Source organism: Nuphar pumila, chromosome 13 (assembly GCF_984573655.1).
Source record: "Nuphar pumila chromosome 13, dmNupPumi1.hap1.1, whole genome shotgun sequence".
NCBI classification, from domain to species: Eukaryota; Viridiplantae; Streptophyta; class Magnoliopsida; order Nymphaeales; family Nymphaeaceae; genus Nuphar; species Nuphar pumila.
Window position 1 is genome coordinate 45,761,728 of NC_143261.1, and position 144,179 is coordinate 45,905,906.

The 144,179-nt window shown below is 38.4% G+C and overlaps 5 protein-coding genes across 12 annotated transcripts in view; all 5 read left to right on the forward strand.

Moving 5' to 3' along the window:
- The first annotated feature begins 41,880 nt into the window (after positions 1-41,880).
- LOC149818280 (uncharacterized) lies at positions 41,881-55,727 on the forward strand. 4 transcript variants are annotated; one of them, XM_089984835.1, is made up of 4 exons: positions 41,881-45,081; positions 45,620-45,809; positions 46,023-46,101; positions 55,410-55,727. In XM_089984835.1, the coding sequence occupies exons 1-3, from the start codon at positions 42,818-42,820 to the stop codon at positions 46,092-46,094; spliced, it is 2,526 nt and encodes an 841-aa protein (XP_089840961.1). In that variant the 5' UTR covers positions 41,881-42,817; the 3' UTR covers positions 46,095-46,101; positions 55,410-55,727. The 4 variants fall into 4 exon arrangements, with proteins under 4 accessions (XP_089840961.1, XP_089840959.1, XP_089840958.1 ...); XM_089984833.1 differs by having other exon boundaries at positions 41,947-45,081; positions 45,620-45,835; XM_089984832.1 differs by lacking the exon at positions 55,410-55,727 and adding an exon at positions 51,623-51,804 and having other exon boundaries at positions 41,947-45,081; positions 45,620-45,835.
- Positions 55,728-67,731: 12,004 nt separating this feature from the next.
- LOC149818281 (protein GAMETE CELL DEFECTIVE 1, mitochondrial-like) lies at positions 67,732-83,842 on the forward strand. Of its 3 annotated transcripts, XR_016427018.1 has the most exons (5): positions 67,732-68,689; positions 79,876-80,065; positions 80,477-80,738; positions 82,019-82,092; positions 83,359-83,842. XR_016427018.1 is itself a non-coding variant. In XM_089984186.1 (4 exons), the coding sequence occupies exons 1-3, from the start codon at positions 67,947-67,949 to the stop codon at positions 80,693-80,695; spliced, it is 1,152 nt and encodes a 383-aa protein (XP_089840312.1). In that variant the 5' UTR covers positions 67,732-67,946; the 3' UTR covers positions 80,696-80,738; positions 83,359-83,842. The 3 variants fall into 3 exon arrangements, 2 of the variants coding, with proteins under 2 accessions (XP_089840312.1, XP_089840313.1); XM_089984186.1 differs by lacking the exon at positions 82,019-82,092; XM_089984187.1 differs by lacking the exon at positions 83,359-83,842 and having other exon boundaries at positions 82,019-82,210.
- A 12,221-nt stretch (positions 83,843-96,063) lies between these two features.
- On the forward strand, positions 96,064-98,479 carry LOC149818282 (aspartyl protease family protein At5g10770-like). The gene is made up of 2 exons (XM_089986141.1): positions 96,064-96,282; positions 97,005-98,479. The coding sequence occupies exons 1-2, from the start codon at positions 96,186-96,188 to the stop codon at positions 98,267-98,269; spliced, it is 1,362 nt and encodes a 453-aa protein (XP_089842267.1). The 5' UTR covers positions 96,064-96,185; the 3' UTR covers positions 98,270-98,479.
- Positions 98,480-101,194: 2,715 nt separating this feature from the next.
- On the forward strand, positions 101,195-103,188 carry LOC149818283 (uncharacterized). 2 transcript variants are annotated; one of them, XR_016427446.1, is made up of 2 exons: positions 101,195-102,335; positions 102,894-103,188. XR_016427446.1 is itself a non-coding variant. In XM_089986142.1 (2 exons), the coding sequence occupies exon 1, from the start codon at positions 101,242-101,244 to the stop codon at positions 102,265-102,267; it is 1,026 nt and encodes a 341-aa protein (XP_089842268.1). In that variant the 5' UTR covers positions 101,195-101,241; the 3' UTR covers positions 102,268-102,274; positions 102,894-103,188. The 2 variants fall into 2 exon arrangements, 1 of the variants encoding a protein (XP_089842268.1); XM_089986142.1 differs by having other exon boundaries at positions 101,195-102,274.
- Positions 103,189-139,163: 35,975 nt separating this feature from the next.
- Positions 139,164-144,179, forward strand: part of LOC149818284 (uncharacterized) — a 7,510-nt gene continuing 2,494 nt past the window's right edge. The window contains exons 1-4 of one of the 2 annotated variants that reach the window (XM_089984255.1): positions 139,164-139,388; positions 139,993-140,461; positions 141,141-142,347; positions 143,705-144,179. The exon at positions 143,705-144,179 is cut by the window's right edge and continues 2,494 nt beyond it. In XM_089984255.1, the coding sequence (XP_089840381.1) occupies positions 140,301-140,461; positions 141,141-142,347; positions 143,705-144,179 (1,843 nt within the window). In that variant the 5' untranslated portion in view covers positions 139,164-139,388; positions 139,993-140,300. Of the gene's footprint in view, positions 139,389-139,419; positions 139,589-139,992; positions 140,462-141,140; positions 142,348-143,704 lie in introns of those variants that run through there. The other variant, XM_089984256.1, reaches the window with a different exon arrangement.

Sequence of the window (144,179 nt, forward strand, 5' to 3'; positions counted from 1 at the left end):
GATTTCAAGGCCATAGTCTTGCTATTGGGGGCAATTTGGTCATTTGACCTAAATTTCGAAATCCCTAACCCTAATTTCATATATTTTTAATCATGTCATAGCATATTTGGTTTGAGTTTATTCCATTCAAATTTCAAAACTTGCATTTTATCAAAATATCTTTCTAAAAACCCTAATTTCAAGGCCATAGTCTTGTTATGAGGGGTATTTTGGTCATTTTGACCCCAATTTCGAAATTCCATATTTTCTCTTTCATATTTATTCAATTTTATTTCATGCTTTATCATTTTTATTTAAGGAATTCATGGCAAAAAGGCTTATATCTAGCAAAATCCAACAATTTCCTGATATTGTTGGATAAATCTAGAAAAGCCAACATATCATCACTAACAAAGTTTTCTAGTTTTGCAGGTACATTGAAGACTTTATTTTTCATGTATTTAAATTTCAATAGTGATGTAATTTGTAATTAAACTTTGGAATAAGAATTTACATTTCCTGCTTAGCTTAGGTTGCATTGCATATAGTTTATTTTTTTAAATAATGTTAATGTGTGATGAATGATGATTCATGCATATTCAAACTCACTATGGTCTACACGAATGGCACATGCACTAGCTTCTATGAAGTTTATAAACTTGGTGGAATTTGTATTTATGGCCATAGTCAGAATACGAATGATACTTAGATTTATGATCTTCACATTAGCCACATTCAGCCTACACTCGTAGGCTAACTTCAAAATGCACTGCATTTCTCAAAAATACAAAAAAGTATTTCTCAATTCCTCAAATCCATATTCATTCATTTCATGCATTTGTCAACTCCAATTCAAAATCCAAGTCAAGGAAATTGAATTCCTCAAAATCTCCTAAGTCTTATAGCTAAATCGATTTTCCCAAAAGCATTGAATTTCAAAGAATATTTCAAGTATTTCCCAAGTTCCAAATTCAAATTTTCTAAGTTAGAATTTCAATTTCCAAGTTTGAATTCAGAGAAACCAAGTCTCTCAGAATCGATTTTCACCAAATGTCAAGGATTTCTCAAAATCGATTTTTATTTCTCTCAGAAGTATATTTCAAATCCCAATTCACGATTTCTCATGTGATATCATTTCCAAGATTTACATTTTCTAAATATTTCAATCATTCAAAGCAAACATCATGTTTTCAAAATGTGCATTTTCTGAAAATTCATAGCACATGCCTGATTCTATGTGCATTTAGAAATTAGAATATGATTTAGACAAGTTGAATAGAGTATAACATAAGATTGATCCTTGGTTCAATTACCCTTGTTAAAGGTGGCAGGAACGGTTGAACCTCGTACCGACAGGCGAGTCCCATTCTACGGAATTTTCCCGCATTTTAAAACGGAGGCGAGTTATTTTCAAAAACTTTTCAAAGGTCAGTTTGACTCGCAAAAAGTAAAAATTTTGCGATGATAACACACATACGTTTAGCAATAATGGTCTATTATATTTCAAAGGATCCAGCAGCTCGCTGGTCATGTATTTCAAAAGATCCAGTTCTCGCTCATCATGTGTTTCAAAATTTAGTATTATTTACTGGTCGGGATTTTCAAAATCCAGTATTTTTCACTGGTTGGGATTTCAAAAATCCAATATTTTTCACTGGTCAGGATTTCAAAAATCCAGTATTTTTCACTGGTCAGGATTTCAAAATTCAGTCTTCCATAACTGGTCGGGATTTCAAAATCCAGTGTTTTCACTGGTCGAGATTTCAAAATCCAGTATTTTTCACTGGCCAGGATTTCAAATCCGGTTTCTTATAACTGGTCGGGATTTCAAAATCCAGTCTTCCATAACTGGTCGGGATTTTCAAAATCCAGTTTCTTATAACTGGTCGGGATTTTCAAAATCCAGTTTCTCATAACTGGTCGGGATTATCAAAAATCCAGTTCTTATTGGTCGGGATTTCCAAAAATCTGACTTTCACGTCATGCATTTTAAAATTTAACTCAAGGTCCCATCAAAATGGATATCAAGTAGTTATTTCATAAGGGATTCTTGAACATTATGCCAATTTGATAAAAATATTTGTTGATTCAAATATTTTACTGTATAAAGAAGTCACCTCGTATTACCTCTAGTATTCTTTCCAAAAAGGTGAAACTCTTTGCGAAAAAGGATAAAATTCAAATCTTTTCTCTGTTGATCAACTAAGAGGATATAAGAAATATCCTTGGTATGATTAGCGAAAGAAATATTCAATGATGTTGAAAAGCCAGAAGTGAATTGATATTGATCATGGCTATGGCGCATGTTTAAAGACGACTTTTTGGCAATTAGGCAGTGTAAATATCCTGAGCGATAAAAAGAATCCACTCAATCCATAATTTCTCATTCATTTAAGTTGTAATCAAATATCCGCAAAAGGGGTCTCTCAATCATCATCGAGTTGAAGACTGGTGGATGAATTTAGACCCCCTGGGCCAAAGAAGATTTAGATCATCTCCAAGATGAAGGAGTTTGTGACGGATCCTTCCAGGGAAAGTTCAGATCACCATCAAGATGAAGGCGAATGTGACGAACCTCCCGACAAACCCTAAAAGACATTTGATTTCTGCTATCATCTAAAGATTTTAACCAATGAGCCAATATCATCAGTATAATTCCTGAGACAAAGAAGGATCGGAGCATCTCCAAGATGAAGGAGTTTGTGACGTACCCTTTCCCAGAAAAGAAAAGTTGGGACATCTCCAAAATGAAGGATGATGTAATAAACTCCTTGCCAAAAACCCGAGAAAGCTCAATGTCTCAAAAAGAGTGCCAGAAAGATCATCAAGAGAAAAGTCCCAGGACATCAAAATGCCAAAATTGCCAGAAATCACCTTTTTCTTATGCGAAATTCTTTCATCAATATCTTTTCACTGATTGCTTTTATGAAATTAAGAATGTCTCTTCTCTTCTCATATCAGAGAAATGGATAACTTCCTTGAAGAAACTCAATAGCATTAAAATTTGAATTCAACTCTGGAAACCAGAGAGTTAACCTCATTTGGATGGAATACTCTAGGGAATATCTTTTGCACACATGTGCACATTCTGAAGTATTTAAATCAACTTCAAATTTTATCTTATTGGCAAAACCTTCTAGTCATCCAAGAATGAAATAAATATTTAATATCTATTTTTTATGCAACCTAGCATTGAGTTATCTCATTTAGATAAGGTATTTCTTCCAGTCCCATCATGATAGGGATTTCGAAATCCAGTTTCTCATAACTGGTTGGGATTTTTAAAATCCAGTGTTTTCACTGGTCGGGATTTCAAAATCCAGTTTCTTATAACTGGTCGAGATTTCAAAGTCCAGTGTTTTCTCTGGTTGAAATTTTAAAAACCAAGTTTATACAACTGGTCGGGATTTCCAAAATCTAAATCTTCATAATATCCATCCAGAAAGAATTGTACTTGAGCTTCATCTCACAAGGCATTTTTCAAAAATGTCCCGTCAGAATCCTCATGTATTCCTTTCCCATTCAGGTAAGGGTAGAACCTGAAATTCATCTTGATATATCTTCGTCCCATCCAGGTTAGGGGCTAAACCTGAGTCGTTCCAAAAGCTGATCTTGTCTCACCCATGAAACTTTATCAAAATTTGCATTTTTCTCATCATCCTGGAGTCTTTGCCCAAAGTCCCATCAAGATTTCCTCATTCTTATTATTCAGTCATATCATTTTTCGAGGATTTTGTCTCTCCAAAACCATTCAGGATAAGGTTTTAAGCCTGAGAAATCATGTTTTTCAAAATAAAATTCTTCCACGACTAGTTCAGATCTGCTGACTGGGGCATTTTTCAAAATTTGGAGTGTTTTCTTTGCCACTAAGCTCAGTTTTCAACTGGCTTAGTAGCAAAGAGGGGCATCTGTGAACACCCCAAATTTTTTAAAATTTTGTAAAATTTTCCTCTTGGTCTCTGACCTCATCTTTCTGAATAAATTGAGTCATTTTTAATCCAAATTCCAGTTATTTCTCAGATTCACTAGAATCCAAATTCATGTTATATATCTAACTCAATTTCAGATCCGGATACAGTGCTAGAATTCCAATCTGAGCCTCGTTATCCAAATTTCAAAATAAAGTTTACAAAAATATCAAAATAATTTCTGAAAGGCCCAGACAATCCATTTGGATCCATTTACTTTGTGTTTCTCGATTCAAGGTTCAAACCCAATTTGAACTAATTTCGACCATTTTGATCTGTAATTGAGATCCAAATCCATATCCAAATCTGATTTTTATTCAAAACCTCAAATCAAGATCCTTTTCAAAATTCAATCTTTGTCCTAATTTTAAAGATTAATTCTTAAATTTGAAATGCAAGTCCATCATTTTGCAAAATTCTTTTGAAAATACCCTGGATCCAATTTATAATCTAATTCCAAAATACCAAAACGAATCCAGATCCAGTTCCAAAATCCAATTTTTATCTCCAATTCAAAAACAATTCTTGAATTTCAAACCCAAAATTCAATACTTTTGCAAAATTTCCCAAAATTCAATCTGGATCTGGGTTTTAACTCAATTTGGATTCAAAAATCAAATTGGATCATGGATCCAATTGAAATCAATTATTTTTAAAATCCTCCTTTTTATTTATAAACCTATTAAAATCATAAAAGAAAAAAATACATTTTTAAAGAAAGGTCGTTGCCTCAGCCCTAGACCCTCCAGAAAAAGGGGAAGAAAAGAAGGAGGAAATAAAAGAAGAAAAAAAGGAGGAAAAGAAGTAGAAAATGAGTAAGAAAAGAAGGAAAAAAAAGAATAAGAAGAGAAAGAAAGGAAGACATTCAACGATTGGTGGTCAGCAATCTCTCTCTCTCTCTCTCCTTCTTGCTTGGAGTTTACGAAATTTGAAGAAGTTTTCACTCCTTTCTTTCAGACCCCTTCAGCCAAGGTGAGCATTCTTCCTCTATTCCCTTAAATTTCCTATCACAACATGATTAATGGATTAGAATCTGAGTTTTCATCTTCCCATTTGCTGCATTTTAATCTTTGTTTAACATATTTTGATTGAGCCAAAAGAATTGAAGTGATTTGATCTTTTCAAATCAAATCCTTCTTTCAAATGGGCTACAACAAGTTAGATTTGTGCCTCAGCCATTTTTTGTTTTCTTTTAATGCATTTTCTATCTTAAATTTTCATCATTCATGCATTCATTCATGCATTCATTCATGTTTTAAGGCATTAGATCTCATGTTTTGAACATCTACGCATGTGCAGTTTGTTTCCATCATGTTCAGTTGCATTCTAGATTATACTTTGAATTCTGGTGTATTTTAGATCTATTGATTTGTATGTAATCAGAGCTCATTTCAATCTGAATTTTTTACTGCAACTTTATACATATGTCTTCATGCTCTCCACCAAAAATCAGATCATTCTGAGTTTGTTTAACCCACTTTAAAAATTGAGATTCAGAACCTGTTATTTTGCACCATCAAGTATTTAGCAGATTCAAGACCAACTTGCGGGAGTGATTTTTCCCTAACCAGAGATGATTTTTCCGATCCGTAAAAAGGGCTGTTTTTTAAATTGAATCTAGTTTGTCCATATTAAATTTCAGTGTTTTCTATAGTGTTTTCATACCTGTCTTGGATCGAAATCCACAACCCTGTCACCCTGTGTCATTTTAACAACTCAGATTTTGATTCATTTTGTCATAATTATATTTCCCTAATGGGAGATCATTTTTAAAGTCTGTGAAATGGGTTCTCTTTGTTTATGTGTCTGTTCATTCATGTAAATTTTCAGAATTTTTCATGGTCAATTGCTATTTTAGTTTGATTAAATACCAGAACCATGTATCCAGATTTTGTATATATTCTGATTTTGGCCCCATGTCATGATTGTTGTTGCCTACCTTCAACAAATCATCATTTGATTGGCAACATTCTTCAGCAAATCATTGTTGTAATTTTTTTGGGTCTTCAATGAGTCCCTACTACGATTTGTAGTATTTTCGGTACTCCAAAGAGCCCCACAACAATTTGTAGTGTTGTCCGATCTTTTAACTACGAGTTATAGTGTTTTTGGGTCTCCAACGACCCCTACAACGATTTGTAGTGTTGTTCGGTCTTTTAACTACGATTTATAGTGTTTTTGGGTCTCCAACGACCCCTACAACGATTTGTAATATTGTCCGGTCTTTTGACTACGATTTGTAGTATTTTTGGGTCTTCAACGAGACCCATAGCGATTTATAGTATTGTTGGACCTCACTATAGGAATTTGTAGTGTTTTTTGCAAAACTCTGCAGCGATTTGTAGTGTTGTTCAGTAACAAATCGCTATAACTCGTTATCCGAATTAGGACCAACTTGTCAGGGCCATATCTCCCTAACAAGAGATCGGATTTCAAATCCGTAAAAAGTGGTGTCTTTGTTATAAAGTCTAATTTATTTCTATAAATTTGCAGCGATTTCTATGGTCATTTAATGCTCCATTTGAATCTAAAACCAGATCCCTATCAGTTTGCCTTATTTGAGTGACATAGGTTTTAGTTCATTATGTAAGAGTCATATCTCCCCAATGGGAGATCATTTTCCAAATCCGTAAAAAGGGTTTTTTTCCTCTATGTGTCTAGTTTACATATGGAAAGTTTTATTACTTTCTATGCTCATTTGATATTTCAAACCTGTTGAAAACCGAGACTGGTTACAGAATTTTAAATTTTGTAACAGGTTCATTTCCTGTTTGGAAACAGTGACTTCTCAAAGTTGTCATTTTCAAACCAAATTTGATTTTTTAATTCTGTAAATTGGGTTGGTTTTTTTATTGAATTGAGCAACGTTTCCTTCAAATTTGGGAGAAATCAGGTCTGTTTAGCCTCTGTAACATCCAGTTTACTGAAACCTGACTGTTAAAATCCAATTTCCTATTTCTGAAATTAATGCTCTGATGTTTTGATCATAACTCTAGTTTCAGAAATGATTTTGATATTCTGTAAAAAGGAAATGCTTCCTTGCTGTGTTATGAATATATGTATTCATTTTGAGCTAAAAATGAGTTGTTTAAGGCTTTTATCTGCTTGTAATGCTCCAACAGCTTCATCTGCAAAATCCTGATTCTGCAAAATATTGTATTATCTAGATAAAAGAATCCAAACTCAGGTTTTCCTCAGATGATTGCTTAGCATTTTCAATTCTACAACATTCATCAAATTGTTAAGCATCTGCATATCATTTTAGAAATTTCTAAGATCATTGACCATTCATTCATTGCATCTTTCAAAACTGACTTTATGAAAAAGCATTGTTTTGCTAAAAAGAAGTTAAAATGGGCATTTTTTCACTTTTAAATTCAAATTTTCAAACATAACTTCTGTATTTCATAAATTAAAAATAAATTTTATCAAGTTTGAATGCCTTAACTTCATTTCAAACAAACTTTGGAGTTTATTTGCCTTTATCTCAATCATTTTCAACATATTTTCATGAAAATCTCAATTTCAAGGTTAAATTCACTTTGAATTCAAGCTTTAAAATATATTTATATATTTTAAAACCCCGATTTCGAAAATTCTAAACTCCAAACCACCATTTTCAAATGCTTTTATGAAATCATGCATCATATATGTTTATTTTATTTAATTTTCTTTATCTCTGAGGCATAAAAGGCCAATTTTGGATATATTCTTCAATTTTTCAATAATTAAAGAAAAATCCATAAAAGCCTACACTTATTTCTAACAAGTTTGCTCATTTTGCAGGATTTTCTGTTTTGTCATTTCTTTTTAATTGTTGTATCAATTCAATGGTTGTAATAAATCAATTAATGAGAAGTTTACTTTATGCTTAGCTTAGAATGATAGAGCATGTAGTTTAACTTTCCATTTTCATAATCAATATGTTACATTTCTATTTTTATTTTCAATAACACTATGGTGAAACACGAATGGCACAAGCATCATTCTAATAAAAGGTGATTAAATCCTAAGTTGACGATTTGCATTTATGGCCATAGTCAAAATGTGAACAAAACTTAGGGTTTTCATCTTTTATGGAATAACATTAGATCCACACTGGATCTCTTTAAAAAATCATTATGTTTTCTAAATATTTTCTTCCTTTACCAGAGTTTAATTTAAAATTAATTCAAAACATATATCAATGGCCATAGTAAGGATATATTGAGAGTCAATTTTCTTTTAAACTCTATAAAGGCACCAAATGTATTTTATTCTTCAAATGAATTTAAATACGATTATTATATAATACATTTTATGGCCATAGTCAGAAATGTATTATATCTTCAATCTTATTTCAATTCACTTAAAGAATGAAATATGCTTTTCAAAACCCAATTTCAAATTCCTTTCAATGCATTCATCATTTAAGATAGAATTGCATCTTTATCTTTTAAATTATTCAAGTTATTTTTGAATTTCTAAGTGAATTTTAAAATAATTTTTCAAAAATAGTTTTCATTTTAAAGTTATCCTTTTCTAATTTCATTTCCAATTTCACGCAATTTCAATTCCTTATTTTCAAATTAATTCTCTCCATTTAATTACATTTTCAATTTCAAACTTCACTTCTTCAATTCTTCAATTTTAAGTTTAAAGTTCAATCTTTTGACTTCTAAATTCAATTCTAACTTCTGATTTTCAAATTCAACTTTAAATTTTCAATTCAATTTCAGAATCCGATTTCCAGATCTTCGATTTCAATGCTCTTAAGTTCATTTCAAATTCTTGAATTTCAAAATCGTCATCTGATTTGTGACATCCTTCAGTAAATCGCTATTGCGATTTACCGTATCTTTTCATAAATCATTGAGCAATTTACAATGACTTTTAGCAAATCATCATGCAATTTACGGTGTTGTGATTTATCGCGTCTTTCAGAAAATCACTATTGTGATTTACAGTATTCTTCAATAAATTTTAAATCAATTTCTGAACTTTCGGGCCATTTTCTAAAGGATGTTTTCAAAATTCATTCCCAAAATCACTTGGGAAATCTCAAATTTTTTTAAGCATTTCTAAAAATATGCATTCTTTTCAAGTTCAAAATCATAGCACAAGCCTGATTCAATGTGCATCTAGGACTTAGAGTAATTACTTAGATAAGTTTGGGCAAAGCAAAGGCATGAACTTGATCCTTGGTTCGATTACCCCTGGTAAAGGCGACAGAAACGGTTGAACCTCGTACCGACGAGCGAATCCTGTCTCTTCATTTTCCCGCAAAATTTCAAAACAGAGGCGAGTAAATTTTAAAAATCTTTTTCCAAATGTCAAGTTAGACCTTGCAAGGAATTTTCTCTTTTTCCCTTAAAAAGGCAGAAGAGGAAAATTTTTACAATGATCACAACCACTCACCCCTTGGTCTACCTCCCTAGTTAAGGGCTTAGGTTGCTTGGGAAGAGCCATAATAAAGAGACCTTGAGCCTTCTCGAGCCTTGCACAAAAAACAAGTGTGCAAGCATTGTTTTTGTCAAAAGCTAATAACTCCACCAACAGTTCAATTGACTTTGGACTGGTCAACATGAATTCAAATGAGGTCCAAGATGGACCACACTAAAGTGGCGCCACCTAGGACCCCTCTCATGAAGACGAATCAAGATCTGGATCCAAAGGCTTCTGTCTCTGGAGGCTCTGCATCATTCCCCTCTGGGTCGAAAGGCTTCGTCCTCGGAGCCTGTATCTGTTCAAGCGTCCCTCCATAATCCCTACAAAAGTTTAAAATATAATCAGCGTAGACACTGTTCAAGGCAAATAGAAGTGAAGTAAACATGGCAAGAGATTCAATATTGGAATGACAATAATATTTGATGCAATGCAATGCAATATGCTCTATAAAATGTAATTCAGACAAATACAAAGCAGAATAATGAAATTGAATCTCAAAAGCATCTACGACATTATATTTAATGACCTTACCTTGCATCAACGCTCTACAGATAATACCAAAATTTGGGTCAAAAACAGATATCAATTGACTATATAGCATGTGATTCAAAATTACAAATTTTGCGCTATTGGTTTGAAAATCACATGATGAGTCACAAGCAACATAAAGTAACAACATACCAATTGTACTATCAGGATTTATCAAAGAGAAAAAATCAACATTATCCATTAAACCCTGGTGGTCATAAACAAGAATTGGGGGTTTTATGCCAACTAGACCTATTGTGTCATGACTAAAATGAGACTCTAAATTCAACTTCGCAGAAGGAGTTTCAACATCTAAGCGCTCATTGACACATATGTCTTGTTGATTCTTATCAATAAAATTCACTTTTTTGACCATTGACTTGACAATGAATATACTAATGAGACTTGTCAGAAGAATGTCGACAATCATGTCAGACGCAACGCGGGGGTAAACTGTAACATCCATTGATTCACCACGAGAGTTTTCAAAAATGTTGGGTTCACTGATAAGGATGTCCATGAACTCATCAAGGCTTGGATTGAGCTTTTCAATTTCGACATCAGCCTCACAAATGGAATTATGAATGACAAGTGTGAAGTCATCGGTGACATCTTGACCCGCAAATGCTTTGATGTCTTCATCAGCATCACCATAGAGTGGATTATCAAGGATGAAGTTATCCTCGAACCCGCTTAGACAACTTTCAGTATTCTCCATGAATAAAGGATTGTCAGAAATGATGTGAGACAACTCTTCATGATCTTCTATGTCAGAAAGTGAAGAAAGGTCGGACAATTCATCAGACTCTCTAACAAGGATGGGTCTTTCACTCAACTTTTCAAAGACTAAATCAGAAATGAACGCACTCATTGAAACTTTCTCAAATACAGGTGAGGGTTCAATCATGGATTCCTCATTAACTTCAATAATAGGATCACTACCGACTTCGAGAAAAGGATCCGCTAGGGAATCCTTTGCGACAACATGAGATATCAATAAATCTTGAGGTTCATGCCCGACGATGAACACACTGGGTCCCTTGATTTGAGATGCAGCGATCTTAAGGGACTCATGAGGTGAAATGGGGGTAACATCATGAGATGGAGGAACCATAACATGAATGGTGGTTTGGACCACAGATGATGAAGTGGAAGACAAAGGAGGCAAATCTTTTGAAGGAAGCAACTTGATTTTTCTACCCTCAAAAGTGAAGGAATAGACATTAGACTTACCATGATGTATGACATTTCGGTCATAATGCCAAGGTCTTCCGAGAATAAGATGGCTCGCATTCATAGGGAGCACATCGCACCAGACTTGATCGAAGTAGGTATTTCCAATAGAAAACTTGACCAAGCATTGTCGGTCGACACGAACATTGATGCTCTTTTGGAGCCAAGACATCTGATACGGATGAGGATGAGTCTTATAACTCAAACCTAACTTGGTCATGGCTTCAATCGAAATCATGTTCTCACAACAACCAGAATCTATGATGAATTTGCATACTTTCCCATTGATGGTACAAGCAGACTCAAATATGTGAGTTCTTAGCCATCAATCATTTGTTTCTTGTCTCGGGGCTAAACAAACTTGCCTAGAAATGAGTGCTTCGCCTCTATCAGGCAACAACACATCATCTTCCACAAACTCTTCTTTAATATCTCCCTCAAAATCTTCAGGTTCTTTATCATAAACAGGATTGGACTCTGGATTGAATATTGAATCATCCTCAATTGGTGATCCTTCGATGAAGAGGGCCTTGCCACGACACTCTGTGGACTTATGACCGGGTTTCCCACAAGTATAGCACTTGATGAAATTATTGGAACTAGAAGTTCGAGCTTGGGTTCCTACCTCAGCATTCTGACTCGTGACCCTAGATGGGTTATTCGCATTGGGGTGTCGGTAGGGTGGATCAACTTTTCTACTTGAGACTACTGGGGCCCGCATTGGGGGTCTAGTAGTCTGACTAGATTTCGCCAAGGTCTTTCGTTGAGTAGACCTTTCCCATTGACGCACTTTTTGATGAGCCTCGGACACAGTCCAACACTCAACGAAGTTAAGCATATCTTGTAATTGAAATCTCAGACCTCTAATATATTTCGATACTAACTGTTCTTCGCTTTCACGAATGTCATTCCGAGCAATGAGATCATGAAAATCTTTGGTGTATTGGTCCACCAAACGGGTTCCTTGTTTCAGACTTTGATATTTCTGATAAAGTTCTCGGTGATAGTTCAATGGTAAGAATTGAGCACGGAGTTTCTGCTCCATGTGCTCCCAACACTCAATCGGGGCACGAGCCTGATGTCTGTGTGTTTGCTTGAGTTGTCGCCACTAGGCTGCAGCTCGACCCTTTAATTTGAGGGATATCAATCCCACACGACGATCTTCAGGTACCTCCTTAAATTCAAGGATTTCACGAACTTCGCTAATCCAATCTAGAAATTCTTTGGGAGTTCCAGTTTCTTTAAATTCTGAAATATCAAAACGTAAGCCCGAATCCCAATGGGATCTCTGCAGCTGTAGGTTATCTCTTCTCTCTGGACTTCGTCAATGTGACTCAAACTAATCATCAGAATCATATAATTGAGTTTCATGATTTCCTTGAGAACTGTGTAAACTCCTCTCATCACGCCGATCGTTAAATCTAACAATTCCGGCCATCAGACGAGTTAAATCTTCAACTTGGTGATTAGCCTCAGCGAGTTGTCTTTGCAAATCACGCACCTCATATCGGTGGTCACGATCATCGTTTCTCCTATTAAAATTATTTTGACCTCGACCGCCCATTCGACCAGCCATGGTGAATGGTACCTAAAAAAATTTATTTTTTTGGACTCATACCAAAATGATGCAATGCTACAGTGGACTCGGTACACACCGATCCACGATCCAAGATCCAAACAGATCCAAACACACGCGGAAGCTGAAATGATGCAGAGTCCGAATAGAACTCTGCAAAACTGATTTTAGGGATCTTTGCACTCTGTTTCGACAGAGGAGATCCAAAAAAAAGTTGTGCGTGATTCACACAGCTTTTCAAAGAATCCAAAAATACCAGATTCGGAGCAGGAACGACCGATCCACGGACTCGACACCGGGACTGCTAAACAAGTCCAACACAGATTATCGAAATTCAGGGGGTAGACTATTTGAAGGGAATTTTGACCCTTCAAACGTTGAAGTTTGGACAAACTCAAAACTGACAAAATGAAGGTCAGATCCAGACCTTTTCAGAACACTAAAGATCATAATTTTTGGAATTTTCTATAATCTTATACGAATTTTTGAATTTTGGAATGATATGTGTTATTGTTTCAGAAAATAAAATTCAAAGATTCGACAGTAGCAGCAAAGATCAATATTTTTGAAGCAACTAAGCAATGATTCAATCAAAACCAAAAACATGAAAGTTGTAGGTCTAGAGTATGACTTTCCACAAAATTAAAAAAATTGAAATTTAATTCATGAAATCTCTAGATAATCAGAAAATACCAAACACTATTAATTTGGTTCTGAACCAAACTGGTGACAGTGGATGACTATCAGTTCGAGACTTTGACAGACAGATTCAGGGGTTCAAATAAACGAATCTCAGAAACCTTTAAACTATAAAGTTATAGAAAATTGTTTTATCTTTCCAGAAATCTAAAGAACATGAAAATCCGTTCAGTATTGAGTCTGATATGAATGTTTTATCAGAGACTTCTATGTTATCTCGTAACAACGTTTTGATCTTTTTGGTAGGGACCGAGTTCATTCACACACAACAATAATCTGAAAGAACTTAAGACCAAAGAAGACAAATTTTAACATAAAACTCCTCTAAGCATGTATTTGCAACTCTCTAATGATTCAATACAACTTAGCAATGATAAATCATGAACAATCACTAGCAGATGTGAATCAAAGTAGTAAAGGACAAGAACGAAGAACCAATGTTGATATCCGGGCTGAAATCGTTAATGGTCGCCATTGGAAAGCAACCGATGCCACAAGAGAACCACAAACAATAGAGATGGATGAACAACCACCACGAACAGACTCAGAATAGCTACCACAAATAGAACATCTTCACAAGAGCATCTTCCACGCAAAAATGAAGTTCGATTTTTCTTTCACACCAAGATAGCTTTCTTTCTAGCACCAACCACACCAAAACTTGATTTTTCCTCACTCTAGCACCAGCCACACCACCAATTCTGAAAATAAAGAAGACCCCTCACCCCTTGGTCTACCTCCCTAGTTAAGGGCTTAGGTTGCTTGGAAAGAGCCACAATAAAGAGACCTTGGGCCTTCCCAAGCCTTGCACAAAAAATGAGTGTGCAAGCATTGTTTTTGTCAAATGCTAATAACTCCACCAGCAGTCCAATTGACTTTGGACTGATCAACATGAATTCAAATGAGGTCCAAGATAGACCACACTAAAGTGGCACCACCTAGGACCCCTCTCATGAAGACGGATCAAGATCCGGATCCAAATAGGTTGCGGATTGGATCCTGCACCAACACCAAGAGAGAAGCGAATCTGCGAAAAAATAAAAACTACCCTTGAACCCCATACACCCTATAGTACCACAAAAAGATTCTACAGTGTACCAGAACTATCCGGATCCGTAGAATCCGGCTTCTAAAAGAAATAAAAAAAATTACATAAATTAACTATTGCTAAAACAAAGTCCAAAATACGATTCCTCAATAGAATCGAGACAATAAAAGGAGCACGATGAACATCGGCTAACTGAGAGATCCACAAGGACCAGAGACGTCCTGCAAGCGTGTGGATCGCCTTGGGTAGCGATGTTCGAAATGAGTTCGGATATTTAGATTTGGATCCAAATCCGCTTCTGTCTCTGGATGCTCTGCATCACTTAGACTGGCATAAGTATGGATTTCATTGAGAAGCTCTCTGTTTCTAAAAAGAAATAGGTCATTGTTGTGGTAGTGGATAGACTCACAAAGTTTGCTCACTTCATCGCCTTGCCTAGCACATATTCGGTTCAATTGGTGGCAAGATCATTTTTGCAAAATGTGTCAAAACTATATTGAATGCCAAAGACAATTGTATGTGATAGGGATCCAACCTTTCTTAGTAAATTTTGGAAAGAATACTTCACACTAATAGGGACTAAGATGTATTATAGCATGGTAAGTCATCCACAAACCGATGGGCAAACCGAGGTGGTCAATAAAGCTCTTAAGACATACTTAAGATGCTTTACAAGTGAGAAACAAGATGAATGTGTTGAGTTTCTACCTTGGGCCGAGTGGTATTATAGTACTTCCTTTAATTCTTCTAGGAGAATGACACCTTATGAGGCTTTGTATGGTCATATGCCACGTCAACCACTATTTTATGATGATGGATCGACAAAATCTCTCATAATTGAGAAGCAACTAAGCGAAAGAGATGACATATTAAGAATTTTAAAGAACATAGAGCACGCTCAAACTCAAATGAGACAAATCTACAACAAGCAAAGAAAGGATAGAGAATTTCAAGTTGAGGATTGGTTTTGGTTGAAGTGACTTACATATGGACAATTCTCTTTAAGTAAAGCTCCCATAACGATTCTTGAGGAGATTTCATTCATCATCTCCCTTCCATTCTCTCAAACAAGCAAATCGCAATCTACGCCAGAAGCCGAAAACATCAGCCAACTGATTGATCCTCAAACCATATCTGACACATCTAAGAGCATAGTTTGAGCTATTAATCGTCGATCTCTCAATTGTAACTGAGTGCATTCCCTTATTATTCCATTTCGATTCAGACTTTCAAAATTTCAGGCTCTGCACATACTATTGCAGGATTGAGCAATAGGAATTGTGGCTAAAATTGGAATGCTCTAGGCAAAGCGCAGATCGGATTGCTTTCCAGATATGCAAGGCTTGATTATCTTGCATAAACATCCAGTGTCTATGAGCAATCGCTCAACACACTGAAATAGGGCCTTCAGCTAAGTGCATAAGCAATTTACATTTCTTAAGTAAATTTAGATAAATGATTCACTACCGCAGACTATGTGATTTGATCTCAGGTATTACATGTATTGTAAGCACTGACTGCAATGGATGTCACAATTGAATGTGAGGCAAACTATGCATCATAGTGACTGAATGAGTGTCGGCTTCAAGTATTCTGCACTAAGCCTACTCGCACGCGCCTAGCGTACTCACTATAACGAGTATCATTGCATGTCATTCCATTTGTGCACCTGCGTGCCTATGTGTGTCGTGATCCCTTGCACGCCTGCATGCGCCATTGCCTTTGTGCGCCTGTGAGCGCCATTGCACCTGCGTGCATCGCGATTCTTTGAGCACTTGCATGAGCTACTTGCACTTGTGCATCTAAGTGCGCCACATTGCTAGACAAAAAAATTGTAACAATACAATGGTGTAGCCTCAGCGGTACGATCCATCCGAGCGCAGTGCAACACACGGGTCATCGGGTCTTTTCAAATCCAGATCCAACTCAAATGGGTCTAGGTCTATCTCAAATGGGGATAAGACCAATCTGAAAGTGTCCTCTCCTCCTAAAAAAAGTGCAGGAGGGGGGAGGTTAGAATGAGATAGAATCAGAATAAGCCAAATGGCAGGATGATAGAACTATTTGGTCCTCCCAAGCAGGGATGACCAAATAGGGTGTCACCCCATAGGTGGGACGATGGAACAATTTGGTTGTCCCAAGCAAGGATGGCCAAACAAGGAGTCGTCCCACATGTGGGACAGCCAGACCAGGCACCATCTCAAGATCAGACGGTTGTAGGGGTGGTCGTCCCTAGCAGTGGACAGGTGGGGGTGGGGGGTGTATGGTGAAATGACTAGGCTTGACTAGGCAGGACAACTAGGACATGAAAAATGTGGAATGATCAGACTAGGAGGTTGTCTCAAGGTGGGACGACTAGTCATAAGTTCATACCGAAGTGGATGTGTACAAGGCGAGCTGGATCGAGCCATCGAAAGCTAAGACAGGGTGTCCATCCCTATGTGGGATGACTAGGCATAGGACAAAAAAAGAAGGTCAGGATGGGGGCAACATGGGAGGTCAGGGTGGACAATACAACTCCAGAGGAGGAGGACACCTTAGTCATCCCAGGGATAGGACGACAACCTAGGTGTGTCATCCCAAGAGGTGCCATCCCAGACAAACCTCAGCCTAAAGGGAGACAAAAGAGGTAGAGACGACCCTACTTGTGTCATCCCCAAGCACAGGACAACACAAACAGAGTTGTCCAATATCTAGACAACACTAAAGTTGTGTCATCCTAGCCCATACTCTGGGATAGAAGAGACAGAATGGGGTGGAATGGCACTATCTATGTTATCCCATCCCTGGACAGGAACATAAACAGGGTGAGACAACATAACATGTGACATCCCATCCTTGGACAGGGTCATCTAAAACATGAAACGACAAAGCTGGTTATGTCATCCCGGCCACGAGAGATAGGGGTGACAACCTATTTTGTTGTCCAGGATAAGGAGAGAGGGGAGTATGGATGACAACAACCTGTGTCATCCCATGGTAAGAACCAATGGACTTTCTATGATTTTGGGCATTCTACAAATTTGGGTGTCTACATATGTCTTTTTTATTAATCCAAAATCATTGGATGTATGTTCTTGGTGTTTTTAATGAAAAATATAAAGTTTTGATGTATTTTATTAAAAACTGTAATTTATTCTGATCAGCCTTAAAAAAATTTGGTTCTCTAAAATGGTGAACCCATAAATCCTAAAAAAAAAAAGGATATTTAAGAAATATGTAAGCAATCACAAAAAAAAATTGGACTCAGGTGAGTCATTTGTTGGGAGATACGACCTCTGCAAGTCGACACTGATTTTTTGTCTTCACAAAAAATCTTTGTAGGCTACATATTTTTATAAAAATCATACCTCTCAAATTATTCTAGATTTGTGACTTAAATTTTTATGTATGTTGGTTTGTATATTAAAGAACACACAATAAAAATCTTGTAGGCTCTTTTTTATGGTTTGAAAATTAAAAATCACAGAAGTTTGGTCAAGAACTAACAGAAATAACCTATATCACAGAATTGTTAATTAATTGTGAAAAACAAATTTAAGACTGAGTTTTTGGGGACTTATGTTAGACATATCAAATCACTCATAGTAAAAATCCCAAAAATTATTTTGTTTTGTGTAATGCGACAATCAATCTTTGACATGTGTCACAGACCACCAATCTTCGCAATCCAGACCTTATCATCCATAAGACCAGACGACAAGCAAAGTATGTTGTTTGATTGGTATATGAGACAACAATGCTTGATTGTCATCCCAGATTGAAATGACAATACATTTTTTTATCCCATGTTGAGACAACAAAATATCATCGTTGTCTAGCTTTTCATTGTCTAAAAGCTCTGCCACTTGTCGCTTTTATCTCCATTTACCTGCCTAAACATTGGCTTGACATCGTTCGGCGAGACTCAAATAGTCTCGACTACCCAATTGTCTTAAACAGGCCCGACCTCGTTCGATGATACCCAAACAGTCTAGGCAACCCACTTGTCCCTAAACTGACCCAACCTCGTTTAACGATACTCAAACAATATTGACAACCTAATTGTTCAAAACACTGGCCCAACCTCATTTGGTGAGACCTAGACGGTCTCAACAACCTATTACCAACAATGGCTTGACCTCGTTCGATGAGACCCAAATGGTCTCAACAACCTAGTTACCTCTTTTGGCGAGACCTAAATGGTCTGAACAACCCAGTTGTCCTTACACTAGTCCAACCTTGTTTGACGAGAACCAAACAGTCTCAGCAATCTAGTCGTTCTTAAAACTGGCCTGACCTTATTTGTCGAGACCCAAAATGTTCTCGACAATCCAGTTTTCTTGAACTGGACCAACCTCGCTCGGCAAGATCACAACGGTCTTGGCAACCCAGTTGCCTAAAAAAACTGGTTGATCCCATTTGAGGGTGCTTATTTCTTTGTCATGAATCAAATCAAATTTGATTAATGACAAAGAGGGATATTTCTAGACACCCATTTTTTTACAAGGCCCGAATGCTAAACCCGCTTGAAAAATGGGCTCTTGGTTTCTATCATAAAGACCTCAAAGGGAGAAACATAAAAAATCTGGAAAGACCCCACTTTTTGTTGGGACAACAATCTAGTTTGTCGTTCTGCCTTGATACGGCAAGCCTGATTGTTGTCTTGGTTAGGGATGATGAACAAGATTGTCGTCCTACTCTGGGATGACACACTTGTTTATCGTCTTGTCCTATTTATCATTTTGCTCTAGGGCAATGTACATGTTCATCATCATGCCCTGGGATGACATACCTTTTTTGTTGTCCTGCTCTGAGATAATGTACCTGTTCGCCATCCTGCCATGGGATGGCATACTTTTTTTGTCGTCCTGCCATGGGATGACATACCTATTCATCGTCTTGTCATGGAATGACATACCTGTTTGCTATCCTGCTTTGGGACAACGTAGTTGTTCACCATCCTGCCCTAGAACAACATACTTGTTTGTTGTTCTACCCTATGACAACGTACATGTTCACCATTCTGCCTTGGGATGACATACCGGTCTGTCGTTCTGCCCTGTGACAACATGCCTGTCTATTGTCTAGCCATGGGACAACATCCAGGTTTTGTCATCCTGCCTGAAGCAACATTCATATTTGCCATCCCACTTTCGAACGATAATCACCATTGCCATCCATCCTGTCAAAAATAGGAATAAGCTTGAAAAGAGGTGTCCTAGTCAAACTCAACCTCTTTCTGCAAGTTTCCAAGCATGACTATTCATGGAAGAGCTTTATCCCCCATTTGGGATAAGCACTGAACCATTTGGATTGGATTTTAATCTAGAAAAGACTTGATCTGTATCCCATATGTGATTCCTATAAATAGGAGTTGAACCCTAGAGCTTGGAGGATATGAAAATTCCCTATCTAAGTTTTTGCCCTAGAGCGAACGAGTTTGAACCTTACCCTTACTTTTCCCCTCTTTTTCAAATTGTCGTGCCCTATGCGAAGGTGCTGCTGACGAAGAAAACCTAGCCATAGCAGAAAGGATAAACATACCCCAAAGTTCAAAAAAGGTAATTTTCATATCGATTTGTTTGTTTATTCATCTATTTTAATTTCTATATTTAATTTGTCTCGTGAGTGCTTATGCATGTTTAATTTCTATTGCATATCTTGTTTCACGAGGAATCATAATTTTGCTTCACGCTTCTCCTCCTGAAAAAACTGCCCCTGCTTTACCTTCTCATGGAGATGGACAGTTGAGGCTTGAAACAAGCATCTCACATCTTTTAAACGAATTTGAAAAGAGTTTTGTGAAATCCAGGTGAGTCCTAATTCCTTTACCAGAATTTTTTTGTTAATAGGATGACAAACCTTAGAGACGACAAACAGGAGGTGTAAACAACAAAATTTTTTGGGATGGTAAAGAATGCAGATGACAAAGATTGGATGATAAACCTGCGAATGGCAAACATTTTTTGTCGTAGAGACCAAAATCGCCTAAATCCTGAAAATTATATATGATGGGGGTGTTGGGTTCATTAGAATCCAAAACCTCCCTGCAATGTACTTCTAAACTACGAAGTATAAAAAAATATAGGGTTCCACCATGATCACCAAAAACTGTTAACAAAAATTTTGTGACAAAAGATAATATAGATTTCACAAAACCCTTTTCCAAAATCATTAAAGATGTGGGATGCCCGTTTCAAGCCTCGATAGTCCTTCTCCTTGAGAAGGTGAGGCAGAAGCATGTCTGATCTTCCTGGCTAGAAATCCATTATTGGGAGAAGTCTAAACCCTCAAGAAATAAAATATGCAATTCAAATCAAGCGAATGTGTAAGCACTTATATATTTAAATAAAAAAAGAATAAATAATCAAGTGGTTTTGAAAATTAGCTTTTTTCATACTCTGAGTTTGCTTGTCTTGAGATCCAAATGACAAGCTTTTCTTGGCCAATCCCCTCGGGGTGTATATGACGATTGAAAAATGACCTCTCTTTGGTCCAATAGGTCCTCCATGTAGATATGGTAGTTTAGGGACAGAGACGAGAGATGGGCAGAGTGATGGTAAGGTTGAGGGTTTGTTCTCTCTAAGTCCAGCACTTGGGCATGAAATTTTCAGATGATCAAACTTTAGGGGTCAACCCCTATTTATAAGAATTAAGGATGAGATTCAAATCAAGGGATTTATGGATTCAGATTAACCCAAATAGATATGTGCTTTTCTCAAAGGGGGGATAAAGCTCATCCATAGAGAGTTTTATACAAAAAACACACATAGGGAGTTAGGGTAAGATAAGGATACTTCTCTTGAGGCATATCCCTACATTTGGGGTATCAAACCACAAAGTGGTTTTGTTGTCCCAAGTTCGGATGACAAAACGGTTTGTCGTCTCGAGATAGGATGACCAAATGATTTGTCGTCCCAAGACCTGACATCAAAACGGTTTGTCATCCTAAAACCTGACAGCAAAATGGTTTTACCATCCCAAGATAGGACTGGATGACAAAGTGGTTTATTGTCCAAGACCGAATGATAAAATGGTTTTGCCATTCAAAGATTTGTCAAGTTTTGGGGAAAATTTTTTGTTTTAACTACTATTCTAAGATTATGCCTAACTTTTGCGGGTTTTCCTAAACTAGGGTAGAAAATGACTATTTTTTAAACTTTTGCCTTAAAACCTAAGAAAATGTTTTCCAAAATATTAGCATTTGGGCATCGTCAAAAATTGGGTGTCAATACCAACCTAAGGCCAGCCAATTGCAATCAATGATTTTTTTTTTTTCGGAGTGAGGGGTAGGGGCCAAGGGGCGTTCCTTGGCCTAGCCAAAAACAAAAAACTTACCCTTTCTAACATGAAAATGAACTTCTTTGATAGTCTCTAGTTAAAAATATTGTACTTTCTTTAGCTTTTGGCTAGGGCCCAGCTCTTTTGGAGCTTGGGCCATCGAGCTTTGAGCATGATCTAGCCCATTTAATAATGGGCTGGGTTTAGGCCCGGCTCTTAACGGGCTCAGGTTTGTAAAGAAACCCATGACCCAGCCCATTGGCCCAATGTTAGAGGGTCGCTCAACCTAAATCCATTTGCAAGTTATTTTTTAATTAAGTTAATAAATTAATTCTTATAAGATATAAGCACAATGAATTAAATAAAAAATTATAAAATCCAAATCACAAGATCATAACACCAACAACTTAACTTTCTAGTTTCTATACAATTAATGCACCTAATTAGTTAAATAGTTACTCAAAAGTTAACTAATTACCATGCACCCACGAAAGTATCTTTAGTTTTTATATTGTGAAGGTAATTAATTAGGTGGATCAAGCTCATCGGGTCTGCCTCGTAGCTCGTAGGCTGACCTGGGCCTGGACCATGTATATTGGTGGGCTGGGTATCGAACCAGTAACTAATGAGACCTAAAACCCTGACCCAAACCCAACCTATATTGGGCCGGATCAGCTTGGCCTGTCGAGCTGCTGGACCGGTTGCCTAAGCCCAGAGTCGGACCTGTAAAGCGGCCAATGAGGCATGGCCCCTGGGCCCAAAAAAAATTTAGGGGCCCATCTTTAAGGCCCGAGCTCCCCCATAAAATTTTTAGGGGCACATTTTATTGTTATTTTGATTCTTTAAAAAAAAAATCCGAGGCGCTGCCCCAAACTCCTACTGTTAATAGGGGGGCCATTTTTCCCCTCCGCCTCAGGCCCCATAAAACACAGGTACGGCTCTGAGTACGCCTACATGTGACTAGTGTTCTGAGGATTAATGTGAATTGGGCCAAAATTGATTTGATAAGATCATAAGAGACGATTCATCCCTTCAACTGTTTTTTTTATATTTTAATAATTGTTTAATTTTTAGTGACCTTTTTATATTTCTATACAAGTAGCAATGAGGGGCATTAGGAAGCCAAAAATTAGTTGCATTATAACATTCTAAAAATGACAAAGGGAAGTATTTTGGGTGGAATGCCATTTATTAAATTGTTTACCTTTTTTATAAGACATAGCCACATCATGCAATATATTGCAAAATGGCAAGCTGACTATTATGGATTTTATTGTCATTTACCAAACTAATTATGGTTTGAATGTAATTTAAGTAGAAAGAAAAATTAAGAAAGCTTCTTGCATGGGATTCTATTAGGACGAGAGAGAGAGATGTTACTGCACGCCACCTTATGTTTGGGACGCTGCAAGTTCAAATCCCAATTATAGGTTGTATAACTGGTGATGGTCTGCCTAACCCCAGCTTGCCTATCTGAAAAAAAAAAGACTAAAAAACTACTTAAATGGGGATCTAGGGAAGAGAGAGAGAGAGAGAGAGAGAGAGAGAGAGAGAGAGAGAGAGAGAGAGAGAATTTTAGATTTGATTAGGAGTATAACGGTCTGGTCTGCTCTGGTTTGGTTTGGGTCCGGGTGAAGTCAGGTCTTATCAGGCCTATTTTTTAATCGAATTTTAAAATTAGACCCAAACCCAGCCTATTTGATTCAAGACTGAGTATGGCCAAACTTGAAGACCCGTATGAGTTAATAGGCTTGGATGCATGCAAATTGGGTTGGGTCAAAGCGGTTTGGGTTTTAAGTAGACCAGTTCTTTAATTGGGTTTAACAATTAGACCCAAACTCGACCGAATTTGGCTCAGGTGTGGGTATGGTGAAACTCATATGGATTAATGGGTTCAAGAAAAATAATGTGTTGGTTCTAAATGTTTAATTTGATATATATTCGGGTTGGGTCTAAATAGTACTAAGATTATTGGCTTGTATAGTTTAATTGATTCAGGGATTAGGTTGATCTAAATGGGTTCATTTTAATGCAAGTAAGTTCTATACTAGTTCTTGGCTTCCTCCTCCTCATGATTGGATTAAGTTGAATATGTATAGGTTGGCTACACACTTCGTGATTTGCAAGGGCGGTTCAGTCAGACCTGCATTTGAAACATGTTATTTGGGCATGTTAAGCACATGGGTCGTTGATCAGTCAGATCTACATCAAATTAACAAGCTTTTGCTAGAGACATCTAGTTAGGACGTGGTTAGCTTGATCAATAATCACATAGAAGGTCGAGGTCTTACAGGATCAGTCTCCCAAGAGTTTTTGTTAGGGATGTCATTGGGTCAGGTTTGACCCGGACCAGACCCATACCAAACCCTATAGAGTCAGCGTAAGACCCGATTAGAATCCAGGTCGGACCCGAAAGGTCCGATTAATACATGGAACCGGGTATGGTTTGTGAAATTTTATACCAAGACTCAGGCCCGACCAAGTTCCAATTAAGATCTGTAATTTTCAATGTAAAAATGATAAAAAAATATTATTTTACTGGGTATGGTTTCTCTTATGGTGCGTCTGATTAGACCCGGGTCCGGACCCAATACTTGGTTTCACCTGGGCCCGAACCACACACCCCTAGTTATTGTCATTGTTATTCGGATTCCATCAGGTTTGTTTCCAAGTCATATAATTGCATGACCGAATCCGTTGCCCCATTGGCTGTTACAAATCATGAACCCGGATTGAGTTCCACTTATGTAAATACTATCTACATATTTCAAATAAACTGGTAGAGGTCGGCTTAACCCCAGCTTTCTCTTTCAAAAAAAAAAAAGTTCTATAAGTTTTTTTAAAAAAAAATTTATGTTAGAAAAGTTGTTATCATAAAGGGAGACCTATTGGATTGGATTGATGATAATTATGCTGAAATTTCTCCTAATCAGGTTATGATCGGTTTGGATGTCAGGTCCAAGACAGGTTTGAGTTTGAGTATACATTTTATATAACCGTTTGGGTCAAGTATCGGACATAAAACGCTTGTGGGTACGTATTGGTTTGCATTCATGTATAAATTACATACAACCATTAGTGTCCCGGGCCGATCATTCAGAATAGAACATGTCTAGTGCGGAGCTCTATTGAGTGGAAAATGCATCGAGCGTAGGAATGCACAGTATACATTTGCTTGATCGATGACGTGCGGTGGTAGCACGACATGCGATAGGCATCGGTATCGTCGTTAGTGCATCGTTGTGTGATGGTATAGACGTAGAGCGTTGTTCGGTAAGCAGCGCCAGCAGATCAAAGGATGTTGCCTTAGGAGATTTGGTTAAGGACCTCTCAACTTGCAAAAACATCTCACGCGTAGTGGTTGGATGCACAGAGGTACGTGTGGGTTAGAGCTAATTCCTCCAGGGATCGGAGCTAGGCGAGTAAATGCCTAGGCACCCACAAATGAGTTTGGGTGGTGCTTTTTGCTATGATGTTCAATCATCAATTGGTCTTCGGACTGGGGGGGCGCAAAGTCTTGTTCTTTCGATGGTGAGGTTTTGCTATATCGTGCGCATGGAGCTGCAATACGCTTTATGGCACGCAAGGCTAAGGCAAAGTTTGTGCCTCTTTTGAAAGTGATAACTGGTATGAGATGACTATGCATTAAGCGGCATAAACTACATGGGATGCGCATTTGGAAAGGTGCTTGATCAGCTTCCGCTAAGCAGCTTCACAAGGAGTAGTGTGCAGAGCCAATGAAAATGATTCAGCACATGGAAAGGTATTAGTACGTGGCCTTTGAACGTTAGGCTGGCCAACTTGACGCGTCGCAGGTTTGTGAAATATTTTATGCCCATGACAGAGCGATAGAAAGACTTGCGGTTGTAAGACCCGTAATTTTTCAGTATAATTTCTGAATAAAATTTATGAGGCAATTACCGGTAAAAATAACATTTCTTCTCAGAATGCGAAACGAATCAATTCCTGCGAGCCAGTTATACTTAAGATATTCGTCACTTTGCGAATATATGCTCAAACACTCTGGGAGTCATAACTTCCTACCTGGACGAAATCAAGAGATTTTCTCGAGCCAACTTTCTTAGTTACGTAAATACGAAGGGAATGACGTACTCAGAATTTTGCAGAAAAAAATCACCGAAAACCCAAAATTTTTGCGGGACCCACGAAAATGTTGGTGGGACCCACAAAAATATTTCTCAGAAAATGTTGGTGGGACCCACAAAAATATTTCATGAAATTTCCATGTAGGCCCCACACCAAAAGAACCTCTTGTCTTTATTTTAAAACAAGGGGTAGTTTAGTAAATAGGATAAGCCTTATCCTTTAAGAGGATAAGGTTTATCCTTTAGAAAGGCAAGGAAGACTTGCCTTCCTTGGCCTATAAATAGAGGAGCCCCCCTCCTTGAAAAATTGCCAACTTCTCTCTCTCCTCTTCTCTCTCCTAAACCTCCCCTACCTAGCCTAGCCCACCTGAGCCTGCCTGACCTGGTCTGAGCCTACCTGACCTGGTCCTAGCTCACCTGACTTGGTCTGAACCCACTTGACCTAGTCTAAACCCAGTTGACTTGACTTGAACCTGGTTTGGTTTAAAGTCAAAGTCAAAGTCCTTCTTGGTCCAGATTCCAGTTTGGATTTCTGAACCCAGACTTAGCCTACTTGGGCTGAGTTTGAACCTGCTGAACCCAGTTGACTTGGATCGAACCCAGTTTGGTTCAAACCACTTAGGTTGAGCAGCTTGAACAACTCTACCTCTTTCTTAACTAAGTCGACTTCATCTGACTTAGTCTGACCTCTCGAAGGAAGGTTCGAAGCAGAAGATGCAGTTCAGAGCCGTTCTTTGCAAATCAACAAGTAAGTTCGCTTCGTTGATCCATGTCTCTCAAGTATTTGTTTGTTTATATATAGCGTATACTCTCTCAAGTAGTATTTGATCCTAGTTCTTGGTTGAGCCATTTGGGACACTTCGGTGTTCAACCGCTTGCCTCGCAACTATCGTCGGATATATATGTTGAATATGCAGTATATGCATTCTTAAAAATGGTATCTTACCCTAGTTCTTAGTTGAGCCCTTCAGGACACTTCGGTGTTCACTCGTTCGCCTCGTAACTCTCATTTGATACAAATTTAGGTGTATATCGACTGAATACTGGCGACGAATCTTATATCGCACAAGCTTTATAATTTACCATTCGTTGTCGCGTCGTATGATGCCAAGGCTCTTGCTTTCTATAATTTCCGATTAGTGCACTTCCGATTATGCATTTACTTATACCGTCGTATTGAAAGACACCAAGGCTCCTGCTTTCTGCAAATATATATGTAGAATATTTCGTTCAGTTACACACCCTGAACAATATGTATATGTGTTTCCTTTACGCCGCCGTTATATAAAGCACAGGCTCCTGCTTATACTACATATATGGTGCGTAAATGAGCGTTCAAATGGAGATCAACTCCAAATCGCCAATGTGATTCTCTTACCGCTCCTCGTTCAAGATTTTGCTTGACGAATGAAGCCTCTATTGAAAAGGCTTCGCTTTTTGGCAAAATGCTCTTTACGTAAAGACTAAGTGAATTATGTATGGCCTCGCTATGGCCCAGGGTTCCCGTAACCTTGATGGATGCAAGGTACGCACAACGGTGTGCATCCATTTCCTGAGTTAAAGCGTTGTAATTTCCACCAAAGAGGGGAGATGCTGCTGAAATGGATAAAAGGAACGCACGCTTTCTCCGTCAAAGAGAGAAAGTGCTGCTGAAATTTCTGCACAAGCTATGAATAGCTCAGAAAGAACGTAGCAGGATACTCTGTCATATAGCAGAGTGCTACCCAGTTCATAAAATGCTTTCTACAACATAGAAAGGGTCGTCGCGCCACTGTCGATGGAGTAGGGGAGGTGTTGACGAAACGGTTGGTAGAAGAGCTGCCGAAACCAGTTGAACGGCATAATGATGTCCGTTGTTGGAACGATGCCAGAATGACTCGTCTCCCCAAATACCTGTAAGGGCACCTTGCTCGTAAGGGCCGCTGAGCCAGAGTAGAGGTTTCGCTTTGACTAGGTTTGGACTTGTTGCGTAAAAATACACCGAGCAGCCGGTATATTTAGATCGAGTCATATGCATACTCATTGAGAAGGGTTACACAACTAGACTCGTAAGGGCCGTAGAGCCAGAGTGCGTTGTCCACCTCAAAGAAGTGAGATGCTCGTGATGGACGTAGTGCCGAGAGCAGAGTCAAGCATGCGTATGAATAAAATGAAAAGACCCCACGGTTGATGATCGTGTTAGGGGCATACTGAACGGGGTCGGGTACATACTCCTCAACGGCTGCCCTATAGGCATGCATTAAGTAGCTTGTCAGACTCGCAGACCCCTTAAGAATTTCTCACCGAGAAAGACGGTGATGGCGCAGCCTTGAGTGACATATATTACACCTGAACCTGATAGAGTTCATTGATGGCCTCCATCACTCAGAGGTATGGAGGTCGTGGTTATCCTTAAATATCTAAGGATTGAACCCAACTACTGCAGTGGCAGGATGCATCCGAATATCTAGTAAGGATTTCTTTTGGTATGATGTACCGTCCTACTAGGGGGATGGAGCCAACAGGCCTCTGAGGTATCTAAAAATACATAGAATAATCAACCCCCAGATCGTCGCTTTGGTACTCAGATATACCTCCTTTAAGCCCAGAGGGAGGGGTTAATTATCGAAACAAAGCATTAGCTTAGGTTCAGCGATACTTGAATGTATGAGTGAATAAACGTTATTGAGTCAGTCCTGCATAACCTTTATAAAGGTGTCATGATCGGTATACGACTGGACCGACTAGGCAAAGACCCATGTTGTATATGCACGACTAAGTGAAGCTCGAGGAGTTGTCCTTAAATGCGTGGGATATGGATTTGTCAAGTATGAAGACTTGAGCGGATGTTCAACTCATAGCCATAAGGAGGCTCTTGCGATATACGCTAAGTCATGGAGACTTGAGCGTCGTCATTGCGAACTGCGACCCTGAGTGGTCACGCTTTTACTTGAGTTGAATGGATATGTGTTTGCTTGTTTACTAGACCATCAGTGATTCTGACCCTATTTTATGGGGATTTCAGGTGTTGGACCTATGTGGCGATATGCGAAGCAAGGCGGCATCAAGTTTCAGGGTTTCTCTAGACAGAGTTGTACTGCTTCCTTTTATTGAACCTATATTGTTTTTCCAAGCAGTGATGTTGTAATAAACATGTGGTTTTCGATAAAATGGAATACGTTGGTGGTCAATGAGTTGCTTCGCCACATACCTGTAAGGTGCTCTGGGTTTTCTAAAACTGATGACTCGTTATCGTCTGATTCCGCTGCTAAAATCTTTTCTAAGTTCCGCTGCAAAGAAAAAAAAAAGAAATTCATGAAAATTTTAACTTAGCTTTGTTTTGGAAATGTGCGGCGTTACAGAATTGGTATCAGAGCATGTATCTGAGAAACCTGGTTCAAGATCCGTCATGTTTGCGGTATCGCACTGTAAGTATAAATTTCTCACTTTTATTCTAATTTGGGTGCATCTTTGTATAGATGGCAACTCATGATTCTCGTGGTTATTGCTATCGGTGCAAATTCATGCACGATGAGTGGATATGCCCATATGAGGTCCAAGACTGCCAGTTTTGTGGTGAGGATGGGCATTCCGCCAACGAATACCAGAGAAGGTATACCGCCGATATGGGTCGGCGGGAATCAAAAGGTCTTAAGGATGAGACCTCGCGCGTCAGTGGACCGCATCACTCAAGTGTTGGGAGCAACAATACCCCAACGACTTCTGATGGATCACCAAGGCTGAGAGACTTCGATTTGAACTTCTCTGCGGAAGTCAATCGCTCGCCAAGCTACCACCCGGCTTCACATACGCCAAGCCTGAGTGATCCGAATGAAAGAGGGGATTCCTTTTATTCGCCGATCATAATTTCAGACTCCCTGAGTCTTGATACTGCCGACTGGGAGAGTGGACCGGCATCTCTCATCTATCCCTAGGATTCGCTTGAGAGTGCAAAAGTGCCGCCCAAGCCGACTCTTGTCGTGCATAAACCAAGGCAATGTGGTCACAAATGGACTTTTATGAGTTCATCTTCATCAAGGAAATCCAGATCTTAAGAGACTGGTGATGTTTTGGAGTCAATAGACTCATGTATATAGTTTCTCGTCGCCTAAGTCTGCCAGTGCGGCATGATGCTTGTGTTTAAGGCGATGCTTGTGTAGATGAATGTATATAAGTAAATAAAGTTTTTACTTCCGTATATACATCAAAAAAGTAAAAATAAGTGCTTGTGTGTGAATAGATAAATGGCTTCTACGATGAGGAGAACCATGCCGAGCGAGGAGTCTCATACGCAAGGATTTCTGCTGAAGACGCTCAATAACCTGGTTACAATCATCCGTGAAACAAGGCCAGAACCAGTTACACCTCGCAACGAGAACCTGGGAGGAATAACCTATGAGAAGTTCCTCAAACTTGACCTGCCAGTTTTCGTCGGTAGAGCTGATCCAGAGCTTGCAGAGAGTTGGATCGAAGAAACCGAACGTGCCTTCCTGGTACTGGGAGTACAAGAAGAGAAAAAGACCAACTTTGTCACATACAGGCTGAAAGACAATGCACGAAAGTGGTGGGATACCACTAAGATTATCCAGTTCTCACATGTCGAAGTCATCCCTTGGACTGACTTTCGGAGAACTTTCATGGATAACTACTTCCCGTTGCATTCCAGAAACAAAAAGAAAATGAAGTTTCTGGAACTGAAGCAGGGTGGTATGCGCCTTATCGACTATACGACTAAATTTCAAAACCTTGAAAGGTATTGCTCTCGGTTATTTGAGACCGACCAAGAAAGGGCTGACAAGTACATCAATGGGCTACGAGAAGGGCTACGGTCACGGGTTATAACCAGCATGCCCCAAACTTTCCAAACAGTTGTGGCAGCCGCTTTAAAAATACAAGTTGATTGGGAGCGGTCGAAAGCGATCATAACAAAGAGGCCCGTAGTTGATGGTGGAAACCGCAAGAGGACGTTCCCAAGTGATCAAGGTTCACGACAACCCTTTCAAAGAAGGAAGTTCCAAGGTGGGAACGCAACTTAACAAGTCGTAAGGTCAAGGCAGAACGTGGCTCCCAACAATCAACACTTCAACTCAAACTGCCCAAAGTGCCATGTGAACCACTATGGAAAGCCATGTCCGCGTGACACGGGTGGTTGCTTTTACTGTGGCAAAGTAGGCCACATTGCAAGACAGTGTAGAAAGAAGCTTGCAGATGAGCAAAAGAGGAATGTCGGATCTGCCGAACCCTCTCAACCAGTACCACAACGATCACAATTTCAACGACCTCCACCTAGAGTAGAACAAAGGCCTGTTGCAGGTCGTGTATACGTTGTAACGACTGAACAAGTAAAAAATGGTGACCTGATTGAAGGCACTGTACCTGTTAATGGACACGCAGCTTACGTCTTGTTTGATTGTGGTGCTACTCATACCTTTATCTCCGATGATTTCACTGAACAACTCCACGCTTCGGTGCAACCGGTTGATAAAATGATCGAAGTGTATAACCCGTTGGGTTCATGCACCAAATGTATCCAGTGTGTGAAGAACCTGGATATAGAGATAGTTAGGCAACACTTGCCTATTGATGTCATCCTAATCGATATGGTACAGTACGATGTCATTCTAGGAATGAATTGGTCGGCTCAGAACAATGTCAGGATTTTGTGCCGCGAGGGCAGTGTGACTCTATCTTGACCGAGATTGCCTAAGGTGGAATACTGGTTATCCAAACCTGTCCCACAGAAACGACTCATATCAGCACTTAAGGTGCAGAAATACCTTAGGAAGGGTTGTGTGGCCTTCGTGTTGAGTCTCTCGGTGGAAAATTCCAACGACCAACCCCTTGAGAGTTTGGAAGTGGTGCGGGAGTTTCCCGATGTGTTTCCTAAGGAATTGCCAGGACTTCCGTCACTTTGTGAGGTTGAATTTGGAATTCAATCCTTACCTGGAATAACGCTGATATCAAAGGCCCCCTATCGAATGGCACCAGCTGAACTCAGTGAGTTGAAATGTCAGTTGGAAGAATTGATGGAACAAGGGTTCATCCATCTGAGTGTATCACCGTGGGGAGCCCCAGTACTGTTTGTAAAGAAGAAGGATGGATCACTTCGGTTATGCATCGATTACCGGATGCTTAACCAGGCAATGATCAAGAACAAATACTCGTTGCCTCGGATTGAGGACTTATTCGATCAACTCAGAACAGGGAGAGTGTTCTCCAAGATCGACCTCTGGGTATCATCAGCTCAGAGTTAAAGAAGAGGATATACCTAAAACTGCCTTCAGAATGAGATATGGTCATTATGAGTTCGTAGTGATGCCTTTTGGACTCACTAATGCGCCTGCTGCCTTCATGGATCTGATGAATCGGATATTTAGACCATATTTGGATAGCTTTGTCATCGTCTTCATTGATGACATTCTCGTATATTCAGAGAATGAGGAACAACACAGGGAGCACTTAAGAATTGTCTTGCAAACCCTCCAGAATAACCAACTTTATGCCAAGTTTTCAAAATGTGAATTTTGGCTAGACAAAGTGATGTTCCTCGGCCACGTAATATCAAAAGATGGGATCGCAGTTGATCCTGCGAAGGTGGAAGCTGTGATAGACTGGAAGCAGCCAGAGAATATCACTGAGGTCCGTAGCTTCCTGGGACTTGTCGGATACTACCGGAAGTTCATACAAGACTTCTCCTGAATCACCGTACCCATGACGAAACTGTTAAAAAAGGGAGTCAAGTTCGAATGGAACGACCAGTGTAAGGAGTGCTTCGAAGTTCTCAAATAGAGGCTTACTACTGCCCCTGTCCTTACTCTACCTTCTAGTCAAGGAGGATTCGTAGCCTACACGGATGCCTCAGGAACGGGTCTGGGTTGCGTGTTGATGCAGCACGACAAAGTGATCGCCTATGCTTCGCGACAGTTAAGAATACATGAGAAAAACTATCCAACCCACGACCTAGAGCTTGCCGTAGTGGTGTTTGCGCTTAACATCTGGCGACACTACTTGTATGGAGAGAAATTTGAGGTCATGTTAGACCATAAAAGCCTAAAATACCTCTTTTCTCAAAAAGAACTCAATATGCGGCAACGACAATGGCTGGAATTCCTCAAAGACTATGAATTCACACTTTTCTATCACCCTGGAAAGGCGAATATTGTAGCAGATGCCCTTAGTCGCAAGAATGTTGGCACTCTCGCCAGCCTCGCGGGACAATGGAAGTTGATGGAGGATTTCGTCAACTGGAGGCCATTTTTGGCTGATCCGGACAAAATTTGATTATCATGCTTGACAATCCACATCGAGATCCTTGATTGAATTGTAGCCGAACAATTCAAGGACCCCCAGTACTTGGAATTAAAAGCTCGTGTCGAAAAGGATGACACCTTCTTCCATTTGAAAGAGAATGGAGGAATATGGATAGAAGAAAGGATATGGATTCCAAATAACCCTGAGCTAAGAGAGGAAGTACTCCGGAAAGCTCATAGTAGCAAGTACACTATCCACCCGGGAGGTACCAAAATGTTTCGAGACTTACAATGAAAGTACTGGTGGAGGGGTATGAAAAGAGACGTGGCTACATTTGTCTCCAAGTATTTGATCTGCCAGCAAGTCAAAATTGAGCATCAACGACCTGGTGAAAAAATGCAACGGATCGAGATTTCGGAATGGAAATGGGAAGGCATTTCGATGGATTTAATTATAGGGTTACCTCGATCCAAGAGACATCACGATTCAATATGGGTGATTGTGGACAGACTCACCAAGTCTGCTCACTTTCTGCCAATCAACACTCGATACTCAACCGAAAGATTGGCAGAAATTTATGTTCAGGAAATTGTCAGACTCCATGGAGTGCCGATATCGATCATATCTGATCGTGACCCAAAGTTCACCTCCCACTTCTGGGAGCAGCTGCAGAGAACCCTGGAGACGAAGCTCAAGTTCAGCACAGCATTTCATCCCCAAACATATGGGTAATCTGAGCGGACCATATAAACTCTTGAAGATATGCTAAGAGCTTGTATGCTGGAATGGAAAGGTGATTGAGACTCCCACCTAGCGTTGGCTGAATTTGCTTATAATAATAGCCACCACGCTAGCATTGGGATGGCACCATATGAAGCCTTATATGGACGACTCTGTCGATCACCAATCCATTGGGGTGAAGTGGGTGAGCGAACCTTGGACTTGCCCATTGTGTTGCAGCACTACACTGAGCAGGTCCACATGATCAGGAAGAAGCTATTAACTGCTCAGAGCCGACATAAGAGCTACGCAGATCAACGACGTAGGGAACTCACCTTTGCGGTTGGAGATAAAGTTTTTATCAAGGTTTCTCCAACCAAGAGTGTGTTTCGTTTTGGAAAAAAGGGGAAGCTCAACCTCAGATTCGTTGGTCCCTTCGAGGTTTTGAGCCGGATCGAAGAGACCGCCCACCGAGTAGCATTGTCACCGCAGTATGCACAGATACACAACGTATTCTATGTGTCAATGCTTAGGAAATACGTTCATGATCCTTCTCATGTCATCCAACATAAAGATATTGACATTCGAGAAGATATGACAGTGGAAGAAAGGCCAATGGAGATCATGGACCGACGCGTGCAAGTGCTAAGAACGAAGGTCATTTCACTTGTTAAAGTGAGATGACAATATCATGGAATCGAGGATTGCACTTGGGAGCCCGAATCTGATATGCGGGGTAAGTATCCTCAGCTATTCACTTTGTACTCTTAACTGAATTTCGTGGACGAAATTCCTTTAAGGGGGTAATGATGTAAGACCCGTAATTTTTTAGTATAATTTCTGAATAAAATTCACGAGGCAATTACCGGTAAAAATAGCATTTCTTCTCAAAATGCGAAATGAATCAATTCCTGTGAGCCAGTTATACTTAGGATATTCGTCACTTTGCGAATATATGCTCAAACACTCTGGGAGTCATAACTTCCTACCTGGACGAAATCAAGAGATTTCCCCGAGCCAACTTTCTTAGTTACGTCAATACGAAGGGAATAATGTACTCAGAATTTTTTAGAAAAAAAACCACCGAAAACCCAAAATTTTTGCGGGACCCATGAAAATGTTAGTGGGACCCACAAAAATATTTCTCAGAAAATATCTGGTGGGACCCACAAAAATATCTCATAGAATTTTCATGTGAGCCCCACACCAAAGGAATCTCTTGTCTTTATTTTAAAGCAAGTGGTAGTTTAGTAAATAGGCTAAGCCTTATCCTTTAAGAGGATAAGGCTTATTCTTTAGAAAGGCAAGGAAAGCTTGCCTTCCTTGGCCTATAAATAGAGGAGCCCCCCTCCTTGAAAAATCGCCAACTTCTCTCTCTCCTCTTCTCTCTTCTAAACCTCCCCTACCTAGCCTAGCCCACCTGAGCCTGCCTGACCTGGTCTGAGCCTGACTGACCTGGTCTGAGCCTGTCTGACCTGGTCCTAGCTCACCTAACTTGGTCTGTACCCACTTGACCTCATCCAAACCCAGTTGACTTGACTTGAACCTGGTTTGGTTTAAAGTCAAAGTCAAAGTCCTTCTTGGTCCAGATTCCAGTTTGGATTTCTGAACCCAGACTTAGCCTACTTGGGCTGAGTTCGAACCTGCTGAACCCAGTTGACTTAGATCGAACCCAGTTTGGTTCAAACCACTTAGGTTGAGCAGCTTGACCTACTCTACCTCTTTCTCAACTAAGTTGACTTCATCTGACTTAGTCTGACCTCTCGAAGGAAGGTTCGAAGCAGAAGACGCAGTTCAGAGCCGTTCTTTGCAAATCAACAAGTAAGTTCGCTTCGTTGATCCATCTCTCTCAAGTATTTGCTTGTTTATATATAGCGTATACTCTCTGAAGTAGTATCTGATCCTAGTTCTTGGTTGAGCCATTTGGGACACTTCGGTGTTCAACCGCTTACCTCGCAACTATCGTCGGATATATATGTTGAATACGCAGTATATGCGTTCTTAAAAATGGTATCTTACCCTAGTTCTTGGTTGAGCCCTTTAGGACACTTCGGTGTTCACTCGTTCGCCTCGTAACTCACGTTTGATACAAATTTAGGTATATATCGACTGGATACTGCCGACGCATCTTATATCGCACAAGCTTTGTAATTTACCATTCGTCGTCGCGTTGTATGATGCCAAGGCTCTTGCTTTCTGTAATTTCCGATTAGTGCACTTCCGATTATACATTTACTTATGCCGTCGTATTGAAAGACACCAAGGCTCCTGCTTTCTGCAAATATATATGTAGAATATTTCGTTCAGTTACACACCCTGAACAATATGTATATGCATTTCCTTTACGCCGTCGTTGTATAAAGCACAGGCTCTTGCTTATACTAGATATATGGTGCGTAAATGAGCGTTCAAATGGAGATCAACTCCAAATCGCTAATGTGATTCTCTTACTGCTCCTCGTTCAAGATTTTGCTTGACGAATGAATCCCCTATTGAAAAGGCTTCGCTTTTTGGCAAAATGCTCTTTACGTAAAGACTAAGTGAATTACGTATGGCCTGGTTATGGCCCAGGGTTCCCGTAACCTTGATGGATGCAAGGTACGCACAACGGTGTGCATCCATTTCCTGAGTTAAAGCATTGTAATTTCCATCAAAGAGGAGCGATGCCGTTGAAATGGATAAAAGGAACGCACGCTTTCTCCGTCAAAGAGAGAAAGTGCTGCTGAAATTTCTGCACAAGCTATGAATAGCTCAGAAAGAACGTAGCAGAATACTCTGTCATATAGCAGAGTGCTACCCAGTTCATGAAATGCTTTCTACAGCGTAGAAAGGGTCGTCGCACCACTGTCGATGGAGCAGGGGAGGTGTTGACGAAACGGTTGGCAGAAGAGCTGCCGAAACCAATTGAACGGCATAATGATGTTCGTTATTAGAACGATGCTAGAATGACTCGTCTCCCCAAATACCTGTAAGGGCACCTTGCTCGTAAGGGCCGCTGAGCCAGAGTAGAGGTTTCGCCTGGACTAGGTTTGGACTCGTTGCGTAAAAATACACCGAGCAGCCAATATATTTAGATCTAGTAATATGCATACTCATTGAGAACGGTTACACAACTAGACTCGTAAGGGCCGCAGAGCCAGAGTGCTTTGTCCACCTCAAAGAGGTGAGATGCTCGTGATGGTCGTAGTGCCGAGAGTAGAGTCAAGCATGCATATAAATAAAATGAAAAGACCCCGCGGTTGATGATTGTGTTAGGGGCATACTAAACGAGGTCGGGTACATACTCCTCAACAGCTGCCTTATAGGCATGCATTAAGTAGCTTGTCAGACTAGCAGACCCCTTAAGATTTTCTCACCGAGGAAGACGGTGATGGCGCAGCCTTGAGTGACATATATTACACCTGAACCTGATAGAGTTCATTGATGGCCTCTGTCACTCAGAGGTATGGACGTCGTGGCTATCCTTAAATATCTAAGGATTGAACCCAACTACTGTAGTGGCAGGATACATCCGAATATCTAGTAAGAATTTCTTCTGGTATGATGTACTGTTCTACTAGGGGGATGGGGCCAACAGACCTCTGAGGTATCTAAAAATACATAAAATAATCAACCCCCAGATCATCGCGTTGGTACTCAGATATACCTCTCTTAAGCCTAGGAGGAGGGGTTAATTATCGAAACAAAGCATTAGCTTAGGTTCAACGATACTTAAATGTATGAGTGGATAAACGTTATTGAGTCAGTCCTGCATAACCTTTATAAAGGTGTCATGATCGGTATACGACTGGACCGACTAGGCAAAGACCCATGTTGTATCTGCACGACTAAGTGAAGCTCGAGGATTTGTCCTTAGATGCGTGGGATACAGATGTGTCAAGTATGAAGACTTGAGCAGATGTTCAACTCATAGCCCTAAGGAGGCTCTTGCGATATACGCTAAGTCATGGAGACTTGAGCATCGTCATTGCGAACTGTGACCCTGAGTGGTCACGCTTTTACTTGAGTTGAATGGATATGTATTTGCTTGCTTACTAGACCATCAGTGGTTCTGACCCCGTTTTATGGGGATTTCAGGTGTTGGACCTACGTGGCGATATGCGGAGCAAGGCGGCATCGAGTTCCAGGGTTTCTCTAGACAGAGTTATACTGCTTCCTTTTATTGAACCTATACTGCTTTTCCAAGCAGTGATGTTGTAATAAACATGTGGTTTTCGATAAAATGGAACACATTGATGGTCAATGAGTTGCTTGGCTACATACCTGTAAGGTGCTCGAAGTTTTCTAAAACTGACGACTCGTTATCGTCTGATTTCGTTGCTAAAAGCTTTTCTAAGTTCCACTGCAAAGAAAAAAAATCATGAAAATTTTAACTTATCTTTGTTTTAGAAATTTGAGGCGTTACAGTGTGGTGGTAAGGAAGGACTGTCACGCCGTACTGATTTATTGAAAAAAGTATGCCCATGATAATTTGGTATCAGAGCAGAAAGATTGACGAAAACCTTATTCTTCATTGTGTGTGACGCTGAAGAGGACAACAATGATTTATCTTGTTTACGTAATTTTACGCTGCTGAAGTGTGGTTGATCGAGAACAGAAGCAAGATGTTGACAGAATGGTTTGAGACATCTTGTCGATGACAAGTAGAAGTGTAAGGTTGTTGTTCAATTGGCTAAGGAAACGCAGATAAGCCAAAGATTCATACCTGTTATACGTTAGGCTCACAGGTGAAGCGTGACGTTTGCCTTATGCATGCAGAGAATGTATGCTGGATTTTTCTAGATGAATTTGCACCTTTGGATATGGGAGACTCAATTAAACTTTTAGATTCTCTCCCACGATTATTAGTTAGCGAAATGCCTACGTTGAGCAGAATGCTTATTGTTTTGGTCATTTGAGTTGGCAGATTCTCAATGGATTGTGTGTGCAGAAAAAGTTGTTGTTTGTGGCTCGTTGGTTCCCGAAGGAATGTTTTGCTAACTCTAAGAGAGAGTTATAGCATGTTGGCTTCAGAAGGAGAGTTCCAGTGTTGGGCCAAAGGTCTCAATGTGAGGATGAGTGCCCAAAAAGACGATTTGAATGACCACTTTGGGTTGATACACAAGAAGGCATTCCCCACTTAAGGACTAGTTTGGATCGTTGGAAAATCGCAAGTTGGTGCTTAGGGCAATTGATATCCCTACGGCACACATTGGTAGTTGTCTTTCTCTACGAGGACCACGAAGGGCTTGAAATTGCTTTTGCCGGGGTTGGAAGGCACCCTAGCCATATGCATGAAGACGACAAATTTGTCGTGTGGAAAAGGATGACCCGTTTGTGTTTGAGACTGCACTGGGGTCTCACAAGCAGATAATGTTCGATGTTGATAAAGTAGATGACCGTTGTCTAAGTGATCAGAGATGCGTTAAAAGAATAGGACTTTACGTGTTAAAGGTTGCGACAATGGTGGATGTAATCCAGAACAAGTTGAGTAGGCTGGAAAAAAGAGAGTAAATCAAAGATAAGTACAAAGAAAAATTGGCATATCAGTGAAGACTGTGTTCTTACCTACACCAGCATTGTCGAGGATGACAATAGTTTTGGGTGAAGGAGAATGTCCCTAGCCGATCTTTCGAAATAAGACATATGCAGTGCTGAGCTCTACTGAGCGAAAAATGCATCGAGTGTAGGAACGCACGGTATGCGTTCGCTTGATCGGTGATGTGCGGTGGTAGCACAACATACGATAGGCATCAGTATCGTCATTAGTGTATTGTTGTGTGGCGGCACAGATGTGAAGCGTTGTTCGGTTAAGCAGTGTCAGTGGATCAGAGGATATTGCCCTTGGGGATTTGGTTAAGGACCTCTCAGCTTGCAAGAGCGTCCCACACGTAGTGGTTGGACGCATGTGGGTACGTGTGAGTTAGGGTTAATTCTCCCAAGGATCATATTAGGTGATTCCAACCGACTATGGTGACTCGAGGCTAGGTGAGTGAATGCCTAGATGCCGGTGAATGGGTTTAGTTGGTGTTCTTCGCTATGGTGTTCAATCATCAACTGGTCTTCGAACCGGGGGTGCAAGGTCTTGTTCCTTCGGTGGTGAGGTCTTGTTATGTTGTGTGCATGGAGCTGCTATACGCTTTATGACACACATGACTAAGGCAAAGTTTGTGCCTCTTTTGGAAGTGATAGTTGATATGAAACGGCTATGCACTAAGCGGCATGGACTACATGAGATGCGCATTTGGAAAGGCGCTTGATCAGTTTTCGCTAGGTAGCTGCGCACGGAATGGTGCGCAGGGCCAATGAAAATGATTCAGCACATGGAAATGTGTTGGTACGTGGCCTTTGGCCGTTAGACTGACCAACTTGACATGTTGCGGGTTTGTGAAGTATTTTATGCCCGTGAAAGAGTGATAGAAAGGCTTGCAGCGGGAAGGAAGGACCGTCGAGACGACTGTGATGTGTGGTCTCTCTCTCAACCATGAGCCAGCAGGCAACAGCCTCGTAGCTGCAGTCTGGCTGCCTTCTCTCGTGTTTCACTTTCATGGTAAAAAAAGTTTTTCTTTTTCAAAACTATCTTTCTAAAACAAAATTGTTTGCTTTCCTCGTATAGTTTACTTCAACATATTTGAAGTTTCCAATTCGTAGAGAGAAGTATTTCATTGTGTGCAAGGTGGGGACGAGAAGTTTTTCTCAAATAGTTTCTGTAGAATGAATCAAGTTTTTTTTGTCTTGTTTACAAGTTTGTTGGAATTGGTGGTTGAATTGATGTGCAATTCTTGTGAGTGTTTGAGAGTTAAATCCAAAAAAAGAAGGGAAAAAAAGTCACACGTCCTAGTATTATGGTCTGTTGATGCCTTGATGGCTAATGAGTAGTGAAATAGGAAACTGCTGAATTTGGTAGGTTTTCTCAACCACATGCTATCTAGAATCGATGAAAGAAATTTGTAAACGATAATTAACTTTTATAAAAATTGAAAATTTTCAAAACTTGAACTGCAAAATCACATTCACTACTTTAACAGAAAAAACTTGAAAATTTTCAAGAGGTTTTCATGGATTCTTCTCAGCAATGATACCTATTTGTCATGTTGAGATTAGTTGAATCATAATGGTCAGTAAACATTTCTTTGAATCATTAGCATCTTTTTATTATGAATACTTGTTCAATAAATATATGATATTGCATTTTAGATGTTAAAATTAGCTAAGCATGAATCATATTTAGCAAAACTTGTTTTTTATAGCCTTTATGATTGATTTAGGACGTTAGGTTATTTGATTTTTTTGGTAGAAAATCATAATATATAATTTTGTTATATATTTTTAATAAATTTAAAAGAAACATGACTCGTTTGAGTCACCGAGTCAACTCGTCCAGTCACTGAATTGACTCATCTGAGCCATTAAGTTGCAAACGGGCGATCCGATACTGAGTTTCGAGAAAGCCAACTCTATACTTAAGAATAGATTCTTTATAAAAGTTAGCTAAATTATAGATAATTTTTCATTTCCAGTAAAAAGTAAAAAGAACCAACCCAGCTTGATTCGGTACGAACTCTGAATCGATTTGAGAATAGATTCAAGTCCGAAACCGACATTGACAACATTGCATGTGGCATAGCCTATTGCTTGCAAAGCTAAATACTTCATTTATCTGTTCTCTACATATAGATGATGTAAAATATATCTATTACAACATAGGGATAGAGTATATAAACTGAGCCAAGCCAAACACTTATTGTTCACGTTGCCTTGTCGAGCCTCTTACCATCTTACTATGAGGTTAGCTTGTCGAGCCTACTAACGAGCAGATCCACTTGTTTCCCTGCTCTGGATCCACAACCCAAAAAAGAAAAGTCCAATGTCAAACGTGGCAGCCCAAATTCCATAAAAACTACCACCGATACGTATGAGGGTCTGTTCCTATTCCCTTTCTATAAGACCCACGACGTTGGAAGACACTTTTAACAAACATCCACATTTGCTGCTAGCCGTCCATCTCAAAAGTGGACGGTGGTGTGGTGGTAGGACCAAGCACCGCCAACAGAGTGAGACCATGACGGAAAAACAGGGAGCGGTGTGAGATTGAAAAAAGCAGTCTCCTGGAAAAAAAATGAAGACAAAGGGAAGCCCTAAGAAGGAAAAACAGGAAAAAACAGAAAAGGATGGATCTCGTTCCCACCTGCAGACCTGAATTTGTGATTATCTCATTGTTTGGACCACCGTGATAGAAATTTGGCAAAAAAAAGAGAGGGAAAATTGGAGAAAGGGAAATTAGGGCACAAAAATAATCCATCTCTCCACCATGAATCCTCCAAACCGATCTTCTTCTCCCTTCCGAGAAGGTACAGCCCTCTAAAGTCTAAAGAGAACCCCTCGATCGCTTCTCTCTCTCTCTCTCTCTCGTTGATCAATCGATTCGATCCGTCTATTGACAGATCTATCGATACGTGAACGATCCTTACTGCTAACAAGATCGGAAGACGAGGAAAAAACCCTAAAACTGTCGACGTCTTCTCTGGGACTCCTCTCTTCTGGATATTTGAAGGAAAAACTTCGGGATTGGTGTACGTTTTAGGTTTTTCGTTTTGCTTGTTTCCTTTCTCGATCGCGGTCTTGATCTTCGTCCGATTTGATTGAGGGATCGATGAATCTCTTTGGTGGATGGTCGTGATGATCTTAGCTCGAGGTTGGGGTTTTCTTTTCTTGGAGATGCATCACGCATAAGAGAAACTAGACTAAGGTTGGGGGTTAGGTTAGGGTTTCTTCTGGATGGGAGCTGGATTTGTTCTGATCGATTTTATCTATATCTTGTTGGAGATCTCGTGCACTTCGTCTTTGAATAGGGGGATTCATTAATCGGAAGTGTAAAATTAGGGTTTTGTGGAACAAAGGGGCCTTTTTCCTGCCCGCGATGCACCATTTGACGGTTTCTTAGGTCAAAGTTGCGATCTTCAAGAAGAGAGAAATTAAGGTTTGTTGTTGACCTGAATGTTTCAGACTCGCAAGGTGGGAATCTTTATCTGTGGTTTTCTGTACAAGAACTTGATTATGAATGCGTGCTAAAGGTTCTGATCGAAAGCGGAAAATGCATGCCAGGCGACGGAGCCCTGGAGATGGACCTAGGTCGAACCCTGCCGGAATGGGTTTGGCGGCCGGCCGAATCTCTCCGGAGAATTCGGCCCGTGGCCGGGGTTTCTACAACCAGGACTACAGGGGATTCAATCGTGGCTTTGGGAGGGGCTCAACGAAACCTTTGCCCCCGCCCCCACCACCGCCCCCTCCCCGAAGGGGTGATGTTCTAATGGAAGCGGGCAGGCTTGCTGCTGAGTACTTGGTTTCTCAGGGTCTGCTTCCAGCAAATTTGCTGCCCGGTAAGTGGGGCAGCGGAAATCTGAAAGGTTATGCTGGTGACTTTCAGGATTTTAGGGTGCAAGATAAGGAAAACCCGCTTCCGCAGCAGGAGGGCAGGACTTCAGCACTTGCTCGATTGGGAAGTGCTGTGCCCGATGCCAGTTTTCCTGCTAGAGAAGATGAAGTTTGGCAGAGGCGTATGGGGAATTCAGACACGCCGTTCTACGGTCCAAGGAGGTTCCCGGATGAGCATGCGGGGTCGAGAACGAGGAGAAGGCGGAGGGCAGCCTCATTTAGAGGTTATGGTTCTGAGTGGGGTAGGGAAAATGAAAGGTTTAATGGCCCAAGCTCGGAGAAGGGTATGGTGTTCCCTGAGATGTCTGAGAGCGAAGAGGATGTTCTCAGTTACCGCAGTGATAAACGGACAGATATGGATGCAGATGAGGCTCCAAAATCGGGTGATGTATCATTTCCAGCTCCAAGAAATGAAAATACTGGTGATTCAGATTTCGATCTGGAGAATTATGAATTCCCTGACACTTCGAAGAAAAACTCTTCTGGCAGTAGGAAAGATCAGTCTAGCAACACCGATGACATCAATGTGGAATCTGATCATGTGGAGGAAGCTAAACTGGAAGGCTCTGTCAATGGTAAGAATGATGATACTGTTCTGCATTTGGATGCAAGGCAAAGTGCAAGCTCTTACGAAGGCAAAAAGGAAAATGATTCAGAAGAGAAAGCTGCACAAGATTGTATGTTGGAGGATAACCAGGAGAGCTTGAGCAATGAAAAAATGTCCATTGGCGGTGATTTGATACAGTTTTGCAACTTAGCTAAAGTGCCCACTAAAACTCGTTCTTCTTTGAAACAGAGGCTCCCTTCACAAGCTGATCACGGCGCAGTTAGCTCTTCGGTTTCCAATTCAGAAAACAAGACTTCAAGTGATACCATCCCCAAAACAGATACCCAAGACCACACGGAATATAATTCCACGGACAGCCGTTTGGGTGACACGCAGCTCCAGGAAGTCGTGGATCCTGGAGTCACAGAGTCTGATGCTCCTGCAGTTCCCCCCATTGGAGGTGTGGATGCATTCTCTGAACCGCAACCAACATTTGATGTGGATCAGGAAAGAGGTACAAACGTAGAAGCCTTTTCAGATGGATCTTCTTTACACCAAGAAGAATCGGAAAAGTATCCTCCTGGGTTTGGTAACATGAACGATGAGCTGGTCTCTCAAGACCATAAGGAATCATTCTATGGAAGAAACTTGTCAATTATTCCCTTGGAAACTACTGAAGGTTTCACACATCATCGTGTTTTGGGAGCCAAGAGGCCGAGAGACTGGCCGTCACCGAGGAGTTCACAGCCTAATGAGTACTTCCACATCCAAAACTTAGGAGCTCAAGAATCAGGTTCAAATGACCAGTGCTTTTCGCCTGATGAGAAAATGGCTGAGGCGGTTGAGCCATCTCCCAAGTTCGATGGTGCGACAACAGCGCAGTTAAAAGGAACAGGGCTTGAGAACTCTATAGAACCTGTTTTGCCAGATACTGTTCATCTACCTCAGGAGGAGAAGCAGCTCCCACCATGTTCATTCCAAATGTTTGATATGAACTTCCCAGAAATTGATGAAAGATCACGAGAGTTTGATGCATCATTCCAATACTCTGTCGCAGAAGTTGAGGAGGAGGCGTCCCACCATGTTGGATCTCTTTTAAGAGATATTTCCAATGGTGTCCACAATCAGTCCTACCCATGCAACGACTTCTTTAATGAACCCCCACGAGATGACAAGTGGATTGGTTATGATGGCATGATGAATATCAATACTGTAGAAGCTGGAGTCTTTCATACTGCTTTATTAGAACTTTTCAACAGGTTGCCTTCAGTGCGGAAACTCTATCAAGCCAGGGACATGACCACAAGGTTCAACTGCCTCATTTGCCTTGGTTTAAATCCAGGGTGAGTTTAATCTTTGTCAGTTCAACATATTTTATACTTATTCAGGCGTATTTTCTAAAACCCTCATGGATTTATTTGTCCAGATCATAGCTATTGATTTCACCAAATTTTAAAGACCTTATTTTCCCTCACAATTTAGCTAGGGCCATGGTGTCGAGTTTTATCTTAGGCTTAAGTGAGCGTGAACATGAAGGTCTCAACCACCACTCAGGATGAACTGGTGAGGCTCAGCCTGAGGCTCTCCATATCTATGCCAGGTTGTGGTCCACCCTTTGGTTTGAACTATGAATCTTACTCGAGTCTTATATTCTGGCTAGTCTTCGAGCTGCGGCATTAAAAAGTATGGTTTTGTTTTTCTGTTGTCAGTCTTTTTTGCATTTTTTTTCTTGTGTTACCTGGGTACTAGTTGCAGCAATTGTTTTTGTGATCATACTATCATTGTCAATGTGGGAAGTAATAGTAAGTTCCTTTATTTCTAGTTGTTTCTCAGGTTGGACTTGTTGCTATTACTACTAACATATTCCTGCTATGCCCGTAGGACTCAAACCACATATTCAAGCTTGGAGGACCTTCTTGGCCACACAAGGATTACTGATGATCTTCCTAAGGTTCACAAGGGCTATGGTTCTGCCATTACTGATTTGCTTCAAATGGGTCCTGTGAATAATTCATCATCAGCAATAGCCATTAATGATCTTCACAATAGTGTATACCTTGGTTTTGACGAGGTAACACCCATGGAATTAGTAAAATTGTGCGTCATACTGTTTTACATGTTCTCCATTTCATTTTTTCAAGTTGGACATGTTCATTCTATATCATGGCTTAAATAAATTCCCATACTATTGGAAATAATTTTTCACCTTAGAGCTCTATTTTCCTATGAATATAATCACTTGAATTGATCTTAGTTGGTTCCTTCTTTTTTGTTTTTTCCTTAGGTGCTTCCTGGTTATGATGATCCGATCTACCTATCACTGGACGAAATTTCCATCGATATGCCAGAGATTTAACATGATGGTATGATGCCTATCATTCTTCTCTGTTTTGTGCTGATTAGTCTGGATGGTGGCTTCTGTTTTGACAGCCATTAGAGAAGTCTTGTATGGACACACTTTTGGAAATGATATTTACTTATTTAGTAAAATTGATCTACTGCATGTAGCTATGAGAGAGAGAGAGTAGTGTGACTATCAAATCCATGTTACTAGTAACCACGTGAATGTTTCAATACTGGAGGGTAATTGCTGATTTTTCCCTGCTTCAGTTATGATAATTCAGATAGATAACTTTTCATATATATATATATATATATATATATATATATATATATATATATATATATATATATATATATATATACAGTGGCAGAGCCAAAAGTTTTTCGTTGGGTGGGCAGACCTCGGGTCTCAGGGACAATGCCAAAAGTTCCCGGCGATGACTCCATCGTAGGTGGGCTTGCCGAAGGTGGGTCTGTTCAAGTCCTCGGCTGAAGGGAGGGCCGCCCTCTTCGAAGATGGGTGGTTGTCGATCTCCATGGCGAGGGGCTGACCACCGTCGTCGGCAGTCGATCTCTTCCGCTTGTTGCTGTTCTGGCCTCCCAGTCCTTCATCTAGACGCCGGAAATCGATGGTGCAGGCCATCGGTTTCAGAGAGAGATGGCCGTCTTCTCCTGTTCTATTTCGGCCTTGGCGGCAGAGGGAGAGAGACATATAGAGAGCGAAAGAGAGAGTCTAGGGCTGCATACAGGTCGGACTACAGTCCAGACCCGTGTGAATTTAGGTCTGAATCCGAACTAGAGGGAATCAATTCATTTACGGGCTAATTAAAGACTCTTTTAAGCTAATGTGTGTAAAAATATAAGGTAAAGTAACAGAATTATTGGATAATGTGCAAAAAACTATCACTGATATTATACTGACACTTGTTCGAATTTTTTTTTTTCGGTTTCTAATTCTGGGGTGGGCGACCGCCCACCCATGCCCACCCCTGGCTCCGCCGCTGTATATATATATATATATATATATATATATATATATATATATATATATATATATATATATATGAGAAGGGGGAATTGTGCTGCCACTTTTTTGTTGGGTCACATTAGGACCCTCAAAAAATTATAGTTTTAGGTGTTTAGATCTGAACTGTTAGATGTGTTTATCATTTCTTGTTTATTAAGAAGCAAGATTTGTTTCAAATTGATTTGATGTAAAAATGTGAATATTTTATTATCAAATTTTAGTACAATATCAACCATTGATTTTTTTACCTCCTTAAATTACACATTTAATCATAAAGATGCTTAATAAAAAACATGTTTTTTATTGAATAAACAATGATAAACACATCTAACGGTTCAGATCTAGCATAAAATACCTAAAACTATGATTTTTGGAGGGTCCTAATGGAAACTATATATATCATAGTCACTTGTATCATTAAAGGTAATTTCTCGGCGAGGGTATCTCTCGGAGAGATTTTCAAAAGTTGATAAATCTTTGAAATATCTCGGGAGTTTAAAATTTTGAAAAAAATATAAATAACCACAAAAAACTAAGAAAATAATAATTTTTGCATTATTTTTCTTCCAAAAATATAAAGAAGCATGTTTTAAAGGTTTTAAAATATAAAAGAAACAAAAAAATAGGAAATACAAACTTAAAATAAATAAAAGAGTTTTTCCCAAAAATATTGCGATAATATCACGATATTTTGAAAATATCACGAGATATTACCTTTAATATAGGCTACCTTAAAATATCGGTGTTTCTCGTGATATTTTCAAAATATCGCCGATATCGGTGACAGTGATATATATATATATATATAGGTGATTGGTTGGAGTAAATATCATGGTTGTTTAACTTTAATGCCTTTGAGATGCATGAAATTCATGCATAAGGATTGCTGGCATCGAGGAAGGAGATCTGTTTAGGAATGTGCATCACTTGATGAGCATGACTGGAAGTAATGATTCCTGTCACTTCAATCTGCAACATAAGTTCACCTTGGAGACAATTAGGTGCCTTAGATAAAAGCAGAAAGTTGGCAAATCAGCAACTCTGGGCATGAACTATCAGTATGATAGGAATTCACATGTAGGTGTTAAGAGCTTCTGATTAGTCTAAATGGTTGATTCCCATATGTTGGTTATATGCAATTCAACCTTGTTTGACACCCACCAACCAAAATTTGCATTTTCTAATATTAGAGAACATATTCTGATAAGTGATAACTTCTGGTAAGGTGGAAAGTTTGCCTAACTTGAATATTATGACCCTGCATTTAGTGTATCACGAAGGCTCAACCAGGATTGAATCCATTTATGACGCTACTTCTTTTCACCAACCTCTATCCATTGCTATTTGTTGCCCTGTTGGAACCAGAGTTTGCTAACTTTCATTTGGGAGCCATTAATTTCAATGGTAAGGTTGCTTTACTCCAAGGTGACTTCTTCTCCAAGCTAATCAGACATGCTAGAAGTCGACCTTCATTGGGGTAGAATTGTGATGGCTTTAGGTTTAACCTTTTTCAGCCAAATTTTTCAGTTCTTTTCTGGCTTCAAATAAAATTGACCAATTTCTAACCTTATTCATGTGAAAATGCTCATTGAAAAAGTTCTAGCTTTCCATGAGGAATGCATTACCAAAAAGAGTCTTGCTATGAAAAATTTCCATCAGCTTATTTTGCCGTGTGAAGCTATCTACTATGTTACTCAAAAGAGTGCTGTATGTGGATTTGAGAAGGCCTTCGTAGTGGTGGACTGCGATTCTTTTCTTCTAAACAGATAAGAAAAAGTTTGATCTGTTATGGAGAGAGTGCATTTGGATTCTGCTCAAGTCTGCCTCTATCGCTGTTTACATCAACCAAAAGGTCAAACTCCGACCTTTCCTTAACATGAAAAGGGATTGGAAGTAAAAAGGGGTTGATTTACACTATTTTGGTTCCATATTGTGGCAGGCTCTGTCTCATACTCATCAATGCAGAGGCAACTACTTCATACATGCATTGATGCGATGATTGAACAATGAGATACTCGAATTCCACCAGGGTTTGTCTGCCAGCTTACTCATCGAGGGAGATGAATAAAGGAAAAGGGAAAATGCTCCAATACTTAAACTGACCGTATCTTTTTGAAGGAATAAACTGACCGGCCGTATCATGCATCTTCAGTTTGCTCATTTTCTGCTTTAGCAAGACTTAGCTTTTGCCAGCTACTTGAAGTATCCAGACTGGCCGTATGCCTAAAAGGTAATCAGAAGCAACTCTGCATTGAGTTTTCCATGTGGATTTGTAGAGAAACAACATCTTGTCTGTTTTGAGCAAGGTTACAAATCTAGGAAGCAGAAACAGTGAACGATATGGGAAGCGGAAGCGAGGCATTTTAAAATTTATAGGAAGCAGGAAGCAAAGTATCAATTTGAACGCAAAATAGGAATAAAAAATTAAGCAATATGGTAACTGAATAGGAATCGAACATGAAGCAAATAAAAACTAAAATAAAATTGATTATTCTTATATTACATGATTTTTCAATAAATTTTTTTTTTGTTAAAATCTAACAACGTACGTGGGAAGTGAGTTGAAGCGTGAGAGGAAATACATGAAAAACATGAAAAGAAACGTGAGAAAAGCATATAGGAAGCATAGACCATGTGTGTGAGAAGTATAAAAGAAGTGTGGGGGAATCGAGATTCTCATAAAGTTTCGGAAGCGAGGAGTATCGTGCTTTCGAAGTGAGTTTCTGGGAAGTGTTCTTCACACCTACCTAATAAGCTTCCGGTAACTCTGGTTTTGAGAACCATGGCTGTGGGGTGTGTGTGGGGGTGGTGGTTTTTGTATGCCACTATGATTGCTTGAGATAATTCCTGCATTTATCGTTAGAAGACTGGAACCTGGTGTAAGCTGAAGTAATGGCTTCTCAGGAATGTTTCATTACCAGGGTTGTGTTCTCGTGGTCGCTCCTCTCCAACGCGATGCTTTTTAATAACCCCCTCTCTCTCTCATACACATGCACGTGCATGCACAGACTGAAGACTGCTACCCTTGTTTTTTATGAAAGGATGCTTAGCTTTCAGAAAAACGTCTATCTGGTTTTGGGGTTTTAAGATGATATATGGTTCCTCCTAAATTCTAATTGCAATAGCAAATGAATGTACATTCCCAGTCATTTTAAATTGAGCTGAGAAAAATGTTTCAAGATTTTGTTTGTGACATGGATGGCTAATCTATCTTCTAAGCCCCAACCAAAGCAAAATTTTCTAAATCATTTCTTCTAATAATTTCCAACTTTTATATAAGCTATTATTGTGAGGTTCTGAACTATATATATATATATATATATATATATATATATATATATATATCCCCTAAGCTCCGAGCCCTTTGAGCTTGTTTATGAAGTGTTGGTTGTTTTTCTACTCTTGTATGATCATCCCAAGAGGAAAGACAGGACTTTTATTGATGGGACCAAATTGTTGCATATGAAAAATTTTGCTGCTCCATCTCGTTTTCCACGGGTTTGATTATTTTATTTCACATTCTTTTTAGGAATCCAATGGTTACACCTAAGGGCTACCAATCTAGAGAAATGTCCTACACAATTTGACAGAATATGAGAGAGAGAGAGGGGGGGATAAAGTCACCATGTTGTCTTTTCATTCTTAAGAACCCAGAAGCTTCAAGTTCCAGGTCCTACAAAAAACAGTTCTGTTTTTTGTTTATCATTTTGAATGTAGAAATTAGAGTATCAAATATCTAGGTATAGCATTCCGAGATGCATCCTAATGACATTTATCCATGAGATATGTGCCCATATTAGAGAGGCGCGTGCTTTGCAGGATGGTCTGCTCATCAGCCTTGGCAACAAAGGTGATCGAAAGCAGTAGATGCTTTTGCACTAAGGTCATCTACAAGATAACCAAAGGGGCCAAAGCGATAATAGAAGCAGGTTTGAAACTTTGACATTGGGAAGCTGCATTCAAGATGCTGACCAGCTTGTCTGCAGCTCACGAGTGGTACAAAGGATCCCTGCATTTCGTGAACTTAGTCTGGTTGAATGTGACAACCAAGATCCAATCTTATCTCTAACTTTCACATATCAAAACTGTTGTGGGTGTCTTGAATTCTGGACCTGCTCCAATCCATGACTCAAGCAGAAATATTTTGGTAACCCCACTGTGGCAATTTTCAATGAGGTTTTTAATTTTTTCTTTTTTACCAGCTAGGGTTTTATGCCCTTAGTCATATATATAGCTACCTCCTTTGAGAGATGAGCATGAGAGTTCCGGGTGTATTGGGTATTAGAGCTTTGTATTTCGCCTCTGTATTTTCCTGTAATGGATTTTTGGTTCTCCTTTCCCCGTGAACTAAGGCTGAAGTACTCAATCATGTAAATCTCGTGTCTTCTCTTGTTTTCTTTCTTCTCTCTATCTTGTAGTTTGCTTTGTTTTCAGTTTCTGTTTGCATTACAGACTTGAAATTCTTATAGTTGAAGAAATAAACTTAGGACCCTCAAAAACTAAGTTCTTAACAGGCAGTGCTAGCTGAAGTGTCATATTAAGCAATTTTGGTGGAGGGATGCGTTTACAGAAGCCATTAAACGGCCTACTCTCTGGTGCTATGTTGCTATAATCTGTATAACACCATAATCTCTGTATACTGAGAAAAATATTTACCGGCTCATTTTTTGTATGCCATCCATGGAGGTTTTTGATACGCCCAGGATCAGTGATTCATGTGGTTATGGTTTTTTTCTTGTTGATCTGCTCACGTCTGACTTACTAATGAAATGAACTCGGGATAGAGAGTGCACATAACAATTGATTCTTTTTTATACTATTTCAATATTCAAAATTTGATGAACTTTTCTTTTAAAGGGAAACGAATTGGTTGGTTAATCTTGGTTGTAGTAATAGTATCACATATATGATATTTATAATTCTTTTCTTCATTTGAACTTGTGAATTTTAAGAAACTTTGTTATTCACATCATATCATCTAATGGTCACTTCAATTCTGGTTTCAACATAAACTTAAAAGCCCTCGATTCTAACTTCCACTCTTTGCACTGCTTTTTTATTTTGCTTTCAGCTTTGTCCACCTTGGGCCGACACCATGGGATCTAGCCATGTTCATTTTCTAGCTCGGTTCAATCTTAGTGGATTGGCAAGTGAATGATGGCTGGATGGACCTGGTGATCAGCTAGATCCAGCCCCTTTAGGCCCCACTTGGCTGGTTGTGTCATATTTACTTTACAAAAAATCTCATGATAAAAAAAAAAAATTGTTTTTGAGAAAAAACACTAGAGGACAATTTAAAAAAAAACATGATTGTACTATCCACATAATTTGGCACATTCATGCAAATATCTACTAATTTGCCAAAATTCTTTGCCTATCCAAAAAACACTGATTCTCAATTTTTTTTGATCATTTTACTATTCATAGGTGTTTTGCGCAAACCTGCAATATACACATCAGGATGATGCAAATCTTTTACCCAAAGTGGATTCACACTTTCACGATGAATACCAACGGATGTTTGGAGGTCAACTTATCTTTAGCACGCATTTTTCTTGTGATGTTAAATGTTGTGTAGATAATGTTTGGATTCACACTTTTACGACATTTATAACTTGTTTTAGTTGATGTTAGATGTTGCACAGATAATGTTTTAGTACTTACAGGTCTCTTTTTCATAAGGTCTTATTGCGAATGTCAGTGGGTACACACAAAATAACTTTAAATCTCTTTTTTTTTATGCCGATCTCATTATTTAATTCGAGTATGTCAATTAGTTTTTATTTATTGTGCATCTCTCCAAAGAGATCCACAACTTGTTTCAGCTGATGCTAGATGTTGCACAAATAATGTTTTAGTACTTGTAAGCTTCTTCTTCGTAAGGTTTTAGTATGAATGTCAGTAAGTATGCACAAAATAACTGTGAATCTCCTTTTTAGGCGGATCTCATTTTTTAATTCGAGTATGTCGGTCAATGTATATTTAATGTGCATATCTTCAAAGAGATTCACAGTTTGTTTCAGTTGATATTAGATATTGTGCATATAATGTTTTAGTACTTGTGAGTTTTTTCTTTATAAGATTTTAATGTGAATATATGTAGGTACGTGATCATGCATAAATTTTGTATTTTATTTATACTATTTTATGCATGATCTAGTGAAAAATTGTATTAAAAACTCATTCTTATTAGTGTTTTTGAGAAACCGCTTTGAAATTAAAAATATGATAAAATCACATATTTCAAGCTCTTTTCTGCGTTTTTCAGAGTTTTAATTAGTTTAGGATTTTTGTTATTTATAGTTTAATTAGTTTAGGAGTTTCAAATGGTAGTTTACTGTATTTAGAAGTGTGTTTTTCTAAAACATGTTTTTTTTCTAAAAGAGTGCTTATTTGAAATTTTTGAAAATTAATTGGCTTTTTAGAAAAATCGTGTGGCACTTTAATTTTAGAGTATAAAATAGATTTTTTAAGAAGGGAAGCATGTTTTTTCCTCTTGAGAAAACACAAGCCTCTTCTCCCTCTTTTCTTTTCTTCCTCCTCCTTCTCGTTCCTAATCGGTTCTCCCTCATTTTCTTCCTTTCTCTCCCGTTTTTGTCTTGCTTCTAACCTTTTTCTGGCATCGGTTCTTCTTACCTCATCTCGACGGAGGCACGTGCAACTCAAAGGTAAGACCACTTTCTTTTTCTCAACCCTTCTATCGAAAATAAATCGTGAGGTACATTTTTTCTCCCTTGTTTCTTCATAGTTTTTAGTTAGATTAGTGTTTCATTGCATAAAGCATAGTATATTCATTGCATATTAGTTACATTTAGATAGTTGTAGAGTAGCTCTTTTTTATGATCTTCATGATTTTTAACTAGTTTAGATTCAAATTTAATGTAGATTTAATTTACATTAGGTTTTTGGTTATCCGATATTTATTATATTAGTGAATTAGTTTTTTTTTATTAACTGATTTAGGGTTTTTGCGGTTTTTCTGAATGTTTTTAATGTGCGTTAAGTAGATCTTATTTTTCTTTGCTTAAATGCAGTCTTAGGTTAGTTTATTTACGGTTCCATGCATGCATTTGATCCTTCATTAATGTTAAATTAGTTTTTAGTTAGTTATTTGTTAGATTATGAAAAATCGATAGACAATAGATTAGTGTTTTCATTCTTTTTTGTTTATTTTAATTCAGCCGCATAAATTAGATTTAGTTTTTGTCATCTTCTATCAATTAGTTGATTATTTTGTTTAATTCCAAAAGTTTTTAATTCATTAATTAGATTAGATTAAAAAAAAATTAGTCGATTTGTTCTTTTCTTCAAGTATCAGTTTTATTTAATAAGTGTAATTGATATTAATGATTAAGCTGTAGATTAATTTCAATTTTTAATTTATTTAGTTAGCTTTAGTTTTGTTTAATTCATGTTAATTTTAATTAGTTGTTAATTTGATCATTTACTTAAATTAGATTTAGTTGAATTAGCATTAGCTGATTTTTATTTTTTATGTGCATCGATATTAATTAATTAGTTTAGATAATTTAATTTAGTTATTTACTAAGTCCAAAATTAAATTAGTTAGTGCAGATTTTTTTTGCTACGTTAGTTCAGCCAGATAGCTTAATTTCAATCTTGACTTTTAATTTTGTTTAGATTAGTGAATTAGAAAGACATTAATCGGTTCTTGTTCTATTCTTTTTAATTTATTATAGTTTAGATAATCGTTATATTCGTAGTCAATTTAAAGTGTTGTACAACATCTTTGTTGTTTGTTTGTTAGTGAGCATATCAAGTAAATTCTAATTCTTGTGAGTCGGTTGTAGTTTTCTTGTCTTCTAGTTAGTTCATTATTTTTATGTTAGTAAGTTAGCAAAGTATTATTTCATTGATTCTTGTTATTTTAGTTTGTATTTTTTTTATTAACATAGACCATATAGTTTAGTTAGTTTTGTTTTAGATTTTGTTAATGACTTAGTTAGATCCCGTGCAACAAGTTGTTAATTAGTTATTTTATATGCTTAGTCAATATGTTAGTTTTAATTCAATTCTTGATTTTCGGGTAGTGTATTTTCCTGATTTCTTAGTTAGATTAATATTAGTTGTTACAAATTAGTTTCTTGATTGTTAGTTAGTTAGTTTTGTTATTTTGTCATTTAGTACTTTAGTTTGTTACATGTTAGTTCATAATGGTTACATGTAGTTAATTTGTTATTAGTAGTTAGATTCTTGGTTTTGTGATTTTTCTTTGAATTAACAATGAATTTTTGTCTAGTTTGTATGTGTTTTGTTCTTGTTTTGTGTTTTTTTTTGCAGGAAAGCGGTTAAATATGCGTTGAGCCCTCGAACGAGCCCCAGAAGAGCCCTTTGAAGTTCCAAAAGGTTCCCTTAAAAGGCCCTTTGAGCCCCTCAGAGAGCCCTCAATAACAATAAAGAAGTAGTAGAAGATAAGAGAGATTAGAAGCTCAAGCACTGAAAACCTGTTTCTCTTTTCTTTTAGATTAGGATTATTTATTTCATTAATTTGAACTTGTAAAAGGCTTGTAACTATTTATTATTTGTTTAAGCCCTTCGCAGAGGGTTGCACTCTCAATTGATTAGTTAATTAATTATTATTATTTTTAAGGCAATAAAGAGTAGATTTGTGTGAAATACAAAGTTTTTTCTCATTTCCTGAGTTCGACCCGAACTTCACCCTAGTGTGAGCCGGTTTTTATTATTTGGTATCTGGCTTGCATAAACCGTTTTCATCAAAAATATCTTTTAAAAATCTATTTCATAAAACTTACACCAGTGCGCTCAAAATAATTGTGAATCTCTTTTTTGGGTGGATCTCACTGTTTAATTTGAGTATGTCAGTCATTCGTGTGATATTTGAGTGAATGTCTAGGGTATCGTGCAAATCTATGAAAGATTTTATTCCCTCTCACATCATCTCCCATGTCTCCCTCCATTCTTTTTTCTTGAATTTTTCACTTTGATCTGCAGGAAGACAACCCCATCATTGACATTATCCATGCCATGTTTGAGTACTTGGACAACATGAAAAAAGCGAAGGACTTGGTGTACATGGTCAATGGTATTGTATTCCTAAAGGACCAAGTGGAGAAATATGCCTCTACCCTTTTCCGTCCTATATGGGTTTGTGTTGGTTTTAAGAGAAAATTTTAGAAAGATGACATTTTTAAGCAACTCAGACATGTCATTGGTGGCAAATACCTCCTTGATGATGACTATATTGACAAGAAGAATGTTGCTAGGGTATGTTTTGACCTTGAGAACCCTCTGTTTCTCTCATTGTGAATTGCCGAAGAGTTGTCAAAGTTTTGCCAACATTTCACTGTGGGCAGAAGAGGGGGTCTCAACAATGATTTCAGGGAGGCCTACCCATAGAAACTGGCCTCCTTCACTCCTCAACTGCGATTCGAGAGGCAACAACCAACTTGGTAAGGGGGGTCATGGGGAGGAGGAGAATGAGAAAGAGGAGGAGGGTGAGGAAGACGACAACAACGACGAAGGTATCCCTATGGATGTAGATGAGCAGTCTTTGTCACCCCCACGCGTCGCTAGAAAAACATTATAGGTTTAGGAAGACTCGTTCCCAAACTACCTCTCCCGACCCCAGTTTGGGTTACAGTTGTCAGTAGTCAGCTCCCTCTACTCTGAAAAAATAAAAAATATTTTATAAAGTATCATTTTATGTTTCTTAGGTACATAAGTTTTTAATTTGTAAAGTTCATGTTTTTTAGTTATTTTAGTTTTAGTTTTTTTATGTGTTTGAATATGTATTGTAAAATTTAAATTGTTGTTCTACAAATTCAAAGATTGTCTTAATGAAAGGAAACCCTTAAGAAAGTGTTTCCATCCTGAATCCGAAAGTGATTCAATTGAATAGGAGATTAGCAACTAATAAATGTGTACATTAGGACATATGCATCTATTAGTCATATTTTTTTATATGAGGTTAGCAGAACCATTAGATTGTTCATAATCCACTCACTTGTTCATGGGAGATTAGCAACTATTAAATATGTAGCTAAGGAAATACACATCTATTAGTCTAAGATGTGATAATATTCAATAGGAGGTTAGCATTATTATGAATCCACACACTCCTTCATAAGATGTTAGCAACTATTAAATGCGTAGTTGAGGAGATATGCATCTATTAGTCCCGAATGTAATTGTTTTTGCATAGGAGGTTAACAGAATCGTTGAATTATTTTTATTTCACTCACTAGGTCATAAGTATTTAACAACAATTAAACATGTACTTGAGAAGATCTGCATCTATTAGTCTCGGATGTGATGGTATTTAATAGGTTAGCTCTCAAAATGAAACTTTCATTTTAATAGGAATCTGAACCCAAAATTTAAATAATAGATCCAAATTCAGAGTTGAATCCAAACTAGATTCGAAGAGGTTGTATATTGGATCCAGAAAAAATGAGAACAAAAGAAGCTATTTACATATACATAATGGATTCAGGTTGGATATTGATTTGGATCAACCCCAGATCCGACTTAAAATGTCATCCTAAATCCAAAAGTGATCTGATTAAATAGATCTGAATTTGACCTAAATCCGCATTCAAATTTTACATAAATAAACCATATAAAAAAAAAGTTAAACTTGGATCCAAATCTATATTAGGATTTTACTAAAAGAAACCATATTCTAAAAGAATCCACATTTGTGCTTCTTCTTTCTTTATGTGTTTGGCTAAAAAACCCTAATGCTAACTAGCATTGTTCTCCTCTTGTATCCTACGACCCTTCATAGGTGAGTATTCTTTTTTCAGGTGATGATGAGAGAACTTTATATGCACAAAGCATTAAGCCGGTTTTGCCTTTGCTTGGATAACCCTCACGGCCATTACTTGGCCCTACAACCATTACTTTGCTCAAAAAAATTCTGTGTAAAAGGTGAGTCCATATGTCATGTATTTCTTTATTTATTGAATTTTTTATTATTTGCACTTAGTTAATTCTTTATTTGTTGGTTCCTTTGATTATTTGGACTTCCACAAGATGTTCTTTGTTTTTTTTTCTTTTATGTTGAATGAATGTAATAGATTATAAATCATTTGGATGAAGGTGGTTATGTGAGATTTCAGAAGTAAGAGTGTGTGAGACATTTTTGCGGCTGGTGTTGGTAATTGATGATGGACTCTAAAAGGGTTAAAGTATACTACCATTTTGAGAACGCGCTCGTGTGGAAGTCTGTAATAATACCCAAAAATATTGGCTTTCAATATAGCTATTTTGAAGACAGAGAAAGTAAAAAATGATTTATACTCATTCTAGATGACAATGATGTGGATTTAATGTGTTTGGTGGTGATGTTTACTTAATTGTCTCAATCATAACAAATGAGTTGCCGAGACAATGAATGTCACTCTAGCAAACATCAATTATTTCTAGTTTTGAAATCGATGTTCAAGAAGCAGATCATGAACAAAATGTGCCCAGAGCAACAAAAAATTATCTATGGATTAGCCAGTGCTTCAGATGATCATGATATTCACCCACAAAATGTAGAGTTATCCCAGACAATGAAGAATACCACACTTGGGGGCAGTCATCATGAAAATGTTCAACTCTCTTAAAATGTTAGTGTTGTAGACAACATGGATGTAGAGAACATGCATGTTGCCCAAGATTTTAGTGATATAGAGCTGAGAAATGCCCATAATATGCACATTTTGTAGTCAATCACGGTTGTAGATAATCCTTTCAGGAGGGAGGAGAATGTGCAATTGTCTCAACATATTAGTGACATAGATGGGTGAAATTCTATGCAGAGGATGGAGAACATCCATAGTGCAAATTGTGATTCAATTGCAGATGCACAAAGTGTGAGATTTACTTGTTTTGAATCATGAGTTGGATTCTCAATTTATTAATGTTCTTCACATGGTTATTCAATATGATGAAAACAAAGATATATTGAGAGTTTATAAGCAAACGATGAGTTAAAACACTATGCTAAATAATATGGTTTGGGCATCTAAACAACCTCTTAATGGTCATTGTGATTCAAAAGACAGATGAAAATAACAACTATGTAGTCGAGGATGACAAAGACTCTAAAACAACAAAATTTAGTTGTAGATGATTATGCATTTGTAGTTCCAGAAGAAGATAACTCAACACTGGTAGTTGAAAAGTCCTGTCCATGATATGTTAAGGTATATGAGCAGTTATGCAGCACGAAACTTGATTCCTAACATTATTTTATGCATTTGTTTGCATAGGTTCTCCTTCACCAACTTCTCCTATAATGAAAAAGAGTTGAAAATCATAGAAGCAGAAGCATGCAAATTGTTTGAACGGTTGCAAACTAAACGAATCAACAACTGAGAAATTTTTCAATGATTAACAACACTCTAATAATGTAGACATTAATGTTGGTCAAAGGTTTAATGATGTGCATCATTGTCATGAATTTTTGAAAAATCATGTAGTCATAAATAAATACAAAACAAAATACGCAAGGAGCAACAACTAGAGAATGATTATTGTATGTACGAGGAATAATCAACAAAGTGAAAAGGATTGCACCAAGGTTCATGGATATTCTTTCTTTCAAGCAAAAACATATGTAAGGATCATACTTGTGTCGGTTCATCACATAACCTTCGAGCAGAGGACATCCCTTCCATGTGGATCTCAAGTTTCATTTGTGATTAGTCGCATGATAACCCGGACATAACTCCAAAATAAATTATTAATGACATCAATCATGAGAAAGGTATGAAGGTTACTTACAAACAGGCATGGCGTGGAAGGGAACATGCAGAGGTAACATTGTATAGTACATTTGAAGAATCTATCATGAAGCTTCTTACTTATTTGGATCACTTGATAAGAGTGAACCATGAAACTCTAGCGGCCATCGAGAGGGATAGACATGAAAGATTTAAGTACCTTTCTTTATCTTCTAGTCCATGCATTGATGGTTTTCTACAAGGGTGACCCCATGTTCTTATGGAAGACAGAACGTTCCTGAAAGAAAAATACATAGGAACATTATTATCTAGGATTGTTATAGATCCGTGTGGTGAGTTATTTTTATAGCCTTTGCAGTGGTAGATAAGGAGTCTAAAGATTCACGAGAATGGTTTCTGGAAGGTGTGAAGCAAGAACTCACCCCACTTCGATTCTTTTCATAAGAGAAAAAAGTTTATAATGATCTCAAATAAGCATCCAAGGTTGTTGTATATGTGGTAGGGTATGTGTCACATCGAATATTGCATGAAGCACCTGACAACCAATTTTGCATCAAAGTTTGGTTTGCCTATGACTACACTATGGTAGAGTGCAACATGAGCAACAACGAAAGAACAATGCATATACTTTCTTAAAAAGGCAAAAGAACAAGATCAAGCTACATATGATTGCATTATCATAAACATAAACCCAAAGTATTGTGCAAACTCATATTTTTTAGAAACAATATATGATTGCTTAACATCCATTGCAACAAAGTCCTTCAATGCATGGATTATATCCCTAGTGTAACAAGCCTCTGATTCCTATGATAGAAAATTTGACATTGTTTAAAAAATGAAAGGAGGTCGGGCAAAAAATGACAGACATTATTGTGCCTCATGTAAAAGAAAATGTAGATAAACTAAGAAAAGACACAAAACAAATATTTATCAATGTCATACATTGCCTTCATCATCGGTATAAGGCCCACGACCAAAATCACGGTTATAGTGTTGATCTTGAGAAGCACACATGCTCACGTCTTGAGTGACAGGTCAATAAGATTTCATCCGCGCATGCAATTGCATGCATCTAGTATGAGAAGAAGATGCTAGAATATTTTTGCGAGGAATACTATAAGATTGAAGCATATATAGTTATGTATAATATATTCTCATTCATGTCGATGACATATAATGTTCCACACATCCCTGTTGAACCTCTTCTTTCATTTCTTTTATTGAAAGTGACATGCAAACCAAGGCATCCTAAGGTCAAGAGAAGAAAGACAATACTAAAAGAAATTGTGCCATATAAGGGTAACATCTATGGTGAGGTTGGCCATAAAAGACAACATCATTATTAAAAGTATGTTGTACTATTGCGAGGAAGAAGAAAACATTATTCTATTTTCCTTGTTTTTATATAACAATGTAATTATGCATTTGACTTTATGTAATAAGTAAGATTTACCATGGAAGATATGACAAGAGCAGGGCAACATGAAACAAAGATGAAAGACACCCAAAAAGACCATATTTTAAATACATCAAAATTGGAATAAACAAGTTATGGTAAGTTGTACTTCATGGTAACACATTTAAATATGATAACAATGTTCATGCATTTGTACTAGTTCATAATAACAGGAAGAGGAAGATGAGCCAACAGTGGGGCCGGATGTGGATCCAAATTTATTTGTATTCCTCATTAACAAAGATTCTAAGTTGACGAGTGATATAAGAGCTGAATTTTCTTGTTTGTTTGTTTGTTACGATGTATTGATTTAGTTCAACCTTAATGGATATGTCAATGTTGTAGCATTTAAACCATTACATGAGTAAGTTGCGAGAATAGCATAAGTAGGACATAGCCTTGGGCAAACCTATGCCTAAGTGCAATTTCATCCCCACGTAATTTTTGGTATAATCTTACTATGCACTTACCCCCTTGCCACCACTTATTAATTCCAACTGTTTGCTCTTTGGATTGAACCACAACAAATGTTGCAATGAGACTGATACAATTTTGCTCGTGATTTCATGGAGAATATTAACTCGACCTACCCACAACATGAGTGTGACAAAGTTTATGCCTCATGTGTAGTTACAATTACATATTCAATACATACCATGCATCCATGTTTCAATGTTACATGTATTTCAACTGAGATAACAAACATTGGGTTCTTTATAAGATAGATATGAGGAAAAACTTTTTTAGGTTGTATTTATCTCCCGCATGCAACTCAAATGGACAAAGACATGAGAAATATGGTATGAACATTCAATGTAATCATCTTCCTTAATGGGTGTTTTCAAATACGCATATGCTTATGTAACTGTTTGTTGTTGTGCTTCTTTCAAGTCTGCTTTTGGGCATATCAGTTCTAATTTAATGTTTATAGTGATTGAAAAATAGATTTTGTTCAAAATGTTCATCCCTAAAACAATCAGTAAGTCATATCACAGACTTCATGTTCTTATTCAGGTAGTACCTGGGTATTTTCAGACGAATTTAAGTTTGTTACATATATGATTGCAGACTATTTGTGCTTAAATTCATGAGTTGCTTGAGCAAGAATAATAAGCTAAGTTTCACCCAAGTAGTGATGTTATTCAAGTCATAAAATATATTATAATTTACATTATTTATTTATTTTTGTTATTTACTTAATTGGTCTTCTAGGAACATATCACAACATTCTAAGACCATTGATCAAAGATTATGAGGTGATGGTTGCAACTGCAATATAAAGAGTAGAACAAGCAACAACTGTGAGGCAAAGGTAGAACAAAAACTAACTGTGTGGACAAGAGTAAGTGCATCAACACCGACTGGAAGTGGGAGTGGGAATTGACAACAAAATTTTGTTGATGTAAATGTAACAAAGTTGTATTTCATATGTACTGGTAAATTGAATTGTAACTTCTCATGTGTGCATAAGTGTGCAACCTTTTTGTATATGCACTTATTTATTTTGGAGCATGTATATACTTTTGATTGTTAATGCCGCATGATAATTCATTAAATTGGATAATTGGGTCGTTTTGAATTCACTTACTAGTTCATAATTATTTATCAATTATTAAACATGTAGCTAAGGAGATCTGCATCTAATAGTCTCGGATGTGATGACATTTAATAGGAGGTTAGCAGCTATTAAATGTATCCTTCTAAATTTACTTGTTCACACAAAGTCAACAACTATTAAACACGTATTTTAAGAGATGCATGTATATTAGTTTAAGATGTAATGGTATTTAATAGGAGGTCAGCGAATTCATTAGATCACTCTGAATTTACTCACTCATTCATAAGAGGTCAACAATTATTAAACACGTAACTTAGAGGATGCACATCTATTAGTCTCAAATGTTATGGTCTTTAATAGGAGGTTAGTGTATTCATTAGATCATTCTGAATTCACTCACTCGTTCATAAGTCAACACCTATTAAACGTGTAGTTGAGAAGATATGCATCTATTAATCTTGAATGTGATGATATTTAATAGGAGGTTAGTAGCTATTAAACTGATTATTCCGAATTCACTCACTTGTTCATGGGAGGTCAAAAACTATTAAATGCATAACTAAAGAGATATGCATCTATTAGTCATTGGATTGTTTTGAATTCACTCATTTGTTCATAGGAGGTCAAAATTAAACGTGTAACTAAAGAGATGCGCATCTATTAATCATTGCTTCATTCTTAATTTGTTCACTCACTCATAGGAGGTTAGCAACTAATAAACACATACACGATTTCACAGAATCAACTTACAAATCATCATTTATATATCTAACATTTACATATCTAGGTTTCTATATAGATTTACACACATTATGAATCAAATAACACCATGTCATTTATGGTGTGAGACTCTTGGAGATGTTGCAGTGCCAACAAGCATGTGCGAAGTTATTGGATCATTTGCTCATGTTGTTGGATGGGTTTTTTAAGCACATCTATGAGGTGCTTTTAGGTAGACAACATCTCTTCCTTATTTATGAGTACTTGTTCTTTCACCTTCAGAGTTGTTTGCAGCTCTCAATGCTCTGCTTTAGCCTCTCAGGTCTTTGTTTTAGCAACTGCCAACTTCACTTGCAAGTCAATTGATGCAGCTCTCAAGTTAGTCCTATATTATTTATCTCCTATAATGTAGCATGTTCAATCCAAATTTTATTTGAACATAACCACATTTTCAATGACTTTAGAAAGTGAATAGGACGAATTACCATTTCTCTCCATTGCTTCGTTGGAACCAAAACTGAACGATTGCTTGATAGTTTCTCTGTACCCGATGTGAACTCAATTTGTTCATTGTATTTGATCTCATTTCCACTATGGCTCCAATTCTCTAGTTTCTTCTTAAAAGCAATGGACAAATCCTTCAATTAGTCTTTTATGTTATAGCTACATGTCCAACTCACACAAGGAGAGGTGTTTTTGCCAGTTGCTCGGATTCGGTTGAGGCACTAAGCCCGTCAGATTTCTCTTTCGTGTTGGGTGCTTGTTGACCCTTTCGCAACTGTTGGACCACATGACTTGCGATTTGTCACACTTCCTTTTTGTAAATCCATATATCCTCGACGAGCTCTCTTGCAAGATCATGTAAGAGACTAAAGCAATATCTTATGTTCCTTTCTCATGCCATGCCATGTTTGTAGAATGCTTGTTGCTTACCCTTCTTGCGGCAAAATGTACTTTCTTCCACCTCCTTATCCACCTTCTCATCCTCTTCCACCTTCTCCTCAACTGACATTACCCACATTGCCATGTGTAAAAACATGCATTTCATCATGTTTTCATGGTCTCATGATGATAAGGTGCTCCCATATCCAAACTTGTTAATTTAATGAGTTGTCAACATACTTTGTCATAAAAGATTAATAAAAATTTAAGAACCACATAAATAAGATAGAAACCCCGTCATACCTACAACACCACCAACAGCCCAGTCATTTTTTTTTTTTTTTTGCATTTAGTCTTCAATTGGGAGAGACTTGCATAAAAGTGTGCAAGCCCAACTGCCCCACAAGCATAGTTATTGATTGTGTCCATATTAACTGAAAATATGATATACAATACATTAATCGTCTTGTGTTACTGCAATCGATAAACATGCAATTTTCCCATAAATAGAGCATGAATGCCCTTAACTCCATTTCTTCACTTACACCACATTAAATTGTTAGTTTCCTAATTGCGGCTGAACCCTTTTTCACACCTCTCTGAATGTCATATCTCTACCTCAACCACAATAGCTTGATCCTATCACCTTCAAGTGCATCATGTGCATCATCGTTTGTTTTCAACAACATTCGAAACAAATGTTGAAAATTATCAAACCTTGATGCATTGACAAGCTTCTTGTGACATTTTAATCCTGTTATGCATGCAACATCCTCAAGAAACATGGTGAGCTCAAATCCAGAGAATTGCATTGGTGGCATCTATAAGAGGCGGGGCAATCCTTCACAACTTAACTTTTTAAAATTGTCTAAAGTGCATGGCATCAAATCAAATCTTTTGATTCTTAGTTAGATTTTGATATCAATCGTGGACACCAGTCCAGTAGAACCGATGTACCAATGCTTATGGTTCCTCCCCAAGAACGCACTTCCTTAAACTAGAGGGCTAATTTTTCATTCTTCTAAACTTTTGTGCACTTGTGTGCATTAAATATTCCTCTTGTTGAACAGAGGTACCAACCAATGTTTTCTCAAGTTTAGGAGCACCATGGACTTCTCAAGTGACCCCCAACCATGTCTTTATCAGGAGCTCTATCATACACTTGTTCTTGTTCGGCTACTTCCCTCCTCTCATGTGGTTGTTCCATATTCCCCAATAGCTTAGAACCACAAGATGTGCCTTCACTTGCTGTCATATGGAGACGAGCATCAAGGTTCACATTCATTGAGTCTTCAACATTCAAATGCACCTTGTAGGCTTTAACCACTATCCCTCACTTCCTTAGAACCATCTCTTACGAGAGTCCGTTTCTTTATGCTTGATCTTCAAACTCTTGACATTTGTTTAGAGTAGCTATATTTTTTGTGCAGTAGATTAGACACCCATGCTTGTAGCCATGACATAACTGGCCTTTTCAATCCACTCAGTTAATTCCACACAAACATTGACATATGATGGATTTTAGCAATTTTGAGCTGTATAGGATTCATAACCTGTAAATGAAAAATATGTTTGCAATGCTTACTCGTTTGAATGTTCACTCACGAAGAATATTAAATATGAAAGCAACAAAATAACAAAAAAAATAATAACCTGACTTACATGTACATTAGATGGAGCAGCTGAGGTTTTGTTGAACTCTTCTTTCTGGCTTATACATTTCTAGCAAACATCTGAGCCTTTTTCTCATGATTTTTCAACCAACTAAGGTTAGAGCACTTGGGTCAAAGGGTGTTATTGAGGAATAAGCAAAGTAGGAAATAATGATTTAACATTTAATTAAAACAAAAATCGTTCAAAACAATATATGGACGATGTGCTTACCAGTCAAAAACCCATCGACGATGTGCTACTAGAGTACTGAAAAAGGAAAGAATGTCACACATGTTGGTGGCTCTGCTAGTAAGAGGAACAATAGAGATTGTGAAAATCAACACTGAGATTGAGACCACAAATCCACCACACAACACAACTATAAGCAATTGTGAAAGTTCGAATGTGAAATGTCTTTGTCTAAGGGTTAGTGTATATATAACATCACGTATGAGACAAATACATGTAGTTTTTTTAGACTAATAGATGTGCATCTCCTCATCTACGTGTTTAATAGTTGCTACCCTCTACTGAACAAGTGAGTAAATTCAGAATAATCCAATGAATTAACTAACCTCCTAAATTAACTAACCTCCTATTAAATATCATTATAACTTAAACTAATAGATGCACATCTCCTCATCTATACATTTAATAGTTACTAACATCTTATGAACGAGTGAATGAATTCAAAACGATCCAATGGCTACAACTGATACTCAAAGATACAAATCTCCTCAAGTACTTTGAAAAAAATGTGAATCTCTCATAAGAGATGCATACTAAAGATACACCGACATCCTATGGTATTCCTTGTAAAAGTGCAAATCCACTTTGGGCAAGATATTCACATATATCATCCTAGCGTGAATGTTGCAGGTTTGCACAAAACACCTCAAAAGGGTAAAATGGCTAAAAAAGAGTCAGGAATCAACATTTTTGGATAGACCGAGAATTTAGGCGAATTAGTAGGTATTTGCAACAAATTCCATGGATAGTACAATCATTTTCTGAAAAAAAAAATGTGATGAGCAATTTAAAAAACGGTGTTGGCATTTTCAAATACAAAGGGTTTTGTGACTGTTTTATAGAATTTGCCATTAGCATTTATCTCGATCTAGATGGGACCCTACCGAGGGATCAAGGTAGACCCACCTCCTTAGGGTATGGATAGGGATGCAAAATGGATTGGAATTCCCACCTGATTCTGAACTAGATCTGGCTCATATTGCTGGATCTAGAGATGATATACACCTGGATCCAGGCCAGATTTGGATCAAGTAGAGTTGGGTGTAGTGGGATTCGAATGACAACCAGGTAAATAGATATTGTCCAGCATTGGGTCAGAATAGGTCTAACTAAACCCAGCCCGTTTTACTTTGTTTCACATGAAAATGGATAGTACAGGACCTGTTCTTTAGTGGATCCAGTATGAGAGATGTCAAATCTTATCATGATCCGGAACTATACTATGAGATCTTCGGGAGCCGAATCCACTCTTTGGAATTCGGATCGATTATCGAATCAAACCCGATTGTGGCAGATGCATTACATCAGATCAGACGCTGATACCAGGTCCACGATCCGCGAACCCTTCCCTGTGCTTTCATTTCTTCTGAAGGTCCGTCTGGCCGGAAGCCCTTCCCTGTGCTCTCATTTCTTCTGAAGGTCCGTCTGTAGTAGGGTTTAAGCGAAGGTTTGCTCGGATAGAGAGAGAGAGTGTGTGTGTGAGAGAGAGAGAGGAGATTGTCTAGCAAATTTTGCAGAAAATGCTACTGAGATCCCTCGAGGACTAGCAAGAGGAAGAAGGAGAAGAAACAGAGAGGAAAGAAAAGAAGAAGAAGAAGAAGATGCAAAGCATCTATCATCGACTCCTATCGCTTCGCCGCGTCTCCTCCTCCCTCCTCAGACGGTTCCCTTCCATCCCCAAATCGTCCTCCCTATACCCCCTCAATCATGGTAGCCCGCCCTGCTTCGTCCCTACTCTTGTCGGTTCTAGAACCTTCGCGAAGCGATCGGGGCGCGGAGGAGACGAAGACGGCGACTCTTGGGATCGGAGGTGGAGGGATTTCGACGCCGGGAAGGGCGGCGGCGACGATGGCGACGCCGGTGGTTGGGACAACATCTCCTCTTGGTCTACCGGATTAACGGAGGAGGATTTCGAGGGCAAGGCCGTCGGCCGCCCGGTGATGCCTCATCCTCCTTCGTCCTCCTCCTCTTCGGATGCCACCGCCGCCCCCGTGGTGGACGGCGACGACTTTGCGGCGGAGATCGAGAGGGAGAACCGGCGGAGCAAGGAGTACCTGGACAGCTGGGAGGAGAGGATGAAGGAGATTAGGGTTCTGATGAAGCAGGTGAGGGAGCCCGGTGCGCGAGGGTCGTACCTCAAGGACTCGGAAAAGAGCGAGATGTACAGGCTGCACAAGGAGAACTCGGAGGTCTACACGGTGGAGCGCCTCGCTAAGGACTACCGGATCATGAGGCAGAGGGTGCACGCGATCCTGTGGCTCAAGGAGATCGAGGAGGAGGAGGAGAAGAAGCTGGGCCACCCCTTGGACGACTCCATCGAGCTTCTGCTCGACACCTGTCCCGAGTAAGACTTGCTGCTTTTTCCCTATGGCCTTGCATTTTATGGTGTGTCTTTAGCTTCTGCTCCTGAATCGTCCATCTTCAAAACGGATAGAGAGGGGGAAACGAAATTGCTATTTAGAATTGCTTTGATTCGGTGTTTGTTTATGCATAACTTTTAGATGTTCTTGTTGTACCATTAGATGCGTTTGTGCGTTGCAGAAGAAAACCAATTTGTTGGTCTTGTTCATCGTCTGCATTTTGTGTTGTCTCGCTTCTATAGGAAAATGGAAGACCATGGATTCAAAAGATGCAATTTTTTTTCCTTGGTCCTATTATGGTAGCTGGATAGATGGACTTGCAACAGGGGTTCTGGTGCTTCAATCCCACTGGTGGGCTACCCCCAAGATTGTCTAACAAATGCAACAAATGTAGAAACCCCCAACATTTTCCTGGAGGAGCTCATTTACATTTACAATGCATATGACGTTGGTGAAATCAAGTTCGTGGAAAGGGGTTTGATTTTTGTTCTTGCTTCTTTGTGTGGCGTCTCTTTTAAACTTGCTGGTGTAAAGACGCAATAGTGTTATGGACTTCTCATGGAGATCTATCATTTTGAGGACATATTTGTAATGGGCCTGGGATGTGTTTTTCCTCATAATTTTGCATGCTGAAACTACTTCACTAATCTGCATCACGTATGCAGTCAATTTGGTGACTGTCTAGAACTTGGCATTAAGCATTTTGGCTTTGCATATGGATCATTATGATCTACAAGCGCCCCCTGGTTTGAGGCTTTCAGGTATATCACTTCAAGAGTCACTTTGTTGCCAAATACGTTATTAAATAAGACATACAGCGATGTCGAATGGATTTTGTCAAAATTCTGTTATATGAATCCAGGAGTAGATTTGTCACCAGTCATGTGATTAAACAGGACTTCCATCCATTTGAAACAGATTTTGAATGCCTAAATTACTTTTTAGGCAGGTGGTTATCTATTCTCTCTAGGCTCTTGACTTTTCATATGATTGCAGATTTGGTCTCTTTGAGTGCATGTTTTGCAATGAGTGTGTTGTGTCATGTTAGTTATCTTGTGTTCCACATATTAGCCAGAGCCAGGTTCCTACTTTTGTCTAATGTTAGTGTCTTTGTATGTAACATTTATTTGTACACCAAATATTGGTCCTCATTTACAAATTTGTGATGACATCTCTTTCTTTTAACGACATTGGGCAGTCTACCTAATAGACTTTAGGTACAACCTAGAGTGAGCTAGTCTTAAGCCCTATTATCATCATCATTGTCAAGCCTTATCCCAACCGCATGAGGTTAGCTTTGTCAGTCTTTTCTCCATTGTTTCCTATTTAGAGCTACCAGCCTACCACTTTGTTCACCCTTAATTTTTGGTTGAACTATGCTTTCATTATTTTCCTTAACACACTTAGTGGTTAATATGTCCCTGAATTCGGGGCTAGTTAGCCTTTTGATTAGATGTTTGAGCGTATTGTTCTATGTTGAACTATGCTTTCACTATTTTCCCTAACACACTTAGTGGTTAATATGTCCCTGAATTCAGGGCTAGTTAGCCTTTTAATTAGATGTTTGAGCATATTGTTCTATGCTGGTTGTTTTTCAAAAGTTACTTGGATCGTGTGGTTGTGGATCTTCCAGAGTTAGCTTGTTTGGAAAGGTTGGCACATGTCTTTGCTAGGAAATGTTACATAGATTAAATGACATGATTGCCTACCTTTATATTTGGAGTATTAGGAAACCATACAGGGCAATGGGGGGACTATTATACTTGTGAAGGATTTCTTTTAGCGCTTGTTTGCAAGAGGGAAAGTAGACATTGCCCGTGAGAAAGTGGTTGAGATATGTTTCCTAAGAACCAAGAGTGGAGAACACTTCACAGTTATTTTTTCTTACCTGTGAAAATAACATGCCTTTTTTGGTCATTTTGCTTTGAGAAAACAAATCGCATGTTGCAAAGTACTGAAGAACTTTCTCATTTGAGAAAAAATGGTCTACTTTCTCATGTGATAAAGCGATTCAAAGGGCTTTGTGGCTTGCAAATATGCCCTTAGAGTAAGCCGTGCCATCCTCGCTCCTGGACCAAACTGGAAAGAGTATTTGGCTCAGGAAAGGATCGGTTTCATCGGGTTATAAATAAAAAGAAAGAAAGTAAGAATTGAAAAGATATTTGTTATGTCGGGGATGTTCTTCAACAGGTCATGGGAGCAGGAATTTAGATGTGCTAACATGATAATTGTAAAACCTGTAATTTTTAAGGATTATTAATAAATAAAGAACTTATTTTTTTTATCTCCAAATTAGAAATGTGTTTCTAGCTTTTGAATTTTATTTATTTATTTATTACATATTCATTTGTTCATTCAAGCCAATCAGGGTATAATTTGCATTTATAGAACTATTTTGGACTATAAATCACTATTTATATATATATATATTATATTTAAATATATTTTTGATAGAGTTTGTAAATTATGGGAGTGTATTTGTGTATTATTTGGCTCTTGGTAATGATTTGTAGGATAATTTGCTATTTTTGGCTAATCTTGTTATAATTGGCATTTTTTGAGTTTTTGGCATTTGCGATCGCACACGAAGGGTTCGTTGTATTGCTTGGGTAGCGGTCTTTGCGGACTTCGAAACTCCTCGGTCTTTTGAGTTTTGATTCATTGTTTTTCACATTATTAAGGTAAGATACCTTAATTGAACTTGTAGAGAGCATGTTTAGGCACTAATTGTGTAAGCATAATGTCGTTGCACTGAATATTTAAATGAATTGCAAATATAAGTTATGCTCACACACTTCACTTAGCTATGAATATCTAGGACTCTTGTGATTGTAATTCGGAGATCATGTTTGTCATGATTGTAGTTAGCGGAATATGGAGTGTGTTTGTTGCAGGTACACTTGTGTGTGGGTTTGAATGCTCGTGCACTTATGAATGTATAATATATACGCAATGTGCGCCTGTTATCGTCGCGAAATTTTTCCCCCGTCTTCCCTTCCTTGCGGAAGAGAAAAAGAGAGAAACGCTTTCGCGATTCAAACTTTGACCGGATTTTGGAAATTGCTTTTGAAATACTCGCCTCCGTTTTGAAAATTGCAGGAAAATCCATGGGATGGGGCTCGACCTGTCGGTACGAGGTTCGACCGTTCCTGCCGCCTTTAACAGGGGTAATCGAACCAAGGACCAAAATTGTGCTTGACTTAGTTAAATCATCAAAATCATGTTCTATCCTAAATGCACAGAGAATTCAGGCATGTGCTATGAGATTTTGGAAAATGCAAGTTGGAAAACATGATGTATGCTTAGAAAATATTTGGAGTTAAAAAGATTTTCTCAGGAAAAAGCTGAAAGTCAATTTCTCAGGAAACTCAGATGGAAAAGATTTGAAATCTCAGGAAAGTTCATAAAGACTTGGGAAAATTATGAATGGTTGGAAATCCTGGGAAAATGGAAGTGATTCTTGAGAAAAGATGAACCTTTTTGAAAAGGGAAACACTTCTTGGACTTTGAGAGTTTTCTTAGGAAAATGATGGAATATTTATAGGTAAATTCATTGGAGAAGGAAATTCAAAACTTGGGAAATTGAAATCCTAGGAATTTTTACCCTTGAAATACTTGGAAATCGATTTTGATCTTGGAGAAAGATTGGGAAACTCTTTTGAAGCTCTTAAGAAAATAACATTTTCCAGGGAAAACTGTGGAAAAACTTGTCTTGGAAAAACCAATTTTGAAAAATCCTTAGAATTTCTTGAGAAATCGATTTCTTGAGAATGAAGTTTTCTTGAGAAAATCTTGAGAAAATCAATGATTTTATGATGCAAATGACATAAGTGAATGAATGCACTTTGAAAAGATTTTCTAAGAGATTTGTTGGAAAAATGTGCATTAAGTCAAGATAAATCCTTCACATATTCTGACTGTGGCCATGAATATGTTCAGAATTTAGTTGATTTGATGCACATGATTTTGAAAACTTTGGAAATACGATGTGTATTTTAAGATAGCCTAAGAGTGTAGGCTCAATGTGACTAGTAGAAAGATGACGGATCTGGGTCTCGTCCATATTCCGACTAGGGCCGTAAATATGGATCCCACCGAGTCCGTCAACTCCCTAAGAGTTGGTGCACGTGCCATTCGTGAACATCCATAGTGCTTTTGAAATAAAATGCATGAATCATAGAAACAGGATATTGCATAAAATCAAACTATATGATATGCATCCTAGTCTAAGCAGGAAATTAAATCTCTTATTCCAAAATTTACATTATTACATCACTAAATAAAAGAAATAAAAGAAATTTGCAGACTTCAGCTCCTTCTTTGGAATGTCCCTGCCAAGCTTGAAATAAAGTTAGCTCAAATATGTGGGTTTTTCCAAGATTTTCCAATAATATTATGAAATTATTGGACTTAATTGGATATAAACCCTATTCTCATGCTTCCTTGATGTTTTGAAATGATGTAAATGCAGGGAATTCAGTGGAAAACAGTTTGAAATTCGGAATTGGGGTCAAAATGACCAAAATACCCCTAAAATTAAAGTTACACCTTTAAAATCAGGGTTTTTTGAAGGAAAACTTAGTAAAATTGGGATTTCGAAATTCAAATTGAATTCAATGATGATGAAATGCAATATGACATGCTTCTAAACACATTAGGACTGTAAAATCAGAATTTGACATTTTGAAATTTAACCAAAATAACGAATTTCGCTTGTTTTTCACTTGGATCCGGGTCCTGCGGGACCCTGTTTTGGTATTGTGGATAATCCGAACCTCAAATGGATTCCAAATTGCACCAAATTCGGTATGAAGCATCTACTTACTCTGATAAACAGCCTAGAATGCTAAAAATCACGAAATGATATGATTTAAATGCTACAATTCAAGGAAAGTCCTAAAATGATGGATTTTGCCTATGGATCCGAACCAAATGCAATGTTTAATATGATAACGCAAGATTTACACCATGGAAATTTCTGATATTTTGCAGACTGCTAAAAGACCCGAAATGAAACATTTTTGGTTTTTATAGCCTCGGGATTTGAGCCATGGTGAGTTCAATAACAGAGATTTAGTTCGGACAGAGGTAAAAATCACACTAATCTGATGAAAAATGCTAAAGAAATACAAAACGGCCATGGAAATTTATGAAATTAATCAGAGTTATGCACGACATCTACATGAACAACTTTCATGTTTATGACTTTGGCATTTGATCAACGGAAACACAGATAAAAATATAACTATTGCTGCCTAAACTAACAGAACAGACAAATGTAGCAAAACAGGGGGCTAACAAGAAAAATCCGAATCAGGGGTCAACACTGTTCTAAAAATTACAGGCTTTTAGATGCAAACAGAGGACATCTCGGACACCACTTTCACTTTTTACAGTTTCGGATTTGGAGCAACACACAAAGAGAAACCATAGCTATAAGTCGATCCAAGATCTTAAAGGCCCAAATTAGGCTCTGACACGTGTCCCGAATTCTTGGATTTTTCTCAGACATAAAAAAAATCATAAAAATCCGAAAAAATCATATTAAAAACTAGACATTCTCTCGAGTTCAAAACATCTTTCGGATCGAAAATCGGATCTCTCATGAGGGATATATCGATTTTACAAGTCGGAAAATGATTTTCAAAACGTATCCCGGGTAACAAAACCCGACTTGCCATTTTGAATGTTTACCGCAGTAAACAAATTCAAATGCCTCCGAATTTTTGGCAAAATTTCAGGGACACCTAAGGGCGCATTCCGTGATTTTTTTGGGATTTTTAATAAAAAACAAATGCATGAAATGACGTGTGGACTGACTGACAAAAACAGAGACCTACTGAAAATAAGCAGAATTGAAATAAAGGCTAAATTAATCCTAATTAATTCATGAAATATACTAAATGAATGAAATAAAATGCAAATTAAACCTAGCTAACTATATGAATGTTAAAAATCATCAAGGAAGCATAACAAAACATTTTTTATATATGTCGTTTTATGAGAATAGCTCAATCCATCTCTCGGATGAGCTCTTTCTTCAAACGACCCCCGATTCGAATTATGGAATCCAATCAATGGGAAAAGAAGTGCACCTTGCTTCGTTACGCAGCGTAGGAGCTCTTGAAAGGGGCAGCTATCACGAGCTTCCTTCGTCCTTCGCTTCGAGCTTCGGATGGTCCACCAAAATCGACCTCTGTTGGAATCGAATTGGCCACAACACGAGCTTTACTCCACCTTCTTCAATGCGCCAAAGGGGGCACGATTTCCAAGGTTCAAAATCAGATGTTAGGAAGGCTAGGTCGGATTTTGCAGATTCACAAGAGCTAAAAAAAAATGATCTCTTTTTCCTAGGCTGGGCGTGAACCCTTGTTTTTATAACTTTTCTGAAAAATTTTGAAATTCAAACAGGTTCAATCTGAGCCCTCCATGTGGCGCCATCTCAGGGGGTGCCATCTGAGGGGTTTGAAATTCGAATTTGTCTTCTGCAGGGAGCCCTCAGATGGCGCCACCTCAAAAGGCTATTTTGATTTTTTGAGAAAAATAAAAAATAGAAATTTTGTGGGTGAGACACCTCAGCAGGGGGAATTTGGAATTTTTCAAAAGTTTGCCTGATTCTCTCTGCAGGGAGCTCCTAGAAGGCGCCACCTCAGAGGGTGCTCTCTTGGAATTTGAAATTCAAACTCACCTTTTGTAGGGAGTCCTCAGGTGGCGCCACCTCATGGTGGGCTACCTTTATTAAAATAAAATAAAAAATAAAAATGGAGCCAAGTGGAGTCCTGGAATGGTGCCACCTCAAAAGGTGATCTGAGGTGTAAAGTTGGAACAGTAGGGGCATGCCATGTGGCGCCACCTCTGGGGAGTTCAAATGTTTGAAATTTTGCTTTTCTGCAGGAAAGGAGGGGCTGACATGTGGCATTTCCTCAGAGTGGCTCCTACGATGCCATGTGGCAGGAGAACATGAAGGGAGGAAGCAAAATGCGCCACCTCATGGGGGGGTTTTCTACTTTTTCTGGTGCAGGGAGGTCTGGACATGTGGCGGACAAGTGTCAGCTGTTTGGAGAGGCTTTCTCAAATGGCGCCACCTCAGGGGGAAGTTTGAAATTCAAATGGAGGTTGGCCCTGGAGGAATGGAGGATGGACATGTGGCGCCACCTCAGGGTGGCTCCTACAATGCCATGTGGCAAGAGGGAGGAAAAAGAGGGCAGTGACATGTGTCTCCTACTTTTCTGAAAAAAGTAGGGAGAGGACATGTGTCCTCTACTTTTTCTGAAGGAATGAGAAGGAGACATGTGTCACCTTCTTTTCCTGAAAGAAGTAGAAGATGACACGTGGCAGAGGGATGAGAAGGAGGGAAGGGACATGTGGCGCCCTCATAGGCCATCTGGAAAAATCAGAGCTCCGGATTTTCGCCACCTAATGCCTTGTTTGAATTTTAAATGGTTTGCTTTTTCTGAAGAAGGCCAGGAGTGACATGTGTCTCCTACTTTTCTGAAAGAGGTAGGGAGAAGACATGTGTCCTCTACTTTTTCTGAAAGAAGCAGAGAATGACACGTGGCAGAGGGGAGAGAAGGTGGGCCAAGCCATGTGGCGCCATCTCAGACAGGATGAAAAAGGTAGGAGTTCTTGATTTTCGCCACCTATGGGGATTTTTGAATATTTGAATTCTAGTTTTTCTGAGGAAAGCAGAAAATGACACATGGCATTTGCTTTTTCTGAGGAAATGAGAGCTTGCCATGTGTCCTCTACAGGAGACACTCCAGATGGCGCCACCTCAGAGGAGACAAGCCTACTTTTTCTGTAGGAATTTATGAGTGACACATGTCTCCTACTTTTTTGAGAAAAGTAGGGAGAGACATGTGTCAGGCTACTTTTCTAGAAGGAGGGAGAGGTTGACACGTGTCCCCTGCAGGAGACACACTTCAAGTGGCGCCACCTTAGAGGAGACAAACTCCACTTTTTCTAGACAGGACAACCTATGACACTTGGCATCTTCTGGTAGTCTTTGAAATGATACATGGCGCAGGATGGATAGGGTGACACATGGCAGATAAATGGGATGACATGTGGCGGCTTCTGAAGGTAGCCCCACACTGACACTTGGCATGGAAATGGGAGGAGAGAGAAATGACAAGTGGCACCAATCCAGGGGACAGGGCTCCTATATTTTTGGGTTTTTCTCAAAATTCAAATTTTTCAAAAGGAAAGCTTGTGTGACACCACCTCAGTGTGGGTCCCACATTGCTTCTTTATTGAAATAAAGATAAAACCACAAAACCTCTTTTGGAATTTTTATAAAATCTGGACTAATGGGCAAAACAGGAATTTTGGAAAGAGTTGGCCCTTGTAGGGCGATTTTGTAAAAGGAGGATATTTGAAATTGTAAAAAGGGGCAAAATCTGAGGTGAAGTGACTGAAATCCATATTGAAAACTATCCAGATGGTTTTCCTGAGGAAATATTTTGAAATTCAGAGTCCTGGGGGTAAAATGGGAAAAATTGATAATTTTGAAGACCCAGGGTTTTGAAATCAATTTTGAAAAGAGTTAAAATTCTAATCTGGATTGAAGATTTTGAAATCGAGAGTTCTGGACCTCGAAATGACATGCTGTGCCGTGCAGTGATTTGAAATGCTCATGCAATGATATGCAATGTCATGTCTTATGAAATGCAATCTTGAATCAAGACTTTGGAGATGTCTGTCTCCTGTCAGGAGTAAAATCTTGAACATCTGAGATAAAAATAGAGAAAATTTGAGAGTTGCAGATGAAATTTGGACTTTTGCAAGGTCCGAGCTCAGAAAATGACCATTTTGCCCTCCAGCGATTTCAGAGGCTGGATGATGATGTTTGGTGGAAATGTTGGGGAGGTGAGTGAAAATTTGGGGTGTTTACAGCGCCATCATACTTTGGTTTGCGCATACTATGTTGTTTTGTGTGTTTGTACGAATTTGATACATGGTGCACATGTAACTACTATGGATATGTATAAGTCGTGTGCGATGCATAATATGAATGTTATATATATTGTCTTGTCATATGATGAACTCATTTATTCTTGTATGGAAGAATGCATGCGAATGTTATAAATTGTTTTGAACTTGTATGTCTTGTTTGTTTGAGAAATATATGCGTATGATGTATGGTAGGATGGTCAATGAGATTTTGACCAACCCTTACACAATTATATCTAAGGTGATATATCGATTCATGTGGTGAAAAATGCATGACTTTTATTGTGTGTGCAAATCTCGAACTACGTAGGAGTTATTGTATGTTGATGTTTAGTTGCTTCGTATTATGAAATGTACATGTTCACGTATGCATGCATAGAACTCATGTTTTGTTTACGCATGCTTCGAGGTTCAATTTACGAAGTACAATGTTCTTTGTGACGATGATATGATGCGTATGATATGATTTAAATGCCACGTGAAATGAAATTATGAATGCATGCGATAAATGTTTAAGTTCAATAGTGAATTTTGGTTCTTGAAGCTTTATTGGTTAAATGTGTGATTTTATAATTTTAATGTCATATGAAGTGGTGCATGATGTAATGCTTTGATTGTATACATATGCTCGTATTGATGGCTATCGACCCTGAGAGTAGTCAATTGTATTGATGCATGTATCACAATAGTTTTCACTGGATAAGGTACCCGTTGAGGAACTGTTCTCAAAGGATTGTTTGTGAGGGTGTGCATGACTAGATCAGGTAATCCGACTAGAGCGGTAAGTCTCTGTGAGGAAGTGCATTGTTCAAGAGCGGGTAACCCGCGAAGACGGTATATTCCTGTGAGGAAGTGCATTGTCCAAGACCAGGCAGATCATCCGTCTAGGGCGGTAACTCCTTGTGAGGTTGTACATTTCCCAGACCAGGTGATCCAGTGTGGATTTTGTAAATCTTTATTATGAATAAATAAAATGTTATGATGAATTGTGATGATCTTCTGAGTTGATTGAGATAGCCAGTTATGAATCTATAGATGTGGCTTTTCTACTATAGCATGATTATATATTGAACTTAGATATGATAATCAGATTCTTATTGATTTTAAATCTTGATATGTGGTTATGATTGTGACGTTTATATTAGCGTATAGGTGAATGACACATCACTCCTACAAATGACTAGTTTTGACTTATTAAGTGAATGATACATCACGCCTGCATAGTTTCATTGCAAGTGATTGCATTATGATTGCATTATGAGTAAATATATCACACATATGTATCATGATTGATGTGTATCATGAATATCTAACTAAATTACTTATAAGGTATGTGTGTGCGTTTCACGTTGGAATGGTCAAATGTGATTTGACTTATTGTTTATAAGAATTATGAATGCATATGAAAATGATGCAATGATCTGAATGTCTTAGATGCATATATATATTTATGTGATGGCTCGTATGACTTGAATGCATATAAATATTGCTTTATTATGTGAGTTAAGGTTGAATAGAATATTAAGTGATGAAATGTTTTTAAATGCTTTATGTTTGAATGCTTGAAATGAATGACTCATAGGACGTCGTTCCCTTGTCTATCACTTGACGATGGATGAATAATATATCTTTACCTTTAAATGCTTGATATGTTTTCTTTAAGTTTAAGTTTGAGTTTGGGTTGTTTTACCAGACTTTAGCGAGTCTGACCCCGTTTTATGAGGGACAGGTAATGCAGGTAAAGTATGATGAGTAGTTGGAGCGAAGGGTTGGTTGAGCTGCATCCTCCGGGGTCCACTCTTACCTTGCGATCTTGGTATTCATGATCTTTTCGTTTTAAGTACTTGATCATGTAGAGACTGAAGTATTTTTTCATACTCTGATTTGAAATGAAATTAAAACTCTTCATATTTCAGTCTTATATTGTATGTGGTTTGAAATGTGTATATCCCGTACATTTTGATTTGATTGTTATCTTTAGTGTAACCGCGCCCAAAGTCTTAACCGTTTTTAAAAATCGTTTTTATATTATAAGATCTGATTTACTTATACTTATAAAAAAAAAATTGGTCTCGAAATTTCAATATTTGAACTATAATTATGATTAAAAATTTTGGGGCGTTACAATTATATTTGAACTTTTGAAGCCCATACATCTGCAAGATAGCTAATACATCATTCATTCTTTTTTTTCTTTTTTTTCTTTTTTTCTTGGCAGATTTTTCAACTCACATGATAAGGAGTTTCATGTGGCATCCCTCCCTTACAAGCCAGAGTTTAAGGTGATGCCAGAGGGCTGGGATGGCACCGCCAAAGATCCTGATGAGGTTCTGTATGAAATCTCAGTAAAGGAAGATGAAATTATTTATCAGGAGTTTGTGCGGCAAATGGAATTCAACAAGAAGAAAGTAAGATCACAAATCTCTGTCTTTTCTATTAATTTGAGTTTGTGCAGTCACAAGACAAATGGTGCTCATGTGAAAGTTTGTACTTGTTTTTTATCCTTTTTATCCTTATATAACATTTTCCTGGAAGAGCATATGTTTATTGTTTACCGTGTTAGTGGACATACAATCTCATGCAAGTTTATAATTGTTCTGATTAAAATGCAACTTATTATCAAGTTGAATGGTATGAACCCCTTTTACCCACAAAATGTGGGTGGAAAAAACTGAAACTTGCATGTGGATCTTTTACATTTTTGTGCATCCTATTTGCCTTTTTGTGATTTCTCCATGTGCTTTGTACATTTTAATTGAGATCTTCGTACATATATTTTGCAACCATTTTGTGAACATATATGCTGTTGATCTTCACAGGCTACTGGAGAGGTAAAGTGCCACAAGTATAGCAGAAGGCGACCATCAGAAGGATGGAACATCACAATTGAGAATATGGGTCCACGTGGAAAATGTGGAAGGAGTGGTGGCTGGAAATTTGTGAGCTTGCCTGATGGTTCAAGTCGTCCATTGAATGAAATGGAGAAAATGTATGTGAAAAGAGAGACTGTCCAGCGGCGGCGTAGAATACTCCCCTGATTATTTGTTGCTTCAAACCATGAACTTTGTGCTATATTTCATTGTAAGTGAAACAATGGGTAAATGGCACTCTTTTTCAAGCTTTATAATGGGAAAACTTGTTTCGACAAAGCATGTTTGTACCACATTCTATAAGGTTCTGCATTGTTATATTATGATTTTGCTTGGTCAATATTGCTGATCTCCCATGGCTAAGAAATATTAGTGGTTGCAACTTGCAGATTTAAGTCAGAGAAAATTGTAACCCGGCCATTTTATGAAATTCTTAGATACAATTATCACCTGGTGCAAACTGAAGCTGTGTTTAGTACTGTAGGTTGTAACAATGTCTATTTTGTGAAAATTAGGGTTAGCTTGTTTTGTTGTCTCAGTAGGGATGAATGGCATGTCTGTCTCCTTTAATGCAGAAAACTTAATATTGACATGCCTTCTCTAGTTCTCTGCTATTTTGTTTCCCTTGTGCTTCTCTTGTATACTCGTATTGTTATGTGTGAGAAAGAAAACTACCTGTTTCTTTTGCAAGTTCAGAACTTTCAATTCACTAAGTTATGTTCTAGTTAGAAGTTTCCCAAGTTTGGTGATGAAATCTAGAACTGTATGAAAATGGACCAGGTATTAGTTCCTTTTATAGTGTTCACTTTTGTTTTACTGTGAGACGTAAACCCAGGAACATTTAATCAGAATGTTGCAATTCCTGTCTGTTGGGTTGCTTTCTTTGGTTGAAACTAGGTGCCTCCAACATCTTCAGTAATTATTATTATGTTTTCTGATTGTCTTTTTTATACAATGTGTTTTCTGTTTTACAAATTAATGTTGTGAGCCTGCCTTTTGATATGAAATTTCACACCATGGGAAACTTTCTTAATGATATAAATCATCCTCCTTGCTCTTTCTCCCTATGCAGTTCATTTAATCCAGCTGTTGGATGCTACTTATTTGGATAATCCTATGTCGAGCTTACTTTCCTGCTTATTTAGATTTGGCATAAATGTCCTTGTTTACATATCTATAATAGGCCTTAAAGATTTCATGTTTTTGGCTCGAGTAATTCTTTGTGAGGTCCTGGGTCTTCCGTCTGATAAAGACAATGTTTGCACATTGATGTCTGCTAGAAAACTATTTTTGGCAGTTCTGATTTTCTAGGAGCTATGTATCATGGGTACTTCAAAATGCCAACATACCTTGTTGAAGCTGGTACTTCCCAATGCTGGGTGCTGGGCACACTATAAAATCTAAAATGGTTGCTTGTTTGTTGTATAAGTGTCATACATTCTGCAATTTTCTTTTTATTTCAGTGGTACTCTTATTTGTGGTATCTATCAGGTGTGCAAGTGGGTTGGTGCTGGATCAAATTTATGACCTGATCAAAGGTATTTCAAGCAGATATGATCCATAAGGTATTGTTTGTTTATAAATTGGTAAGATTTGGAACATGGCAGGTTTAATCAGATGCGGATTGGAATCAGATAAATAAAGGGTTGGACCATGTCTGACCTGATCTATTTCACGTGAAAACCAATATACTTAGTTTTGTGTGGATCCAGTATTAGAGGAGGTTAGATCATTTCCAGATCCAGAACATGGCAGGTTTAATCAGATGCGGATTGGAATCAGATAAAGAAAGGGTTGGACCATGTCTGACCTGATCTATTTCACATGAAAACCAATATACTTGGTTTTGTGTGGATCCAGTATTAGAGGAGGTTAGATCATTTCCAGATCCAAAATTCTACCATGTGTGCTGAGTGGGATTGGGATTTGAAATCTAATCTACTCGTTGAAAGTTGGATCCAGTGTTTGGTCAACCCTGACCTTATCCTTATGCAACATGTTTGCAGCCTAGTGTCTGTCTATTGTGTGCGTACATATGTGCAATATAGACAACCCTGCCGCACCCATGCACCCTTTTGTAAAACACTCGTGTTGTACCATCTGCACTGCATACCAGCATCTGTGCGAATGTGACAGTATAGGAACTGGGCATATGCTATTCGGACTCTTAGACCATGGAGTTGGAGAAACTCTCTTTCGTACAGAGATAACCATAGAAGTTAGTTACTTGCTTAGAGTATTCAACTGTCTTGCAGATGAAAATATTCTTTGATCATGTTGACTGCCACAATGCTATGAATATTCTTTATTTAGCTTTGTCAGTTGGTAACCTTGTGCTTGTGCTTAACTTGATGGATTTTAGAAAGGTTGGCTAAATTTTACGATTCCTAGACTTTGAATTCGCTTGATCTTTCATTTGGCTACCATTTTGTTGGCTTATTTAGCTCTAATCTCCTGGAACTTGGAAGCATGCATCTTCTCACACTTTTAAGCAACAGTTTCTTCATTTGTGTTCATGGAAGAGCCCATTTCCTCCCCCCCTTGTAATTTCTGTGCGCCTTTATTTTAGTTGTTTTCCACTTAAATTGTGTTTCTTTCATTTACTTCATTTTGTTGGTTTTGGACTAAGAGAGGTCCAAGCAATTTCCTCGGATTTGATATTGAATTGTGTGTTCAGTTTCCATCACATTTATATTTAATTTCGTCAACATTTGGTTTCCTTTCTGATATCTCACCATCTTGCGCATATCATCATGCACTACATATGAAGTTCATTATTGTTGCTTCTTGGATTCTCGTATGATTGATGTTCAGTCCCCACCTGATTACAGGTGGTTTTGTCACCGTGCTCCTATTGCTGTTATCCATGGCCTTGTGGAGGTGGTTGCGTGTGCATCAGGACAGATTAGCATTGCACCCATCCATTTGTCACTGTCATGCCGGCTGCTTTTCTTCCCGAAAGCTAGAGGGGCAATATAATTCTTCGAGCACCAAAAGTGCTGTTAGTGATTGACCATGTTGAACGGGCATTCTGACACTGGTTGCTTGCAGTCATTGATGTTATTTTTATTTTTTCTAATACAGCGTATACTTATCAGTGATTTGATTGCATCTTGCACTGGTAGATGCAGATGCTTTGTTTTGTCCCCTTATGGCTATGTGTGAGATCCTACTTTTCATGAGCTTTTTGGGCACACTGTGACCAACACTTCCCGTTATTCTAAAGACTGTCATGAGATCTCGCCTTCCTGTTTATAGTTGTATTCACCAGTTTTATCTCGTCTGTTTGATAAAATATTACTCATCAGTTCTCCACTTCTCCCTCTAGTATTTGTGATCATGTTTTTTTTTTAAGGCAAACTATTTGTGATCATTACCAACTGGTTTATTACACCTAAATCTGTGTGCGTGTGTGTTGCTTGGCAGGCATGGGATTGCAGAAACAAGATTTTTTTGTTTAAGATATAATGCTGCGAATTGGACCATTGGCCCGTCAGATTGTTGTGGCTAAGTCCTATTACATATGCTTCAGCGATATTTAGGTGGTTGGTATGTCGTTATTTGTTTTGTGGTTACATGTTACCTTATGGTTTAGCTTCTCTAGGGTAGTGTCACGGGCTTATTTTGAAGCACCGTCGTGGCACCTGATGATTCCAACCAGGTCAGCCTTTCGAGTCAAGGAAGCAACTCAAACACCCTGCACAAGGGTGCATAAGGTGTATAATCGCAACAGAGCGCACACAATCTCAAAGAGAGCAACAGAGAGAGATAGAGAGAAAGTAACTCGTATTCATAAGTTGCAAGATTACACAAAGAAAGTAAGAAGGGAGGAGGAACTTGTAACAATTGTTGTTTACGGAGGATCTTAGGCTAAAAGCCATTTATGTACACTATGAAGGATCAAAGAGGTATTTACATCAAGAAACAAAGGTGTCAACCTGGCGGGCTGAAATATTCTTCTCCGCCTAAACCAGCGTCGTCTTTGGCGCTATCTGTTGTTTATAGTTTTCAATGGCTTGTTAAAACTGGCGAATGTTTTTTGGTGTCTCTCAACTGGGCTCGCTCTCTGGTAGTCTTTTCCATTTCACGAGATACTTCACGTCTCCTAGATAGTTAACGTGATTCATGATGAATTCAATTTCTCTGGAAGTTGATGTTGCTGCTGATGTTGGAGCTCGTTGAGGAATGGGGGCCCGTTGAAGTAGACTACGGCTAAAATCCTCTTTAACTTCGTTGAAGGGCTTTAGATTACACACGTGAAAGACAGAGTGAATCTGAAAATTGATAGGAAGATCTAGCTTATATGCTAACTTGCCAATCCTCTGAATAACAGAAAGGGTCCATCATACTTCCGAATGAGTCATCGATGGTGTCCTTGAAAGATAGTTGTTCTCTCGGGGTATAATTTGACCAGCACTTTATCTCCGACTCGAAACTCGACGGCCTGACGGTCTTGATCTGCCCATTTCTTCATTCGTTTAGCAGCTTTGTGTAGAAATGCCTTTGCTAGTTTTGTTTGATCATGCCAGTTCTTGACAAAGTTATAAGCAAAGGGCGCCTTCCCTTGACCTTGGGCAACAATAGAGTGTGACGTTTGGGACTGTTGTCCTGTCATAATCTCTAATGGACTATGTCCCGACGATTCACTTTTTTGAAGATTATAGCAGAACTAAGCGATATTCAATAGATCCATCCAATTTTTCTGATTCGCACTTACAAAGTGTCTCATGTATTCTTCCAATATCTCATTAATATGTTCAGTCTGGTCGTCCGTCTGGGGGTGAAAACTAGTAGAAAAGTGCAATTCTAGTCCCAGCAACCGAAAGACTTATCTCCAAAATTTACCTATGAATCAGGCATCCCGATCACTGATAATACTCTTCGGAATGTCCCAATACTTCACAACGTGCTTCACAAAGAGTCGAGTTGTATCTTTAGCTGAACAATTGTTAGGGCTAGGCGCAAAGGTCGCATATTTTGATAATCTATCAACTACAACGAAAATAATACTGCATTCTTCAATTTTTGGCAAGCTGACAATAAAATCCATGGAAATGCTCTCCCAAGGTTGACTTGGGATGGGGAGAGGTTTCAATAGTCTCGCGGTCTTCTAATTCACAGCCTTATCTTGTTGACAGATCAAACAAGTGCGTACGTAGCCATCTACGTCATCACACATTTGGGGTCAATAATAAAGTTGTTCCATTAATGCAAAGGTCCTTTCTTGCCCTAGATGACTTGCCCAAGGAGAGTCATGGCATTCTTTCAATATCTTCCTACGCAAAGATCCCCATTGTGGCACTTATACTCGATTTTCGGTTGTCATCAGCAATCCTTCTTGTTTCCAAAATCATCTTTCCTTCTTTTACCAGATAGAGAAGATGTTGTGCCATGGGGTCTTCCCGCAAGCCCTCTCGAATTTTATCGAGGAGGTCGCTTTGAGGTCCAGTACCCTCATTTTTATCTTCAATCAAGGTCGTCAGACCGGCCTTTCTGCTCAATGCATCTGCCACTACGTTGGTCCTTCCGGGTTTGTATTTTAGAATCATATCAAATTCAGCTAAAAACTTTTGTCATCGAGCTTGTTTGGGGCTAAGCTTTTTCTGTGTTTGAAAATAGCTCATGGCAACATTGTCAGTGTAGACAACAAACGTCGACCCAAGGAGGTAATGCCTCTACGCACGTAAACAATGTATGATGGTGGTCATTTCTCTTTCGTGTACTGTGTACCGTTGTTCAGCTTTCGACTCTTGAAAGCTATAGGATGACCTTCTTGCATCAGTACACCCTCAATGGCAAAATTCGACGCATTTGTATATACTTCAAACATTTTTTCTTGGTTTGACAACTACAAAACTGGTTCTTTGACCATGACATCTTTAAGAGACTTGAATGCTCTTCGACATTCTTCTTGCCAATCCCAACTTCTGTCCTTCTTCAACAACTTTGTTAGAGGCGCTGCCATGGCTAAATATTTCTCAATGAACTGAAGGTAGTAGTTTGCTAAACCCAAAAAGGACCATAGCTCAGGGACCTTAGTTGGGATTCTTCAATCCTGAATCGCTCTTACCTTCTGACTATCCATCCTTAGACAACCTTTTTCAACCACATGACCCAAGAAACTTATCTCCTCTTGGCAGAACATGCACTTCTCTCTTTTTACATACAACTTATTGTCTTTTAGAATTTGAAACACCATACGCAGATGTCGAATATGTTTCTCCATGCTTTGGCTATAAACAACGATATCATCCAAATACATGACTGCAAAACAGTCCAGATAAGGGTAAAATATCTGGTCCATCAGTGTAGAGAAAGTCGTAGGTGCATTTGTTAGCCCAAACAACATCACCAAAAACTCGAAAGCACCATACCGTGTAACACATGTAGTCTTGGCCTCGTCTCCTTCCGCAATTCTGACCTGCCAGTATCCCGATCGCAGATCCAATTTTGAGAAGACTCGACCTTTTCCTAACTGGTCAAACAAATCGGCAATTAGGGGTAAGGGATATTTGTTCTTGACAGTCAGTTTATTGGGTGCCCTATAATTCACGCGCAGTCTCTTGGACCCATCATGCTTGGCCTGAAATAGTACGGGAGCTCCAAAAGGAGCCTTTGATGGTCGATAATACCAGCAACCAATATTTCATCCAGTTGTCTTCTAAGCTCTATCAGTTCGGGCGGGGCCATTCTGTATGGTACCATTGCGGACGGTCTTGCACCTGGCACCAATTTTATCTGATGATCTACTTCTCTTTGCGGCGGTAAGTTTCTCGACAACTCTTGGGGCATTATTTCTTGAAATTCTTCTAATATCGTAACAATAGATGACAGTATATCTTCAGGAGGTTTTTCCTCTGTTTCTTTCCACAGTGTCACTAAAAATGTTTGATCGCCTTGTTGGAGGCCCCTTTTTATTTGTAAAGCAAAAACTATACGGACTTTCGATGTTCCCAACGTCGAGGTAGGGATCATGCATAGGGACTCTTCACTCATAAAGTTGATAACATCCAGGTGGGGCATAGGCACGACCTTACTCGCCCGTAGGAACTGCATTCCCAAGATTACTTTGAAATCGTCCAACGGAGCAATAGAGAAGTCTGTTCTACCAGCCCATTGTCCGGCCCCAACTTGTACGTTCCTGGATACTCCCAAGATGGGTTGTGCAACCTAGTTCACGACTTTCATACAATTAGCTTTTCGATCCCATTGCAAGCCCAATCTCTGAGCTTCCTCTTGGGCCATGAAGTTATCTCTGGCTCCCGTATCCACCATCACATTAGTAGCCCTCTTATTGATAGTCACCGTCAAGTACATTAATTCTTTCTTTACCACAGGCACTGCAGAGGGAGGCCCCTCTAGTGCGTTTACCCTCTGTAAGGCCCCCATTTTGATATCTTCTTTTGCGGGTGTTTCTTCTATCTCGATAGCGTTGGCCACCCTTCGTCCCGCATTTTCTTGGTTTTGGTTGGGACAATCCTGCGCAAAGTGATTTCCGCTGCAGTACCAACATCGAAGGTTTGGATGTACCGATCTATTTCCCAAAAGCCCATCATGATGCGCTTGGGGTTGATTTCTTTGGTCTCGAAGAGGTGATACTGATTTTCCCCTTGGCTTCCTGCAGCGTTACTCCGATTATCTCTATGGAACGGCCTTGCTTGAGGTCCCCCATAATTAGGGAAATCAACTATTTGTTCAGCTATCGCCATTGCACTTACAAGATCCGTCAATTTCATACGAGTCAACTCCTGTTGAGCCTAAAACCTTAGGCCCATTTTAAAAAAATAAATGTGATCCATTTTTGACATGTCTTCTATATCGAGCATCACCGATGAAAACACCGCCACATATTCCTGTATGCTTTAGGGCCATCAGCTTGTCACAGGCAAGTTCCCCAGCGTTGTGTGGAAGGAAATATCCTCTCATTTTCTTTTTAAAGTCGGCCCACGATTCAATCATAACTCCTCCATGTTTCATGTTTTGGTATTGCGTCTGCCACCATACATTCACACCCTCAATCAAGTACCTAGTCGTCGTACGTATTCGATCAACATCAATATCAATCTCTGCTTGATCAAAAAATTGTTTCACATCCTACAACCAAATTTCCACGATCCGAGCATCTCTTTCACCTTTAAATTTTGTCGGCTCAACCGGTTTCAACTTAGAGCGATCACGCCGAAACATCATTGTGTTTCCCCCTTGTGGGTTATTTCCAAGATTTCCGACATTGGCCACACCACCATTCATGTTTCCTAATAGCCTTTCTAGGACTTTGTATCGTTCTCGGAGTTCCTGCATTTCCTCCTCCTGCATACCCAACCGATCTGATAACTCTTGGACTGTAGCCCTTAGATCTTCAATCTCAGCCCTTACATAGCCATCCAACTTTTCGAAGTCATCTTGTGCCCTTTCAACAGCATGGGCACAAACACAAATGTCACCTGTCAATTCTGTCATTCTTTTCTTGACTTTGGTCACCCATTTTTCTATAGAGCCCACCGTTTCTTCCAAGTGAGACATTTTTGTCGACTCCACGACAGATTTCTCTTTGTTCTGTCTTTTTCTCTTTATGGACTTTTCCAAGGAGTTCTCCCAACTCTGAGTCCATTATCGAACTCAACTCATGAGGGTTTCAACAAATACCCCTTTTTCCTTTCCCTCAGTTCTCGAGTAGGCTCTGGTACCAATTGTCATGAGCTTATTTGAAAGCACCATGCGGCACCTGGTGATTTCAACCAGGTCAGCCTTCCGAGTCAAGGAAGCAACTCAAACACCCCGCACAAGGATGTATAATCGCAACAAAGCGCACACAATCTCAAAGAGAGCAACAAAGAGATAGAGAGAAAGTAACTCATATTCATAAGCTGCAAGATTACATAAAGAGAGTAGGAAGGGAGAGAGACCCGTAATAATTGTTGTTCATGAGAGATCTTAGGTCAAAAGCCATTTATATACACTACGAAGGATCAAAGAGGTATTTATATCAAGAGACAAAGTTGTCAACCTGACGGGCTAAAACAGGTAGAGCCTACCAAGAAAATAGCATACTTAGCAGGTTCGATAAAGCAACATAATAATACTACATACTCCAAGCCAAGATATTTGTTTGTTATCGTGGTTATCCTGATTTTGGACGCGGGTGGGGGTGGGGTGTGTGCCCTCTCGATTCACTCAAGGGTGACTCCTAACGCGGAATGTGGACCCTTATTGATGTCCAACCGTCAGATACTGACCCCATACCAACCAAAATTGTAACGGCCCACATCTCTTTGGAGTAGCTTGCCGGTGACTCTTGTGGGGTCCTGGATAAAATTGGCCAATGTGGTATGATGGCTGAGAATGTGACGTACAAGATGAAATTATTATCACTAGTGATTCGAAAATAGTTAGAAAAAAACAACCAAAGTTGATGGGGGGTATGTCAAGCATGAGATTGTGTTGCTAGACTGCTGTCATTATGGAGAGGATAGAAAAAGAGATGCCATTATCAGCGAAAAAATAATTAAATAGAAGAAAGGAGTTAAGGTGATAGGATCGGTGAAAAAGGTTGATGGAAGGCTTCAAGGATGTCTTTCAAAGAGATTGAGACACAATTGGCATCTAAAGGAAGCCCTCCTTCCTAAAATAAGCTGAATGTATGGTCCTCAATAATTGAAATGGTCATGAGTTTTTTTTGGACAGAGAAAGCTGGGGTTAGACCGACCCCTACCAGTTATACAACCATATACCTTTGGGTTTTGAACCTGCAACGTCCCAACACAAGGAGACCTGCACTAACTTCAGAGAAATGGATTATGCCATTGGACAAGTATTTGTATTGTGTAGTCAAAGCAATGTCTTTGTAGTTTTATAAGGAAGCAACATGTACTACACATCATCTAGGTTCAAATCCCAAGCTTGGCAACTCCCTGGGGTTGAGGAGTAAGCCACCCTCGGAGTTTTACGCTGACAGGACAGTGACCTGCAGGCTGAGCCAGCAGGGCTAGGCCTTTGCGCCTGGGGGGTGGTTTCTCCGAGTAAAAAAAAAAAAAAAACACATGTAAACTACACATTATGCTCTTGAAGGAGGGGGATTTGGGAGTTCCGGTGTGTCATTTTCAAGCTTTTAAAATGGTAATGACGTTTGCACATGGCCCGTGCTTTTAACCACTTTAATGCATTCAAGCGTGTCTTCTTTTTTCTCATATTGACACAAATGGCTTCATTTTTTAAAATAACACATCTTGGAATACCATTGCTTACTCCAGTAGTTACGGACGCCCTCCCTAGTAGTTGCACCAAATTCCCATTTTTTAAATAACATATTTTAATTATTTTTGAAAAGTGGTCGTAGAATAATGTTACTTCACAGCATACCGTAAGATATCACAATGTTCTCCGAATGCTCACCACTTGAGTTCTGCTGAATATAGAGGTATTTTTGACAATTTTACCCTTTCACTGGAACATAAAAAAAAACGGTTTTCACATTCATTATCCTTTTTGCGAAACTCTTTTTCTTACAAAAGTCCAAATAAAAGCATAATTGAGATTCGCCTCGAGTTCTAAACAACATAATTCTGGATTCATAGTTATATGATGACGATAACACCCTTTGGATGAAATATGACAGTGGTTTTTGCTATCACAAACCAGCAAAACTCTACTTTTAGGAGATATGAGTTTCACATAAATGTAAAAAAAACAAAATCCTGTCTTTATACAGAACTATATAACCTGCATAACCGTGCAACAAATTATGAAACTTTGTTCTATGCAAAAAAACTACATTAACATGTATAGAAACAACAGAAACCTAAGAAACTCGTTCAAAAAATAACAAAACTCAATTCTTTGCAATCAAACTAAAAACTACTTGTAATATTTATAGTCAGGACTGAAATGTACATAAAACATGTATAAGAAGAACTTACTAGACAAACTTGGTTCTGTACAAAAAAATTTAAAAACTACTTATAACAATAGTTATGAACATGTATGAAAATGTACACACATACATAATAAGCACATAGTGATTGAAATGTTTATATTAATCAATAGTTTTTCATGATAACCAAGTGAGATGTGTCTCCCAAGTCTTCCGAGCCATCATGTGAGTGATCTTCCACCTCATAGTAGCTAGTCACCCAATTACTTCAGTTGAGCTTTGACCTTCTTCATCATAGATTTTAAATTTATATATATACTTTTTAAAACTTAATTTTTTTTTTTTAATTTAAAATTTGAAGAATATGACATGAATGCAAGATACTTAATAAATACAAATATATAAACTTAACCCTGATAATACACTGAAGTATTTTAAAACTTACATTGTCGGGGCTTTTGTACATTATTGTCACAAGGGGTATCATTGAAAATGACTCCAAAAGTATGTTGCCTTTAGGCTTATATGTACCTTGGTTGGACATCTAAGACTTTCATGGCTTCACCTCCATTATCCCAAGGCGCCTGAATATGTTGTTAAAATAGCTGTCATGCTTTGTATTGCTAGCTAGAAATTTGAGTTATAATTGTCCATATGGCGTCAGTGCTAATGAAATCGGTTCACATTCATAGTTGCCAAACTATTGGGCAGTTATAGTTGACTTGATTCTTTTTTCTCCAAAAAAATGGTCATTGCTTTTTTCTGATCGAATTTGGTAGCAAGTGTATAGCATGATACCTGTAACACCCCGATCTAGGACTTCAGGAGTCCGAGTTCGGTTGGTATTACTTCTCAGAGGGAAAGAGTACAAAGTTTACACAGAGAAAACGTGGCTAAAAAAAAATCATTTTATTTTCACAATCAACTTTTTCTTACAATGTTCATCATTCATAACAGAATAAAAATAATTACATTATATTCAATGACAAGGAAAATAAATCATACTAAATGCTCTGCTGAAGAAAGAGAAGTTGCTCACGATCTGATTGGTCTGATGTCTGGAACCTACAATTGTAATTAAACATGAGGGGGTGAGTCTACAACCCAATAAGAAATAATTATAAGCAAATAACAATTAAACTTACAAATATAGTGGACTCTAAGCCCCTAATCTTAGTTTAATTTTCGACATACCACACAGGTTTGTATATTTTAATTACCCCCCACTAACTCTTTCAAATACTCTCTTACAACGAACTATCACTAAGTCGGCTATACCGGTCATAGTCGTCTATGGGTATAGCAACTCCGTAGAACACCCCAATTCTACATGTTGGCTAGATAATGAACCATACACTTCCAGTGGTCCCCGAACCACCAGGCACTGCAGTGAACCACCACGGGGACCCTACCGGTAGCTAGCCGGAAGGTCAAGCTCTCAATCTCGGTATGGTTCATGCTACATCCTAACAATGATGGTTATCAACCATTCATGGTCCTCTAGAGTTTCAAACAGTGTGAGTGTAATCCTAAGTCATAACTAAGTTCACACATTGAACCACATTCACAAATTCGTAATGCACTCGTTCTCTCACGAGTGATGTTGTGACTGATCACACAAAACTCATTCTTAATCTCATGATGACTTTAGGACTCACACCTCTTTTACTTAGCATGCAATGATGTAGTGTCTCTACATCGTTAAATCACCGGCGACCCACTCTCCGTGGTGGCTGCACTCTAGCCGCGAACCAGGTAGCCCTTGTCACAGGTCGCCACTTACGAGATTTAAGGGGTCGTACATGCTTATATCAAAATATCCATTCATACCACATGAATGAACTAAATGAGACTCTAATCTAAACTTAGTCTCATCACAATGCATGATATTCAACGCTCATGTAAACATGCAATCACAATTCAATTTCTTTCTATCATGCATGACATATCACAATTAACATGTATATCAACACGAATATGTATATAAATCAACTCATAATGTCAAGCACGGAAGTTTCATGCATGTCATGGTCTCATTTTAAACTATCATGCTAATTACATAACATCTATAACATTATAAGTACATGCAACGTAAAAATGTTTATTTGTTTATAAGAATTGCTCATAATATCCCTTACCTCAAGTGCGAACATCGTACTTTCACCGAAACCAAGTTTCAAGATGCTCTAATAGTAGGATCTGGTCATTAAACCAACATAATTGAATTAATTCACAAAACCTCTTACAAAATTACGAAAACACCCCTCTCGAATTTACTCAAGAAATCTTGATTTCTGTATTATTAATTTGACTGAATTTTATAAACCAATGAATTTCTCTCTTCAATACAAATCCAATGCACCAAACCTCACTCGATTCTGAGTTAGGAGTGCGAAGATATGTCCATTTTACTGAAATGGATCTCGAGTATCCAATTGGATATTTTGGTCATTTCGGATTTCGAGACAACTTGAGACTATCTTATGATCCGATCTGAATCCAATTCTGATCTGGATCTAAACCCTGCCTGCTTGGATCTAGATCCAATACATATCCGGATCCAAAACTATTTGATTGGATCCAGAAAAGTCTGACTGGATCCAGGACAGTCTGTTGCATCCCGAATAGCTTGACTAGATTTAGAACAGGATCCATACCCTCTTACTGGATCCAAGACAGTCTGATCTAGACCCAGTTCTGAAATGGATCCAGGACTGATCCAATCAGATTCAGAACAGTCAGTCTGGATTCAGAACAGGTCCAAATCCAACTAGATCCAAGATGAGAACCCAAATCCAGTTAGATCGAACCGGTTTGGCCTGACTCGGGTTCGTCCAAACCGGTTCAGTTCAGACCCGATTCGGTCTGAATCGATTCCACTGAAACTGGTTTCATCCGAACCGGTTTGGTTTGAATCGGTTCGACTCGAACCGGTTCACCCAACCACAAAAATTATTTTATTATATATATATATATATATATATATATATATTTATTTTTTTTCCATCTCATCTTGGTTCGGTCTGGGTGCGACCCAGACCGACCTGGTTCGGTCTGGGTCGCACCTAGGCCGAACCGGCCCTATTTTTTTTTTTATAAAGGCTCGGTCTGGGCGCGACCCAGACCGGCGGGCTCGGTCTGGGTGGCACCCAGACCGACCCGGTCACCCCAGACTGACCCGGTCCCCCCCTGTTAAACCCTCACATGGGGGCGGAAAAAGGGCATCGCCCCCTTTCCGTCCCCCTTCTTCTTACAGAGAGGGGCCGGCCGCCGGAGCCGGCCCTTCTTTGTCTATTTCTTCGACAAGAGGGGTCGGCCACCGACATTGGCCGACCCCCTCCTCCTCTTTCTCTCTCTTTCTCTCTCAGAATCTTTTTTTTTTCTGCAACTCATCGGCAACAATAGCTGCCGACCCCCTTTTTGCTCGGAACAGAAAAGAACGAAGAAGAAGCTGGAGAAGGGGAGGAAGGCGCTCACCTTGCCGCTGTCATCGCCGTTGCCGGCAAGTGCCTCTCTCTCTCTCTCTTGAATCCTTGATCTCTCTCGATGCAGGGTGCGGGAGGAGGGCCTGCGTGAGGGTTTTTATAACCCTCACGCAAGGTGAGGGGCTGAGGATAAACCTCGCCCCCTCCCGCGGATTTCGGAGGTGAGGTTTATCCTCACCCCTTTCGAAACTTCCTTGTTTTTTTTTGTTTATCTCCTCTGGCGGCTTCCCCGGAGGGGGTTTTACAATACCTTTATTTTAGAAAGTAGGTTACTTTTATAGCCACACTGTGGGGGGAGCCCGGAGTATGAGATCCCTCTGGTGTGCTACAACATTTGGATCCCATCTATTGAAGTAGTTGAAATGCAGCTTGCAACTTGAAGACTTTGCTGGGAATTGCTTATAGTCAGTGAAAAATTAATACGGGAGGGAGGACGCATTTAAGAGCTGAGATGACTCAGTTACCAGGCACATGCTGAGGTAACCACAACCTGTTTGGACTCACCAAATGCATGCCAACCACTATGTGCTTTGGTGACGGTGATGGATTTTATTGTCTGGGGAACGAAACCCATCCACAACCATGGGAGATGAGCTTGTTCTCATGGGTTGTAGAAAGCTACTAATTAATCATAGTATCTTGTGACACTGTATCTGTTTTCTCTCTTTTATCTTGATCTTGTAAGGCATGCATGAGGTACATGAAACCGTCACAACCGAATGCATCTAACAAAAACTGAGTTTGGTATCGCTTAAACAATGTCATTGTTGAGAAAGTAAGATGGTTTTTGGAGTGATTGGTCTCTATTATTAACCAAACTCATGAGTAAATAACTGGAATTTTCTATCATGAGATGCCACAACCTAACAAAACCTCATTGTGGTTGGGTAGTTGATGCATATTGAAGTGGAGCATGCAAATGATGTGTTCGTGAAACATTACGTGAACCAAGCGGTCACGTAATCGCTAAGTAAGCCCATTTCTTGTTTCTCACCGATGGTTGTGAAAAAGGTATTATGGGACCTTGGGGTGACCCTGGCTGTGATTTTTTATGTGGCTCCCCAAATTATTCAATCATGGTCAAGCAGACGGCGGGCGGTGATGTAACATCCCATCACTCATTTGTCCCTGCTTGATAATTTACTTTTTAATATATACAATCCCACCGCAGTCTGATCAAGTAACCCCTTGCTCCTCAAATGTCTTCCCCTCTCTGTTTTTGACAGTTGCAGCTCTCTTTCTTTGGCCTATTTATAGGAAACAAGTGAAACCCCAAATCTGAGACTCTGCAGAGGGCGTCAAAATGGGTCTTGTCTTTTTGTTTGTCTTCTCGCTCGTGCTATCAGCAGCATCTCCTCTCAGAGATATGCCCAACAAAGACTGCTCCGCAGCAGTTAATGGTGACTCTCTCTCTCTCTCTCTCTCTCTTATATATATATATATATATATATATATATATATATATATATATATATATATATATATATATATATATATATATATATATATATATATATATATATATCTTAGTAAGCTCCTAAATGCCATCATTGCTTACGAGAAGTCATGCTTTGAGTTGGACTATATTCATCAAAAAAATATGATCTTTATTTCATCAAGTACTTTTAGCGTGGCATGAGATCATAATTTAACCTACTCATCTCTCTCTCTTTTATATATATATATATATATATATCCGCTCTGATATCTTTTATGATCATTTTAGCATAATTAGTGGTCTGAGTTTGAGTCGAGGAACAACGTCTTCTTTGTAGGTTTGGATTCAGCATAATTTACTTGGAATCAGTAGAATCATAAAACATGCAATTTGCAGGAAGTTCAAAGTGGAAAAGTTCCACGGTTCAACCAAAAAACAGGAATTTATGGAACATGCACTATTGTTCCTTTTTTTGTTTTGTTTTTTAACGATCTGCGTGAAGCTGCTACATTATACGTTCTTGGAGGAAACTTTTTCTTTTTTTGGTTTTTTTTTCTTCTTTGGGTTCTTGAATGAAACAGGAAACTTTTTCCCTTTCTTTTAAAAAAGAAAGATCCGTCCGTTCTAATCAAGACTGCTGCACAAACTGGGCAATCCTTCTTACCGTTTCCTCTTTCCTTGCAGATCTCCGGCAGTCGAACAGTTCCGGCATACACCTCCCTCTCCACCACATCAACGGCCCGTGCTCGCCGCTCAACCACCCGCCCGTCTCATTCGCCGACACGGTCCGCCACGACGAAGCCCGCGTCCGCTACCTGGTATCCAGGCTGAGCGGGGCCCACCAACAGAGCAGCTTCTCCCAACCAGACGCCTTCGGCTTGCCGCTGGAATCCGGCGGGAAGGTCGGCACCGGCAACTTCGTCGTGAGCGTCGGGCTGGGCAGTCCGGCCAAGGATTACGTCATGGTTGCCGACACGGGCAGCACCTTCACGTGGCTCCAGTGCAAGCCGTGCAGCCAGTACTGTCACACTCAGGCGGGCCCCATATTCGATCCCTCCGGGTCGTCTACATACGAATACGTATCTTGCTACGAAGTCGCATGCACAGGCCTGGACGAGGCCACACTCAACCCCTCGGGCTGCAACACTCAGCAGGACAAGTGCACGTACGAGGCCAGCTATGGCGATCGCTCTCTCTCCATAGGGTATCTGGGTAGGGACACGCTGACCATCGGTTCGAAGTCGCTCCAGCGGTTCCTATACGGCTGTGGCCAGCTGAACCAGGGCCTGTTTGGTCAAACTGCCGGGATCGTCGGTCTCAGCCGCGACTCGTATTCGCTCTTCAGACAGTTGGGCCATATATATGGAGACGTATTCTCGTACTGCCTGCCTTCACCCTCATCTACGGGTACCCTATCCTTCGGAGAGGGTACATACAATCCATCTGACTACCAATTCACTCCCATGTACTCTAATTCAAAGGATAAGGCGCTGTATTTTTTACGGTTGACCAGTATCACCGTATCCGGGAGGCCTCTTCCCATAGCTACGTCCGTGTATACGGGCACACCTACCTTGATCGATTCGGGTACGATCATCACACGCCTGCCTGACACCGTATATACGACACTGAAGGAGGCATTCATCAAGGAGACGGCCAAGTATCCGAGTGCGAGCCCGTATTCTTTGCTGGACACGTGTCTGAAGGCGAACGCCAAGGACGTGGAGGTGCCGGAGGTGGTGATGCAGTTCGAAGGTGGGTCCCAGTTGAGGCTGGAGGCGTGGAACGTGATCATGGATGTGGGGGATGGTGTCTCCTGCTTGGCCTTTGCTGGTACCTCCATGAGCAATGGGGTCGCCATAATTGGGAACCGCCAGCAGCAGAAGATGAGTGTTGTGTATGATGTCGCCAATTCCAGGATTGGCTTCGCTGGTGGAGGATGCAGCTAGACTATTACAATAGTGCAAATTGCAACCCCCTCTCTCTCTCTCTCTCTCTCTCTCTCTCTCTTCTCTATTGGTAAAAAAAAAATAGGAAAAAAAGATTATGCATGTGTGTAATAAATGATAGAAAAAAGTGTCAAAACGTATGTGGATCTATTTATGTACACCCCCATAACATGTCAAATAATTGGTGCCCCCTGTTACATTTATACCCAAGTTACTCGGTTTAACAGTTTGGACGGTACGTGTTCAAGTAGCCCCTGTTTTTAACATTACAATCTACTTACTTGCAGTTCTTTTCTTTTGGAGATGGGATCAAGTCAGAGTGTGCTCTGACCGACAGATCCCCTTTGATATCAAGATGAACGGCATCCAAACCCGTGCAAATAAGATGTTCCTCAATTGGATGGGCCTCATTTTTTTTTTTTTTTTTTTTATGGTTGTCGGTTGGATGGACCGACGGCATCTGGATGGTTTAAAATGAGCGGCTCACAATGAGCCTTATTCACGGTTTGATGGGTGTCCTTCATTTTTTTTAAGATGGACTGCAAGTGCCTCCTCTCTCATTCTATTCTTTATTTTTTCTGAGAAGTTAAAGACAGACCTCTATCATTTCATAAAAATAAATCTTTGTTTTTATTTTGGTTATATTTTTCTCAGAAAACAAAATATTTTAATTTATCGGGAGATTTTCCTGAGAATTAATGAATGAGATTTGTGACAATGATTTACTGTAAGGTGGTTTTGGTCGTACCACAAATTTATCATAACCTTGGTGATTTCTTTTAAATTCATATTTACAACTACAAGAGCTTTTCATCCACCACACTCGCTCGGGTGGGTGGGTGGCTCAAGCGGCAGCGAGCCTGGGCAGAAGTTGCTGAACCCCTGTTTCATATTTGGCTCCCACCAGTGTGCGGGTGCCTTTAACTGGTGGGATCTACGGGTTTCATAAGAAGGGCTTGGGTTTCAGTAACGCCGTTTGGGGTTTACCTCTCAGGGAGTAGTGGGTGTCAACGGGTCAGGTTTGGTTTGGACCCAGGTGGAAGCTGATCACTTGGATCAGATTTTTGGATATGGTATTGGGTTCAGAACTGGGTTTAATCGGGTCTAATATAAAAAAAACTATACACTGACCCGATAAAAACTACATGAACCACATCCAGACCGTACCCAATAAAATAATAATTTTTTTATCATTTTTATATTGAAAAATTGCAATTCTTAATAGGAACTCGGGTCGGATATAAAATTGTGAAAACTATACCTGGGTCCACGTATTAATCGGACCTTTGAGTCCAGACCTGCTTCTTATTTGTGACCATACTCGGACCCTATAGAGTTTGATCTGCACCCGTTGACACCCCTAGCAGGGAGGTAAGGTCCTATATGCTGCCACGACAGCAACCCTAAGTACGTAGGGGTGGCAATCGGGTCGGGTTGGCGGGTCAGCATATCTCAACATGAACCTGACCCATTTATTAAACGGGTCGGCTGTGGCAAACACGAACCCGGCCCATTTATTAAACGGGTAACTCGACACGACATGGTTAACCTGTTTAATAAATGGGTTGGCGGGTCGGGTTTAGGTTTTACATTGAAAAGTTTACGGGTTGGTGGGTTAGGTTTGGGTAAACGGGTTGACCCGACCCGCCTAACCCGTTTATTAATCGGGTTGGCGGGTTGACATACCCCTAACACAAACCTGACCCGTTTAATAAAATGGGTTAGCTGGGTCGACCCATTTACGACACGAACCCGTTTAAGCCAAACCTGAACCCGGCTAAGAAGCGGGTTGGCAGGTCGACCCATTTACGACACGAACCCGTTTAAGCCAAACCTGAACCCGGCTAAGAAGCGGGTTGGCATACCCCTAACACAAACCTGACCCGTTTAATAAAATGGGTTAGGCCGGTCGACCCATTTACGATACGAACCTGTTTAAGCCAAACCTGAACCCGGCTAAGAAGCGGGTTGGCGGGTCGTGTCAGAAATTGCCACCCCTATAAGTACGGCAGTCGTGTGGATAGTTTCTTCTTGTAAATATAAAAAAAAAAGTAACCCGTTTCTCAGCGAGGGTTCATCGTCATAAACAGCAAAAAAAAAACCTACCATCACCCACCAGATCTTTTTATAGCCGGTAACTTTTTGCATTACCGTAAAAACTATATACATGTCAGATTCTTACAATTCAAAAGCTGGTTCCTACTAAAAAAAATGTAAATCACATCCATGGGGTTAGTTCCACAAAAAAAAATAAAAATAAAAAATTTTTAAAGTTTGCTAAGTAATTGGAACATACAAATGATTGTAGCCACCTTTTAACATATGTATATATTGATGCCATTGTAGGCATATAACTATTGAGTATAAACAGCCCTTTTTTTCATATTTTTTAATTTTTTTTGTAGACCAGAACTTATGAACGGTGATATACACCTTTATTTTTCTAGAAAATGAGTTTTAAATCATGTGATGTAACATGTAACTTCTTCAAGGGCTTCAAAAATCAACTGCACATAATGTGCTAAAATTTCACAACTAAAAAAAAATCATATTTTTTTGGTGGAAATTATATGTTTTTAAGGTTTGATCCTTTGCAAACTAAACCATGTTGAGCACATACTATGTGGTCAGATTGAGTCAGCAATTTGATTCTGTTTAATTGGATTTGTTAAGTTAAAAACATAAGTTCATAACCGATGATAATCGGACGTGCATATGGTTTTGATTTTTTGCTACCAAATCCGACGGAGACCCGTTTACATGTAAAAGGATCAGATTTCGTATAAGCTTTTCACTATCCGAATCAGAATCAAAGTCCGGTTAGTCAACAACAGATTGGTCGGATCCGGTATTTGCTACATCCGACCCGAATCCGAACCGTTTACTATACACGAATACACCCGTATTGGCTCGTTCCGCGTTTGGGGTTTTAGGGTTTATTCCCCAAACAGGAGAAAGAGAAAGAGAAAGAGATGGTGAAGAAGGGCGAGCTCAAGGCCCTGATCCACGAGCACTCGATCTTCTTCGACCGGCTGGTGGAGCTCATCCCCGCCAGGTTCTACCTTCCTGCTCAGGAAGATGGCGAGAAGGTGTGGTTCAAGGGGCTCAGCAAGGACGCCAAGGCCTCCGCCAAGAAGGAGACGCGCGAGAACCTCAAGAAGGCCCGCCGGCACCGCCTCGACCCGGACAACGCCTCCTCCTCCTCCACCCTCGACCTCTTGAGGAAGTCCATTGCAAACGAGAAATCCGGCAGTGAGGGCACGGACGCTCCTCCTCCTCCTGGGATCATCGACGAGCGCAATCGAAGCGGATCAGTGACGTACGAGGAGCTCCGGCAGCGCCTGCACCGTCGAATCGAAGAGCTCCGAGGGAATCGGAGCACGAGAACACCCTCCTCCTCATCTTCATCCGGCGCTGCCAAAGAATCGAAGAATAAGAAGAAGAAGAAAGATTCAGGGAAAGGAGAACGGGAGGTGGATACTGGATCCGCAGAGAAGCAGACGAGGGAAGGCGCCGGCGCCGGAAAGAAGGCTGAGAAATCTGCGGGGGACTTTGCGTTCGGTCATGTGAAGATTGGCGGCCAAGAAGTTGAGAAGAAGAAGGGGAAGAAAAGGAAGGCTTCCAAGGCTCAGGAGCTGAAGAAGGCAAAAAGACTGAAGGCGGCGATCGATGACCCAGACAAAGGAAATGCTGTTTCTGCAAAGCATTCGTGGAACGCCGCTGCAAGCAGGGCGGCGGGCGTTAAGGTTCACGATGATCCGAAATTGCTGAAACAGAGCATCAAGAAGCAGAAGCAGAGGCAGCAGAAGAGTTCGCAGAAATGGAAGGAAAGAATGGAAATCACGGAGAAGAACAAGGCAGCGAAGCAACAGGCTCGATCGGAGAATATAGCACAGCGTGCTCACGACAAGAAAATGCACCGGATCGCTAAGAGAGAGAAGAAGCTCATGAGGCCGGGCTTCGAGGGCCGTAAGGATGGGTTTATTAACGAATCGTGAACGTAAGGTATATAAGGAAGCAAGAAGGAGCATCTTTTTTATTGGCATGGGCAACAGAATTCATTGAGGTACCACGAATTCTCTCAACTGCACATATTGCAGGATATAATTTTTAAAACTTACATGATAAGGTTTATCTGCGTATGTATGAAATGCAGATTGATATTTCTTGTTCGCATTCTCAAACTACTTTTTCATTGATGACTTTTTGCCCGAGTTATTTGTTAGTTAGATTTTGCTTATATTTTTGCTGTCTTATTTATGAATTTTAAATCTTGGAGGTTGAATATTTCATACTTTGTATTGAAGAACGAACGTGTGAATGCAAAAGCCCCTCAATTAGAGGAATTGCTATTATTCGATTTACTAGATTATCAATCACCTTTTATATGTTGGGCTTGTGGGATTACGAAAGCAGTGTCACATTGGCTCTCATGCATGGGAATGGAGATGAGCAATACTTTTTACTTTGGAAGAGAGAATAAATTATTCTAGAGCGTCAATATGTATTCTAGTGAACTAGTGAATAAATTTCATTTTCTTTGAAGAGAATGAAATATTCTACAGCCTCAAATGTACATTCTAGTGAATTAGTTAATGACAGAGTTTTGTTGTTTGAAATGCAGGTTTTTTGAATTGCAACCTGTCTATTTTGTGAGTTAAAGGCAAGAGTTTTATTCTTCGAGATACAGGTCTTTGAATTGCAACCTACAAGGTTTGTGAACAATATAGAAGTAGTGAAAGGACATTTTTCTTCTTTGTAATGCAGACTCTTTTAAATTATATTATCTGTTTTGTGAACAGCGTTTTAAGCAGTCTAACATCACAATACAATGTGTGGAGCTACTACCCTTTGTCTTGTGCTGTCCTTCCATCTCCAAGGTCGTCAATAAAAACTTGCTCCAGACCTGCATTTACTTACATCATTTTTTGCAATGGTTAGAATCTTGTTGGCTTCAATTGGAGGGCATCTGCTAGCCTCTCTTGCCACATACACTTTAATATCCGACCTTCACTATTTCTGCCATTATCCTTTTGATGTCTTTGTGATGATTGAGCTTATGCTGCAAGACAATGGTCAATTATGGAGTTCGTTGCTCATATATGGTGAGTGAAATGCATGAAAGGGTGTCAGAACTAATGATATTAAACTAGTCGGCCTTTGTGCACAAAACACCAAATTATCCGTGAAACTTGCTATTAGCATGAGGTCCAGATTCACACATGAGGGTCCAGATCCAAATCATGTCAGATCTAGATCACCCAACGTGCATCTTGTGTTCACGTCTAATGTGATTGTTGTGTTTCCTTAAATGCCCCTCATTAATCTTTTTTGTATTTTATGTAAATGAGGGTGTTTTAGTCATGATGTATCTTAATTGTAAAGTTAATATATAGTTACAAGATGTGTTCAACTCAAAACCCTATTGTCCTCTTCTCTCTTTACAGGGAATTCAGAAACCCTAAATCTAACATGGTATCAGAGCCATGATCCAGAGCAGGGGCTAGAAAATCTTGGTGAACTTCAAGATCCGACCTTTTCTTTTTCTAGGTAATAGTTGATTCTTCTAATCCTCTTTTTCTTCCCACTTTCTTTATTCTTTTTCAAATTTCTGCCCTCCTTTTCTTGCTATTTCTTTCTCAAATCTGTGTTTTTTCTTGTTTCCTCTTCCTTCCTCAAATATGATTTCTTTCCTCTTATTATTTCCTCTTAAATCAAATCTGTATCTGGGCAAATATCTATTTCTTGAAATCTTGGGTTGAAGTTTTTTTTAAATAGATTCTCGTGGAATCGTGCTTGGGCCATGATTTTGATCTTTCTTTCTATTTTATTCCTTCTTTGTCAAATTTGATTCATCAAGCCTGAGAATCAGATTGATGTCACCCTAGATCTCACATTTTCAGTTTGTGATAATCAGGAAAAATCAAGTTCAAAGTTGATATCGATATATTGGGTTGCTAAAATTTTATTCGTGGCAAATATCTTTGATTGTTGATCTCACGTTTTGTTTTGCAAAAAAAAATGTGACAGATTATTGTCTCCTATTGTTGCCGATTTTATGCAATCCCTTTTGTCGAGTGATATTGCCTCTTGTTGCTTATTGGCTGTCCTGATTTAATCTTCCTGTATCGTTCCTTAGTTCATCCCTCATGGATTCAAGTTCTTCTTTAGGATCCATCCTTGCCAGTTTCCTCGATCAATTGATTTATGAAAATTTAAATAATTTCAACTATCTTACCTGGAAAAGACAGTTTGTTCCTTTTATTAGGAGTCAGGATCTTACTGGTCACCTAGACGAATCAGTAGTTGTTCCACCTGAGTTTCTTATGCAGGAAGATAAAGATGGCAAAGGGACTGTCACCGCAACGAGGACCATTCATAATCCAGATTTCATCAATTGGATGAAGAAGGATCAAGCTTTAGTTGCCTATATTACTTCCACTTTATCGCAAGAGGTATTGGTGGGAATACCAGATGATTGCACTGCCATGGTGTTACATTGCAGTAGACTTACTCTCAAGTTTCAGAGGCCAAGATTATGTATCTGAAAAGAGAGTTCCAGATGTTGAAAATGAAGCATCCATGTCTATTATGGAGTATTTCAATAAAATCAAGTTCATCACAGATCAATTGGCATTAATTGCAAGGTTTTAAAACCCAGTGACTCGGGACTCGACTCGTTCTTTATTGACTCGTGACTCGGCAGGTCAACTCGGTGACTCAGATCGGGTTTTGTTAACTTTTGATTTTAAAAGAAAAACAATATATAAATTGTCATTTAAACATATAAAGGTTTGTAGAATGACTTAATTACTAGTTTAATTGATTAATAAGTAAAATAGCATCAAGTAAAACTATATCTAACTTATAATTACTCATCTAATAGCAAGAAATTGAACAACCAAGCAAAACAATAATTCAATGTTTCAATAGAAACAAGCTCTAAGAGTCTAAAGTAAAGTTAAGTTAAAAACTTACAAGTGTAAGAGTAAAAACTAAAGTAAAGATAACCATACTTGAGCAATCTGAAATGCATTTCAACAATCAACTTTTGCTTTTCAGTTTTCACTTCAATTTATACTCGTATTGTATCATATGTAATTTGCAAATTTAATGAGTAACAACAATTCTAATTTTTTTTGTACCAACTCTTAATATATTGAAAATTTAGAAATCATCACATGATAAGCTAAAGATGTTGAGTAAAGTTGTAAACCATTCAGCACAATCTAGTACAATTGTACAAGTAAGAAATATAAAGTATAAAGCATAAGGCCCGTGGCCATATAACACAATTACAAAGTTCATAAATATAAAGTTAATAATCATAACACAATGACAAAGTCTATCACCAAATTGATACCCAAAAAATCAAATTTCAAACATCTACAATTCATCCTCTTTTGCAAAATATGATATCTCAAGTCAAGAGTCAAATCTCAAATAGAGGCGAAGTGCTATTATTTGGAACTTCATTTGAATCAATTCGTGAGTTGGAAGTAGAAATTAATGGTTGAATCGATCCAGCGCTCGAGTTTTGTCAAGCCGAAAGTGCCCAGAACTCGCCCGAGTCCAGTATGACTCGTGACTCGGCCGAGTCAATGCCGAGTCGCAGCCGAGTCTTCACAAACCGAGTTTACCTTGCCGGGTTGACTCGCTGGAGGTTTGAGCCGAGCCGAGTCACCAAGTTGACTCGGCGAGTTTTAAAACCTTGATTAATTGGATGCCAAATATTTGAGAAAGACAAAATTCAGCAAGCTCTAGTTGGTTTGGGACCTGAGTTTCACGTGCTGTCCACTACTCAACAATATGCCGAGACCGTTTTTAATTTTGATGATCTTAAGGCCAAACTTCTTAGTTATAAGATGTCATTAAAGGGGATGTCAAATACAGCGTAGGCTGAAACAGACTCACATGATATATTGCTTATGAAATCCTTTTCAGGCCATAGACGTGGCAGAGGAAGAGGTTATAATCAGGAAGGATGGGGAATTCTTTCTACTCCTAATAATCCTTTAGGAGGAAGATGTAAAACCCACGTTAAAAAAAAAAATTATCGGACCCGGGTCGGGTCGGGTCCGGACCCGACCCGGGCCCATCATCATTAGGGTTTTAATAACCCGACACAAGAGGCCTTTCTCCTGTGTGTCGCACCCCACCGTGCCTTCGACCCTATTAGGGAAACCCATCGGGGTTTCCGCATTTGTCGCCCCTCCCCGAGCTCTTTAAGAGCGTTGCGGGAGGGGAGGATCGATGCCACGCCCCCCTTCTCGTTCCCTGCAGGCGACAGCCTCGCCGACAACCCCGACCGACGCCTCCTCCCCCCTCGCGCCCTCTTCCCTTGTCTGCCTGCTGACGACTCCTCCTGCTGGTCCGATCGCCGCCGCCGCTGCGACCACCGTCGGTGACCTCGAAGGTATGCCCTCTTCACCTCCCTTTTCACCTCCCTCTCCTCCTCCCTCTTCGCCCCTCTCTCTGTCACCTTGCCGAAAGGCACGACAGAGGGCCGATGGCCCCTGCCGTACCCTCCCTCTTCACCCTCTTCTTGAGGGTTCACCGGGAGGCCGACAGGCGGCGCACGACCCCTGCCGCACCTCCCACCTCCCCTGTACCCATCAAAGGCCCGACAGGAGGCCTACGGGGCCCCTGTTGTCCCCTTTTCTCTCTGGGGGTTCGCTGGAGTGCCGGCAGGGGACCAATGGCCCCTGCGACACCCTCCCATCTCCCCTGTGGGTGATCGTGCGACCGACGGGAGGTCGGTTGCCCGCTGTCACCCCCGTCCCGATCTCTCTCTCTCTCTCTCTCTCTCTGTCGGCAGGGGTTGGCCCCCTGCCGCCTCTCGGTTGTCGGCAAGGGATGGCCCCTGCCACCTTGTTGTTGTCGGCAGGGGGGCTGCCCCCCTGCCGTCTCGTGGCTGTCGGCAGGGGCTCAGCCCCTGCCGCTTCGTGGCTGTCGGTAGGGGCTCAACCCTTACCGCTTCATTGCTGTCGGCAGGGGTTGGCCCCTGCCGTCTCGTGGCTTTCGGCAGGGGCTCAGCCCCTGCCGTCTCGATTGTTGTCGACAGGGTCTCAGCCCCTGCCGCCTCGTTGCTGTCGACAGGGGTTGGCCCCCTGCCGTCTCGTTGATGTCGGCAGGGGCTGCCCCCTGCCATCGCGTTGCTGTCGGCAGGGGCTCGACCCTTGCCGCTTCGTTGCTGTCGGCAGGGGCTGACCCCCTGCCACCTCGCTGCTGTCGGAAGGGGCTGGCCCCCTGCCGCCTCGCTGTTTTCGACAAGGGCTCATCCTTTGTCGCCCCGCTGTCATCGGTAGGCAAGGGCTCGCCCCCTGTCGCTTTTCTGTTTTCGGCAAACAGGGGCACACGCCTGCTGCCTCTCTTTTTCGATCAACATGCCGAGGGAGATGCCCTTCCTGACTTTCTATTTCATCCACATGATAAATAATGTAGCGCTGAATACTCACACTTTTGCAGATTTACGCGACGGGCAACGGGTCCAGTTTGCGCTTCGCGGCCCGATCCTCGTATCATCTACACCCGTAGACGCACACAGTTGCACAACATTCCGAGGTAGGGTAAAGTCGCACAAAGGGCAATAAATGAACCTATTTAAGTTGAAATAATTAAGATGCCCATGCTAGATATGCTTAGAGTTATGTTGCTTCTGCATTTCGCATTATCTTGTTTGTATGCTCATGGGTCGAGGTACAATTTCATTCTTCGATCATTATTTTGCATAGTTGCTTATGAGTTTGAGGTGTGGTTTCGTACTTCGTGCAATACCTATGCCCTTGTTTGTTTGCATATATTTTTGCCTGCACGTTTCCTTTGAGTGAGGTACGACTTATGTATTACTTATGTATTACTTATGTGTTTGCCTATCTAAGTGGGCAATGTATGGTTTTGGTACCTCGTGTGTTACTTATGTGTTTTTCGCTCGATGTGCGGCATTGCAAGTCGAGAGTTGCTTGTTGTCATGTTATAATCTGCATATGCTCACACTTATGGTAAATATGTACTTACATAAATGTAGTCTTGTGCCTAACCTGATTTTAGTTGTTTTCAAAACACTAGAAGTTGCGCTTGTGCGTTATAGTTCTTTTAAAGAGGATTTCCTTCTGCCAACCCAGTGCTCTTCAAAATGCACAACTTTTGCAAAGTTAAGTTTTAAGTCCTGTCGGATTGCGAAGTCACATTTGGGCCCTTCCAGGTCCACACACTTGGGAGAAATATTTTATAACCCCGATTCGAGTTGCGACCCAATTCGAATAACCCCGATCAGGGGCATGAGCCTATGAATGAGTGGGGTTCTGTTGAAGGACCCATTCTTCATTTATCAATCTAGTGTCGCATGTCGATACTAAGATAAATTTTGGATGCAAGATTGATAGTGTTGTGCCTTGTGTGAATGACTTAATGTGGCATTGTGGCTTTTAAGGATGAATCGTGCCAAATGAGCACTCCTATATTCTTTGGATCGTTATGAAGTTGTGTGTTGGGTGTTCCTTTTGAGAAGCCTACGCATCTCCCTTTTTCAGTGTTGCGTACTTTTAGACATGCACGACATGTTAAGTACTTTGTTGATCGGACGAGAGATCCGAGACGACCTTGTATCATGAAATATGCAAAATATTGTTGAAATGAATTCAAGACTTATCTTGTCAAATTGTGTTGTGTTACTTCTTATGCAGATAATATCTGTTGGGGTTTCTTTGGTGAAACCATATCCCTTTTATCGTAGTCGTACTTTTGACAAGTACGTCTGTACTTTTTGACAAGTATGTCTTCTTACGTTGCGATGATTGGATGAGTAGGTTGTGGCAACCTTGATGAGTGCAAATAACAAAATGCAGAGATTACCTAAATAAGTGATGATTTTCGCCTTCACCGACAAGATACTCGAGTTGGGTCGAAAGACCAGAGTATGTAGAATGGGTCTTCAGTTAACTACCCCTGATGTACTCGTTTGAACCGCTGACTCCTGTTAGGAGAGAGGACGGGAAGGTACCAAAACTTCGATGGACAAGCCATTAATGGCAGTTACGAGCAAAAGACTCGGCTTCCTCAGTCATCGGAGTTAGGGGAAAGGGACTACCATAATTATCCTAAGTGGTAGCTCTCCATGTTAGCATTAAGAACCAAATGTTAATATATTTGTCCAAAACTCTTCAAAATGAGAGTGTTAACATTCACAAGTGCAAATGAAAGACCTAAAAAACATATAAATGGCCATACCCCTATGATATGAATTAGGGACTAAGCTCTTCTGGTAAGTCTTCAATGTCATCGTCTGAGAAATCCATATAAATAGGTTCTCCTTCATCCTCATTCTCTGACTCCTCATTATCTACACTTTCTTCCTCTACATCCTCGGTCATTTCTTTTGCTTTTCTTTTTCCTTCAATAAAAAATCATGTATTAAATATTTATTTTATCAAATTAAAAAAATACATTTATATTAATAGCAAGGTAAAAGGAATGTAGCTTTATCTCGATCTCTTTAAGACCTGTCTTGCCTAGAACCACTTTGTGAATCATGGGATAAAGTGACATTTTCGATAGGCAGGTTCAATGGCATTTATATCGAAGTTCGGATCCAGCCATGAATCTTCCAACCAATTGGGATCACTAGGCAACACTGGATCTTCCTTCTCTGCAATCCACTCATCGTCTGAGTCTATATGATCTAGACATATAGGGTCTTTGGTAGCCCTCCTCCTCATATTTCTCTCTCTTAATTTCATATGGTACATTACAAAAACCAATGCATTCATCTTCTTTTGTTCAAGTCTATTCCTTTGTTTTGAATGTACCTATAATTCCAAATCATTGGTAATCATTTATAAGATAATTACACTTATAAAAATGTATTTCAAACATAAAATACAAAGTCATAAACCAATGAGAAAGTACTCCAATTCCTTTCACAACCCGATACACTACAAGTCAAACTTAGAATTTGAATTGCAAAATTCATCAATTCAGGATTTTCTTGTCCAAATGAACTCCACCAATTAGCTGCATTCAAATAAAACAATAAAAAATTGATAAAAATATTAAGAATGTCACAATTAACAAAAACATAAAGAAAATATTAACAAATAACAAAATAATTGCTAACTTACCAGGACTTTTTAATTTTCTTGTTGTAACGACAGTCTCTCTACCAAACAACTATTTTGCCTTCTTAAATGCATCGATTTGTGTTGTAAGTTTCAACTGAACATTTGCATCAGAATCTAATTTTTTCGTACAATCATAAAAGTCACTCATAACTTCTCCATCCGGGTTGAAGTTGTCAGCATAATGAAAATGATGATTTAAATAATAGTCAGCTACATGCAAAGGCTATTGAAGTTATGAAGTTGCAAGTCCCATCGTCTATCAATGATATCCCAAATAGGTTTAGATTTTTTCTAACCTTGTCAAGGTTTAAAGCAATTTATTTCTTTGCTCAATCCATTGCCTCGTACAAAACTCCCATAGCAGGCTCATCTGCATCCACTAATCACAACACTTTCACGAGAGGCAGTGTAGCTTTAATTGCATATGATATGATAAGCCCAAAACTTATGATCATTAAGAACAATATAAGAAATGTTCTTAGCATCAGATTTCTTATAGTAATTAAATGATTTAAAATTTGAAGGCAAGAACATCGACTTCAACTCTTTCTTATAACATCCAATACTATGAAGCGTGAGATATATTGTGGCAAAACGAATGACGACTGAACGTAAAAGTTCTTTCTTATTTGTTAATTTTCTCGTCAAATTTAATACCCAGGCATGACTGTAGATATATCTTGTAATTTTTTTTCCTTTTCTACTGTATCTTTAAAAATTGATATCTTTGCAATATCTTCTAACATCAGATCCAAGCAATGCACCGCATATGATGTCCAGAAACATGTTTTTCCTGTTGTTAACAGATTCTCAGCTGCCACATAATTTGGTGCATTATCTGAAATAAATTGCACTACATTACTTTCACCAACTTCTTTAACAACTTACACAAATTTACAGTAGTTTTTTTCATGTCGCTGATGTCAACGGACTTCAAAAATACTGTCCCAGATGAGCTGTTTCTGTCCAACCATTTGCCATAATGCTGTAACCAACTTTTGGTCATTCCTTTTTTAACTCTTTTAAAATTTCATGAGTACAATTTACCTTGTCCTTCAAAATTTGCGTTTTGATCTTACGGTAAGAAGGCGGTTTGAGCCCTCACTCATAATTTGCAATAGCTTCTACCATTGTACCAAAATATGGACTGTTGCAAAGATTAAATGATAGGACATTTAAATAAAAAGTCTACCAATGACACAACATACATTTTTTCTCTCATCTCTTTTGAAAGCAGTGCTTATTGTAGTTTGTCGTGCATCTTTGTTCACAAAGAGGTCCATACCACCTATGCATGTTTTTGCAACACTACATGATCCACTTGTTTCTTTGTTCATATTATCGCCTGATGATGATTCAAAATGAATACTCTTCCCGATTTCCAACTTGTTTTGTTCTTCCTTTTGTTTCTTTTACTTCTGATCTCTTAGATGATTTTGAAAAAATCTTTTCATATCAGGTGGAACCGCTTCGCACATGCTTACACCATGTTTCATGCCAGCGTGATGTTTCAACCTATAGATGCCTCCTGTAGTCTCTTCATGACAATAATTGCAAATTACATATCCTACGAGTTTGAGATATTTAGTGGGATTTGAAACTTTAGCACCATAATCTCATCCTATATCTCTTCTCATTGTTCAACTGCAAACATTAGAAACCAAAATTCTCTTCAATTAAAATGATCTCTTGCCGCATTTGCAGAAAAAAATCAAAGCTAAAAAACATCTATTGAGAACTCTATGAAGAAATCAATATTAAAATCTGATAAGTGAAAATCAATATTAAAAGTATATCATGTCATTAATATTGTGATCTATGAAGAAAATTCAGGTCATCCGACAACACCTTGGGATGATTTTCATTCAAACAATAAATAACATCCAAATGTGATCTCAATGTCCAAACAAATATTTTAAATCTTAAAGACCATTTAGATTATCATGTATGAGGAAAGAGGATGCAGACATAGCACCATATAATTTAATGCAACAAAAAAGATTTAAAATATGATTCAGGCGGACATCACTAAAAAAGAGTATCAAGCATGAACCGTGCTGCAGGAAAAAGGAAACATACATCATAGAATATTAATAATACAGATTAAAAGAAATAAGCCGAAGTATGACTAAAGATTAATAAAGGAAATCACATGGAAAAAGTGAATCACATAGAAGTTTTTTGTTCAAATAGATTAGGAAAATCTCACTATATTTATACTTCTCACACCATCAATGATCATCATGAGACAGAAAGTTGAACAATACAGCAATCTAGTGTGTGCACATGCTAATAAAAACCATTCATTATAAATGAAATGCAAACGACACTCATTTCAACACTTCTATGCACAATTGCATAGACACAAACTTATTCATATTCCAATAATTTCAATACTTCCACATACAAATGATAAGACATAAAGAACGAATAGCAATCATGAAAAGTATCTTAACCGATAAAACAAGAGAAACATGAAAGAAAATTCAGCAAACAAGAAAGAGTATCCATATTTTCAAAGCATAGAAAAACTAGAACTCTAGATATCCCTCTACAAATTGAACTGACAAAATTCACCAAAACAGGGCCATCTTGAATAGAAAAACGAAAGGGAAATTTGAGAAAGACGACCAAAAATGCATCAACAACTAGAAGAAAAAAAAACTGAGATTATCCAAGAACAAAAAAGGAAACACGTAACCTGGATTATCCAAGAAAAAACGAAAGGGAAAAGAGGAATCTGAGAGAGAGAGAGAGAAAATGAAAGGGAAAAGAGCAAAACGATTGAGAGAGAGAGAGAGGGGGAAAGAGCATCAACGATTGAGAGAGAGGGGGGGGGGGGAAAGAGCACACCTGACCTCCAGGAGAGGGAGAGCGAGCGGGCGCAGCGGTGGCAGTGGTGGCGACGTGGGTGACGATGGCGAAGGAGCGTGAAGGTTCAACCGTGGCAGCAGACGCAGTGGTAGCGAAGCGTGAAGAGCGAGCGGGAGAGGAACAACGTGAATAGCGAGCAGGAGAGGAGAGGAAGAGCGAGCAGGCGAAGGAGAAGTGACAAGGGAAAACTGGCTTGAAAAGGGGAGTAAATGCCCTTTTTACTAGCCTAATTAGTTAAAACTGCTTGAAAAACCCTATTTTTTTTAGGCTTATATGCCTTGGCTTGAGGTGCGTCTCACCTCGAGGCGTGCGCCTCAAGGCGTATGAGGCGCACGCCTCGGGACTTTTGCGCTTTATATATGCGCCTCAAGGCATAAAGCCCCACGCCTTGAGGCAAGGCGTGCTTTTTGCGTCTTGAGGCACATTTTTAATAACACTGCTTAGAGGTTATAAGATATTTTGGACCATAAGCTTAGAGAATCAAAAGCTGACTCCTCGTTCTTGAGTGGTTGAATTGTTCTTTCCTAAACCTTTTCATATTACATTTTTAATCATCTTTATGTTGGAAGAAGAAATGACTAATGAAAATTAGGAGTTGTAATAATGACTTTTCAGACTGAGCAAATTTTACTGAATACTTTATCCCTAGAGATTTTAGTTTGAGAAGCAAAAGACTTTACTGCAAATTGAGAAATTTTCTTCTGATTGATGAAAATATGAAGTTCCATAGTATTTCAAAAAAAAATGGTGTGATATATGAATTAGCTTTTATTGCCTCAAATGTAAAACGTAACAAGCAGCCTATGTGGGTTTTTCTATATATAGTGCCATTAAGCCTGATTCACCTGGTCGAGCACCATGCTAGACCAATATACCTATCCTGATTGATTTGGGTGACAATCTATGCAGATGTGTCCAATTTATTGCATGCCAAACTGTAATAAGCCTTGTTGTCCAATTTATTGCATGTCCAATATCATGTTCTCTCAATAAAAAGAGAGTCTAGAATATTTAGTCTTCATCCTAATGTCTGTGAATGTTTTACGTGTATGAAGTTCTTGATTGCTGAGGAGTAAAGGGAATTAGTTGTCATGGAAATGTATCATGCAGTATCTTGCTTAAAAGTTTGGTGGGGTAAGTTATTAGCTGATGCTCCTTGAGTACCAAAAATGAAAGTTAAACATAAGAATTGTTTCACTCCTACAATATTCTGTGGGGCTCTTAATGTGGAGCTGGAAATAAACTAGAACTTCCCCACAAAGTGTTTTTACTGCAAATTGAGAAATTTTCTTCTGATTGATGAAAATATGAAGTTCCGTAATATTTAAAAAAAAGTTGGTGTGATATATGAGTAGCTTTTATTGCCTCAAATGTACGACATAACAAGCAGCCTATCTAGGTTTGGTCAACAATTGATTGGTATGCATTGCCATAGGTCATGGCCCGAGGAATGCTTTGTTTAGAATTCATATTTGTCTTTAAGTTTGGGTGCTGTTTACAACTTGTAATGCTGCATGAGTTTCAGCTGCAGGAGTTTTCCTGTTAGCCTCTGTATGTTATCCATATTTATTGAAAATTTTGGAGCCAAAGGCGCCATTGGTCTTGAGAAGCCTCTTGGTGATTGGCTCCAAGATGTATACATCAGAAGTTCTGACTCTTTGACTTGTGGACTTCAAACTCTGTACCTGATTGAATTTCAGTTTTACCCCAATGAAGCTGTTTTTCTCACCTTTCTTCTTTCCTCATCAGTTGAAGATCTGACGAGAACATAATTGTGTATGCCAAAACAAACTTTGTTGTCTCGTTGCAGATAATAACACTGTTCTAGCGTAGTGGACAAACACATTCTACCAAATGCTATCGTCTGTGTTATTTCTTTTTGTAAATTTATTTTTTGACGAGAAAAACAAGTGTATGATTTGCGTCATTGTTCAGCATGAAAGTGGAATATGAAAGGATCACAAGCCATGTTTGGTATTTGATCTCAGGATTTTTATTGTGAGCTTGGGTGCCTGTTGATGATCCCTGCATTGCCTTTGTTCTCTCTTCCTCATCAAGAACTTTTATTTATAATGTCCAGTAGTCCTGTGATGCAGTTCAAGCCACAGTTGAAGCCTATTAATTTCAAATGAGCGGCAAGCTCTTTCATACCAGGTGGATATGAAAGAAAAACATGTGGCCTCCTCGTATGTCAACTCTTACACCTTTTAATGGCCTTGGTATTATGGGAAAGTAACTGTTTGGTGGAAGCCCATTCTGAAGCTTTGAGATCGAGGACTGCATCTGGGTCTGGTGAAACTAGAACCAGCTTGATCTCTAGGGGCCCCCAAGTTCAAATTTCAAAGTGTTGCTACATTGACTTGCCATTTGAGCAGTCATGTTACGGTTTTGTGGAAGTCTGAGATGTGTAGTGTCACTGAGTTTGACTTTGCTGCTTGATTGAGCAGCGAGTCCAGTTGAGTCGCTTTCCAAGCTTTGTCAATAGGCTGATGAGGAGATCAGGACATCATCACTGTGTACTTATTTGGAGCATGTTGCTACCCTAATGCGAATACTTAAAACTTGATTTTGTGTGTGAGTACGTGAGTCCGCTCTTGGCCTAGCTTGGGAAAGGCTTGGAAGATTCTGTTCATGACAAGGTGTGAACAGATACTTGGAAAAATAAGAAAAACGTTTTTTTGTTCTATAAGCTGAAAAATAAGAAAAACTTGCGGAAAGAGGCCTGTCTCCCTCTCACCTCGGTTATTTACATTCATCTACGCCATTCATAGACCTTGTTATATGGAATTGGAAACTTTAAACTGTCTTGATGCATAATGACCGCACCCTTGAAATGTTTTGGGGATTCTTTATTGCAGGGTTGTGATTTTTAAGTTTGAGTGATCCGGTCCAGATAACTGGCATTACGGGATTCTATCTACCAAGTCATGTTAAAATTTCCCAGAGTGTCCCGGCAGTGAGTGCCTGACGTATCTTGTGGGATGTTGTGGAATCATGTGTGGAAAGATAAACCTCCTTGAATGAAATTCTAGGATACATGGCATGTGATGTTCTGGCAAATGAATGAACAACCATTAGTGGAGTCCTGCATAAGCACCTGTGTGTGTGTGTGTGCATGCAAGCGCTATCATACTGGCTTGTAGACGAGTTTGAAGTGTTTAAGCATAGTTCATTCTTATGGTGAGCCAAGCTGAGTTTGAGCTCATAATCAATCTGAGTTCAAGCTGGCTTGTTTTATAGAAAAAATACATTGTTTTAGAGCTGGAAGAATTAGGATTACAAAAAAAAAATGTGTAAAATATATCTAAAATATATTTCGTACTACCTAACGACCTTACACAAGCGGAGCTGAGCACCTATTGTTCATAATCAGCTTGCCAAGCCCATTTTACGAGTTTGAACGAGCTCTTTACGATCTGAACATGAGCCAGGCCACCAGGAGCGGCTGGGCTTGTTTCCCACTCCTTTTGTGACCTGTTTGCCATCTTCATTGAACCGTGACCACACTCGCCTGTGGCTGTGGGATGAGGAATCTTAATCTCTTGAGGGACCCTCGAATGATCCAGTTGTTTAAATAGAAACACTTAATCTCGTTTGCTACCACCGCCCACCCCCAACCCGCGGCTGCCCAGTCGATCAAGATGGGCCCCTGTTGTAACCAGATTTTTTGGACTTGCTTATGGCTCTTTTTCTTGCTTTTCTCCTTTTGTTTTTAATTATTGCAGAACAAGAGACTTTTCCTCCATAAGGTTGGACCTAAGCGTTTAGCAATATGTCACATGGAAACAAATCTTTTAATAATGAATTTGATAAAAGGGCTTTGCATTCCAGCATTCAAAAAGACAGATGAAGAAAACAAAGTTTATAAAAAAAAAATATGAGTTACAAAAAATTGGTTAAATCTCATATGTGGGTATAATTTGGTTCTGGTTTCATAAAATAAGATTGAAACACACGTACACACACACACACACACACACCTATATATGAGAGGCAAAGGACCATCGTTCAAATTTAATTTTATTTGAGTATTTTCTTCTGAAAAACTTTTCTAAAGATTATTATTTTTTTGTTTTCTGAGCGTTTTTCTCAAAAAGAAAAAAGATTTTCTCTGAATATTTTGAAAAAGTCTAGTCCATTTGTATCTTGGCTTTCAAAGTTTTGTTGAAAGCCAAGTGTTCTAAACGGAGTTTTGCAAGCTATGGATTGGAAACCAATTATGCCCAGTTAAGGAGACTTTTAACCACGAAAGAAGGATCCCTCTCTCTCTCTGAATGAATGATCTGTCGATGTGTTTTGAAGACTGTTTTTGCTTATTTGGTCTCCACTGCAATTGCTGACAACCATGCGATATATTCTACTTGTGAAAGAAATTTTTTCTTATTTTTCCTGAACGAAACAAAGAAAGATTAACTCAAATCAGACAACCTTTGGGTTGGATGTAGGTGTTTGCATTTGTTTGGCTGATGATGCCCTCTGTCCCTACCCAACTGTGGAAAACATCTGCAGCCGTATTTTTTAACTGGCTCAGAAAATGGTGGGGTGCATGTAGAAGATGTTATTGAGCCTAAGATCAGGCCTGCTTCATCTTTGGCTGGAAAGCTCCTGTTAAGTCAAACTTGCGGTCTCCCCATTGATTATCAAACCTGTCATTTGACATTATTGAAACAGCTTATAAAGACTAAAAGAGGTCCTAAGCTTAGGTTCCAAAAAAGGAGGTCCTAAATAAAGTTTTTTTTATAAAAACAAAATTATCAAACTAGCGATTGAAAAATTATTATTTTCATAGCAACTAACAAAATTAAGCATCGCTTCTTTATCTTAAAAACAACATCAAATATTGTATATGCCTAATCACATGCACAGACAATAGATATTCATTAAAGTGGAGACAAAAAGGTTCACTATTATATTTATTTCTTATATTTTCTTTTTTAGATATAATACAATAATCTAAACAGGAGATCAGTCTTAATAGATGTATAACATCTGATGATCATGAAACGATAGGGATAAAAAATAATTTATACTAAATAAAAAGTAAATAATAAAAATAATAGAAACAAAAAAACATCATGTCATTGATTGATTCACTATAGTTTCAATTATGTAAAACATCATAGGACCATTAACTAGTAAAATTTTCCATAAGGAGTTATATGAAAATGTATATGTTCATAGCATGAAGATGTTCATAATCTATCAGTCACTTCTCAGAAACAACTGTATTTAAAAAATTCAATGATAAAAAATCTAATTAATACACTTTTCAAAAACAACAAATTTAATTATCAATGCACTAAATACAATTTTTTTGTAATGTAAAGCTCATGACCACATTAGATAAACAACTACATGAAAATAAAGGCATACCAAATTATATAAACAAAAGGAGAAATAGAGACTCACATGAAAATGAATTAAACAAACAAAAAAATAGAATAGGTTATTGAACATGCAAAGATAACTTGAAAACCATGCAATTTTTTCACAAAATAACCGATTCATGTTAAAATTCAGTTAAAATAACTGATTCATGCCAAAAAATTCAAAAAATAATTGTTTCAGCCGTTAAAGATGTGCTTACCAGAATATCTCGCCATCGATGATGTCTCGAATGCTCAAAAAATCATTGATGAAGTACTGCAAAGCCATAAAGAGAAAGCAATAATGCTAGAGTTTTTTGCGTAAAAAGAGTTGCCGAAAATTTTTGTCGAAGGAAACACGGTGAGCCAAAAGAGGTTGGAGACTACAAAAAAATCCTAAAATGTGAACCATCACTTTTTTAAAAATGAAATATCACATTTAATGCTTGTATAGTCATTTACAAAAATATGAGAAGTTTCACATTTAAGTCTTAAGAAAATTTGTGAATCTAATATCCAATGTGCAAATATTCGAAAAGTTCATAAATGAAGCACAAGATCTACATATACAGAAGATGTTCACAAATCATCTTGCAAACGTCACCAGGACATCCACAAATGAGTGAGAACATTCACAACATGTATTTGTGAATGTTGATGTATGTGAAGAGTATTTAGTTAAAAGAAGTTTGTAGGTTTTCTTTGCGAAGGTCGTACTATATTTGTGAAGGTTCCATCAGAGTGTGAAAGTCTGGAACATTCACAATAGGTATTTACAAATATCATACACATTTGCAGAATTTCTTGATGAGTATTTACTTAAGGTTCACAGGTTATATTTGTGAAGGTTGTACTGTATTTACAAATGTCATACTATATTTGTGGATGTTTGCGTAATCTCCTTTTATTGAAGGGTTGCAAACTTCCTACAACATACCTATATATCACATGAACCTCAGCGGGTTCGCATGTGTCAAGGATAAAAATGTCTTAAAATAGTTGGGCTTGGATGATTTTGGATATGTGGGAGATTTTATCAAATTGATAGGTATTTCGAGAAGCGTGCAATTTTGCAAGGATAATATGATTATTTTTTGAATATTTTACGTGTAAGAACACAACTAAATTGGAGTTATCTCGTTCATTTGTGATTCACAACCAGGAATGACTTAATTTCATGCACAAGTTTATTGTAGGCTTACCAACTAGGTGGTATCCCATGTGGTAAGCGAGGTCCTGTGTCAATCTGGAGGCCTAAGATCGAATCCCTCTGCCACATGAGGTGACTGTTGTTCTGGTAGGGGTCCGCCTAAACCCAACCTGCTTAGCAAAAAATAAAAAAGTTTATTGCAGGCTCACTAAAGGCTATTGGATTTGTTCACATGGTTAATGTTTGCTACTCTCGTGGGTAAGGAACCCCCTAGTGAAGAGTTTTAACATTTCTTTTGCACATTTGACCCTTCAGATGTGATCTACGTATTAGGTTTAGTAAAAACTGACCTTTCGATCATGTTTTTTTGAGGTGTATGTAAGATTTTACAATGGTTGAAAAATCAATAGCCTAAAATGTACCAAATTTTGAAAAAACAAACAAACATATTTTTATGTGAAAAAACTATGATCAAAGAGTCTATCCCCTACTATTTTAGCCATGCTTTACTCATCCATGAGATTAGATTTGAACAAAACAACCTACCCCTATGAGTTCCAACCTTACCCACGCGGGTAGCAAATGCTATCCCTTGTTCACATTGCATCTTTGTTGGTTCTTGATAAGTGGAATGGGCTTTACTCGTACGTCTTATTTTTTTCAAGAAATAGAATGGTGCTTGGGAAAGGTTGCAGAGAGAAAATAATTTTGATTGTGGAAAGTGGTTCTCTCGGTTACTTGTATTATAATATACCCTTTCCTAGTAGTGGTATGACTTGGGGAACCGGAATTCACTGAACATGGTGGGCATCTCTTTTTCAGCCAGCCGTGCCTGAGTTTATTGAGCGTGGTGGACATAGTTTGAAATGTGGAGATAAATAAAAGTCAGAGAAATTCTCCTGAGAAAATTAGAATTTTCATTTTTCTACTGTTTTTAACAGCAAAAATAAATAAGTCAAAAAAATTGCAAACAAAGGCATAAAAGCAAATAAAAAATAAACCAGTCTGCTTTTTGCCAATAAAATAGCCGTTAGAAGTATAAATACTGCGACAAAATTGAGATATTTTTAAAAAACATGGCCAAAAATATTGGGCTTTCAATATTTTTAAAAATATCCCCATATGTGCCACTATGGTTTAATTCACTGATTTGAAAGCCGAGATGGTCGTATGTTCATCCCCTTAATTTAGTAGTGGTTTAGTTTTTTATGAGTTTCACATCCTCAAAAAAAAAAAATTTAAAAAATATTTGATATCTTTGACCAATAAGCATTAAAAAGTGTTGCTTGACAGCTGTTTGGTAACATCTATGATGTCATCACAAATTTCTACCCCTACAATCTCCTCCAGCTTTTTTTCCCCTTTTTCCTGTGAAAGTTAAATTTATCACTGATTTCTTGTAAGTGGCACTAAATGGCAGCATGAAGTAATGGAACTTGACTTATGGGTTCAATCCATTGCCCCCAGTCAGATTCCAGTTTTCCACAGAGGGTAATAGTATTTTTGAGCCCTAGCTCAGGTCTACACGCCACCTAGTGAAGCATCAAATGCAGCCGGTCCACACCCAGCATGCCGCTTTAGTGTTTAAAATTTTACCTAAATTGCATTTGGTTCGGCTTCTGCAGGTAGGTAGTGCCACTAATCTGATATAAAACACTGTTGTTGAAGAAGCACATCATGGATGGTGGCCCCACCAACTGCATATGGGATCGGGGGAAGGGGAAAGGGAGGAGGCATACACCATCAACTTTCAATAATAAAAGAAACCATTGTAAAAGCCATCCACTAGTCAAGGATTTAATTTTTATTTACATATATATATATATATATATATATATATATATATATATATATATATATATATATATATATATATATATATATATATATATATATATATATATAGGAATGAGAAAACCACCTCAAAGGGTGTAAACCTGAGCGCACCCCCCTTGACCACCTCAAAGGAGCCACCGGCTTTGGCTTATGCAAGGGAAATAACTCCTGCGGGAATCGAATTCCGACTGCCCGTCTAACAGCCGAGGCCCATTCCAACTACACTACCCCCTCGGGTCCCCCAGTCAAGGATTTAATTACTACAAAATTTAATCGAGAAACAATAGATCTCTCTCTCTCTCTCTCCTTTCATATGGATAGAGCATTTTCAGTGTGGTTTTAATAAATTAGTGTATTTATGGTAATAAGAGAGTTGGATAGGAAATACTTGGAATATATATATATATATATATATATATATATATATATATATATATATATAGAGAGAGAGAGAGAGAGAGAGAGAGAGAGAGAGAGAGAGAGAGAGAGAGAGACCACAAATATATGAACTTTCATATGGATAGAGCATTTTCATTGTGGTTTTAATAAATTAGTGTATTTATGGTAATAAAAAGAGTTGGATGGAAAATAATTGGAATTACAAAGTTGCAATGTATCTTATCCACGGCATTTGGATCCATGGTCATCATCTTTTCTATCAAAAGAAAAAGGGTTGGTCCATATAATATTGTACTTTCCTCAAATTAAGAACATTCACATTGGTAAATGCGGTGTTTGGTGTATATATATTGCTACTTCTTTTGTCAATGTTAGGTCTTAAAGTTAGATCTATCATGTAGATAACCTGATACGCCATTCTTGCTATTATAATTAGTTCAAGGAATTAACCAATTGAGTTGATCCTACTCCGTTTGTACATTCCATGTTGCTGTGTTATATCTGCTAAGCCACGGGAAGGATACCTTAACTAGTAATTCCTTGAACACCATATGTCACTTCCATTAAAAAAACTCTTGCGATTTAAACTTCATCTAATCACTTTTATGAAACATCTAAAACGTTTGTCATGGCAATTAATACAAGATGGCCAATGGTACATATATGAGGATTTAATAGGTGAAAAATAATTTTGTCAGATGATTAACATCCCCCAAATGCAAGATCACAGCAAATTGGGCAAATAGATCATGGACTTGGCATTTCAACAATTGGGGTTCATTTAGCCAAAGAAAGCACGTTAATTCAAAACGAACCTTTAATAGTAAAGCCTCATCCAATGGCTGATGATAATAAAAAATAGCGTGCATAATAAGCATCTATCACAAAAAGAAAAAAGAGGTGAATAAACCATTCATTTTTCATGAAGTTGCAAAACCAAGTTCACTAGCTAGGCCACAAACTATCTGCTAATAGTAGTAAAGGATTCGGATGCTGATTTGATGTGAAAATATTGGATGGTATCTTGTTTCCATTAACTACTAATTAATCAACCAAAGCGTGTAGCATCAACCACTAATGAACCAAGCGTGACTTGCACGAAACCATGACTTTTGGGATAGAAAACTGCATCCCACATGCTTTCCTTGCCTCCCCCACAATCCACTCTCCAAGTTTTGAAAAATTGGGAATCCATGATGTCTTAAATGGGATCCACCAGGAAACTTAATTCAAATCATCAACATCCACCAATGCTCAATTGGGCTAGCGCTCCGCTCTCTAACACTTAAGCTTGCAGAGATTCCACTAGGTACATAGGCCACCCATTATTTTGTTATACCTCTAAAATCAGTGGTCGTCAGACGAGTAAAAACAAAGCCACTTGTTAAAAAAACTAACTCATCCAATTATGCAAGCGTCACGACGTTAGACACAATAAATACTACCATTTTGGTCTCCGTAGTCAACCAAAATTGCTCAATGCTCACACACGAACTGCTACTTTTCCTGCTAAACACTGGAAATAACAATAAGCAGGAATTCTCTTTAATTGTACCTCCAATGTTAAAAAGAAAATGGGACTCGAATCTTCTTCACATAATGCATTCGCTATCCAACCTTGCAAGCTTAATTTTAAGGGAAACAATGACTTTATATATATATATATATATATATATATATATATATATATATATATATATATATATATATATATATATATATATATATATATATATATATATATATATATATATATATATATATAGAGAGAGAGAGAGAGAGAGAGAGAGAGAGAGAGAGAGAGAGATATTCGGCGTTAATTGTCGCCGGCGTCCACCCTTGCTCGCTGTCACCGTTATCATGCCAGAACCGTTACAAGGCTAGAACCATCCATTACCTGACCTTAACAGTTTCCGTCTAGAGTGAGGGACGGCTGTTACTAATTTGCAAATGGTTGATAAGGTAGAGACCAATTTGCAAATACTAAAAATTAACATCAGCAATTTCTTAAAAACTAAAAAGCATGAGTTCATATTAAATAGTTAAAAACTGAGGCAGCTACACATTTAATTAGTGATGACCTCCCTATACGAAAATTTAATCTTAACTGCTGTGCTCCATACGGAAGTACCTATTGTTCCCCTCTCTTCATGGTTACAAATTAAGTCAGGAACAAAACTACTATATAAAATCAAAAGATGGCTCAACTGTAGCGTGGGCGCGTGCTCACACACACACACACACACACACACACATATATATATATATATATATATATATATATATATATATATATATATAGAGAGAGAGAGAGAGAGAGAGAGTAATGGGTTCGTGCTAAATAAAATATGTCAAATGAAATGTGCTAAATGAGCTTTTCAGGTTTTTTCGTTTTATTTTTAAATTTTGAACATACAAATGTAATCTATGTACTTGATTTTATAGGGATCAACTCTTGAAGTGTTCGATTCCAACATATGGATGGGTTTTTTATAACGCTTGAAAAATCAACGGTCCAAAATCTTTGTAAATTTTTAAGCTTCAAATATCATTTTTTCTTCAAAAACACATGATCCATGTGTGGATTCCTCATAAATTGACCATACCGAACACATTTATGGGGTCAAAACTGCGAAAAAAATACCGAAAGAGCAGAACAATCCATTTAGCACGTTTCATTTGTCATGCAATTTCGAACATGAAAGAGGAGAAATTGCATTTGGCTTAAAAATAGGATTTAAAGATTTGAATAAGTTTTTAAACACATAAAAAAACACTGAATTCTGATATATGGCTGTGAAGTAATGGGTTTCTTAAGTAGACTATGTCAAGTGCTATCCAATTTCTAGTATGATCTGACCCAAATATATGTATAGAATTTAAGCACCAATTTGAATAGATAATATACATAAATTGATAATAACATCAAGAAAGATAAACCATTACCTTTCACCCGTTGTAGCTCTCAAAACCATGTTGATTAAAAAGGAAAAAAAAAAAATAAATGGCTAGACAACGGACTTTAATTTGAACCACCATCAAAATAGAATCAGGCTCAAGCTTTTCTGTCTACCTTAGGTTTAGGAGCATGCCAAATGGGGCAGACTTGAGTTTGTCTCTTGGCTACATGGTACAAGGCTACCAAAAAAGATTTCTCTATTACTCCTTCTTAGGGGGCTCCAATCTTCTATTAAGAAAATGAGTGTTAGTTGATGCCAACCTCCAACCACACTTTCTTAATTGATAAGGGCATCTCTTATTAAGTAATATTTCTAACTAAAATAAAACTCAAAAAGTTGTAGAGATTTTAAGGATACCAAAACTAAATTTAACAAACACAATAACTATAACTATGTCTCAAAAACAAGATTTACAAAAAACTTGTTTGAAAATTCACAACTTTGATTGAATATATCCATATTTACTAGTATACTTTTTGGGACCACATTGAAAGATATGCTAGAGGTCCCACCTTAATATAGTGTGCTCATGTTAGTAACTATTACCAGCATAAAAAAAGCTTTGCTCACTTAGTACATAGACATACAATACCAATATAAGACATGTTGATTGTCTAAGACCAAAGTTTACGTAGCGAATCATATCTCGAGGGCTACTAACAAGTGTGGTTATTAACTATTGCATCTCAATAGGGCTACCTACCCTCTTGAGTATCAAATTGCCTAGCTAACAAAGAAACAATGTTGGGTCCACTACAAGCATGTGTATCTCATGCTCTATGGTCTTTATCAGGTCCTCAAGTGATTTCTCTATACTACTACCGTGAGTAGGTCTGTCTCTTGAAGAACTCATCTTAAAGAGACTTTACTGTAGAAAAAGAATAAAATACACTACATCACCCCAACTCACTTGGGCTTACACCCCTAACTTGATCTGTGAGACATCAAAGGCAATGTGTTCAAAGTTTTGAGGTTGTTTTTTTTTCATGTCCAAATCGGCACCACTTATATAAGTTTCTATATGAGCTCATTCTGCAACCAAAACTTATAAAACTATTATAAGATCTTGCATAAGTCATAGTTTCATTCAATACCAAAATAAATATAATCATGACCATATTTGAATATCATGGATTTTATCAAAAGTTATACAAAGCCATATAAAATATTCAACATCTCTCACTTGACCTAAATATTTTTTTCAATACAACATAATTTCACATACATGTAGTATAACATGCCAAAATTTTAAACCAGAAATTTTAAGATGATTTTTTTTTCTTTTTAAAATAGCAAAAATAACCTTTATCTTTGAGTTAAACATTATGGGCGGCTTACAACATGATCAATCATCTTAACTGAATTAAAATGAATAATATTTACTATTAAAATTTAATTCAGTTTCAATAATTTAAAATTTATATCAGAGTATTTTCAGTTTAAAACAATATTAAATATTTTTCAAAACTATCATCGAGACTGGTGAAAGGTGTCCGGCCAGGAAGAAAGCCATAAATTGTATGAATACACTCCATGTGCTATGGTCCTTATCTAAGTTATTGCATGTCGTACCTACCTAAATTGATTGTGCATTTAGATAGTCATGGCATGCATTACTTAAAAAGAAAACCTAATTAAAGATAATTAAGTCACTCATGTATAAACACTACAAGAAAAATGTTAATTAGAGATATAAATTTATGAGAAAAATAATCCGTCGTAAATTTGTGACGGATTAGCTAGAGAAAACTAGTCATCCCTAAAATTAGAATTAGTTACGAATTTAGCGACGAAAATTTTTTGTCTCAAAATCCGTCACTAATTAGCGACGGATTAGTGATGAAAATGTTTCGTTTGAAACTCTGTCACAACTTCGTGGCGGATGAGTGACATAAATTTTCTGTAGCTACTCCGTCGCTAATTTGTGACAGCGTTTGAGACAAAATATTTCCATCGCTAATCTGTTGCTACTTTTTGATACGGCCAACTAGGATGTGAGCCCCTTTCTTTCCCTTCTGTTTCATCCCTTGCACGCAGTTGCCGCCCGAGTTCTCTCCTTCACCTCCTCCTTCTTCCCTCACTCCATCTCTTTCACCGTCGTGTGCCACCGTCAAGAGCCCTGTATGCGGTGCCACCTCCTCCCTCTTCTCTTTTGCCTTTCCCCGTCTATGACCTTGCCAGAGCAGCGTCGTCAATGACACCCCCAACCGACCCCTCTTCTCACCTCCTTTATATTTCATTTCTTCTCTATTCGAGAGCCGACCTGAGGGCACCTCAGTTGTGAGCCGTGTCATTGCCGGAACCTGTGACATCGCCTCACCATTTCAACGATTCCCTCTCTTTTGAAACCCTCCACCGCTGACGCCAGAAGTCGGGTGAGCCACCACGGTGAAGTGTCAGTTTGGGTGCCTGCTAGAGACCAGCGCGACTGTCACTATCGTGACCTCCTCCTCCTTCCTTCCATATTTCTTGATCGATCGAAGCCGCGACGCTGCCATGACCACCACCGTCTCCTCCTATGTTTCCATTTCCCCTTTTCTTCTTCTCCCTTTTTCTTTCTTGTGTCATTCCGGTGTCTCCCCTCCGTCCGAGCGCCGACTGGAGGCCACCACCATCGTGACCCACCGTGACACCTTCTCCCCTTTCCCGTCCGCAGCCAAATGCCATCATCGTCAACCATCACTGGAGTCACATCGTCCTCGACACCCCTACTTGTTGAAGGCACCACCATTGCAGACCGTCACTGACCTTCCCTTCCTTTCTCCTTCCCTCTTTCCTCATTTCTCTCTGCGCCACCCCCGTAACCCTCACTGCCTTCCCTACTTTTGGTGTGTGGCGACGATTATGTGTCGTCGTTGACCACCCTCGCCATTAGTTCCTCTGCTTGCTGGACATTAGTGTCACACCATCGGGAGGCCCAACTTTTTGGACATCATTACCTACATAAATTTGCATTGCAGGTGTGTAGCAGAGCAAAATGTGCGATGCTTAATGCTAAGCATCACATGCGACTTAAAATGTCATGCGAAAAGAAACAAGAAAAATGCAAATACAAAAGCATGCAAATCGGGTAAATACCCTTGATGAGTAAGTGATGTAAGTGCATTACATGTTATTTATTTTTTTGGATGCAACACTTTCCTGCTCACACACTTACTTAGTTATAGATATCTAGAATTGTTTTGCTGGAGTTTGAAGATCATGCTGAGCATGATTTGAATGTATGAGAATAGAAGTGCTCTTATTTTTTAGTTCAGATTCCATGCTAGTCATGGTTATAGTTAACGAGATATTGGAGTATGTTTGTTATAGGTACATGTTTGACATTGTTGTGATATGAATGATTGCATGTATTACAATATTTGACATGACTATCCATGCTTGCATGAAGTTATTTTTTATTTAATTATGCATTTCATGTGAAATTGTATCATAAAAACATGCTTAAAATGAATGTATCGTGTTTGTGAATGTGATTTCATTTTTCTAAATATCCTTGTAATGTGTGTAAATATGATGTGATGGTGTTACACATGAAACTATTGAATTATCAATGCATGCATAATAGTTCATGGAATTGCATTTTATGTTAAGCATGTTTGTGGTAGAGAGAGGAAGAAAATTTATACATTAACTGAAACAAAAAAATTGTTCATCAATCATCACCAAATAAATTTTTTTAACAGATTTGTAAACCACAATAAAGTGTTAACCAACTCAACACAAGCAACAAACAAAATGAAGACTTTATGACCTACAATATGCAAATTATAACAAACCAACAAGGAGAAATCAGTCATTTCATTCCCATTAACTTGGAAAAATAAAACCTACTTTGTAATTTCATTTGAATGTGTAGAAAACTACTTTTGCTTGACAATAGTTTTCTTGGAGGTGAATGATATCAAATATATATATATATATATCAAATCATTACATCCACCATCAATGCATGATAAATTAGATATTTTCTTCATCATAACATTATTATGATTCTCTTTTAACTAGTTAAGATAATATCCATAACATCATAGGACAAAATGACTGCAAACCGTAAATGGATGTATCTTAGGATAATTGATAATGAGGTATCGCTTAAATATACGAATGATGTTGACAGTTTTATTGAATTTGCAATGACAAGTGTCAGTATATCCCACTGATCGGATCAGGTGCCCATGCACGATGTTTAAGAACAATCAATTTGTAGAACCTCGTGGTGTTAGACATCACCTATACAAAAAGGGTTTTGCCAGTGATTATCAGAATTGGATGCTTCATGGTGAAGAATTTTGAAGCAATTTTGACTCACGGGTGAATGTGGTGCACGATATTCCATATGTAGATTTGATATTTGATGTCGCAGGACTAGAACTGGGTTCTGCTATGGGTCCTAGTGATGTACCAACTGGGGTAGAGGAAAAAGCAATAAATGATGCAACTAGTAGATTTTATGACTTACTTAGAGATGCTGATGAGCCACTGTGGAATGGTTGCAAGAATCACACTATCTTGTCTGCAGTTCTTCAACTACTGAATTTGAAGTCAGAGTCTAATTTGAGTCAATCATGTTTTGACTGTCTGTGCTCTATTGTGAAGAGTATGTTACTCAAAGATGAGAAATTGTCACAAAATTTTTACTGTGCAAAGGTTATGGTCAATGCTCTAGGTATGAGGTATCAAAAGATAGATGTTTGTCCAACTCATTGCATGTTGTATTCCAAAGATCAAGAAAATAGACCACATATATGTATGATTGAATCACTATAAATCTTATTTGACAACCTTAGAACACATATATGCATGATTGAATCATTATAATTTTTTTGACACTTTTAGAACACATATATGCATGATTGAATCACTATACAATTTTTATGACAGCCTTAGAACACATATATGCATGATTGAATCACTATATAATTTTTATTACAACCTTAGAACACATATGTGCATGATTGAATCACTATACATTTTTTTTGACAACTTTAGAACACATATGTATGATTGAATCACTATAAATTTTATTTGACAACCTTAGAACACATATATGCATGATTAAATCACTATAAATTTATTTGACACCTTTAGAACACATATATGCATGATTGAATCACTATACAATTTTTATGACAGCCTTAGAACACATATATGCATGATTGAATCACTATGGATTTTATTTGACAACCTTAGAACATATATATGCATGATTGAATCACTATGATTTTTTTTTACAACCTTAGAACACATATATGCATGATTGAATCACTATAATTTTTTTTGACACCTTTTGAACACATATATACATGATTGAATCACTATAAAACTTTTATGACACACTTAGAACACATATATGCATGATTGAATCACTATAATTTTTTTTTAACAACCTTAGAACACATATATGCATGATTGAATCACTATAAATTTTTTTGACACCTTTAGAACACATATATGCATGATTGAATCACTATATAATTTTTATGACAGCCTTAAAACACATATATGCATGATTGAATCACTATGGATTTTATTTGACAACCTTAGAACACATATATGCATGATTGAATCTCTATGAAATTCTTTTGACAACCTTAGAACACATATATGCATGATTGAATCACTATAAATTTTTTTGACAACCTTAGAACACATATATGCATGATTGAATCACTATGAAATTTTTTTGACTGCCTTATAACACATATATGCATGATTGAATCGCTATGAAAGTTTTTTGACAACCTTAGAACACATATAAGCATGATTTCATCACTATGAAATTTTTTTGACAACCTCTAAATTCTGTTAATGTCTTTCACTTTATTGTTAGTCTATGTGTCATTCAACCATGTTACTTTGATTGCCTTAGATTAGGTACATTGTATATAATTTATTTCATTATATTTTGTTTATCAGTACTAATATTTTGGTTCTCTTGTAGGATGCTGAAGATGATCAGCGTAGAGAAGCTGATGGAGGCATGGATGGAACTCTTTGTATATGTTCACTTGTAACTAATTAGAACTTGACAATGATTATATTGGGTTGTTAAATTTGTTTCACATAACTTGTGTTAAATTTGTTTCACCTACTTTGTATATATATATTTTATGTGTACTTTGTTTTTTATACACAGGTTATATAAATTGTATAACAAATTTTTTTTCTTGATATTTATATTTCAAACAAAAGTATTTTATTTTTTAAATTTTTTGCGATGGATATTATCCGGCGCTAATATTCAATGATGGTTTTTTTGAAGAAATCCAGTCGCAAAATGGCGACGATATTGGGCGATGAATAATATTCATCACCAATTTAGCGACATATTAGGGATGGATATTTATCTGTCTTAAAAACTGAATCAATTGATGTTTTACGATGAAATATAAACCATCGCTAATCCATCGCTAAATTGGCCATGGATATTAGAGACAAATACGTATTCGTCGTTAAATTTTAACGATGGATATGTATCTATCGCAAAACCAAATCAGTGCTTATTTAGCAACGGATTAGCGACAAATCATGACATTCACTAATCCATCATGAATTAGCGACGAAAGTAGCGACAGACTAGTTCTGTCGCTAATTAGTGACCAAGAAATTGTGATGGACACTATCCATTGCTAAGTCATCGTCAATCCGTCGCTAAACAATTCAGCAATGGATTTGCGATAGACTAGCGTCAGATAGCGTCCGTCTCCAATCCGCAGAATTCTTATAGTGAAATGACCATCAATTTTGCAATGGTAAGTACATGTATATTTTATTGTTCATACATAAAAATTTATGTATTAGGATGACAATGTTGAAAGCTCTTTCTTAATACGGTCATCCATCACCTGAGACTGGTGAAAGGTGCTCGGCCAGGTAGGAAGCCACAAATTGTTTGAATACACCCCTTGTGTCATGGCTCTGATCCAGGTTATTGCCTGTGTCGTACCCACGGGGCTAAGAAGTGAGAACCTAAATTAATTGTGCATTTAGATAGTCACGGGATGCATCACTTAAAAAGAAAACCTAATTAAAGGTAATTAAGTCACTCATGCATAAATGGTTGTCTGCTCTGTAATGGTAAGTGCATCCATATTTGACTATTCATGCATAAATTTCAACCGTATATGATTAAAATCAAATGATGCATTATAATGTATGTATCTTTGAATTGATGATTGTATGTTTGCATGTGTGAGTTGGAGGAATATTATTTTACATACTTATTTTAATTTACAAGTACCAAATAACACTTTCCTACGAGGCTTTCATGAGTTTGACCCCTTTTTATGGGTTTCAAGTGAAATATGATGTATAACTACAGGGCAGATGCATAATGCTTGGGTGGAATCTAGAGACAGTCTTTTCTTTTCTCGATAATAGTTTTGGAAAAATAATTTTGTTATTTTGGATTGAAAAGACTCTGATGTAAAATTTAAATTATTGAAACTGAATTAAATTTTAATAGTGAACGTTATTCATATTTTAATTCAGTTATGATGATTGATTGTATTGTAACCTGCTCAGAATGTTTAACCCAAAATTTTTTTATTGTTTTTGCTATTTTAGAAAGATAAAAATTTCTCTGAAATTTTTGGGTTAAAATTTTGGGGTGTTACATGTAGAATACATATACATTAATTACTATAGTTAATAAAATTGTAAGCATTGCTTTTGTACTCAAAGAAAATACAAGTTATTTCACATAAATCTAATTAATGAATAGCAGTCTATATCATCTTACTCATTCACAAGCTTATCAAGAACAAATTACAAGTCCTTTTTGTCCATCAAAGAGCATGCCCAACTTTAATACCGCAACAAGGAACATGCACCTTTAATTTTTAAACTTGTAACATCCTTTAAAATTGATGATGTTTACATATTTCCCTTCTGAGAGCAAATCCCACATGAATCATGACAAAATAATGATGCACATAAATGCATTTCATAGATATTCATGTCAATCATGTAGTTTTTAATTCATGCATGTAGATGCTTTTATAATTTCAAAAATGCATGATTCTTCGCTCTTATGGTGAATAAAATAATATTATATTGCAAGAACAACTCGTAATACAACTATCCGCGAATTATAATCTTCTTCATAAAATGACATGTGAATCCAATCTTAAAAAATTTTATGCATGCATCTTTAAAGTTCGTAAAGCCTACACAACTCATAAACATGTGAAAGTTCGTAAACATGCGAAAACTCATAATTATGCAAAAGTTTGTAAATATTTTAAAACTCTCAAGTATTTTAAATGCTCATAAATATTTTAAAAGCTCATAAATATTTCAAAAACTCATAAATATTTCAAAAGTTCATAAATATTTTAAATGTTCATAAATATTTCAAAAGCTTGTAAAAGCTCATAATTATTCTCAAAGCTCATAAATGTTTCTCGTATTTTCCACATAATATATATATATATGTATGTATATATATATATAACTATATACATATTTATTTATATAAAAAATGAGTATATATATATTATATAATTATCTAAAAATTGACCTAAGGACCTTACCTCATAATCTGGGGAGCGGAAAGAGACCACAGTGAAGGTGGCAATGGCAGGGAATGTGGTCAAACTTGACCGAATTCCTAACGAAGGTACACAAATTTAGGCGACGCTCGACTTGGCCGACTGCAACTCAGTTGAGCCAGGTGCTGATTGACTCAAGTTCAAGCTTGGTTCAGCTGGGCTGAGCTGACTCAAATTGAAAAGGAATGGGGTGAGGGCTGTAGGACACTTAGTGGTCATCGATCGAGTTGGATGAAACTGGAAGGAGGAGGCAGTAAGTCTGTTGCTCCTCTGCCGAAAAAGCAAACAAAGAGAGAGAGAGAGAGAGAGAGAGAGAGAGAGAGAGAGAGAGAGAGAGAGAGAGAGAGAGAGAGAGAGAAGGGAAGAACCCTTTTTATAAGGGAGAGGGGAGGTGCGCAGGTGGCGAGGGATGTGACCCCCGCCCCCTTTTCGTGAAAGAAGGAAACGATGAGGGCGGCAAGGGAGGTGACCCCGCCGTCGTCCCATATATGTTGTGGGTGGCGAGGGAGGTAACCTCTGCACCAAGGCCACCAAGTGGTGGCGACCGCCATGGTCAGCCACCATATGGTTATGCAGGGGATCAAGCCACCGTGCGAGGTGGCACGATGGTGGCCGACATGCCACTGTACTGGTGGCACAATGGTGGTCATGGCTCAAGCCACGACAATGGGAGTTGGGTAGTGCGGTGGAAGAGAAGAAGAAAAAAATTTAAACTTAGGGTGTGATGGAGGTTCCATATGGTTTGAAATGAAAATGAAAGGGGGATTTGGGTTTGGATTGGGCATGGGTTCGATTGGATCCCAACCCAATCTAAGTGTTTTGGGTCCTTGGGTTGGATTTTGTGAGACCTATTTGGGTCTCATAAAATCCAAACCCAATTTTTTATTTATGATATATATTAATGTATATATATATACACATTGGATTCATTTTGGCCCTAAACAGACCTAAAATCATTTTGTTTATTTAATTAGGATCAATTTGAGACTTAAAACGAATCCATACTCTTATTTTCTTTAGTAGGATCCATTTGAATCTTCCAAATGAATTCAAATCTTATTTTGCTTAGTGGGATCTTATTCTCTTAGTAGAATCTAATTGGGTCCCCAAGTGGATCCTAATATTTTGTTTTCTTGGTGGGACTCATTTGGGTCTTCAAAATGGATCCATGACTAAATTTCTCTTAGTGGGATCCATCTTGGTTTCTAAATGTATCCAAATGTCTCCTATATCCAGTTTAAACCCTGATATGGGTTTAAACCTTACTTAAATTCATTTGTGTTGATGTGACTCATTCGAAGATCCAAATGGTGCAGATAGAAGTCTCATAACCAATACAAGTTCTTTTGAGTTTAGACCCCCCTTCCAAGTCAAAACTCAATGGTTAAACCTCATATTGGGTCCACCAACAAGATCCAATCTTGATCAATTTGAAACTTTCTTGAGATCCAGATCCAGTTACTTTATTCAAAACTGCATAAATCCCTAATTGAATGTTTAAATAAATAGAGTAAACAATAAATCATTAATTTACCAGTGTACATTATTTTTGAATGGTAAATTTCTCAATAATATATTAAAATATTCACAAAAAATCTTGAATATTATGACTTCTGATATCAATATTGAAAAACGTGGTAGGTCAGAATCTAATAAATAATGTATAAACTTTACAAAATTTAAATACTACAAGAAATATTATCAATCAAGTATAGCATATCATCATATAATTATAATTATTTGTTTTATGAGAAATAATCACATCTTTTTTATTTAAAATAATCATAGTAATTTGATAAGCTCTACACTTATATATATGATTCATATGTCATGTTAATTTAAATGTGCAAATGAAATCTTTATGACAAAATCAATGTTATAAATTAATATATATGATCATAAATAATCAATTGAAATATCTAAGCTTATCTTAGATTGATCAAATTTCAAATAATAGACACTTTCAAATAATATTTAAGTTTAGGAGCACACCGAATGAGGTGGACCTGAGGGCTACATGACACAAGGTTGCCCAGAAGGATTTCTTCATTACTCCTCCATAGGGTGAGACCCCATATTTATAAAGCATGGGGACTCCAATATCCTATTAAAAAAGAGTCTCAGTTGATGCCAACCTCTAACTACACTTTCTTAATTGACAAGGTCATCACTCATTAAGTAATATTTTTAATTAAAATAAAACTCTAAAAGTTGTAGTAACCATGTCTCAAAAACAAAATTTATAAAAAACTTGTTTGGTAATTCACAACTTTGACTTAATATATCTATATTTACTAGTATACTTTTTGGGACCACATTGAAAGACACACTAGAGATTTGACCTTAATATAATGTGCTCACACTAGTTACTATTACGAGCATTAGAAAAGCTTTGGTCACCTAGTACATAAACATACGATAACAATATAAGACATGTTGATTGCCTAAGATTATAGTTCATATAGTCAATCATATCTTAAAGGCTATTAATAAGTGTAATTATTAATTACTACATCTCAATAGGGTCACTTGCCCTCGTGCATATCAAATTGCCTAACTGATAGAGAAACAATGTCGGGTCTACTGTAAGCATGTGTATCGCATGCTCTGCGGTCTTTTTCAAGCCCTCAAATATTTTCTCTATACTGGCGATGTGAGTAGGTATAGCCTCATCTTAAAGAGACTATTGAAAAAAAATAAGATACCCTGCATCACTCCAACTCACTCAAACTTATATCTTTAACTTGATTTATGAGACATCAAATGCAGTGTGTCCAAAGTTATGAGGCTGAGGTTTTGTTCCATGTCCAAATTGACACTACTTATATAAGTTTTTAGATGAGTTAATGTTGCAACCAAAATTAGTAAAACTATGATAAGATTTTGCATAAGTTAGAGTTGCCTGCAATACCAGAATAATAGTTCATGAATATAATCATGTTCATATCTAATACATGTCTTGCACACACTTTTCTTTTTATAACGAGAGAAAATATTCATCCAGAACTGGGTCAATTAATGAACCCTCCTTCCTGTGCGGTAAAACTTTGAGTTGAGAACACGGTCAGTCAGCATTATGTGTCCCAAACCTTGATAAAACAACGGCAGCCCCATGGGCCAGCGTGATTCAATCCTGGGCCTTTAGCTTCACATACACACATGCTAAGAGAACTTAAGGTAAAGTGGGTTAACGACGTCCCCATGTCTTCAAACAGTCGTACTGGCTACCGACAAGCAAACACAGCGGGGGATTGGGGGTCATTGCCTCGTTGGTGGAGAGGATAACGCTGTAGCAGTACAGTCTGAGCCTGTTGCTACTTCAGTCTTTTCATACGATGATGGCAGATTATTTACCTACCGATTAACACCTGCAAAATTTGGCACTTTGCTCGTACAACTTTTGCCCTTGGAAATTTTGCCTAATACTCTCTCTCTCTCTCTCTCTCACACACACACACAGCTGTGCTTATCATGTTTACATCTCCTCGTTAATCAATACTGGGCTGTCTTTACAACCATTATCAAATATTGCCATTTAGAACTATGCATTAGCACCGCACGATCATTGAACGGGCTCTCTCTCTCTCTCACACACAGATATATATATATATAAAGGGAGTACTGTTTCGTGCCTACTTCTGCCTACCATAAGCGAACCCAGGTCCTATTGAACGATAGTTGTGTGGTGTTTTTTGATTTAAAAAATATGAATTTTTAAGCCTTAGATATTTATAGTATTTATAAAAATTTTATGCCATCAATTTTCAAACCTCATAAAAACCTACTTGGCCATTGTAATTGGACAATGCAAGAGTCGATTCCCATAATCAAGCATGTAAAACACATTTGCACCATAAGATTAGAGAAAAATATGAAAAAAAACATTTCAAAACCCTATAGTTAGTTTGTGGTAGGAGGCAGCTACCTTCTAATATATATATATATATATATATATATATATATATATATATATATATATATATATATATATATAGAGAGAGAGAGAGAGAGAGAGAGAGAGAGGGTGCTTGAACATTAGATGCTTGTGACACATGCTTGATGAATTTTTCTGCTCTTTCGGTATTTTTTTTTGCAGTTTTGACCTCAGTATCATATGTTTTCGATGAAAAATGATATTTGTAGCCTAAAAAAATTATAAAAATTTTGGACCATTGATTTGTTGAACCTTATAAAAACCACTCATGTGCCGGAATAGAACATTTCAAGAGCTGATCCCTATAAAATCAATTACATAGATAACATCTGTATGGTCAGAATTTAAAAATGAAATGAGAAAAAACCTCAAAAACCCATCAAACATGAATATGAAGCACCTAAGTTATACTCTCTCTCTCTCTCTCTATATATATATATATATATATATATATATATAGCTGCTAATTATTTTTCTTGCTAAGCGGGCTTTCAAATAGTTTTTCATGTTTTCGTTAAATCTGACATGTGTTCAACATGCTTGATTTTTTTAATATCGACCCTTTATTTTTTTTTAATATTTAAGGATTAAAAAATCATATTTTTTTTATCGAAACAACATGGCCTAAATATTGTTTCTTAGTAAACCGATCATTATAGATACATATGTACGATTATATTTAAGTAATATATGAAAAAAACTTTCAAAAGTGGTTAGCAGTTACCACCTTCACTATACCTTTCTAGCTAGAATAAGTAAAAAAAAAAAATGCTCATTCTTGAACTTCCCTCAATCTTAGGGCAAGAATTACTAATATCAATTGATAACACCTATTCATTCTTTTACTACATAAACGTGCTTAATACACTTGCTTCTTCAATAAAAATCTCAAATCAGTGAGAAAATTTAAATTAAAAAACTTAAGATGACACACTGATATATCTCTTTCTTTAAAGAAGAATAGAAAGGCAGTTAATGCATTGTACAATGGTGCGGGCAAAGGGGGTAAGCTCACTAAGTTTTACGTTTGTCGTTAAGTAGAAGAGGCTGAGCTAAGTCTATGATCCTGATGGCGGTGTAAGAAAAAAAATACAGAGTGACATAAAGGAGGAGAACCGGTGGAGAGCAAAGCTCCATCCTCGTCCTCATCTTCGGCATCCACCCTCATTCTACCCGTGATGACGTGGCGAAGAGCAAAAAGAGGTGGGAAATTGTGCTTCCTTTATAAAAAGAATTTATTATTTTCATGGGGGTGTATATTGAATGTATTTAAATATTTTAGTGGAGAGCGTGATGTGATATGTTTTTTAACATATTTCTTTATTCCCCTTCCAAGCAAATCCGTAGACAGTCAAATGCCCACAACTATTTACTAACTTTTAAATAAAAAAATAAACAAATTTTCAGATGATACTTAAAAAAGGCCACCGCCTCTCTCTCTCATATAGTCAAGGGAAGCGACAAAAGTACAAGCTCATGTTGGTCGAAAAAGAGCTTAACTCATTTCATAAAATAACAAGCATATTTCGGTAATATTGATTTTTACGTGCACCGTGGGCGTACGCAGAAATTAACCGCAAGGGATGGGGATAACATGGAAGCTCATGGAGAGAGAGAGAGAGAACGTTTACGTAATTGTTCTAAAAAGCAGGGGCCATTTAAAATTTGAAACCTGTAAAATCCCTCTAGAAAAGTAGGTATAGGAAAGGACAGCTCCTTGTAAACCCCACTCTCTCTCTCTCTCTTTCTTTTGTGTGGTATTGAGCTGCTGTATACTGTATTTTCTTTCTTCCCATCTTTTTCATTCATTTGCTTTGGTGGGGAGGGAACCAGATGCGCTTGTTTCTGTGAGCGAGCGTGCTGTTGGTTGTCTTTGTTGGGTTATCTTCTTCTTTATTTCTTGTATGTAGACAGAAGAAACAACAGGTTTTTCTCCCTCTGCCTCTCTATCTTCTTTCTCCCTCTTTGTTTCTTTCTCAATCTCTGCGTATTATCTTTGTGTTCTTTTTCTTCCTGAGGGCTTGAAATCATAGGAGTTTGCCATGATTTTATGTGGGTTTCCCCCTTCCTCCTTGTTTCTAGCCTTCCATCTGCTTGCTTCCCTTTTTTGCCCTTTTCCTTGGAGGGTATGTTGTTTTCAAGCATCATTCATTTTCTTCTTTTATTTTCCAGAATTTTCTTTTTGCTTGGTTTTGTTGGTTCTATTAAGCTGAGCCTTTGATGGTGCCTTTGAATTATTTTCCCCAAACCTACTAGAGTTTTCTGGACGATCTTTTGAGGGTTTTCATGGTCATCAGTTCCATATTTTTGTCCACATAAAATTATGGTTTTTGAGTTGCTTGACAGCCTGATCTGCGAGATTCTGATTCTTCAAAGGCCTTTTAGTTTTCTGGTTCTTCTTAGTCTCTTGGTTCTTGTATGTTACTAGATGGGTTTTTTTTCTTGCTTTGTTTACATAAAATAACAGTCTAAAAGCTTCTAGAAGCTTCACTTCGCCTATGTTCTGAACTCTTTCTTTGTTTTGTTGCAGGTGTGATCTTTCTGATCAACTGCCTGGGATGCATGGAGTCTGAGAATAGGCAAAGGAGAAAACCTTTTTCTTTTTCTTCTTTGTGTTTCCCCTCTCTTTCTGGAGTTTCCAGCCGGGCCTGTTGTTCATGGTAGAAGGTTGATGTTGATGATGAGCTAACAGTTTAGGTAGGAATGGTAAGGGAAGGAGGAGGTTCAATTTCTCAGGGAGCAACAAGGTCAAATGAAGGATTTGCCTCACTGAAACAGCATTAGGAAAAGGAGGAAAAGAAAAGAAGAAAAAATAATAGAGGGGAAGGTTTTCTTCAGATGTTATCCATTCAAAACCCTTCAGATCCTCCATGTTCTTCTGAGATTTCAGCAAGAAAGAAGAGAAATAATGAAAGGGCTTCTGATGAACCGTCCCTTCATGAGGCAGATCAGCCGGCCTCAACACATAACCATCTAGAGCTACTCCACTTCTCCATCAGGTAGCCCTCTCTCTCTTTTGCTTTTCCTTTTTCCCCTTCACCCGTATTCTTCTCTTTATTTCCTCTTTTATTTGGTCCTTTTGCCCTTCTCCTCTCTCTTGTACTTTTTTTCGCAAATTTCCTTGGTGTTTTTTTTTGCCTTCGTTAAAAATATACAAGCGATCCACCTTGAACCGTGTATTGAACCTCTTGATCCGGCTCTTGCTGAAACATGGAGGATAGTGTCATGATTTACTTGGTTAAGTAGGACATATGGTACTGTTTGCCTTACTGTCTGTATGTCTGATGGAGTATCAGAAGAAATCTGTCATGAAATCTGTTATTTGCTGCCTTTATTAATGAACCCACTATGATTCCATGTATTATCATATAGAGAAGCCTAGACTCCTTTCATTTTTTGTGTCATCTGGTGGAACATTTTTGGAAAATAAATCCCCGAGAACTTGTTTGACCCATATCTCTTGTATGCGCAATGTTTCTTTTGGTGGGGAGCCTCCATAGTGTTAGTCAAAGATTTGTTTTTGATGTATGCACCTGCATGTACCCCAATCGGTTGAGGAAAATACCTTGAACATGCATTGCTCTAGGGATATCACATGATGGGCTCGTGTAATTTTTGGTATGAAGGTAAAACGCCTTTATTTCACGCCCTTAAACCGAAATCTCGTTTGGATTACAGAGACTATGTCTGTATAGCAAGGAACAAGGATATAAGGCAGAACTGGCCATTTCCTCATCCCTACCTGCAAGTCTGCCTTGATCATGGAGTGAAAGACATCCTTCCACCCTTCGAACCTCCCGATTCCTTCAAGCCTTGGTACCTCTTCAACTGCGAGCCCCGGTTGGATGCTCATGAAACAAAGGCTACTGACTTGTTGCATGATGGATCCGGTGATGGCCGATGCCCGTTCCCTGTGTGCATAGATGAAGTTGGTGATAGTGGCAATCCGGAAGATTGCAGAAGCTCAAAGAAACTGTCTTCGGTGTCTCTCTTCGAGGCTCACCGGGAAGGAGTTGATACCGAGTCGACAATAACCAGTGAGAATCTTGTGAGGGAAAGGTTACTGCCACCCAAGAAATGTCGATACCCAGCCTCTGATAGGGATGGTAGCAAAGAAACATCTGTAGTCGGCGTCCATCGGTCTGCACCGTCCTTTTCGAAGAACCAAGAGATTCACAAAGACCTGTTGGAGGAGGAAGATCATCATCTGAAAGCAGCACCAAGGAGTGAGGATCAAAGCTCTGTGACTGGAAGTAAAGAGGAGTGCTCGGAGATCAAACCCGAGTCTAGCAGAAGTGAAGTTCTTGGATCGAATTTGAGCACTTTGGTGGACCCCATGGCTTCTAAGGTGTGCCCTGTTTGCAGGGAGTTCTCATCAACATCGAATACTACTTTGAATGCTCATATTGATCAATGCCTAGCAATGGGTTCAACCACCCAAATGCCCGATGGCGTCAACAAAAGAAAGTTCAAGGTGAAGCCGAGAAAGGTGAGGACAATGGTTGATATCTATGCAACTGCCAAGCGGCGCACCCTTGAAGAACTTGATCGTATGAACGTCCCAACCTGGTCACTAAATACAGGCTTGATGCCAGTGGCTGGAAAAGATTGCAAATTAAGCAAAAGGCCAAGGCCACCTGAAGTAAACAGTCTCGATGACAATGATTCAGGTGCTGTTTATATTGATTCCAGTGGCACAAAGCTTCGGATTCTGTCACAGTTAACAGAGGATCCTCCTAACTCAAGCAATTCTTCAAAGAGTGAGAGTGATGAAAGGACTCCTCCTACATGCACCAAGATGAGCCTTGGCTCGCACAGTCCCAAAGTTTATAGGTTCAGACCTCAAAGCAAAAAACTGAGCATGCTTACAATCCCTGAAAATAAGGTAAATTTTCTGTCGATCTATCATTTCACCGGTGCAATCTATTTGCTTATCATCCCCTTATGTCTCGTTTCTCAGTTATCTTGGAAGAGTTTCTGCTGCATGTCTACAAAAATGAATAAAATTTGGATGTATATTAAATCTAATTTGTGATAATCCTTTCATCACATTTCTGTTAACTAAGAGTAAGCTGATAACTACAGTGGAAGGCATTATACCCATTTAGGCAGTTACTTCTTACCTGTTTGCATCAAACGACTGATCCTCAACAAATAAAAGTATGTGTTGTAGCTATTACTTCCAATGGGTGGCTGTATCATAGGAATGATCATCCTTTAGTTTCAGAAGAATTCTTGGGCCAGGAGATTGGGTGGATGGGGGACTTTGAAGAAGTGCCTCGATGCACCACGATACTACAACTCCTTTTATACAATTATGAACTCAACGGAACTTTCTCGATTTCAATGTAGCTTCTCCTTTTGGAGATGACGTAACAAACTACACAAGCCTCCCAACAAAGCCGACATAAATCCTATCCAAATGTGAAAAATAAAACAGTCTCATTATGGTGGTATGCCAGCTGCCCGTTCTAAAACTTCTAATTCCAATCTTAGCATCTCGCTCCACAAATGGATTTGAATGTATAGCTACTTCGGTCGTTCTTGTTGTTTTGGAAAGAAAGTATCTTAATTCCCGGAGCATGGTCAACCATGAATTCTTATATTGTTACCCATGGTATTGATCCGACCTCTCTTTCCAAATTAGTCTGTTTCTCATGCTCATTCTTGTTTTAAGCCATTTTTCTTTCAATTCATTGGCAAATCTGACTATTTGTAGTTTCCTATTAAGGCGGTCTATCCTCTTGTTTTTTTTTCCGCTTTGTGTTAACAGCTCACATTATTCAAATCTTATAATACGGGTAGTGATTGTCAGATGTAGCATGTCTGTCATGAAGGGAGAAAAATGTGTGGATGTTGGATATCATAATAATTATGCATGTTGCTGCCTTGGTTCTCTCGCACGAACAATGTTGCCTATTTTTATCGATTTCAGTGTGTTTTCATGACACCAACTTTTATCACTTATTGTAACATATCTCCTTGCCTTGTGTAATTGATGAATTCTAGAATAGTACTAATTTTATTGGGATTTTTTATGTTAGTAACATGAAAATCTGTGGATAATAGTGATGTGATTCGCAGCCACTTCGAAATCTGTCATCATAAACTTCTGGTTTGATAAGTTTAACACATCATGATGCGATACCTTAAAATTTTACTTCAAATGATGATATTTTCCTGATTGATGCTAAAGTCTTGCTACTTCTCTTTGTGAATCTAAAAACATTGTTTGCGAGCAGGATAATTCATCTGAAGGTTGTCAGACATATGGTAATGAACGGAAGAAAAGGAGAACTTCTCAACATGAGGAGACTCATGAGAAAGCAAGATTGCCTGAGCCCCTAAAGCAGTGGGTTAGTTCCAAACGCACAGGAGTGTCCAGAAAATCCATTCTCAACGATGGACAGCAGGATCTTGCTGAGGACAATACTGTGCAGGATAGTGATTTCACTACAGGTAATGGTTGCAACTCCAATTCACCTGGTTTGATGGAAAACCTTGTCCCTTCACCAAGTAAACAAGCACAGACTCATGGAGATACTGTCAAGGTTACTAAAAATGTAGGAAAGATCTTGGAGAAACAATCCAGTAAAATTTTATATCCGATGACTGGCAAGAAGTTTTTGTCTTTAGGGAAGAAATTTTTTGGTAAAAGATCTGGTATACCTCAGAGAATTTACAGGTGTAAGGATTTTAGAAAATCAGTTCCTGGGG

Coding starts and splice junctions, on each gene's coding strand:
- LOC149818280 (XM_089984832.1), top strand. CDS start 42,818: ATGCGTGCTAAAGGTTCTGATCGAAAGCGGAAAATGCATGCCAGGCGA. Junction 45,836..46,022: donor CCCATGGAATTAGTAAAATT/GTGCGTCATACT, acceptor TTTTTTCCTTAG/GTGCTTCCTGGTTATGATGA. Junction 46,102..51,622: donor GCCAGAGATTTAACATGATG/GTATGATGCCTA, acceptor AGTTCTTAACAG/GCAGTGCTAGCTGAAGTGTC.
- LOC149818281 (XM_089984186.1), top strand. CDS start 67,947: ATGCAAAGCATCTATCATCGACTCCTATCGCTTCGCCGCGTCTCCTCC. Junction 68,690..79,875: donor CTGCTCGACACCTGTCCCGA/GTAAGACTTGCT, acceptor TTTTCTTGGCAG/ATTTTTCAACTCACATGATA. Junction 80,066..80,476: donor TGGAATTCAACAAGAAGAAA/GTAAGATCACAA, acceptor TGATCTTCACAG/GCTACTGGAGAGGTAAAGTG.
- LOC149818282 (XM_089986141.1), top strand. CDS start 96,186: ATGGGTCTTGTCTTTTTGTTTGTCTTCTCGCTCGTGCTATCAGCAGCA. Junction 96,283..97,004: donor CTGCTCCGCAGCAGTTAATG/GTGACTCTCTCT, acceptor CTTTCCTTGCAG/ATCTCCGGCAGTCGAACAGT.
- LOC149818283 (XM_089986142.1), top strand. CDS start 101,242: ATGGTGAAGAAGGGCGAGCTCAAGGCCCTGATCCACGAGCACTCGATC.